Here is a 130,700-nt window from a genome sequence, read left to right as displayed (position 1 = left end):
TCGATAAGCAGGAGGAGGTCTACAATGGAATGGAGTCGGTGTCGAAGAAATTGCAGGAGGAAAATGATCATCTCAGGAATGAGAATGCGGCACTTGAGCAAAATCTCAAAAAGATAGCAAATCACATGATTCGCATCCCTATGCTTTTCCGCCGACACCCTTATCATCATTTACCCAGAAGCCCTTTGGACCAACCTCCTTCCTCTCCAAACCTTCATCCTTCCCCTCCAAAGCTTCATCCTTTCCCTCCAAACCCTCATCCAAAGCTTCATCCTTCCCCTTCAAACCTTCACCCTTCCCCTCCAAACCCTCACCCTTTCTATCCATATCCTTATTACCCTTTCCCTCCATACCCTTACCCTTTCCCTCCATACCCTTACCCTTTCCCTCCATACCCTTATCCTTTCCCTCCATACCCTTATCCTTTCCCTCCATACCCTTATCCTTTCCCTCAAGACACTCATCCTATCAGTCCTAACTATCCTCCTTTGTCTCCCCATCCTCATCCTTTTCCCAAAAACCAGGATCCGTTCCATGAAGACCCCAATCTTTCCCTTCCAGAAGAGGAATTTGCAAATGTTAGAAAACTGATTCCCAACTGCAAAAGAAAAAACAGGCAAAAAGAGATGGACAATATTCGGTGCCAGGAAAGAGAGCAGCTCAAAGATCTGAGGGAGGAGATCAGGGACCTGATGGAGATGATCAGGGACATGTTATCTTCACTGCAGGACAGAGTCGGTAAGCGGAAGAGAGTCTGGAAATGGAAGAGAGACGGTAAACCGAAGAGAGTCGATAAGCAGGAGAGAGTCGGTAAGCAGGAGAGATTTGGTAAGCAGGAGGTAGTCTACAATGGAATGGAGTCGGTGACGAAAAAATTGCAGGAGGAGAATGATCATCTCAGGAATGAGAATGCGGCAATTGAGCAAAATCTCAAAAAGATAGCTGATCGTGTCTCTCCGCTTTTGTGTCAGCACCCTTATCCCTTACCCAAAAACCCTTTAGACCATCCTCCTAACCCTCCAAAACCTCATCCTTTCCCTCAAAAACCTCATCCTTTCCCTCCAAACCCTCATCCTTCCCCCCCGTACCCTCATCCTTTCCCTCCAAAACCGCATCCTTGCCCCCCTTATCCTTACCCTTCCCCTTATCCTTACCCTTTCCCTCCACACCCTTATCCTTTCCCTCCACACCCTTATCCTTTCCCTCCACACCCTTACCCTTTCCCTCCACACCCTTATCCTTTCCCTCCACACCCTTATCCTTTCCCTCCACATCCTTACCCTTTCCCTCCACATCCTTATCCTTTCCCTCCATACGATCATCCTATCCATCCTGACTATCTTCCTTTGTCTTCCCATTCTCATCCTTTACCCAAAAGCACTGATCCTTTTCATGAAGATTCCCCCATTCTTTCCCTTCCAGAAGAGGAATCTGCAAATTTTAGAAAAGTGAGTCCCAACCACAACAGAAAAGACAAGCGAAAAGAGAAGGATAATATTCAGGGACAGGAAAGAGAGGAGCTCAAAGATCTGAGGGAGGAGATCAGAGATCTGAGGGAGATGATCAGGGACATTAAGGAGATGATCGGGGATTTCTGCCTAAAAAATGAAATTTTGGAACTTGAAAACCCTATTCCTCCAAGTTCTCTCCCCCCAAAAGGGATGCCATTTCTAAGCAATTATTTCTGATGGTATTCCACAGGAAAGGAATAAAACAATAAAGGAATGCGAAGAGGCTTTTCAACCTATGGACAAAACCCTACCAAAGAAAACAAAGAAATTAATTGAAAATTTAAGGTGTATGGGAATCCCTCTAGTCTGTTTAGATGGTGTTGTCTCCCATGGCCTCAGGGTAGCTGGTAAAGGTATAACTGGTACATGCTACAGATACAAATTTGCTGATCTGGATAAGCCTGCCATTATTAAATTCTACAACACTTCATATTGTGATAGAAAAAACGTATTCGGAGAGGTGAAAATATTAAAAAAATTGGCAGACATAGATGGCACACCGTGTGTTCTAGCTGTGGCACCAATGGAGCCCTACGCTGTTATCATGGAGGATGGAGGTAAAATCACCTGGAATCAATGGATAACAAAAGAGGGCCGACTGCCAAGGGAAGCACTCGAGATGCTAAAAAGAATCTGTGAGATAGCTGTAAACATTCATCACAGAAAGGTTGTTCACATGGATTTGCATGGAAACAACATAGTCATCGATGAAGAAACCAACCAACCAACAATTATAGACTTTGGTGAAGCAATGAAATTAAAGAATGGGCCCCCAATATGGGATATTATGAGCCTAAACACATTATTCCAAAGATGCTCACGGATACTGGAATATCCCTCCCCTGTCAAAAAGGTAATGAAGCGGGAAAGACATTTTGGACTTAGGCCATTACGAAAATTAGTCCAACATTTGGAAGTGCTTCTCGACATCCTGGATAAAAACAGTTAAGGTCCAGAAAAGACAAGCAAAAGCAAAATTGATTTCATGAAAATAAAAGTAAGGGATGAGGTTATAGGTACCAAAATTGTCGACCTAAAATTGGAGGAGTCCTCGTTGGAGAAGTTCTGAAGAAAACAAACTTGCTGAAGGAATCCCAAACAGAGATGGACAATCTTGAGTAGGAGATTGAACAACTCGAGGTGGAAAATGCTCTTTTGAAACCGCTGGCTGTGGAGGCTGAGGAGAGAGAGAGAGAGAGCACTTTATACCACCTCCAACAGTCGAATCAGAGATCTGGAATGTTTTGGGAGCCTTGTAAAAAGCTCCATCTCTGTCTAGGATCTCGGTGCTCCTGGTGATCTGTGGCGCTTGGTGGGAGTGCTGCAGACCATCAGGAATGCCAAGATCCAGGATGGAGATGTTGACCTGATGGAGTGCAGTGCTTGGTGGGAGCATTTCACACTATCAGGTCAATGTCTATGTGCAGGATCTAAGCGTTCCTGGTGATCTGCGACACTTGGTGGGAGTGCTGCAGACCATCAGGAATGCCCAGATCCTGGACAGAGATTTCAACTTGATGGACTGCACTGCTTGTTGGAAGCACTGCTGACCATCAGGGCAATGTCTGCATGCAGGATCTTGGTGTTCCTGGTGATCTGTGGCGCTTGGTGGGAGCGCTGCAGACCATCAGGAATGCTAAGATCCTGGATGGAGATGTCGACCTGAAAGACTGCAGTGCTTGGTGGGAGCACTGCAGACCATCAGGTCAATGTTTCCATGACGGATCTTGGCATTCCTGGTGATCTGTGGCGCTTGATGGGAGCACTGCAGATCATTAGGAAAGCCAGATCCTGGATGGAGATGTCGACCTGATGGACGGCAGCGCTTGTTGGAAGTACTGCTGACCATCAGGCCAGTGTCTACATGCAGGATCTTGGTGTTCCTGGTGATCTGTGGCGCTTGGAGGGGGTGCTGCAGACCATCAGGTCAATATATATATATGCAGGATCTTCGCATTCCTGGTGATCTGTGGCGCTTGGTGGGAGCACTGCAGATCATTAGGAAAGCCAAGATCCTGGATGGAGATGTCGACCTGATGGAGTGCAGCACTTGGTGGAGTGCTGCAGACCATCAGGTCAATGTTTCCATGCAGGATCTTGACGTTTCTGGTGATCTGTGGCGCTTGGTGGAGCGCTGCAGACTATCAGGTCAATGTCTACATACAGGATCTTGGCTCTCCTGGCAATCTGTGACGCTTGGTTGGAGCGCTGCAGACCATCAAGAATGCCAAGATCCAGGACGGAGATTTTGACCTGATGAAGTGCAGTGCATGGTGGGAGCATTGCACACTATCAGGTCAATATCTATGTGCAGGATCTAAGCGTTCCTGGTGATCTGTGGTGCTTGGTGTGAGCGCTGCAGACCATCAGGTCAATGTTGGCATACAGGATCTTGGCATTCCTGGTGATCTGTGGCACTTGGTGGGAGCACTGCAGATAATCATGAATGCCAAGATCTGGGATGGAGATGTCAACTTGATAGACCGCAATACTTGGTGGAAGCGCTGCAGAACATCAGGAATACCAATTCCTGGACGGAGATGTCGACTTGATGGACTGCAGTGCTTGGTGGGAGCACTGCAGACCACCAGGTCAATGTTTCCATGACAGATCTTGGCGTTACTGACAATATGTGGCGCTTGGTTGGAGCGCTGCAGACCATCAGGTCAATGTTTCCATGCAGGATTTTGGCATTCCTGGTGACCTGTGGCACTTGGTGGGAGGACTGCAGATAATCAGGAATGCCAAGATCTGGGATGGAGATGTCGACTTGATAGACTGCAGCGCTTGGTGGGAGCGCTGCAGAACATCAGGAATGCCCAGATCCTGGACAGAGATTTCAACTTGATGGACTGCACTGCTTGTTGGAAGCAATGCTGACCATCAGGCCAGTGTCTACATGCAGGATCTTGGTGTTCCTGGTGATCTGTGGCGCTTGGTGGGAGCGCTGCAGATCAACAGGAATGCCAAGATCCTGGATGGAGATGTCGACCTGAAAGACTGCAGTGCTTGGTGGGAGCGGTGTAGACCATCAGGAATCGAAATCTAATTAAACAGAACGACAACAGAAACATACGTAAGTTGTGATGAAACTGATTTTTTTCTCTTTTTAAGAGTGTGTAAAAAATTGCTTATTTTCTCTCATAGAAAATATAAAACTTTTTGAATTCTCTCTCAATAATGGTATAAAAAGTTTTGTTGTTTTTCGTGTTAATTGAATTCTTTTTTAATACATTTTTGTAGATATTTTTTTACTTAACACTCGGATGGTGGTATTTGATTTTTTAATATTATGTTTTGTTATATCATTTTACTTGAATGATTCCTGTGATACTGATTTGCCCAATTTCATATATGATTTTTTATGGTGTATTGCAATAATGAGTAGTTATATATATATATATATATATATATATATATATATATATATATATATATATATATTAACTACTAGCCAGTATTTTTCAAAAGATTTTTATTTTTATTTAGCTTGTGATGCCTCGAGTATAGGCCTAGGAGCGCTTTCATCAGTTATTCCCTGAAGATATGCCGCTGTCAGCATCATCTAACTAATGATTCACTGAATAGGCTTTCTAGTCTATTTTTTTCAGGATTGGTATCTTCTACTTGTCCACAGAGACGTGTGGCCTGTATTATTACAGCTGCCTGATTCATTCTTCTATATCTAAACATGTTAGTACTATTAGTATTATTAGTATTGTTATGGTTATCTTTAGTTGTGTTAGTAGGTTTAATGTTTCCCTGCGTCACTAAGGTTTGTGAAGGAAATTGGTACTGGGATTCGGCTGTATCTGTCTGGTCTTAAATTGTATGAGCTATCTCTGACAGTGTCGAGTAATTCGTTAAAGCCTTTATGCATTTCACCAGTATATATATATATATATATATATATATATATATATATATATATATATATATATATCGTTAAAGCCTTTATGCATTTCACCAATATATATATATATATATATATATATATATATATATATATATATATATATATATATATAAATTTATCTTTATAATATATATATATATATATATTTATTATATATATATATACAGCCGAATCCCAGTACCAATTTCACAAACCTTAGTGACGCAGGGAAACATTAAACCTACTAACACAACTAAAGATAACCATAACAATACTAATAATACTAATAGTACTAACATGTTTAGATATAGAAGAATGAATCAGGCAGCTGTAAAATAATACAGGCCACACGTCTCTGTGGACAAGTAGAAGATACCAATCCTGAAAAAAATAGACTAGAAGCCTATTCAGTGAATCATTAGTTAGATGATGCTGACAGCGGCATATCTTCAGGGGAATAACTGATGAAAGCGCTCCTAGGCCTATACTCGAGGCAATCACAAGCTAATAAAAATAAAAATCTTTTGAAAAATCTGGCTAGACTAAAACAGGGGTGAAGGTCATTTTGCTCTTTAGTATTTGAAAGGCCTTTTTCTTGTTCATCCTTCTATTCATAGTTAACATCCCTCTTGGTTACTTCTATCAAAGGTTTGACTATAGTAGCAAATCCTTTCATAAAAGGTCGGTAGTAACCTATCATACCTAGGAACCTCTTAATGCTTTCAAATTAGTGGCAGCGGAATAATCAGTTATTGCCTGTATTTTATCTGCCTGCATGCGCAGTCCGTTTTCACTAATTACATGACCCAAGTATTCTAAGGACTTCATCAGGAACTGGCATTTCTTATATCTAATTTTTAGTCCTGCAATTCTAATGTTTTGAGATGGCTTTCTAAGTCTTTACTAAAAATGATTGTAATGATAACATCGTCCAAGTATACTGCAACATTTTCTGTATCTCCTAGAAATTGTAACATTAATCTAACAAACGTTAAAGGAGCTGATGTGAGTCCAAATGTCATTACTTCAAACTAAATGTTCTTTATATGTGCTGAAGGCTGTAAATTGTTTGGATTCTTCATCTAGAGGTACTTGTCAATATCCACTAAGCAGATTAGGGATGGAAATTTTTTGCCCCCTCCTGATTGAGCTGTTAACATATCTTGAATTACCGGCATCGGCATTCTATCTGGAACTGTGTAGGAGTTTAACTTTCTATAGTCTATTACAAGTCTCCAACTGCCATCTTTCTTTGGAACAAGTAACAATGGAGAATTATATGGAGATTTAAAGAAATTACTACTCCATCTCTTTTCATTTCCTCTATCAAATTATCAACTATAGGTCTCTGGTTTATTGGTAATCTGTAATTAGGAATAAAAAATGGCTTGGCTCCAACACCTAACAAAATCTCATGTTGTAGAACATTAGTTCTTCCTAGTTCATCTCCTTCTAAAGCTATTACATTTCTGTATTACTATGATACCTGAATGATCTTGTTTCTTATTTTCTGGAAAATCTTTTTTATTTACTTCTTGATTTATTTGAGAGTTTTGGCCATATATAGAGACAAATGCTTTTTCTTCTACTGTTAGTAAAGGATTGTTAATTCCTATGCAAAAGACAGTACCTGCGTGTATAGTGTTAGTTTGTTACCTGAATAGTTTTGGACATAAACTTCACAAGTATCACCATTCATGTGGAATAGTGTATTATCCATGATGACAAAATCTGGCACTTCGTCGTTTCATAATAGAACATCTTTAGCCTTTACGTTCTCTTTTGCTCTTAAATATATTATATGTGAGCATTTTGGATGTAAAATTACTGCTCTATTGGGTATAAATTGTACTTTATTATCATCAGCTGAGCTAACGCGACATATCTCTTCATCTTCTATGTCTGAAAAAACAAAGTTCTGCATTTTCAGTGGTTTCTTCTGTTACTTCTATTATACTATTCATATCTGATTTCTTTATTTTATCTAATAGCAATACTTCATTTAGTATTTTCCCTTCATTACTACATTTATTGGTGCATGTATCTGTATAGGGCATCTTGATTTTTCGTTGTATTCAGAGTTTCGGTGATCACCCTTATTTACATCTGAGTAATTACTTGTATCTGAGTATATATTATCCTTATATGCACATCTCATTGATTTTGTATTCTGTAATGACGGGAATTCCTCTTTTATATCTTATTCTATTTCATCTTGCTTGTTCTGGTTACTTATCTGCTCTTCCCGTATGTCTCTCTCGCTTCTCGAAAGTGTCTCATACAAATTGATCAGATTTGGGTGGGACTTTTCTTCATCAGCGTAAAACATACTCTCTTCCGATTATCCTGTTTCAGGCTAATTTTTCCTTCATGACTATCTACTATTATTCCACATCTCCTCAATAAATTAAATGAGAACAATACTTGTGCGGGAAAAAATCAGTCTTCTAGAACTACAAAACTTTCAACAAATTTGTGTGACAAAATATCGATTTCTAAGTTCTCATTTCCCAGACTTCTAATTTGTTTACCCGCTATTCCTTTTATAACTCTATTTTGACCCTGAACCAGAGTTTCTGCGATGCCTAAATATCTGATTAAAGTTGATTCATCTATAATATTTACGGTACTACCTGAATCTATAAGTATAGTGCATGTCTTTCCATTTATTGGGATCTTTACAATAGGCAGATCCTTCCTGATTATTTCTTCTTCTTTCACTGAGAATACTACTTGTTTGCTATTTAAATAGGAAAATGCAGATGAACCTTCACTTCCCATTGTAGTTATTTCTTCTTTTTCTCTTTCATCATCTTGAAGGGATTTATTTCCTTTCTTCTGTGAAGAGGTTAATTGTCACTGACATCAAGACTTATTTGGATTAGAGTGACTGTTACTTATTTCTACATCTTCCTTACTGGTTTCCTTATTATTGAACCAACAGTTTCTAGTTAAATGACCGACCCTCTTGCAAACTGTACAGATTCTAGGCTTTCTGCACTCGTTAGTGGAATGATTTGTATACCCACAGTTTTCGAATGCTGCCTTTGGTCTCGCTCCTTGAGCTGAATAGTTCACTTGATAGTTATTTGTGTTTGAGGATTGACCAGGCTTATATGTTATGGGTGGGCCATTCCTCGAATGATTCTGTCTTCCTTTCTAGTTCGGATTCCATTTTCTTTCCCTTGAAAGGAAGTTGATCTATTCCATACTGTCTGTGGAATTATCATAGTACTTATTATGAAGGATTGTTATTTCTTTCTGCCTTTCGTTTCACTTTGTAAATCCCTCCTCTTGAGGGTGGAGCTGTGACGTCACCGGAAGTTTATCGCCTGTGAGCCGAATGGGAGGTCGGGTGTTGAGGTTGAGCCGAAATGGGGTCTTTTTTCCTACTGATGCACTGTCAGTGAAACAACTTTAAACAACCTCTGTACGCCGACGATATGGTTCTGATTTCCCCATCAGTGCAAGGTCTCCAACGACTCATCGACAGTTGCCGCCAATATGCAGAGGAATTTGATATCCTATACAACGAAACCAAGACCCCGTGCATGTCGCTGCTCCCGAGATCGCTTCAGCATATTGCAGAATCACAAATTTTCCTCGGAAATCATCGGCTGGAATTCATGCACGAATTTCCGTATTTGGGTCACATTATCACGGACGACCTAAAATATGCGGCAGACAGAACAGAGGTGTCGTAAACTGTGTGCAACTAGCAAAATGACTACAGGGAGGTTTGCCTTCTGTCACCGAGACTTGAAACTGCTGCTCTTCCCTGCTACAGTATCTATGGGTGCTCCCTGTGGACGAGCTTCACCAGAGACCATGAGACGTATCACTGCTGTTCACAATGACATTTTCAGACGCCTCACAAACACTCCTCGCTACCACTCCGCCACACAGATGTTCACAGAAAACCACCAATTTAAAAATCATTGTAAGGTGAACAATGTCTAGTCTGATCACCCGACTGCGGAACAGCAGTAATTCGCTCATACAAAGCATCCTATGTAGAGAGGCAAGAAGATCTAAATTGTGGGGAAGATATGAATATGAGGCGTTTGTTCCATAAATGACTTAATTTGCAGATTCTGTCATTATTATTGTATTGGTATGATTATTGTCATTACTGGTATTTTCCTTCTTTCATTTTTACTGTGATTATAATCAATATAGTTTTTATATTCTATTTTTTAACTATTCTCAATCTTAGTACGGTTATGACCATTATTTTGATTACCATCTTTTATACTACCTCAGCAAGTATGGATATTGCCGATTAATCTTTGTTTTTTTTATCGTTATCTCATGTATCTAGACTGTTATTGTCTATTCTTTGTATATTCCATGTATATGGCCTTGAGCTGAAAATAAAAATTATTATTATTATTATTATTATTATTATTTTTTTTGCTCTATCACAGTCCTCCAATTCGACTGGGTGGTATTTATAGTGTGGGGTTCCGGGTTGCATCCTGCCTCCTTAGGAGTCCATCACTTTTCTTACTATGTGTGCCGTTTCTAGGATCACACTCTTCTGCATGAGTCCTGGAGCTACTTCAGCCTCTAGTTTTTCTAGATTCCTTTTCAGGGATCTTGGGATCGTGCCTAGTGCTCCTATGATTATGGGTACGATTTCCACTGGCATATCCCATATCCTTCTTATTTCTATTTTCAGATCTTGATACTTATCCATTTTTTCTCTCTTTCTCTTCAACTCTGGTGTCCCATGGTATTGCGACATCAATGAGTGATACTTTCTTCTTGACTTTGTCAATCAATGTCACGTCTGGTCTGTTTGCACGTATCACCCTATCCGTTCTGATACCATAGTCCCAGAGGATCTTTGCGTGATCGTTTTCTATCACTCCCTCAGGTTGGTGCTCGTACCACTTATTACTGCAAGGTAGCTGATGTTTCTTGTTCAGGCTCCAGTGGAGGGCTTTTTCCACTGAATCATGCCTCTTTTTGTACTGGTTCTGTGCAAGTGCCGGGCATTCGCTGCTATGTGTTTATGGTTTCATTTTTCGTATTGTACTTCCTACATATGGGAGAGATGTTATTTCCGTCTATCGTTCTTTGAACATATCTGGTTCTTAGGGCCTGATCTTGTGCCGCTGTTATCATTCCTTCAGTTTCCTTCTTTAGCTCTCCCCTCTGTAGCCATTGCCATGTGTCATCGCTGGCTATTCTTTAGTCTGTCTCATGTATTGTCCGTGCATTGGTTTGTTGTGCCAGTCCTCTGTTCTGTCTGTCATTCTCCTGTCTCTGTATATTTCTGGGTCTTCGTCTACTTTTATTAGTCCTTCTTCCCATGCACTCTTTAGCCACTCGTCTTCACTGGTTTTCAGATATTGCCCCAGTGCTCTGTTCTCGATGTTGACGCAGTCCTCTATACTTAGTAGTCCCTCTCCCTCCTTCCTTTCGTGTTATGTATAGTCTGTCCGTATTTGCTCTTGGGTGTAGTGCTTTGTGTATTGTCATATGTTTCCTGGTTTTCTGATCTATGCTGCGGAGTTCTGCCTTCGTCCATTCCACTATTCCTGCACTGTATCTGATTACTGGTACTGCCCATGTGTTTATAGCTTTTATCATATTTCCGGCGTTGAGTTTTGACTTGAGTATCGCCTTGAGTCTCTGCATATATTCTTTCCTGATCGTGTCCTTCATCTCTTGGTGTTTTATATCCCCTCCTTCCATTATTCCCAGGTATTTGTATCCTGTCTCATCTATGTGTTTGATGTTGCTCCCATCTGGTAGCTTTATCCCTTCAGTTCTCGTTAATTTGCCTTTTTGTATGTTGACTAAGGCGCATTTTTCTATTCCAAACTCCATCCTGATGTCCCAGATACAATCCTTACAGTCTGGATTAGGGTATCTATTTCCTTGATGCTCTTACCATACAGCTTGATGTCGTCCATGAACATCAGATGGTTGATTCTGTTGCCTCTTTTCTTGAGTTGGTACCCGGCATCCATCTTCTGTAGTACTTTTGTCATGGGAATCATGGCTACTACGAAGAGTAGTGGGGACAGTGAGTCGCCCTGGAAGATCCCTCTCCTGATATTAACCTGTGCTAGTCTTATTCCAGAGCTTGTAAGTATTGTATTCCAGTTGCGCATTGTATTTTTGAGGAAGCCAATGGTGTTTTCCTCTGCCCCATATATTTTCAGGCATTCTATTAGCCATGTGTGTGGTATCATGTCGAAGGCTTTCTTATAGTCTATCCATGCCATGCTTAGGTTGGTTTTTAGTATTATTATTATTATTATTATTATTATTATTATTATTATTATTATTATTATTATTATGATGATTATTATTATTAATATGGTTAACCCTCTTTGTTTAGGGAAGGGTGGAGACCAAATGGTAGAGATATGATGCCTCCATTGCTTTAATGACGAGGTGGATCTCAGTCTGGCTCTTGAGCTGTGCAGCAATGTTGATAGTTCCCTTGTTCAGGACCTACCTACACAATGTTCTCCTGCTGGGGGTGGGGGAATTATAATTGGCTCTAGGGTGCTGACGCCCGCTGGGGAATGCATGAACAGGATATGATGCTCAACCTTCGGTAAGCGAATGTTAGGTGGAGGTCCTACAGGACAGGGCTGCCCAAAGACATCGTAGACGTTGATGTGACGCACCTCCTATCGAAGTCGAGGACCTGATTTCGCCGCAGGAAGTGACGGCAAAGCCGTGCCCAAAGTCTGGAGCCATCGGTTAAGTCACTATTGGTCCCCATAGATGTTACGATCGCTGGAACCGGTCATCTGAACCGGAAGTAAATCTCGCTGTGTATGGGGGTCATCGTCCGACCAAAAATGGGCGGAGTCCGTCGGCCTCTCTGACCAACTCGCAACCTACAGTTGGCATCCGATTTAATTCAGGTGGCCCGAAGCCTCCACGTCTCTGGAGCGATCTCAAGATTTACTTCTGTTTCATCGAGACGTTGAAGCGGCAACATGGCAGCTACGTCCACAGATAAGGAGTTCTGGGAGGAGCTTATTGAACGTTTCAGGAATAATATAATAATAATAATAATAATAATATATATATATATATTATAATATATATATAATATATTTATATATATATATATATATATATATAATATATAATATATAATTTATATTATATATCATATATATAATATATATATATATATATATATATAATATATATATATATATATATATATATATATATCCTTAAATCCACGGTAGAAAGGTAAGTGAAACAGGGACTTGGAACAAGTACTTTTGTAGTTTAGTCTAAATTTTCAAGTTCACACTGAATATAAAAGAAGTTGACAGGACTTTATACACAAAATCAGAAAGAGGGGGCGGGGTTACAATGTATTAATCTGGGCGGCGTTTTCCTTAGTCAAAAAAGATAAGGAAAGAAGATCAAGATATAGTCCTGGGTGGAGATTTAGATTCCTTGTTGACGTCCCTTTGATAAAGACGGTCTCCAACCGATTCCTTTTTCGGTGATCTTTGTCCCTGCAGATTATCTAGGAATTATCCCAGTAACAGCATGTCCTGTCTTATGCCAGTAATCAGCAATCCCATTCTTCATTAGTCCTCATGAAAGGCATATTTGTGCTGAGAGCATCTTACCTTTAGTTCCTTAGAGGTTTGCGCAATATAAATCTTAATACGTTCTCTACAAGGAATACTGTGTAGAATATTGTTTAAATTTGGAGGGCTATTCTTACTTAATTTATTTCTCAAAATATTACTATATTTAAATACTAAATTAATATCAATGGTTTTTAAAATGGATACAGAAGGAATGAAATTAGGATACAGTGGTATAAAGAGAATATTCTTAAATTTTTGTTAATACTGGTTGGATTGTAATACGTCTTTTTTGCTTTATTTTTACAAGGTTAAAAAAATATGGAGGGTAACATAATGATTCTCCTATATTGTCACTATATTGCCTTCTAAAAATTCTGGATGAGTTTAAAATTATTGATAAAATAGGAGATTCGTTATGTTACCCTCCATATTTTTTTAAACTTAATAAAAATAAAGCAAAGAAGACGTCATTATCAATCCAACGAGTAGTTAAAACAACAAAGACTTTAAGAATATTCTTTGCATAACATTTCACCATTTTAAAAACTATTGATATTAACTTAGAGTTTAATATCTTGAATACCCTTTGCTTTCGCCATTTAATTACATATTCAATAAAGTACAAGCCCCACAGAATCTCCTCTCTCTCTCTCTCTCTCTCTCTCTCTCTCTCTCTCGCGTGCGCGCGCGCGCGCTTTTCACTCATCTCTTGTTTTTGTTTTGTGCTGCCCCCTTCCGTATTTTGGAGGTAATAAAACGAGTCGACGTGGGTCAATTCGGCTCACACATATGAACAACCCCATAACCCAGTTAGGAAATCTCACCTGCGGGCTGTCCCCCTTTTGCTCATGGGCCTATGTGTCCCAAGTGGCCAGCCTTGGATTCTTACCTGACGCCCTTGGAGAGGTCCCTTCCTTCGTCTGCGCTTTTACGAAGCAATATCTTAGCAAGAAGGTAAAGTCCGGAAGTGGTGGCAGTCAACTTAATCTATTATATTTTCCTGTGTCGGTGCTTGTGCTTGTGCGGTGCTCATTGCTACTACCCCTTTCATTCCTCCACAGCTGTGCTCCCTTATCCTAGAAGACCCTGTGATTTAAGAGCTGTGGTTCCCTTGAATGTGGTTGTGTTCATATTCCCCCCTTTCTCGTTACTGTAACGTTCGAGTAGCAATTCTTTCTTTCTTTGCCCTCTGAAGAATCTCTGAGAAAGTAAGATTTATGTTGAGCTCATAGCTAACCCCATTGTGTTTTACACACTTGTTTATAAGACTTCTGTGTTGCAGGTATCTCTGCAGATCCCTACTGTGAAGTGGGTTTTTTCCTGTCCTTAGCTGCTCTGGGTCTGTATGAGTGCTGGAAATTGACCCACCCGTTCCCGAACGCTTGTTCATTGCTCCAAGCAATTTTCCCAGTGAAGACGGTTGGGGAGGGCCGTCAGCGCCCTTGCTGGCGCCCTGAATTAGCAGATTAACGTCCACTGTGAATGTAACCCTTAGAGTTTCTATTTGTGATTAAGCACTCGATTGGGCTTCTTTGTCGCAGTCGGAGTCAGTAAGCCCGTTGTCCAGCCCATCGAGTCTTAATTTACAAAAGTTGATATAATAAGTATTTTGAGAAATAAACTAATTAAGAATAGCCCTCCAAATTCAAACAATATTGTATACAGTATTCCTTGTAGAGAATGTAATAAGATTTATATTGGGCAGACCTTTAAGCAACAGGTCAATGATTTTCTCTACTGCGAGTGAGACTATGTATAGTCACAGATAGTTTTGTCTTGAATGATGTTCGTTTTCCTGTGATGTACGAAGAAAGGAGTGGGGTTAGAGCCAGGACAGTTGGATCAAGCTAAAGGTAAGATGCTCTCAGCACAAATATGCTATTTCAAGAGGATTAACGAAGAATGGCATTGCTGATCACTGGCTTATGACAGGCCATGCTATTACTGGGATAATTCCTAGATAATCTGCAGGGACAAAGATCACCGAAAAAGGAATCGTTTGGAGACCATCTTTATCAAAGGGTCGTCAACAAGGAATCTAAATCTCCACCCAGGACTATATCTTGATCCTCTTTCCTTATCTTTTTTGACTAAAGAAAACGCCGCCCATTTTGTGTATAAAGCCCTGTCAACTTCTTTTATATTCAGTGTGAACTTGAAAATTTAGAATAAACTATGAAAGTACGTGTTCCAAGTCCATATTTCACTTACCTTTCTACTGAGTATTGAAGGATATTCTCAAGTACGTTCCCTCGTGCTACCATTGTAATATTATATATATATAAGTTATTTATATAATATATATATAATATATATATATATATATTATATGTATATATATATATTATGTGTGTGTGTGGTGTGTGTGTGTGTGTGTGTGTGAATGTATGTATATGTAGGCCTATGTAGTATGTACGTTGTATCTTGCATAGTCTAGTGGTATATACTAGTCTTGTATACAGTAGGTCTATGATCCGTTAAAGCAGAATATAGGCCCTGAAACCTTCTGTTCTGTAGGCAAGTAAGAGTACAATTTTTAAAATCTTTTATACACAAGATTTTTAGTTTATACATGGAACACTAAAGCATTATTGAATATGTTGTCATAAACTTTTATTTTATTTTATGTATGGAAAATAACAATGAATATAAACAATAGTACCACTACGTACGCCACACACACATAGTATAATATATATATATATATATATATATATATATATATATATATATATATATATATATATATATGATATATATATATATATGTGTGTGTGTGTGTGTGTGTGTGTGTGTGTGTAGTGTATGTTGTGTATATGTATGTATTGTGTGTGTATGTTACATTAATACTATTGTTTATATTGCATTGTTATTTATCGAACATAAAATAAGTTTATGGTGAGAAGTCCGGTGGAACTGCCTTCTCCAATCGATGTCCCTGCCGATAACCAAGGGAGGTGACCCCTGCATAGACAATGGAAGAAGACCATAGTGTAAAACCAACGAAGACCTGCCTACACGCACATTTCTCCAAGAGAATCCATGATACAGTTGCTACTTCATCCTTCCTTGGGGAGTCTGTATATGGGATACGCCTATGTATGTTATAACCTGCGATGTTATACGCAAGTATCTATTTGTATACTTCCCATTCTCGTCGGAGTGACATCGATTGCAGAGAGAGTTTCTAAGTTTCGTTAGTATCTTCTTTGAATATAGAGGTGAAGATGTTCAAACTCATAGTTGTCAAACTTAACATATATTTGTGAAACTACATCTCTTTAGTAGAGGAAGAAGTGGTTCAGAGAACTTGTCTCGATGAGTGGAAGTAGAGATCTAAGTTACAAAGCATTTACAAAAGATAGGAGAGCAAAGCTTAGCTCAGCATACATAACATACCGACAGATGAACATGTGACTAGGAAGTCACGTGGTTGTCTCTGTGGGTTATAGGTCACCATGTTCTCAGGCAAAGGCACTGTGACCTGCTTTACAAGACAATGCTTTTGATTACCACAGGCAAATGCAAACCCGGGCGTCGCAGATACAACGCGGCAGCGTCTAGCTTGCATTCCTTATCTTTCCTTATCACACTCCTTGTTCTTGCCAGTGACCCCTTGGATCATGGGCTTATTTACATATATGGAATATATATGTATGTTAAAATGTAATTATTATATCTGTACTTGGTTTATGCTTCCAAGTTGATTTTTCTGAGTAAGTTGTTCTCCCTGAATTGATACATGAGATTTATTTAAACGACAGTAACCTGTGAGTAGTGTAAGAAAACTCTTGAATAGTGCAAGAATTTGTTTAGGCTGTAGTAATTTGTGGTTGTCTAAACCTGATGTTGAGTTTAAAGTAACACCTTAGTCTGAGTTTAGGAGGAAAAAGATATCGTCACTGAATCCTGTGTTTATTTTCGCTCTGGAAACGGCTCATCCGAAACGGCGACCCCATATAAAAATGGGAACAAGCTGGGAAGAAGAAGAAGACTTTGGTCTTTATTTTTTGTGATATAATGTACTCAAGGACTGATAACAATGCATGGAGCATCGTGGAGTGATGTGAGTACACAGGCTTGGGTGGAAACTTTTATAAGTATGGCAATAGTGACAAATAGAGACTAAAACAGACAGGGTATTTGGAAACGTTTGTTTGTACCCCGAGGCGTTTACCTTGGGGAAGGTCCGTATTCTATGATAAATTTTACCCGTTCTCTTTGTTGTTTTATGAGATACAGCACTAAAACAACATGGATTCGTTTCCAAGCTTTTTAAGGAGAAAGGACTCCATTGGTCTACAATTTCTGGGAGGTTATATGTTCATCGAAAATGTATGTATTGTGATTTGAGGATAAGCATATTAAGATAAATGAGATAGATAGTGTGAAAGTTGTGAATTTAGTACATCGTATACATATGTACCGATAAGGTGTTCACCCTTTGAATTGTCTGATGAATTGATAATAAACATTATGAGCAGATATGGAAAAGTGGATTCAATAGGAAGTAACAGATTCAGGCCCCTGAAAGGCCTGCTGAGTGGGATACGGACAATAAAGATGAAAATTAGAGTTATATAATGGGCAGAAAAGAACCTGTTACAGATACGGACAAGAAGGCCATCTAGTGAAAGATTGTAACATCGATATTATGGAAGGAACTAGTATGTGGAATGAAAAAGACTTTCCTGATACAAGCAGGCAAAGAAATGATAATAAATCAGAGAAGAATAATGGTGACAACAGAAAACAAACAAGAGAACGAAATAACATTGAGGGACAAGAGGTAAATGATAGCCAATGTCGTGAATTTCGAACTGATCATTCGAAATCCCCGCCATTTAACTTCACAAGTGTTGCGTTAAATTGGGGCAAGACTGAGGGATCTTGCGGGCGATTCATTGAGCAGAAAGCTGTCCAATACGCGACAGAGTTAAGACGTAATTCTTAAATGCCTGGCGGGGAAGGAGCGCGTCTTATAGTAATGAAGACACTATGAATTTTCATTAATGAATATGATTTGCTATTCCTTAGTACGAGCTAAATTGTCTACCAATGACTCCGTAGCCATTCAAGAATTTGCAGATTACGGCCTTCAGCCAGAACTTTGAGTCAATTCATTGAACCCAGATGATAACTTAACTGTCATTTTTCCCATTCATAAGTAAAGTAGATTAATTGATCTCCGTAATGTCTAAATAAGCGATGATTCCCGCTGAATTACAAGGATTCTGTAGTTTACACGGGAAAGCGTAAGTTTCCTTTGAAGTAGGGCGAAGCGACGCCTCATTCCTGCCCTAGTCCTGAACGTTGTAAGTACCGTGATATTTGTGTGTCTCTCGATTCTCCGGCTCCCAGCCATCGCCATGCTAGGTCGAATTCCGTCGTAACTGTAAGTTATCTTTATCCACATATAGATGTGTCATCCCTGCGATGAGGGACATGATTCACGCAGCAAACGAAAGCTGCAAGTGTAAGAATGTCATTTATTTGAGATTTAGAGTAAATGGGTCTCGATTTATTGTGTTTTTTCGTTCAGTCGTGGACTTAGTGCTTTTCAAGCACATGATATCAAAGACCCTAAGGGCTACCACGTAACAAAGCCATGAGAGCTTTCAGGTTCCTTGAGTTAAATTAATGAGAGTAGTAAGAAACTGCGTGTGCAGTGGAATTTTGCTAGTAACGTCAATTTCAGTGTTGGTTAATGTGTTTAAATGTTTATTTTTTGTAATAAACCATTTTGTTGACCAAATTTTATTGAATCCCACCCAGATAGTTTTAGAGAGTGCGCCTCCTCAAGGCCTTGTCATCGGCCCATAACATCCGGGCACGAATCAGAACAAAAATAATAAAAGTCGAAGAAAATCCCAACATTTGGTCCTTCGAACCGGATGACAAGTGCTCTCTAGAGCTTGAAGGGAAATTTCAATAAAGTATGGTCTTTAGGGTAGCCCTGATAGGAGACAGTCGGCTCCCACCGAATCTGCCACAATGTTCAGATAACCAGATTGAGATCTATAGAAGGCCAGGTCTGGTCAGTCAGAGGCACACATTGACAGGAATTCATATACGTGCCAAAACGCCTCTTTGATGCTGTGATCGTATAGCAAGGTGTTGTCAATGCATTCATGCTTTCTGGTGATGTCTTGCAGGGCATCGTCGAACCTTTTCGTGTAGGCGTCGGAAGCCGAACAGTGAGCCATGGGTGTCCTGCGATAATGATACTGCCCCATGGGGTGATGAAGGTCGTGAGTGGGCTGCTATCCTCGTCCAGTTCCACTTGGTGGAAACCCCAATGGGCGTCCGCTGTAGTCTTGTACGTGTCAATGGGGATGCTCGAAATCATGTTGAAGGGTGCTGGTGTATGATGAGTCTCATGGAGACAGTGGGCATTGAGGCGCTGGAAGTCTACTGTGCGGCGAGGTTGGCCCACTTTCTTGGCTACCACGACCATCCTTGCACACCACTCCGTTGCATCCCCTGCCGGGACTGGTTCTATCACACCCTTCCGAACGTCTTCATCAAGCTGAGCCTTCACCTCCTCTTCCCAATGCTTAGGGATTGCTGCCGGCGTGTGACAGGCATAAGGCACGGCATCGGGCAATAAGTGTATGTGGTGCTGCTTGCCCGTCATCACAGGTAGGGGTTCCCTGGTTGTGTTGAAGGTCGTGGATGAGAAGTGACATAGTAACCATTCCTCCAGTCTTGGTATGTTCTCCTCCACGAGTGGGATAGGTATGGTGGCTGGCTTCGTTGTCTGAGGGGAGTTAGGCTGCGAGACTGCCTCTCTACTAACGTCAGCTGATGTAATGAGAGGGGAAGGGTGAGGGAAACCAGGTGGTACTATTCCCAGTTCCTTACAAGCATTCAGCGATAAAAAGAAGTTCTTGGCCGTTGGCACGAAGTAAACCTCCTGCTTTATGTGTCGCCCACCTATTTCAATGGTACATGCCGTTGATCCGAGGCATCTCACTCGGAGATTAGCAACGTCCCTCAGACCCGTTCGAGGTTGCAACTCCAGGGGTTTTATGTGCAGGCTTGAAAGAATCGTGGGCCCGGCAACGCAGATCTATGCCCCTGTGTCTGCTATGGCGAGTATGGACACCGACCTTACGCTCCCATGGGAAACACAAGCCTTGATTGTGGGGTGGGGGGAGAGGTGTGTGTCTGCGACAATCACCAAACTCGAGGCAAGCGGCGCTTTCTTCGTATTTCTGCAGCATTTCTGGAAGTGCCCTACCTTTTGGCACCCGAGGCACATCATACCTTTTGCTGGGCACGATGCTCGACCAGGCGAATGACGTCCCCCGCCATTCCCGCAGTGATTTGCACTTGAGTTACCACACAACACCGCGACGTCTGGCTCTACGCCATCGGTGCCAGTGATGTCATCACTCGAGGCGCCGGCCGACTCCCTCACACCGATAGCAACACGCGGGACGTTTTCAACGTCTTGGTGTGCGGCTTCAAAAGTACAACACAAAGCCTGAAATACATGCCTTTATAACACAGGGTCACTGAGACCTACCATTATTTTCCGTAACAGCATATATTCGGCCAAGCACTCCCCGCATTTGGGACACTGAAAATCACAGTCGGTGGCCTTTTGGGCACACCTTGAGAAATAATCACTAACAGACTCTTTGCGCCCTTGTGCGAGGGCAAAAAATTCGGACCATTGCACTGCCTGATTCGATGACCGTAACACAATGTTCCCAATGGCATCCAGAGCCGCGTCTGGAGTAAGGGCGTCAGAGTACTGAGCGTCCAGTGCACACTGCAGCGCTGGCACACAGTTGAGTCTAATATGAAGGACAACATCCTGCGGCGGGAACTTGTTGAGGTGGATCCAACAGGTCATCGAACATCTCCAGGACCTGAACTCTGCTGAGGACATCACTACATTACATTTCTTAGGGGCAGCAGAGAGAGGGACTTTGCCGGCATGTGATCCGGTACTGGGAAGAGCATCTTGAAGGGAAAGGATGGCGCGTTGCTGGTCTGCAATTAACGTCTGTGCTTGCATCATGGCCCGTGACAAGGCCCTTGGCATTGCAGGAGAGGCCTGCCTCGGCGTGGCCTGGGCTGGTCGACGCATCAGGGGCATGACTTAGTTCGAAAACTCACTGCACCATGTTGGGTTTGCAATGAGACGACGTCTTGGTGACAGGACTTTATTGTACGAGACAAGAGAGCTGACTGACTCGCAAACGCGTTGTGGGTTAATGCTCGGCAGTACATTACAGACATATCGTACAAGCACTGAATGACCTCGTAGGTCCCAGTGCTTGGCATTTGGCCTAAATTCTATATTCAACTCAACTCAACTCAACTCGTATGGATTTTCTGTACATATTACGGTATCCCTTGCCATTCTTGTTTTCTAGCAACTACTGTGCATTTCAGGGCCGTGTCTAATGTGTTTTCGTTGATAAAATCTTACCAAAGCATCGGATATGGATCGTATTTTGGAAATAACTATTTGAAGCCACTCCCTAATTGACAAAAATATACACTGATGTCTAATGTTGATAATTAAGACACTTATCTGAGTAAATCACAGAAATTTCCAGGGAAACTTAGCTAAATTTAGTAAGCACCCAGAGGGAAGCTACTTGTGACGTAAAGTATGACATCAGGCTTAATAGCAGTGTTCCCAGTAGTGTGACAATGATTGTGGAAACAAATATTTGACCTCTTGTTGAGAATTGTTGAGAATTACGATGATATTACGGTTTCCAGTGGTGATACCATGGGTAATGAATAAGAATTTGGTATACTGCATAAATATGACAACATTATAGCAAAGGAATTTGGTAAATATACATATTGAAATATTGCTATTTTCATTGTACAATTTTACGTTGACTATAGGAATACACAGCAATTATAACCCAATTTCTATTTACTTGGTAAAAATAAATGTTCTAAACTGGCTAAAATAGGTAAATAATTAGTATGCATCCATTTTAATTTATTTAAAATGGCTTTAGTTACTGCTTCATTAAATATTTGTGGTTTAAATGAGCTTAATAAGCAGTTGAAAGTAAAGATGTTAGTTAATCAATATAAAATTGATGCATTATACCTTAGAGATGTGAATAAGATAAAATATTTAGGGGAATACTTTGAGGTTGTAATAAATGTACACGTTTTCTGTTTAATAAAGTCAAATATCTCAGTTATTATCAGTGAAAAGGATGACACTGGAAATATATTATTTACGAGGATACGGTATAATAATATGAGCCTCTCCTTATTGAATATATATGCACCATCAGGTTCAAGTGAAAAGAGAGGGAGAACTTGTTCTCTGTGGATATTTTGTATTACTTAAGGAACGACATATCAAATTTGATTTTTGCTGGTGACTTCAATTGCGTACTTTCGGGTAGAGATGTTATTACAGGTAATGAGAGGTATGTATCAAAAGGTCTTAAATCTTTAGTACAGCATTTGGGATTGAAAGATGCTTGGTTTTCATTGAACAATATTCCCGAATATACGTACGTTCTAGGTAATTATGCTTCAAGAATTGACCGAGTGTATGTGACTGACTTGTATAGTAATATTAAGAATTGTAAAAATATTCCATTATCTTTAACAGACCATAATATGATATTAGCTGAATTTCTGCTTAATAATCGTTGTAAAATAGGTAGAGGAATATGAAAGTTAAATGCTTCGTAATTGAAGAGGGACGACTTCATGGAGAAATTTGAAAGATTATGGCATTTTTAATAAAATAAAAGAATAAAATACTCCAACATTATGGAATGGTGGGATACATTTGTGAAACCAAAATTAAAAGAGTTTTTCATAAGACTGTCTAAACAATCTATACAAGAGAAGTAAGTACACTAAAATTTTTGCAAAATTATCTTGAATACTTATCAAGTAAAGCTTCTGTTGGTTACAATAAATTTGAAGAGATGAAGGCTATAAAAGATAGAATGAAATCAATAAAAGATGAAATATGTGAAGGTATAAAGAGTAGGTTAAGGACAGAAGAGAGAATAAACAGAGGGAGAGATTTTCTGTTCATTTGTTAGGTAAAGAGAAACTCAGAGGGAAGCGAAATAGTATTAGGTAACTGAGGGTACAAAGCGGTGTAACGCTCGACAACACAGAGGCGATAGTCTGTCACGTAAATGATCACTATGAAAAACTATTCACAAAGATGAATACTGATGGACAGCTACAAGATAGTTTTCTTAATTGTATAGGGAGCTCAATAACTGATGAGGACAATGAAATGTTATGTAGAAAGGTGTCTATCGAAGAGGTATTAAATATGTTAAAGATGATGAATAAAGGTAGAACTCCGGGTGAAGATGGTCTTAAGTCAGTGTTTTCTGAAATGATTAAGTTTGCGATAGATTTAGACCTTGAATGAGGAAAAAGCCAAAAAAAGGGTATCTTGAAATTAGTACCTAAAAGTGGTGATTTATTGTTTAAAAAACTGGAGACTTATTTCTTTACTGAATAAGGATTACAAATGCATTGCAAAAATTTTTACTAATAGATTAAAAAATGTTCTTCATAAAGTTATATCACGAGGACAGTTTTGTTCGGTTAAGGGAATATCAATATTGAAATGTAATACTCTAATTAGGGATGTAATTTATTATGCAAATGAAAATCATTTGGATTGTGCTCTAACTAACATGGATTGGAGTAAGGCTTTTGATAGTTTAATTTGAGGTTCATGTTTAAAACACTCTCACGGATGGGTTTTAGTGAGTTGTTTATCATGCAAATTAAAATGCTATATATATACTGGATGCCTAAGTGCAGTTTATGTAAATGGGATTGTTAGCGGCTTTTTTCTTATTGAGAGATCCATAAAGCAAGGATGTCCTATGTCAGTGATAGCATATATTTTGTTTCAAGAATCTCTATACAGAACAATTAAACAAAGCAATGAAATTGTGCCAGTCAACCTCCCTAATGGGTTCCAGTGTTCTGCTGATGACAGCTCAGTTTTTGTTGGTAAAGAAAGAAGTATTAAAGTAGTATTTAGTATTATAAAGAAATTTGAGCTAGCTACTGGTGCAGAACTAAATAGAGCTAAGACTTGTGTCATGGGTTTAGGTAATTGGAGGACAAAAATGTATGGCCACTTGATTGGATACAACAGAAAAATAAGTTTATGACATTAGGCATACAGATAACCAATGATTATAACGAAATGGTAGATGAAAACTGGGATCTTTTAATCAATAAAGTTAAGGTAAAAATAAATATGCTTCGACTCGATACTTGTCCTTATATCAAAAGCCTAAATTCTCTTATTTTAAGTAAAGTCTGGTACATGTGTCAAGTATTTCCATTAGGGAAAGAGAAAGAAAAAATTATAAAACAATCTGTTTTCCGGTATTTGTGGTGTGGAACTCACCAACCAATTAATACAAAGTAACCAAGTTGATCGTTACTTTCCTTTGCTCTTTCCCGCAGTTTCCTGTAGCGTCAGTGTTGCAACTTCATGTACAGAACAACGATATTTTTTTGGCTTTTGAAGCTCTGCAGTTTTATCAGCTGTTTCGTCACAGAATAAGCAATGCAGTTTTAATGTCAAATTCAGTTAATTCTGATCGCAGACAAAGTGCTTTCTTGTGTGGCTCCTCTATGTCCTTTTTTGGGAGGAGGTCTCTGAGTGTACGATCTACAGCAGTTGATAATGTACTACTTGTAAAGAAGTTTTGCTCTTGAACTACTCAGGCAACCCATCCTCTCGAGCCAGACTGGCGGTTACCAAGATATGCAATTCTCGAATCACCTCTACACTCGGAGGCAGTGTTGCCACATTTTTTTTCCAAAAATATGAATAAATCTGTATATTGCAAAATTAATCTATATAAAAAAATCTGAGGATTTTTAGCTTATTTTTTGGCATTTGTTAGTGGAAATGGCATGTAATTGACAGGAAATGATATGGCTGAAGGAAAAATAAAAGAGAAAATTCAGATTTTTGTTTTCCAGTTTATTGATGCAAAACACTTGCATCAATTAACTTTGAGTAACTGAAGTAAACAAATTTTACATAATGATGGAGTTGGACAGTATATTTTGTTAGTCATGTGATATATAGTTGCTTAGAAATTAAAGAACTCAATGGAAAATACACTAGGTTTCTGTTGCCTCCTAAAAAGATCTGTATTATTTGCTTATTTTTCAAGAAAAATCTGGAAATCTTAATCAGGCTGAAAAAACTGTATATTTAAGATTAATCTGTATATGTGGCAACACTGCTCGGAGGGTCCTTTAAGGGAAGCCTGCATTCAGAATCTCCAGTGCTGCCCGAACCTGGAAGAAGAAAACATCTGTCAATGTCCCGTTTTTTCCTTATTTTTTAAAACATGCATAAACTTGTATATATATTTCGAAAGGAGAAAGTTTGTTCTACAACATTTGTTTCGATACATGTTTTCATGCAGGTTGCCATTTCTGTGGAAGTTGTCTTTGAAAATAAAGTTATTCCTTAAATTTCAAAATTTTTGCTTTTTTTCCATGTAAATTTGCTTATTTTTATAAATTGACCTAGTCAGTGTTATAAAACAATAAGTTCTGAACAACTTTTATTGAGTGGTATTTTTTTTTATATAAAACTATTATTTTACGAGATATTTGAATTTTAAAAAAATTCCATATGGCGACCATTTTCCAATATGGCAGCTAACGCAAGAGCGGCAGGCCATGGGACTTTTGATACGTTGTTCAAGGCACACATCTCTTCATGTGTACTAAGTTTCAGCCTTTATCTAATTATTTCACTAAATCCCTATATTTTTTTCCTAATGCTCCTGGGGTAATAACAATTCTGATTCAGATTGACATGGCGTGCAGTAAATCTCTTGCAATGAACACAATGCCTCAGAACCGTTTCAACCACTGAAACATTTCTGTGAATAAAATAATGTCGTCTGAGTTCAGAAAGTACAGCGTATCATCAAGAATGAAATAATTTATGATGAATATTCAGTATAATTAACTTCGTTAAATGACTGTTTCTAGATAATAGAATAGGAAATGTTTTCTCATTCTTAAGGCATATTTAAGTTTCTGCAGTTCATCAATTCTTGAATCATTACTGGAAGTTAAGACTAACATAATACAAAGAAGCCCTTAAAAGAAATGTGCTACACTGAAGTCCAATTGAAAACCTAACATTTTTATAAGCAACTGGGACGTAATCACCTGCGCTGACATTCCGGAAAAAAAAATACGGCCTAGACTGATCAATTTCACTTAAAGCCAACATATTGAAAGCTTTCTTCAGATTAAATATCTCAATTTTTCCATCAAAACCTAATATTAAGAAATGCAGAAGAAAACTTTTGATTCAGGTTAGGCCCAGCATACATATATTGATGTGACTGATAGTTTCTTAGAGGATTCCTGCAAATTAGACAGAAATACTGTGACAATTCGTCGTTTCCCTTTCTGGCTTAAAGACTGGCAGTTGAGGTAGGAATGAGTAGTTAGGATATTCAGCTTTAAATACTTTCCAGTAAAAAACTGGGTAAATAATCCCCGCCTTCAATTGGTAGGTCTCAGTGACCCTGTGTTATAAAGGCATGTATTTCATGCTTTGTGTTGTACTTTTGAAGCTGCACGCCATGACGTTGAAAACGTCCCGCGTGTCGCTATCTGTGCGAGGGAGTCGGCCGGCGCCTCGAGTGATGACATCACTGGCACCGATGGCGTAGAGCCAGACATTAGTAGAGAGGCAGTCTCGCAGCCTAACTCCCTTCAGACAATGAAGCCAGCCACCATACCTATCCCACCCGTGGAGGAGAACATACCAAGACTGGAGGAATGGTTACTACGTCACTTCTCATCCACGACCTTCAACACAACCAGGAAACCCCTACCTGTGATGACGGGCAAGCAGCACCACATACACTTATTGCCCGATGCCGTGCCTTATGCCTGTCACACGCCGGCAGCAATCCCTAAGCATTGGGAAGAGGAGGTGAAGGCTCAGCTTGATGAAGACGTTCGGAAGGGTGTGATAGAACCAGTCCCAGCAGGGGATGCAACGGAGTGGTGTGCAAGGATGGTCGTGGTAGCCAAGAAAACGGGCCAACCTTGCCGCACAGTAGACTTCCAGCGCCTCAATGCCCACTGTCTCCATGAGACTCATCATACACCGGCACCCTTCGACATGATATTGAGCGTCCCCATTGACACGTACAAGGCTACAGCGGACGCCCATTGGGGTTTCCACCGAGTGGAACTGGACGAGGATAGCAGCCCACTCACGACCTTCATCACTCCACGGGGGCGGTATCGTTATTGTAGGACACCCATGGGTCACTGTTCGGCTTCCGACGCCTACACAAAAAGGTTCGACGATGCCCTGCAAGACATCACCAGAAAGCATAAATGCATCGACGACACCTTGCTATACGATCACAGCATCGAAGAGGCCTTTTGGCACGTATAAGAATTCCTGTCAATGTGTGCCTCTGCAGGTATTATACTCAAGCCCAAGAAGTTAAAATTCTGCAAGGAGAGGTTACCTTCGTCTGGTACCACTTGGGATGGGAGTTGTACAAGCCTGCAGACAAACGACTAGACGCCATTCGTAGCTTCCACATGCCAGAGAAGCCCTCCGTCACTGATATTAGGTCATAGTTTGGATTTGTGAATCAGTTAGCCCCCTTCCTTGCAACGGCACCCATCATGGAGCCTTTTAGGGATCTCCTCAGAAAACCCACGGGGAAAAACCAGCTACGTAGCAAACTCCAGCAGGCAAGGGAAGTCATCTGTCAATTAGCCAAGGACGGCCTGGCATATTACAACAAGACGCGCCCTACGATAATCAAAATGGATTGGAGCAAGGAAGGCATACGTTTCGTTGTCCTTCAGCAGTATTGCGTTTGTCAATCAGCTGACAGCCCCTTTTGTTGCAAGGGCGGCTGGCGTCTTGCCTTATGTGGCAATCAACACCTCACCCCCTCTGAAGCAGGGTATGCCCCCAAAGAAGGAGAAGCCCTTGCAGTCACCTGGTGCTTGCGGAAGGCCAGGTTGTTCCTACTTGGGTGCCAAAATCTCACCATCATCACGGACCACCGTCCACTTATCAAGCTGCTGGTTGATAGGGCTCTTAAGGACGTCATCAACCCAAGATTGTTCAACCTGAAGGAGAAGACACTCCAGTTCAAGTTTCATATCAAATACCTGCCCGGAAAAAGGAACACTGCTGCGGATTTTCTCTCAAGGTACCTGGCCATGCGAGCACCCCACGAAGCTATTGACGTGGATTTGGAGGACGACATTCAAGTGGCAGTGGCATATGCAACTGTTGCCACCTTGGAACCGGCCAGTGTATCAGCTCTTGCTTGCTAGGGTCGCAGCAGGCGATTTGCCCCAACAGAAGTCACAAGAAATCTCCTGCCTTCGTCCCTTCTTCGGCGTTCGGGATAGGCTAGCCATCAACCAGGATCTGGTGACATACTCGGTGGACCAAGGATGCATATGTTTGGTTATCCCCAAAAATTTACGCCGTCAGGTAGCTGCTAACCTATGCGCAGGACACCAAGGCTTGGACTCTATGCTTAGGAGGGCCAGGCAGTCAGTCTACTGGCTGGGAATAGAAGAAGACCTTCAGCATCGCCATGCCCAATGCGCCTCATGTGATGAACATGCCCCTTCACTGCCTCCTGAAGAAATGATGCACACGCCGCCAGCAGAATACCCCTTCCAGCAAGTCTTTGCAGATATGTTCCAAATAGAAGGCAATGTATACATGGTATACACAGACAGACTAACCAGTTTGTTAGAAGTAGCTCACTTCTCTCTCTCTACCACCCCCCCCCCCCTCTCTCTCTCTCTCTCTCTCTCTCGCTCTCAACCAATCTCACACAATTACCTAAGGCAATTAAATCAGACTCGTGAACTACAAAAATGCATTTAATTAAGAGCAAAGCATTAACTAAATAAATTAGATTCTTAACAAAGTGATTAACTGAAAGATTAAGTTCCAAGATCCAAATAACTCAAATAACCCTGGGGATCAAACTAAACCCGTCCACCCCTTTCTCAACAATAAAACATTAGTTTAGTCATAAACTAGGAAAAGTCATAGTTAATTTCCCATTTCCAAATAGGCCAGATAAGTTCCCATTTGGTCCAGATCCGTCTGGAGAAGATAGGGAAAATCATCTATATAAGTAAAAGAGAATAAATCATAATGACATAAATTAAAGGTCAACGGAATAGGACATCTTTGAAACAAATATTCAAAATACAAAGTCAAGCCACACTTTGGCTTAAAAAGTGAGTATGCTCACCCATTCCACACTAATCCCACTTAATTAAAAATACAATCAAAGGAGCCATCTTGGCCCTTTGCCGACTTTGTATCGTTCTCCATTTTAGCTAACTTACTCTCCCATTATGTAGGGAAATACCTCGCACATACGCAAGCACGAATTCACTCACAAGACACTTCCAGATAAGTGTCGTCACTAATTTTGTCATAAGTTCATGACGTCATATACAGATCATAATCACGCCCAAGAGTCTGCACAATACCAGATTCAGAAAGCATATCTGCTTCCACTCATGCATTGTATCCAAGGTTTGCCAAGATTTCTCTCACAATCAGTCACTATATTTGTATGCAAAGAGATTGCATTCTAACATCAGTAATAAGGTGATGGACTCATGGGGAAATGTTACACACTACCTGCTCTTAGCATTGCTTATTAAAGCTCTCTCAAGGGGGCCTAAAATGACTGGGAGCTTATACAGAAAGGAATATACTTTGCTTGATTAGCTAGGGGGATGTATAATATCATTACTAGCATCACAAGGGGAATTAATCACAGCATTGAACCAAAATTGGGGAGTGAGAAGCTGAACCAAGAAGGGGGAATGTCGCCTTGGAAGAATGAAACGAAATACAGACAAGAGGGAAAAACGATTCACTGACTTCACTAGAAATTACTCTCACAGTACCTGGAAATCCTTGGTCTTGTTGTTTTCTCATCTGCTGATATTTCTGTGCACTATGGATGGTATAAGAACACATGTGCGATCCCTAGAGGAGCAGGGCAACAAAAGGGTGATGGGGAGCTCTGCAGGTGACAGGCATCTGAGTTATCTGAGAAAGTTCTTTAGGGAAAGCTGATGTGGCCCCGTCCTTTTAACATCTCGGCATAGAGAGGCTCCTCCCCATTCAGGACACCTATGGAGATTAATTCCAAAGCAGCCAATAGGAATAAAGAGGGGGTTTAGAGAGAATGGAGGCTTTATAGTATCCTTGGCGTGTCAAGTAATACCGTAAAGCTAAGGGGGTGGGGTGGGGGGGGGGGGATGTCTGTCGGCTGCAGCATCCACATTATAAGTACTACTATTCACTGCGTAATTGATGAAGACTGATTTTTCATGTCATGGCCGCCACGTTATTTTGTCCGCGTCGTTGTAGAAATACATTTGCAATACGACTCCAAACCATATAAAAATGGAGAAAGCTAACAATAGACTAAGGATCAATCTCAATAGGTAAGTGAGACGGTCCAGAGCCTTCGAGGATGAATACTGTTCCAAAGATAACACCCACAAACCTGTAGAGTCCGTGATTAGCAACATCGACAGTGATAACGAGGATAATTCGATCATTGATAGTGACGAAGACTGTGAATAAAGTTCCCGTGACAGTCTCAATTGTTTTCATCCCTTTTCAACCTATGTTAATAATATACGCACGAGAGAGAGAGAGAGATTTCATAATTCCTTACCATTTTAAATAGCAGTGTTAATTATATACTGGGTTGTCGGTTAAACTGTGTGATTTAACTTTGGTTACCTGATTGTCAGAGAGTAATAATAAAGTAAACATCCCCATTTTATTTAATATGCACATTTGAACTAAGGTAGACTAGAGAATTCCTCAATAGTTATTGAGTATATACAGCACTGCATAATGCCATGTGTTACGTTGATGACTTAGAATATAGGTATAAATATAGTCTATAAATAAAACAAAATATTACCTGGGAAAGTGTTTAGATCAAACAACATATTCATTTTCATTTTCATAATAATTCAAAATCATTCAAATTAATAAGCAACAAGAAAATTCAGATTATATTAGTGATGAAATCTATTGATACATATAAATCACCAGCATTTTTGGTCTGTTGCTGCCAAGGAATAAAAATCGAGCGACTTTTCAATTATGACAGTTTGCGATGCTGCAAAATAGATACAAACCTGTGAAAGACATTAAGAAAATTGATTTCTTAAGTGATTTCACTGGCCTACCTTTCAAAACTTTTTTGCAGCTGAATTCAAAAATACAGTTCATTTTCCTGGGTCAGGTCTGGTTTCTAAGATATAGCTTATTTCTATTCCAGCACATTTTATCAAAATATCACAATTATCCAAGCGTGTATGGGCTTTGCTTTTGCAAATCCGGGTCGTGGGTAACCTTTAATGATTATTTTTCTTTCTCTTTTCAGGTCTAGATATGTATAAAAATTGATTGGAAGTGTAAAAACCATCCTAATAGATTCTGTTACATCTGCGGACATGTGGTTCTTCCTGACCGTCAAGCAAAAATCACGGATTTTGTGAAGAAGGCATATCAAGCTTACTTTGGAGTCAAACTAGGGGACCAGGATAAGCCATTCGCTCCCCATATCTGCTGCAAAACATGAGTAGAGAACTTACGGGATTAGAAGAACAAGAAAAGGAAGAGTATGCCATTTGCTGTCCCAATAGTGTGAAGGGAAGGGAAACATCACGTTACCGACTGCTACTTTTGCATGGCAAATCTAAAAGGCATTAATCGCAAGAACAAGCACCATGTTCAATACACTGGAATGGAGACTTTTCATTGACTTGTCTAACAGAAGTCTCAAGGCAGTACTTCTGAATAACGGAAATAAGTTTTCACTGATCCCTGTTGGTCACTCAGTTGAAATGAAAGAATCCCACAAAAGCATGTAACGTCTGTTGTCTGCTCTGAACTACCAGGAACATAAATGGTTGATCTGTGGAGATCTTAAAGTTGTTGGACTCATTCTAGGACTTCAAGGTGGTTACATAAAGTATCCATGCTTTCTGTGCTTGTGGGATAGCCGTGCTGATGACCAGCATTATGTCAGACAAGGGTGGCCATCAAGACAAGGATTAAAACCTGGGTCACACAACGTTCTGTCCCACACTCTGGTTGAACCGATCAAGATATTGCTTCCACCCCTCCATATCAAACCCGGTCTCATGAAGAACTTTGTAAATACATTGGACCGGGAAGGTAGAGGATTTGCTTTCCTCCATCTGAAGTTTCAACAAAAAAGCATGGAGAAACTTAAGTTAGGTATATTTGGTGGTCCTCAAATAAGGGAACTCATCAAGGAAGCTAGTTTTGATGATGCACTGAATCCTGCTGAACTCTCTGCCTAGTTCTCCTAAGTCAGTCATTGGAAACTTCAATGGCAACCACAGAAGTTCCCAGTATCAGAAAGTGGTTGATGAGTTAATGGAGAATTTCCGCCAACTTGGTGCATGCATGTCAGTGAAAATGCACTTCCTCTGGTCTCATCTGGACTATTTTCCAAAGAATTGTGGAGATTTCAGAGAAGAAGAGGGTAATTGCTTTCACAAAGATAACAGTGTTATGGAGGAACGCCGACTTCTGCTGGTGCCTGAAGAGGGATGTGGAGTCTGCTCAGCACAAACGGAAGTCCCTGAAGAGACCATTCATCCATGAGTAACTTCCTTGGTTCATTATACTCTTGTTGCTATCTATGCAAAAAGCTGGCCTAAAATCAGGTATTATATGTTAGACCTTGAAAACAGCGCAGGCCAGTGTTATGAATGAGGCGAACACTGGATACCTTCTGTATATATTATATATATATATATATATATATATATATATATATATATATATATATATATTATATAGATATATATATAAAAGTCTGTATGTTAAATGCCTGAAAATGGGACAACAGGTAACACTTACATTAATGATAAGTAATATAATTCAAGAGGCTAGAAACTCAGCACAATCACTAAACTCAGTACGGTACAACAATTACATCCTTATTACTGGCGTTACAATAGTAGAAACGAAATTGTAGTGTGATATGAATAGGGAAACACAGATGTACAATGATGTTATGATAGTAATTTCCCCCCAAATTATGCCCATTTTCTATTTTTTTTTAACGGCAATTCACCTGCTGAGCATTAAAGAAGTAGACAAAGCTGCTCCTACTTGGGGGATTATAATATAATAGGTAGGAAAGGAACGGGGGGAGGAGACGGGAAGACCAGGAAAGTAGGCTGAGGGAGGGATGAGGAGGGAAAGGGTGAGGGAGGGAGGTAGGGAGGAACGGGATGGGAGTAAAGGACGTTCAAATTTTTGGTTGGCAATGCTTGGTATCACCTTGTAAGTCAAGAGTAAACGCCTTAACTAATACCATTTGGCAATGCACTATATTACCAAAAATTAGTGGGAGGTGCCTTGTACACTATGTTAAAGTACCATTTCGATCAAATAATTAATTAGTTTGAAAGATGTTTGAGAAAAATGATGACTCGCAGTCCCTGGTGTGCATAGTAGTCTTTTGAAATCAACACTTTGTTACATAAGTTAGAGAGCATTACCTTTCCTTTCAGTGACAGCATAACAGCACAGAAGAAGTTGTAGCTTTCAGGTGGTTTGGTGAAATATCGAGGATATTTCTAAATACACATTAAGATTAATGAGTATTTCAGATGATAAATACATTTATGTTCATATAACGAGTCCAACAGTCAATAAAATTTATACCATCTTGGATGGCAGTTTCCTTGGACGTAGAGAGCACAAGATCCTATGCCCAACCAATCCGTAAGTACGAAAGAAGGGACGAAGAGCGTGAAATCTCACAGGAATCTCATGTTCAAATGATCTATTCCACATTAGAATGAGACCACGTAGCGTAAAAAGGTATCTGATCCCTTTTGGCTAACCCTCGGTCAGGTCAACAGTAGTGTGAAGCGGAGATGAAGTGCAGATGGAACAAGCAACTAGCACTCAAGGTAGTTATGCTCGAAAGAGTTGTATACGTGGTATTTCCAACTATTGAAGCACGCACCAACTCAGAATCAAGAAATTTAATAATAAGATACTTTAATCTTACTGTGTACTCAGAAATTCAAGGCATCTACAATTGATTTATAATAATAAGATGCTTTAATCTTACTGTGTATGCTAAAATTAAAGGAATCTTGGATTCCTGAATCTATAACCATACCCTTCTTTTTCCGCTGTCAGTCTTTCAGCCTCATGATTGCACAAGGCAAAGGATACTTCTCCAAATCCTTTCACGCAGCAGAATGTCTTTAAGTCCTCATCAACCTCAAACTTCTTGGCACAACCCATATCAAGAGTTAGTGACCTCATTGACCACACTGAACCCAAAGGACGAATATTTAGCGACTGAAGAAAAGGCATGACTTCGTGTCCTGAGGAAAGACAAAATAGTAGGATATTAATACCTACCGAACTTGTCCTGCACTTGTTCTAGCTAAACACTCATTCACACATATAGACTAATATATATATATATATATATATATATATATATATATATATATATATATATATATATGTATATATATATATATATATATATATATATATAATATATATATATAATATATATATACTAGGTATCACTCTACTCTATCATTTTAAAGAGGGCAGGAAGCTAAATTGTAAATGGCATAAAATCTTTTTACTTTCAGCACTACTATTTACTATTATATAGATAGTCTTTCATTTTCTAACCCCTTCCTCTCCAACTACTCTTTCCTCTTTTAATTCTATTAAAGGAGGACAGAAGGAATAGGAACGGTTTCTTGCGTGACGTTTGACTTTTGATACCGATACTCACTGTCACTTAAGGCAATCTCTAAATTAGTGGTGGTGTTTTCTGCCCGGTTTGTCGGAAATGTCTTGTTTATGACTTCGGCAACACGATCCGCAGAAGCAGTCTTCATTTTGTATTTCAATATCAGTTCTTTTGTTGAAGTCATGGGAGAAATGGGGCGAAGGCTTTCTAAGTCTTGGTAATCGTCATCTAGAATATCCAGTCCTGCGGAGCAAAAAAATGAGAGGAATTTTTTATGACGATGATGATAGTTATGACATTGTTATTTGCTACAAAAAATTCTGATAACAGTATCTATATAGAACCAGAAGAGTATAACAGTACTTTTACCATTTTATATATATATATATATATATATATATATATATATATATAAATATATATATATTGTTGGAATTATTATATCTTTATATAATATGAAACAGATAACTACACATGCATGCTCATATATTTATATAAACTTTGAAAATAATGCCAGTGCTTTTCTTTCAGTACATCTTCAGAGTTGTTCTACATAAATGACTCATTGAGTCCGTTGCCAAGGATGAAGTAGTGAATAACAAAAAAAAAAAAAGTGATTTGATTTATTGTTGAGTGTTTGCAATTAATGGTGTAAAAAGTAAATTTGTACTTACTCAGTTCATTCACTGAATGCAAAAGCTCTCCTGAAAGTTCTGCGTAGTTCTTTAAGCTTCTCACAATCCAAATCTCTGTGCTAGTGTTTCCTTGGGCAGCCTCCAGTGTTTCATTGAGCTGCAAAAGATCGTTTGATACAAATCTTACTTCAATCCATTTGGGCCTCAGTTTAGACAGTAAGGACGGTAGGACACGAAGGCTGTCGGTTCTTGTGAATTTTACTCGCTGCTTCATGGACGGTACTCTCTCCATCTGTGACACAAGTGATTCCAAAACCTTATCGTCCAATCTAGTTTCAAAATATGGTTCCAAAAGATAATCATGTGTACCATGATAGAGGCTGTATGATATATAGAGTTCAAGAATGTCTTTTATTGCATTGTATAATGCACCTTTATCATTATTGTAAAGTATTCCTGGTATGAAGTAAACGACTTCTCTTAATTCCCTAAGTATCCCCGATAGACCATCTTTATCATATAACCCCTTTAACCGCAGTACATCTCGGACAATGTTTCCTCCTTGTGGCCTTCCACTTGATGTGATGATGCCATCACAGATATTGCCTGCAACTGCAAACTCCTGTTCACTTCTGTGCCTGTGGCAGTATACCTTTACAATATCCAGATGTTTTACTGTTAGCTTTATGGAGAAATAAGATGACATGATGGCATCAAAGTTTTGAAGTACCTCCTGTACCTCCTGCCTATGAATCTCGTTTTTAAAGCTTCTTACATCTGACTCAGACCATTCATATTTCCTCTCAATGTAATGCTTCAGAGACCATTCTCTATATAGTGCATCAAATTCCTCCAGTGATTCAACAGAAGTTCCTGTCTTATTGGAGATTCTCTTGATCTTGTGCTTTTTCAGCTGTAAGTAAAGTGATGTCTTGGTGGTGCTCATTTCATCTCTTAAATCTGGACATTCAATGTAGAGAAGAACGAACAGGTTAAAAAACAGTGGCGTTTGCAGGATGTCACTAGTACTAGTGTTCATTTCTTCTATTTTCTGAAGCAGTTTTTTATTCAGTTCCTGTCGGGTTTCATGAATTTTCACCAGGTGGCCAATGAGTTTTTCTGAGAGCAAGATCATATCCTGTTTCTGAAGACTTGAAACTCTGAAATTGATTCTGGAACGTTTTTCTCTGTTCACAATATTTGTTACTGTCTCTGTATTCCCTGGGCGGGTTGTGACAACAAATTTCATCTTATTTGAGTTAAGTTTTAGCATTTCTTCAAAGAGTTTACTTGAATTGATGTTGGCTTCATCATAGCCATCACATAAGACCAAACACATCGAACCTAGGAGTACCGATTTGACTCGATCAAAAGGAAATCGAGAAACAGTTATCGGTATCACACTCTTAAGATAATCATCAAAGTTGTCATGTTCATGATTTCTGAAGTTCATATAGAGCAAAAACGGGAATGAAGAGAGTTCTGGCATATCCATTGTCTTCTTGCACCATCCTTCTGCACAGGAACAAAGCATTGTGGTCTTTCCAGAACCTGCGTCACCGGATATAATAATAACTTCAGGGTCTTTTCCCCTTGAGTCTTTAATGGTGAGGATATCTTTTTGATTTACATTGATACTTATATTGCCACAGGGACCACTATTTAACCCCTGATCATCCTCCACGTGTAAACAGACCATGATGTTACATGGATCTGTAAGACCATACTGAACGAGCCAGTCGTAGGGCAAAATCTGACAGAGGCGTTCTTGAAGAGATCGGAGTTCTGCTTCAGAAGATTCTTGTATCATGTCAGACAACTCACTCTCAAATTCTTTTATTTCTTCTTTAAGCTTATGTACATCGTGAGGGTTTGAGGGATCATATTTCTCACGGATCTTTTCTAGGGTCTTTGGAACAGCATCTTGGATCTCTGCTTTAAGCTGATCAATGTCAGCAAATTGGTCTGGAAAGAGAGACTTGGTTTCCTTAAGAGTTTCCTCGAGCAATGTTTGAAATTCAGAGAGTTTCTCTACCAAATCTGATTCAGATATATGCAGCTTTTCATGGCTAATAATGTTCCTATTATTTTTTATATCTTTTAATAATTGTTTTAATTTATCGCCAGGGTCATTCACCCTCTTTTCCCAAAGAATCTGGCAGATTCTGTTCATTAATGTGATGTCCAAATCTTTTGGACGCTTGTTTTCTAGATTTTCGATTTCCTGGGTATTGAAAGGACTCCTCCCTTGTAGTGGAACTTGGTTATCTTCGAGAATCTCTCGGATGCTCTTGTGTTGTCCGTGGAGAAAGCTTAGGTTGTATATCGTATAAACCACTTTTTCACCCCAGTGCCTCACAAAATTATAATACTTCAAATATCTCAAAACTTCAGGAGAAAAAACTGATCCTGATGAAGCCATGTTGCCTAAATATATATCTCCTGCTAAAATCTTCTAGAAGAGAGAACCTGGGGAGTAGAAAAGAATAAGAAAATAGTTAAGAGAAGGAAATAGAATGAGAAGAACATCATTAATAATGATAACAAGAGAAGCAGTGTTATTATCAGCTCTAACTTGACTATTCATGATGAGATCAATTGTAAAAGTAACTAGAGAGAATTTGAGGAACTGGAGGAAAGGAACAGAATGAAAAAGGAGACTGGAGAAAGGGAAAGAACGAGACACAAGGGAGCTTTGAAGAAAGAGAGAGAGAGAGAGAGAGAGATATTTGCTATCTCTCTCCCTCTCTCTCTCTTCTTCTTCTTCTTCTTCTTCTTCTTCTTCTTCTTCTTTTGGGACAGATGTATAGGGAATAAACAACTATATAAAAGAGATGGAACTCACTTGAATTTGGAAGGAGCAAAACTATTAGGAAACCTTCTCAACGAAAACCTCTTGAAACACCTCAGTAAAATGAACATTCAAGGGAAGAAGTCGGAAATCTCCCAGAATCTGGTCAGTAATAGCACTGCAGGAAACAGTGACAGTAAGGGGAATCAATAAAGCACCCGAGGACAAAAGAGAAGAAAGAAAAGTCCCCTCAGATTGGTGCAGTTTAATACACAATCTATTCGGAACAAAGTAGATCTCTTCAAAGCATTGGTAGCAAGTGAGGAATTAGACATAATAGGTATCACAGAAACATGGATACAAGAGGCAACAAGAGATTTCATAGGAAAGTACCAGATAGCTGGATATAAATTGTTCAAAAAAGATAGATTCAATAAAAAAAAGTTGGAGGCGTTATGTTATATGTCAGGGACCACCTCATTCCAATAGTGTAAAATTACAACCATGCAAGAAGTGATGGGTATCAATATAAACAGTCTAGGGAAGACCAACCACAAATGTCCGATGAGGTGCTGTATGCATTACTAGAACAAGAGATAAACAACAAACTCTGCATAATAATGAGAGATTTCAATGCAGCAGTACATTGGACACGATGACCTCCACATCAAACATAAAAGGAAAGAGACTTTTAGATTTTGTAAAAAATGAATTCCTTCAACAATGGATTGACAAACCTACTAGAGGAAACAACATACTAGGCATCATCCTATCAACAGAAGATAACCTAGTGTTTGACCTTTCAGTAGGTGCAAATCTAGGCAAAAGCGACAATAAAATGATCTCATTTCAAATTAATGTTCAACATAAAAAAGAGAAGATATTAATGAGATTAGACTACTGTCTACAAAACCTAAAGAAGCTAAAGAAGTACATTAAAAATCTAGAGTACGACGAGAACACAGGCATAGATAAACACTGGGAAACCTTTCATGAGGAATACACAGAAAAACGCTTTAGATGTATACCATTAAGGCAAATACTAACAAATGGCAACCGTTAGCCTCAGTGGTTCAATAGAGAAATTAAAAATAAAATAAGAGAAAGAGACAGACTGCTCAAATCAATGAACCTACACCCACCACCAGAAGAAGCAAGCAAGCATAAAGAACTCTGTAGAATGGTGGACAAATTAGTAAGAAATGCAAAGATAAATAAGGGTAAAAGAGTTGCATCATTTTGTAAAGAAAACCCAAAAGAACTCTTTGCGCATGTTAATAGTAGGACACCAATAAAAAATTGCATAGGTCCCCTAAGGTACAATAGAGGTAACCTGGTGAACTCAGACTTAGAAAAAGCAGAGTTATTGAATAAGTTTTTTACAAGTGCTGTCACAATTGAAGACACTACCTCAATACCGGAACCTGCTGTTAAATATGAAGGGGCAGAACCGTGGGACAAAATAATATTTACAGAAGAAGACATTAAAAATAAATTAGACAAACTCAACAAGTTCAAATCTCCTGGCTCGGATGAGATTCATCCAAGAGAAATTAAAGAGCTAAAAGAGGAGATAGTTCCTCACCTATATAAACTCTACAGAAAGAGTGCAGACCAAAGAAAGGTAACAAAAGGAAGGAAACTAGGTAATGTGCCCCCAGTTTCAGAAAAAAAAAATTCACAAAAAAAAAAAAAAAAAAGAAACACAAGGTCCAAGAGAAGAGCCGGGAAATTATGGACCAATCCGTCTAACGTCGGTTGTTTGTAAGATTTTTTAGTCCATAATTGCAGGATCAAATTGTGGGTCACATTGATAGAAAAAACTTGTTGTTAAACAGCCAACACAGTTTCAGACAAAACAGATCCTGCTTATTAAACCTCTTGGAGTTTTTTCATAACATGATGTATTTACGACACTAGTAGAGCAATAGATATACTCTACTTAGATTTCCAAAAATGCCTTAGACAAAAGTTCCACACAAGAAACTAATGACAAAAGTTAGAGCTTTAGGTATTGTTGGAGAAATAGCAGACTGGATTGAAGATTGGATAACGTGTAAAAAACAGAGCGTCGTAATAAATGGTGAAGAATCAGAATGGGCAGATGTGGAGTTCCTCAGGGTTCTGTCCTTGGCCCTCTCTTGTTTTTGATTTACATTAACCCTTTAACGCCGATTGGACGTATTAAACGTCGAGATAAATTGTCTGTCGGGTGCCAATTGGATGTACCGTATGTCGACATCGAAAGTTTTTTTTAAATTCGCGGAAAAATACTTATAGGCCTATCAGCCGAAAACTTTTGAATCACGCGCCTTGGGGGATGCTGGGAGTTCACGGATCAAGCTGTTGTTTTGTTTACAAGCGTGACCCAGGTGCGCATGCGCGAAATGCCTCCTTCTCGCACCATCTAGTATCAGCGACGCGTCGTCCGAGAGCGATCTTTTGCCGCAATCGTGTTTTGCCGAACTTGCGCGAAAGTTTGAATATTTGTGGTGGTACAAGACGTACATAGTGATGTCTCAACGACGTATGGAATGCGAAAGGCGTGTTTTACCCGTCGGAAGGGATCATGTGAGACGTATTTTGGAGTTGGATGCTGGCAAGGGACCAAGCACCCAAGATGACCTCGCGCCTCAACACCGTTCTGTGCGGCCATGTGTGGATGAAAGTGCTGTAGGACCACAACGTGTGTCTCATGTGCCTTTAGTAACCCCTAGGAAGCATCGGGGTGTCCTTAGGACATTCGTAGGCATTTGGGAGGCCTCCAACCAAGGGACATTGATGCCTACATATCGGAGCTCGATCGGGAGCATATCGCAAGTCCTCATTTTGATGGCGGTTGGTCATCTAGTGATGAGGACATCACTCCCGATGTCAGTGATGATGAATATTTGCCCCCAATGTCCGTTCGAGGCTCACATCCCGAAAGTGAGCTCGAATTTAGTGGTTTTAGTGCTTATGAGGGGGAATCTGAGGAGGAGGTGGAGGAGGATATAGGGTCTAGTTTTGTCGCCGATGACGATACAGAAAGCGAGGGCCTAAGTGAGGGAGATGGGCCAGTGGGGGGGTTTCGTGTGCGAAATCGTGCCCACACATGTGCGCGTGCGTGCACACGGGCACGGGCACGTAAAGGTCGGAGCATGCGCCAGCCAAGGTGAAGGTTGGTCGTCTGAGAGCGACGAGGGGTGGACGGAGGACCCCACCCCACTTAACATGCACCCATTCATGGCAGCACCAGGCCTCACCGTACCTGTTCCTCTCACTGCTCTGGGGTTCATTCAGCTGTTCCTTACGTGGGAATTGCTGGAGTACCTGGTAGCAGAGAAGGCGGACTACGCTCAGTATTGCCGTGATGAACTTTGCACAACATTGTCGTATCGCTGGCGGGGCTGCAACCTCACCGACGTGGCGCATTTTTTGGGGCTCCACATTTTTTTTGGCATGATGCCTGCTGCCGACATCAGGCAATATTGGAGGCGGAATTTTTTTCTAAGTACACCCAATGTGCCCGGCGTTATGCCCCATGATAGTTTCCTGGCGTTGGACAGGTATTTCAATGCCTTCAATCGAAGGGTCATACCCCGGAATAACTCCGATTGCCTCATTTTAGTCCGCCCAGTGTTGGAATACATTCGTGAACGGTGCAAAATTCTCATGGTTCCTGGAAAGAACCTTTCTTTGGATGAGGGGATGATGCCTTACAAGGGACGTCTAAGCATTAAAGTGTATAACACCAAGAAGCCGAAGAAATATGGAGTGAAATTTTTTTTTATTACCGAGTCCAACACTGAATATGTCGTGGACTTCTCGGTGTATTCCGGGGTCTTCTCCACGCTGCGTGACACTGTGTTTAGTCTTGTGGATTGTTTTCGTAACCAGGGATACCACCTGTTTATGGATAATTATTATAACTTGGTATCCCTGGCCCAGGAACTGTATGAAGCAGGTGTGCACGTCAGTGGTACCCTTCGGTTGGTGTGTGGGGCCCCGAATGTCCTCAAGAGGTTTGCTAGCCATCCGCAACATCTGGCAAGAGGAGAGACAGAGTGGCGGGGGAAGGGAGCTGTCTTCTTCATCTGTTGGAAGGGGGTCTGACTCGTCCCCATGATTACGACGAGTCATGAACCCATCCAAGAGGAGATTGTACAGTGGAAGAAGACACGTCGACAGGGCCGAGTTATGTATGAGGAGTTTCGGCCTACCATCATTGGCCACTACAATAGGCACATGGGAGGAGTTGATTTCTTTGATCAACTCATCCAGTATTATCCCTTCGCCAGGAGAACCAGGAGGTGGACACAGAAGCTCCTCAAATACATTCTTCAGTTGGCCCTCCAGAATGCCTACATCCTCTACTGTGAGTACTACAGTCACAGTCTCCGGAGGTTGTCCCATATACAGTTCCTCGAGGTAGCCGGGAATGCCCTCATCCACTTTAATCCCGATGAGTGGCCTTCCAACACTGCACCCCTGCCCCGAGCTGCAGATCTGCCCCTAGAGGGAAGGGTAGATATTAGGAGGGCCAACTTCGGTCATCCTGCTCCTGCTGCCGCCGCCGCCGCCCCTGCTGCCGCCGCCCCGCCCCTGCTGCCGCCGCCCCTGCTGCCGCCGCCCCTGCTACCGGCCCCACCCACGCCACTTCTCGTCAGATAATGGACCCTGTGTGTTGGCTGCAGCCAGGGGATCACACACTGGATCTCCTAGAAGGGCGCAGGCAGAAACGGTGCCGGATGTGCCATATGAATGGCAGAAGCAGAGACACCCAGTTCTTCTGTCGCACCTGCAAAATAGCTCTTTGCAGGTTCGGGGAGTGTGACCGTAAATACCACAATGCGGTCTTCTATTGGAGTGTGCCTGAAGAACCGACAGCGAAGGGTGCACGGGGCCGCCGCCATCAGCAGTAAGTGCGTGCATCTCCCTCCTCCACCTGTACCTCGTCATGTCGAGAGGAAAAAAAATGCAAGACTCTTCAATGGAGGAGGGACAAAACAAGAATAGTATATTTACTTTTATATTTATTACAAGTTTTTATATATCCGTATCTATTGATGCATGATTTATGTTATTTCATTTTATGCAAAAAGAAAAGTTTCACCTGCATTCCTTTTAGTTATGTATTCGTACCAGAATCGAAAAATGTAATAAATAAATATATATATACATACATACATATATATATATATCTATATATATATATATATATATATATATATATATATATACATATAGATATATATCTATATATATATATATATATATATATATATATATATATATAAATTAAATATAATATTAGATATATATTAATATAAATAACATATAGAATATATATAATAAATATATCTATATATATATATAATATTATATATATGATTATATCTATGTATATATATATATAATATATATATCTAATGTATATATATATATATATCTATATTAATATATATATATTTTATATATTTATATATATTATAGATATATAATTAATATATTATATTAGATATGTATATATATATATATATATATATATATATAATATATTAATATATAATATATATATATGTATATATATGTATATATATGTATATAATATGTACATATAATAATATATATATATATAAATATATATATATATATATATATATATATATATATAAATTATATGTATATATATATATATATGTATATAGTATATATATAGTACTAAATATATATATATATATATATATATATATATATATATATATATATATATATATGTATATAGATAAATTTTGTTTGTGTGTTATCTATTGGTTATTTTGGGTAAGCAAAATACCTAACACTCTAGTGATATTCAATCATTTATCTTCATTTTGAAACAAATTCGAAGTCTCTAGCACAATATTTAGATTTATGGTGAATTCTTGAAAAAAACTTTTTCCTTCCCTCCGTGTGCGGATTCTCCGCCGCAAATCTCCGAAATGTGTACGTCGCATTGTCGTAATATTTGCTCTGTCTCATATTAGGTGTTTCATAGACTTTTATATATGAAAATATGCGCAATTTAATTTAAAATACAAAAAAAAAATTGAAGGTTGTAGCTTTTCTCATTTTTGAAATATTTGCATATGATTACGATAAATAGAAAAAAAACTACTTTTGGTCAACTTTGACTCTACCGAAATGGTTGAAAAACGCAATTGTAAGCTAAAACTCTTACAGTCTAGTAATATTCAGTCATTTATCTTAAATTTGAAATAAATTTGAAGTCTCTAGCACAATATTTAGATTTATGGTGAATTTTTGAAAAAACCTTTTTCTTTCCCTGCGCTCGCGGATTCTCCGCCGCAAATCTCCGAAATGTGTACGTCGCATTGTCGTCATATTTGCTCCGTCTCATATTAGGCGTTTCATAGACTTTTATATATGAAAATGTGCGCAATTTCATTTAAAATACAACGAAAAATAATGGAAGGTTGTAGCTTACCTCATTTTTGAAATATTTGCATATGAATCACGATAAATAGAAAAAAAACTATGTTCAGTCAACTTTGACTCTACCGAAATGGTAACAAACGCAATCGTAAGCTAAAACTCTTACAGTCTAGTAATAATTAGTCATTCTATCTTAATTTTGAAACAAATTCGAAGTCTCTAGCACGATATTTAGATTTACGGTGAATTTTTGACAAAAAAATGTTTCCTTCCTTCGCATACGGATTCTCCGCCGCAAATCTCCGAAATGTGTACGTTGCATTGTCGTAATATTTGCTCCATCTCATATTAGGCGTTTCATAGACTTTTATATATGAAAATGTGCGCAATTTTATGTAAAATACAACAAAAAACAGTTGAAGGTTGCAGCTTTTCTCATTTTTGAAATATTTGCATATAAATCGCGAACTATGTTCGGTCAACTTTGACTCTACCGAAATGGTCAAAAACGCAATTGTAAGCTAAAAAACTCTTACAGTATAGTAATATACAATCATTTGTCTTCATTTGAAATAAATCGAAAAGTCTCTAGCACAAATATTAGATTTATGGTGTATTTTAGAAAAAAACTTTTTCCTTCCCTCCGCGCGCGGATTCTCCGCCGCCAAATCTTCGAGATGTGTGCGTTGCATTGTCGTAATATTTGCTCCGTACTTACGTCCCATATTAGGACGTTTCATAGAACTTTTGTATATGTGGAAAATGTGCGCAATTTTATGTAAAATACAACAAAAAACAGTTGAAGGTTGCAGCTTTTCTCATTTTTGAAATATTTGCATATAAATCACGATAAATAGAAAAAAAACTACATTTGGTCAATTTTGACTCTACCGAAATGGTCGAAAAACGCAATTGTAAGCTAAAAATCTTACAGTATAGTAATATACAATTATTTGTCTTCATTTTGAAACAAATTTGAAGTCGCTAGCACAATATTTAGATTTATGGTGAATTTTTGAAAAAACTTTTTCCTTCCCTCCGCTCGCGGATTCTCCGCCGCAAATTTCCGAAATGTGTACGTCGCATTGTCGTAATATTTGCTCTGTATCATATTAGGCGTTTCATAGAATTTTATATATTAAAATGTGCGAAATTTTATGTAAAATGCAACAAAAAATAATTGAAGGATGTAGCTTTTCTCATTTTTGAAATATTTGCATAAAAATCACGATAAATAGAAAAAAAACTACGTTTGGTCAACTTTGACTCTACCGAAATGGTCGAAAAACGCAATTGTAAGCTGCAACTCTTACAGTCTAGTAATATTCGGTCATTTATATTCATTTTGAAACAAATTAGAAGTCTCAAGCACAATATTTAGATTTATGGTGTATTTTAGAAAAAAAAACTTTTTCCTTCCCTCCGTACGCAGATTCTCCGCCGCAAATCTCCGAAATGTGTATGTCGCATTGTCGTAATATTTGCTCTGTCTCATATTAGGCGTTTCATAGACTTTTATATATGAAAATGCGCGCAATCTTATGTAAAATACAACAAAAAATAATTTAAGGTTGTAGCTTATCTCATTTTTGAAATTTTTGCATATAAATTACGATAAATAGAAAAAAACTATGTTCGGTCAACTTTGACTCTACCGAAATGGTCGGAAATCGCAATTGTAAACTAATACTCTTACAGTCTAGTAATATTCAGTCATTTATCTTCATTTTGAAACAAATTTGAAGTCTCTAGCACAATATTTAGATTTATGGTGAATTTTAAAATAAAAACTTTTTCTTTCCCTCCGCATGCGGATTCTCCGCCGCAAATCTCTGAAATGTGTACGTCGCATTGTCGTAATATTTGCTCTGTCTCATATTAGGCGTTTCATAGACTTTTATATATGAAAATGTGCGCAATTTCATGTGAAATACAACAAAAAATAATTGAAAGTTGTAGCTTATCTTATTTTTGAAATATCTGCATATAAATCACAATAAATAGAAAAAAACTATGTTCGGTCAACTTTGACTCTACCAAAATGGTCAAAAAACGCAATTGTAAGCTAATAATCTTACAGTCTAGTAATATTCAGTCATTTATATTAATTTTGAAACAAATTCGAAGTCTCTAGCACAATATTTAGATTTATGGTGTATTTTTGAAAAAAAAAACTTTTTCTTTCCCTCCGCATGCGGATTCTCCGCCGCAAATCTCCAAAATGTGTATGTCGCATTGTCATAATATTTGCTCCATCTCATATTAGGCGTTTCATAGACTTTTATATATGAAAATGTGTGCAATTTCATGTAGAATACAACAAAACATAATTGAAGGTTGTAGCTTATCTCCTTTTTTTAAATATCTGCATATGAATTATGATAAATAGTAAAAAAACTTCATTTGGTCAACTTTGACTCTACCGAAATGGTCGAAAAACGCAATTGTAAGCTAAAAATCTTACTGTCTAGTAATATTCAGTCATTTATATTAATTTTGAAACAAATTCGAAGTCTCTAGAACAATATTTAGATTTATGGTGAATTTTTGAAAAAAAAAATTTCCTTCCCTCCGCGCGCGGATTCTCCGCCGCAAATCTCCGAAATGCGTATGTCGCATTGTCGTAATATTTGCTCCATCTCATATTAGGCGTTTCATAGACTTTTATATATGAAAATGTGTGCAATTTCATGTAGAATACAACAAAACATAATTGAAGGTTGTAGCTTATCTCCTTTTTTTAAATATCTGCATATGAATTATGATAAATAGTAAAAAAACTTCATTTGGTCAACAAAAATAATTGAAGGTTGTAGCTTTTCTCATTTTTGAAATATTTGCATATAAATCACGATAAATAGAAAAAAAACTATGTTTGGTCAACTTTAACTCTACCGAAAGGGTCAAAAAACGCAATTGTAAGCTAAAACTCTTACAGTTTAGTAATATTCTGTCATTTATCTTCATTCTGAAACAAATTCGAAGTCTCGAGCACAATATTTAAATTTATAGTGAATTTTTAAAAAAAACTTTTTCCTTCCCTCCGCGCACGGATTCTCCGCCGCAAATCTCCGAAATGTGTATGTTGCATTGTCGTAATATTTGCTCCATCTCATATTAGGCGTTTTATAGACTTTTATATATGAAGATGTGCGTAATTCCATGTAGAATACAACAAAACATAATGGAAGGTTGTAGCTTATCTGATTTTTGAAATATTTGCATATGAATTACGATAAATAGAAAAAAACTACGTTCAGTCAACTTTGACTCTACCGAAATGGTCGAAAAACGCAATTGTAAGCTAAAACTCTTACTGTCTAGTAATATTCAGTCATTTATCTTAATTATGAAACAAATTCTAAGTCTCTAGCACAATATTGAGATTTATGGTGAATTTTAAAAAAAAAATTTCCTTTCCTACGCGCGCGGATTCTCCGCCGCAAATCTCCGAAATGCGTACGTCGCATTGTCGTAATATTTGCTCCATCTCATATTAGGCGTTTCATAGACTTTTATATATGAAAATGTGCACAATTTCATGTAGAATACACAAAAAACAATTGAAGGTTGTAGCCTTTCTCATTTTTGAAATATTTGCATATAAAAAATGTATAAAAAATTTTGACATTCGGTCAACTTTAACTCGTCCGAAATGGTCAAAAACTGCAATTGTAAGCTAAAACTCTTACAGTATAGTAATATACAATGATTTTTCTTCATTTTGAAACAAATTGGAAGGCTCTAGAACAGTATTTAGATTTATGGTGAATTTTTGAAAAAAACATTTGTTAACATCCGCGAGTTACAAATTCATGCATCATTTTGTGATCGTTTTACAATGTGTTATATACCCAAATGATTGCAATTTAGTGTAAAATACAACGAAAAAACATTTAACTCGTTAGCTTTAACCGTTTTGCTCACAGCGCTATTTGAATACAATTATATATGAAATTTTGTTTTCGCGCTATCATATATCGCATAATTTGTATATGATAATGATATTTTTTTTTCATTTCTGATGGTTGCATACTAAACTTCAGGCAATGACAAAAAAAAATATAAAAATGAACTCTTAATCTTGAAAACTAAGCGTGCTGTGATTTTTTGAAAAAAAAAAAATTTCCGCTTCGGCGCTCACTCCGAGACCCCCTCGGCATACGGGAGACGATTTTTATTATACCCCTTCGGCGTTTAAGGGTTAATGGCATTGATGTAGGCTTAACTAGCAGGATAGCCAAATTTGCAGATGACACCAAACTAGGTGTAAATGCAGCAGACCCAGATACACTGGAAAGTTTAAGAAATGATCTAATGAAAATAGGAGAGTGGTCAAAAAGATGGCAAAGGACTTTTAACTTGGACAAGCGTAAAGTGTTACAAATGGGAACAAACAACCTTCATGCCAGCTACATGCAGCTTGGGAATGACATAAATAGTGTAGAACAAGAGGAGGACCTTAGAGTCATTATTACAAAGGACTTAAAATCCACAAAAAAGTGCATAAAAGCTGAAAAGAAGGCATAGTGGTATACATAAGATGCAGTTCAAATACAGAAATAAGAAAACGGTGCTACAGCTCTACATATCAACAGACCTCATCTTGAATATGCAGTACAGTTTTGGTCACCAACACCAAGAAAGGACATAAATAGATTAGAAGGGGTACAAACAAGAGCCACAAAGTTAATTCCATCCATCAGGCAAATAGGTTACCAAAGACGATTGCAAGGACAAACTAATAGAAACATTTAAAATACTGAAAAGAAATATTGGATAGAAACTCGAACTGAAGAGATACAACACATCCCATTGTGGGAAATTCTTTACATAAAAGATATGTGGCAAATGGAATAAATTATCACCAAAAGTTGTAAACAGCAACAGTGTGGAAGAGTTAAAGAAATCTAGACAAAATCATTAGGTCACTGTGAATGAACAGTAAAACCTGCTCCTAAAGATAAGTGAGCCAGTCTTCACCTGAAAGAAAAAGAAAGGTGCCTGATGAAAAGGGGCGAGACGCAGACTTTTGTGTGGACGAATTCCTGTGAAATTCTGATTATAAAACAACACATGCCATTCTACATTTGTACACGTGTTTGTACACATGTGTTTGTGTGAGTAAGGAAGAGAGAGAAGAGAGATATTTAAAATATAAACAAACAAACAAACAAAAAACAGAGCAAAATCTAAAAGTTTCAGGCGAAATAATACATACGATAAGAAGAGGAGAGTGAGTATGTTACTGAGAAAAGCAAAAATAATTAGGAGAGAGAGAGAGAGAGAGAGAGAGAGAGAGAGAGAGAGAGAGAGAGAGAGAGAGAGAGAGTTTTCTTAAGAAAACAATCACAAAGGTTTCAGTAGAAATAACAAATAGTATCCAGATAACCATCCTACTAGCGTTGTAACCACAGTCACAATCATTTGATGCACTCCTACAATCATATCAGCTGACAAAGATTCAAAATACAAAGGTTAAACAGTAATTCCTTTCATTTGCATTTCTCGACCTAAATAAAGAGACTCCTAAGTTAACTGCACTTTCCATAATGCCTCTGTCCACATGACCCCTTTTTTTTATTCATATGATTGCATACATGGACATAATGGAACTTAATTGCAAAACTGTGAACAACAGCGCACTTTGTGGTGATGTTCTTAGAGAGAAAAGATCCAAGTGCCTTGATGGGAGCACAAATATTTCCAACGTTCAGATAGGCAAAGTACCTAAGCATTGTATTTACAATGACTGCTTTACTAATGGACCGGGGTATGGGATGACAGGTGGTAATCAAGCAAGGTTACGTGTGTGTGTGTGTGTGTGGAGGGAAGGAGGGAAGTTTACGACATATACCCCTACTCAGTCTCTCTTCTTGCTTTCTATTCTGTAAAATTATACTTTGGCGTGACCAGTAGATTTAATCCTCGGTTTTCCGACAGCATCCTTCATGTTGAATGACCATACTTGAGCTTATTTACTGCAGTGTGGGATATATATTCAACATTTTTGTCTTTTCTTTAATAATTAGCGACGCAATATACATGCATTTTTCCTTAAAGAAAACAATCACAAAGGTTTCTGTACAAATAATACAAATAGTATCCAGATAACCCTTCTACTAGCTTTGTGAAGTTAGTCATATTGTTTGATACTTGTAGAAAACATTTAGGAAGTGTATGCGATGCTTGATGTAGAGGAGATAGGATACAAAGATGGAGGTTAAAGAACAGTTGATAGTGGCCCAAAGAAATTTAGACAAGCTTTAAATTGAAGTAGGCATAGAGGTAAAAAATCAAATGGTACGGTTCAGATAGAAAATGGCGTAACTGAATAAAAGAATAATGCCATCCTCATCACAACCTCTACGTCAACTTTCTCTCCATTCTCCTATCCTGTGATCTTTGGGACTGAAATCCTATCAGATCTGTCTTCACCCATGCCACCTTTTCCAGGATTTTCTGAGCTATCCTATAGGTCTCTGTCTCTATTATTTCCAGCCCTACTGCTTTTCTGAAAGTCAGTTGTGGAATGAAGGTCATACATGTGATCTCAGTAGAATTACTTTTTGAAATAAGATAAGTACTAAAAGCTTTTGAAAAGAAGTCGTTAATGAGCTTATCAGAATATAAGAAAATCCTGATAAAAATGAAAGAAAATGGAAAAGAAAGGAAGGGAAAAGGTAAAGTATAACATAGAAAGAAAAAGGGTAAGCTCTACAATGTGTGCATACTCTTCAGAGGGATAAAATCACACGAGACTGGCTGTTACAAAAAATACTGAAGAGAGAAGGTGTTGGAATAAAGACTGAGAAATGTGGATTCTTCCAAGAGAGATTATCAGGAACACAAGCAGTCTAAAATGTACCCTTAGAGGAAGAATGTAACATATCACTTATTTCTGGATTCTGAGGAGAAGGCATTTGACAAGAGAGAGCACCTTGACCAGTAATTCAATGTGCAATAAAAAAGCAAAAGGTGCCATTAAGTCCCTTTGAACTAGCAATACAATACTATATCTTGAAACCTAGAGTGACGACAGTGGATTAGCCACGAGGAGTCCATTGCTGTTTATCAGAGTAATGGCTAAAAAGAATGGCCCAAAGAATGGCTGCTATGTGCAGATGACGTAATCCTATCAGCAAAATCTGAGGATAAATTTGTAAGAATGTTTTTAAGGTGTAACAGAGGAAAGGTAAATAAAAGGAAAGTACAGTGTAACAAATTTAAGGCACTGTCCTTTACACACCCACGTTGAAGTTCCAAATTATCAAGACTTAATTACACTGTACTAACTGTATTGAACCAGATCAATACAGTGAAACAAGTAAGTGATGCACATTGGGCAACCAATTTATGCTAGCTATGCCTGACTAACCCTGTTAGTTTCTGAATTTGTCAGAGAAAGGGACCTCTAGGTTAGCCTAACCTGGAACCTGCAATGATCCTGTTACATTATTCCACATCAAATTCATGAACCATATATTTTCATGAGAGTTCATCTTATGCGATGCGCATTTTGACATCAATCTCAGCCTGGTTAAGCTAATCTTTTTTTTTTCGGCAATTCGAGAGCAGTAACTAACACAGTAACTATAGTGCATATCAATATCTTACCATATACAAAAATAATCTACTTTTCTAACTGTTCATCTTGTATCTGCGAATGTTGGCTAAACAATTCATTTTCTTTCTTCTATCACTATATCTAACTGTTACAGATAAAATCCTTGTGGGAAACTGTTTTGGGATGCCTCTGGGCTTCTGGTCATTAGTTAGCTCTATACCAACAACAAATCAGCTATAAAACAGTACCCAGATTCTAAAGCAATGTCCTGACAGTCAGTTTAAATGTCTAGATATGCAGTTATTATGTGGGGTTGCCTTAGTGGAATTTTTAATTATTGCTATGAAAAATACTTCAGCTCCATTTGAACTGACAACAGCTGTGGAAACTAAATTAGAAGGTTAGAAAGTGAAAGCTTATGAAAGGGAGCTGATTAATCAGGGTTCGGCTTCACCAACAATTTTGATCATAAAGGAAAACGACCAGGTTAGGTTAAGTAGAGATTACAAGGTAGCACCACATCCCAACTACAGGCACCTTAACATCTTCTGCCTCATTCCATAGAAATGTAAGCAACTTTGTCAGGATGCGCTGTATTTTTGAAGTTGGCTTTCAGACAGGCATTTCAACAGCTCTACATGGATAACAATTCACAAAAAGTTTGCACAGTCAACACACACACAACACACACACACACACACACACACACACACACACAATTAGCGCTATAGCATCCAAAGAACAAATAATCCAGCAAAATGAAAGCAAACAATGGGCAAATTTTGTTCAGGTATGCATCGAGAATTCGTCTTTCTTATAACATATCAGTCACAAGCAAAACGAAGAAGGAGCATAAGGAAACATAAGAGCAGCTCTGAAGAAACTGGAAGAACATATAGACATTAAGGGTAATGAGCGGATGAATTTTAGAAGTAGATTCAGTAGAATATTTTAGATTTATCATCAGACATGAAGGTATTTACACGACAAACGATAAAGCAAGGGCAATGCAGTCATCAAGGTTTCAGAAAATGTCCAGGAAATACAATCAATTTTAGGTTGCCAAACGTTTTATGGAAGTTTCATTCAGAATTCGGCAGCTATTGTCTGGCCATTATATAATTTATTGAACAAGGTCGGTGAATGGAAAAGGACAAAAGAATCTCAAATCTGCTTGGAGGAATCAAAGTAGAAGTAACCTCATCCACATTCTTAGCGCATTATCATGGGTTTGCAGTGGTGCTTCGAACACAGGTTTCGAAGCAGTACTAGCACATGTAAACCCAAAGGCACTCAAGCGAGAAGCCTACTGCATTTAACTACCAAGAATTAGACAAGGCAGAGAGGAATTATTCACAGATTAAAAAATTGTAAAGAGTAAAGAAATCCCATTTGAAGCTTTCGGTGAAAAAAGTTCACTTTGTGAGGAGTGAAAAATGTATTTTCACATTCCATATCTTTTTTATAAGTATTGATTTTTTTTTATTTGAAATTATCTTTCCTTTTCCATATGTCAACTCCTCACTTATCTATGTACAGTAAATCTTTCTCTTTTCAGATGTAATGAAAGGAGGGTCCTCACCTAAGACTATTTGGCTCGTAGGAGGAATGCAATTAGTTGCTCAGTAGATTTTAAGCAGAAGAAAATTATTTTAACTGTCAAGAAGTAATTCATGTACGAGATGTGAAGGAAGTGATTGATGCACTTGCTAGAATTAGAGACTGACTTCATTCCTTCTGTGCGATAAATTAATGCACATATATTATGCCATTTGGAACCTTAGAAACAGGAACATCTAGGATACATGAAACATATTTATGTGAAGGATCTTGGAGATAGTACAGCATATTCAGACCGTGATGGAATGTTTTTCTGTATACTGAATCTCTTCTGTGACAGAAAGTGTAGCGTTTGTGTTTGCTGGAATAATAAGGTCCAAAAGCAATTTTACTTACATTAGTAGCAACAAGTTAGATCTTGTGTATCACATTTTAAAGAGTCAGTTAGAACTGAAATGTTATGAATAAGCTGAAAATCTTGCAGAGGTAAAACTTTGCACTCATCCATACCATGTCAAAATAGAAAGATAATGCAGAGATAATGTAATAACAAGAAATCAGTGAACGTTAAAAACAGTGTAGGTGGTTAAGCAGAGTCAAATAAAGTCCATGGAATAGTCCCATTGTACCTGTACAAAAGCCAGGTGGAAGTTAAATGTACATTGAATACAGAATAGTGAATGAGGCCGCTGTGAAAGATAGGGTTCCAATCTGCATTAATTTTAGTGGGTACATAATATGCATGGTATGAAAGTGTTTATAACAATACATTTTGGTATGGGGTATTATTTGATTCCTACTTCCAAAGAGAGCAGACCAACTACTGTCTATACAATAAATGCAAAAAAAAAAAATAGTTACTAATTAAAAAATTTATGTTTTGATTAGCAAATGTGATTACCACTTCCCTTCCATGGGCAGTGACTGTTGCATTGAATGAATTTCTAAAGAATGTTTTGGTTTTTAATAATATTTTGATGATGAATCAATCCCTGAAGAGAGTATGCAGTTAGCGAGTGTAGTGTTAAGGAAGTTGGAGTTAAAGTGATGGTATCTAAATGTAAGTGCTAGGAGAGCTGTTAATCAGTTCAGTGGTCTGGTAAAACTAAGATATACTTAACTTGAGAGGGAGAGAGGAATTAGAGAAGAGAGAGAATGAAAGATTATGAAAGGAGAATGAAGAATTAAAGGTACTAATGAAAGGAATAGAAGATATCATAATGAAGTATCATTTGAAGAAAGCTGAAGAGAGAATGAACCAATATGATTTGGAGAGTGCAAGGTGGCAGCTCCCTGGCGATAAGTAATGGGAGTAATGCCAAAGGAGAAAGTGTTTGAAGGAAGAAAGGAGGATAAAAAATGCTGGACAATATCAGACTGTGAGGAAAGGAAAGGACAAGAGTAAGGATTTAATGTGTTCATCATCAAATGAGACTGGTGGCATGAATGGTGTCGTCAGTGAACTATAGGAGCGATAAATAGCAAGAGGAAGTACATAGGATTGTGTATAACTGGGGTAAGGAACATAGCAAACTTTTCCAAGGACTCTGAACATTTGTGGATGGAGAACTTTACAGATATAGATTCTTTGTGCAAGAGCTAAGAGGGATTTGGAAAGAAAGTGGGCTCAGTTTCACGAGGCGGTAATGAGTGAAGATGATCAGAAATACAAAACTGTCAAAGAGAGATTGAAAGCAGGAGTGAAATACTGCAATAGGTATGGGTCTGAAAACAGGAAGAATAAACTTTCCATATGCACGCTCATCAACTAAAGACATCAGCTAAAAGCAAGTTTTGAACTGAAGGTATGAATAAAAATTAATATCTGAGGAAAAGGTTTCTGGATACTGGACCTTCCAATGTGGCTGAGATTATAAATGGTAAACCTAAAAAAAAAAAGGAAAAAGAAGGATGGGTTGAAAAGAGCAGATCATGAGTTTGAACTGGGTGTGAAGGAAAGGAATGGAAGCAGCAGCGTGTGTGTAGGAGAGTGATCACGAGAACGAAGTTTCTTGAATATAAGTCATGCAGGGATGTCCTGATAAATACTCTATAAACAAATTTTAACAAAGTTTTTGGATGCAAATTATAGGAATCAGAGAGTAAGAGCGAGGCATAAGGAGAGTATATGCCAAGAATGTTACAGTGAAGAAAGAAAAGTAATAATGGCCGGTATTATTACTTTTCTAGAATGTGCAAATCCGTAGAAGCCAGTGTACTGCTTGTGGTAGGCCAGGGCAAAGGCAACAAAAGGGAGAATTGTGCAAATAGAACAACAAAGAACATTAGGAATGAACGATAATGTAGGTCATAGAGACAGAGTATGAAGAGGCTGTAAAGGGGCGAAGTCCTTGGGTCTATAGGAATGCATATTTTGAATGTAAGAGACAGATTTACATGTAATGATGTGTGTTGGGTAGAAAAATGACCAAGTGCCTTCTGAGCATGACAAATGGGAAATGATGAGTCGACTTATGTGCTCTGATTGAACTGGGTGTGGTATGAATGTCACGTACAGAAATGCTTTTGAAAGGGTGACATGAAGTGAATGTATAGGAAGCATGTCATGGATTTGAATGCTGGAATAAGAGTGGAAGGGGATGATTCCTACGAGACGGATGGGGCGAACGACAAGTACCATGTGTAATTAGAGTATAGCATAGGTTTCTGAAGAAGAAGAAGAAGAAGAAGGGTAGGCCTTTGCAGTCAATACAGGAAAAGATTAAAGTGAGGTTGGGTGAACATACTAGAGGCCGGTTGTATGTTAGGAGCAAAGCAAGTGTATCGTATAGATTTGAAATTACACAGGCATTATAATAGTATTGTAGTGAATATAAGGAGGATAGAGGGATGGCAGAGTAATCTGGGTATGAGAAGCAACGATGAGGATAAGTGCAATTGTTTGATGCAGTATTGGAGGATCCTGTCTACATGCAGATGCAAATGTAGAGAAGAAGAGGCAGTAGAGGTGTAGTATATATACTAGCAGTAAACAGATTGGGAGAGATCTGTACTGTTGTGTATGGTGATGGTGATGATGAAGATGAAAGGTAAGTTTCAGACTATATTATGATAAATAGTTGAGTTCAGCAGGAAAAACCCATAGTAGACATGATGGGATAGAGAAACTATTTAAAAACATTGTGATATTGTTCTTTTATACCTGCTGTTGCTTACTTTCAATGGTACTCTTGTTTAGAGAATGAGAGATCTCGGTGGAGTTATCAGTCACGCATGGGCATAGAGTGTATCCAGCGCATGAGATTTTTTCCCCTTAAAAATGCCCTTTTATGATTTATCATAACCACTTTTCACTACAATTCATGGGAAAATAAACTGCTCCCTGTATTTTGTCCATATCCCATCTAAAAATCCAGTCAAGACGGTGTAAATGACAGAAGTTTATCCGAAGTGTGTGGATGCTGAAATATATTGGGTACCTGCTCATGTTATTGTTTAAATGTGCAGAGGAAAAGAAGACAGGCAAAGCTGTACCCACAATTACATAGGTCACTTTCAGCTGAGCCTGTAAGTGACAGTGTAGCATCACAAACCTTTAACAAAAGGATTCTGTCTTAGGCCTACACTGATACACTTTTCTGAATGATAGCATACAAACTATTTGTTTTAACTCTCATGTTAGTGTGTGTTTTTGTGGATGTGCAAGTGTTCGAATATTTGACCAGTTTTCCTAATGCTAACATAAATGCCATCTTCCATTGCTAACTTAACCCTCTTAAGCCGAGCCCTAAAAAAAAATCAAAACGTCTCCCGTATGCCGGGCCTGGTTTGGAGTGAGCGCGGAAGTGGAAAAATAATTTTTTCAAAAAATTACAGCGCGCGTACTTTTGAAGATTAAGAGTTCATTTTTGGCTCCTTTTTTTGTCATTGCCTGAAGTTTAGAATGCAACCATCAGAAATGAAAAATAATATCATTATCATATGTAAATAATGCGATATATGGTAGCGAAAAAAAAAAATTCTTACATAATTGTATTCAAATCACGCTGTGCAGAAAACGGTCAAAGCTAACCAGTTACTTTTTTTTGCGTTGTATTGTACACTAAATTGCGATCATTTTGATATATAATACATTGTAAAACAATAAAAGTAACACCGGAAAAATATTATCACAAAATGATGTACGAATTCGTAACGCGCGGACGCAAAAAAATATTTTTTTCAAAAATTCACCGTAATTCTAAATAATGTTCTAGAGACTTCCAATTTGTTTCAAAATTAAGACAAATGATTGAATATTACGATACTGTAAGAGTTTTAGATTAGAATTGCAGATTTCGACCATTTCGGACGAGTTAAATTTGACCGAATGTCGAAATTTTAATATATATATTTTTTCATATGCTCATATTTCGAAGATGGAAAAAGCTACAACCTTCAAATTATTTTTTATTGTATTCTTCATGAATTTGCGCACATTTTGATATATGAAACTCTATAAAAAGGCTAATATGAAAAGGAGCAAATATTAGGATAATGCCATGTACGTATTTCGGAGACTTGCGGCCGCGAATCGGCGCGCGGAGTGAAGGTAAATATCACAATATTGTTTTAGAGACTTCAAATTTGTTTCAAAATGAAGAAACATGACGGAATATTACTAGGCCGTAAGAGTTTTTAGCTTACAATTGCGTTTTCAACTATTTCGGTAGAGTCAAATTTGACCGAACGTGGTTTTTTTTCTATTTATCGTGATTTATATGCAAATATTTCAAAAAAAGAGAAAAGCTACAACCTTCAATCATTTTTAGTTGTATTCTACATGAAATTGCGCCACATTTTCATATATAAAACTTTATGAAACAGCTAATTTTAAATGGTGCAAACATTTCGACAATCGCACAAAAAAATTCTGATTTTTTCGGAAGAGTTACCGCGCGAACGTAATTTTTTTTTTTTTTTCATAAATTCACCATAAATCAAAATATTGTGCTAGAGACTTCCAAGTCGTTGCAAAATGAAGGTAAATGAATGAATATTACTAGAATATAAGAGTTTTAGCTTACAATTGCGTTTTTCGACCATTTCGGTAGAGTCAAAGCTGACCGAAAGTTGAAATTTTTGCACTTAACGTTATTTATATGAAAATATTTCAAAACTGATAAAAGCTACAACCATGGGTTGTCTTTTGTTGTATTGTGCATGAAATTGCGCACATTTCCATATATAAAACTTTATGTAACGGCAAATTTAAAAGGGTGCAAACATTAGGACAATCGCACGAAAAAATTTATCGGAAGAGTTATCGCACGAACGTAAGGAAAAAGTTTTTTCATAAATTCACCATAAATCGAAATATTGTGCTAGAGACGTCCAATTTGTTGCAAAAAGAAGGCAAATGATTGAATATTACTATAATATAGAATTTTAGCTTACAATTGCGTTTCTCGACCATTTCTGTAGAGTCAAAGTTGACCGAAGGTTGAAATTTTTGCACTTATCGTTATTTATATGAAAATATTTCATAATTGATAAAAGCTACAATCATGAGTATTTTTTAGTTGTATTGTGCATGAAATTGCGCACATTTTCATATATAATACTTCATGTAAAGGATAATTTAAAATGGTGCAATAATTATGTCAAAGTGACGAAATAATTTCCGAGATGTGTCACTGATACTTTTTAGTGCGATAAGAAGAAATTCGCGCTTGCGCGCCTGCGTAGCGATTGTAAACAAAACAACGCCTTGATCCGTGAACTCCCAGCATCCCCCAAGGCGCGTGATACAAAAGTTTTCGGCTGGTAGGCCTATAAGTATTTTTCCGCGAATTTTTAAAAAAACTTTTTTGAGCCGACGTATGATACGTCCAATCGGCATACGGGAGACATTTTGACTCGACGTTTAATACGTCCAATCGGCGTAAGAGGGTTAATGCCATTTACTGTTCAATTGTGACATGTAGAATACACGTCTTGTTTACTCTTAGAACTATCTTTCAGCAATACTAATCAGTGAAAGTTTTTAACGAATGCAAAAGCTTGGATATCATAATATTTTTTATTCTAGGTTTTAATTCAGATTCTATAATTTCTATACCTACGGTGCCTTGTAAAGTGGGCGGCTCTCCACTAAATACTTTAGCATTACTAGAACTCATACTGTTTGGGGCAGTGGAAGTCTGAAAAGACCATATTTTCATGGTTGGTATACATTGCTCCCCTTCAGTTTGTGAGGGTCGAGTTCACACACCCCTTTGAACACTGAAGCCTTTTTGTGCAAATGCACACAGCATCTTATCAATTTAGGCTGTAAACGCCAATAATGATCATGAAGGACCAGAGGGTGTTTGGTATTATGAAACTATCTTTTAAAAGACCACCAAAACAAGGAACAGTGTGAGTAGTGTAGTTTTTTACTCCTCTGATCTTCAATGCTTAAGTGGTGATCATCTTTTTTCCTACTTTCTGCTGATGTGTCCTGAATTCATGTGTATCAGGTTTATTTTCTATTCCCTCACACCTAATTATTTATCCACTTTTCCTATACCTAGTTATTTAACCGTTTTTCCTATAACCTCTCTTGCTCTGTGAGTGTGTGTGTCTGTGTGTGCGGGCTGACTTCCCGTTTGAGTCCTATTATGTCTATAGTCTGTTGGCTTTGTCCACAGAGGTTTTCAGCTGAAGATTTACAGAAGGAAAAGTGTACTCCTTAGGGATAACTTTCTCACACTGAAAGAAAGTAACACATTTACTTATTTCACACTATTCAAAGACCTTGTACCTCCTGTTTTTGAAACAAGCAGTTTACATTTGTTGCTATGAACCATTGACCTAAAAATTATGATTTTACAGCAAATATCCATCCTGGTACTGATATATAAACAAAAAATCACAATTTTGAAGTAAATTGTATTTTTCCTAATTATACAAACTTGAGGTCCTTTACATAGGGAATTACTTACAGCGCCAGCTGGACCGGTCGTAAGATTTCTAACAAGGTAGTTCGGTAGTAACTGCTTGTCTGATGGTCGGGATTTTTGTATTTTGTGGTCGGAGGAGCAGTGGGAGTCCCGCCCGACTGGAGGTAAACATATCACTGCTTTAGGCCCAGGAACAGAGTGAGGGGTGGCATGAGGTGGGGCTATGTGTAAAGGACCTCAGGTTTGTATAGTTCTTGGTGGGTGGAATCTGAGTCTTGTGAACAGACTGGTGTTTGCCCGACCTGGGTTCCCTCCCTGGTCGTAAGAGCAAAAGGGAGGGAGCCTAGCCTCTGTCCAACTGATCGGAGTGTGCACTGCAGGATCAGTGGTCAGATCTCTGGACCAAATTCATAAGAGGGAGGTAAGCGTGCCTCTTATGAATAGCAAGCAAGAACTAGTTCCTACCCAAAAACCAAATATAAAGTCTTGGGTTTGTCTCTCACTGGCGTCCACTTCCCCCCTTGTTAGGGAAGTGGCGGATAAACGCTTCTATCCCTGATGAAAGGGATAGAGCTCGGTTACGTAGCTTACCTGCATCAGCATCCTGTCCAGCGTGGTGACAACCGCCACCCTCTGCCTGCAGGGAGAGGGAAGAAAAAGAGGAGAAAGAGAAGCCAGTCACACTCTCATTCACTCTTCCATTCATGCAGTCTCACAAAGATGAGATGCTACCTTATCCGGTAAAGGAGCTGGGTAAGGCTACACAACTTGTTGAGCAGCCACCACGGGTCCCAAGGAAAAGGTGTCCAAGGACCTGTGGGCAATATCCCGAAGGTAGAAGGAGGTGAAGGTGGTCTGATTGGCCCAAACCCCTGCCTTCAGTACCTGTGCCACGGACAAGTTCTTGTGGAATGCAAGGGTTGGACCAATGCCTCTGACTTAGTGGGCTCTCGGACGAAGGGTACTGGTGTCGGCACTCCTGTCTGAAGCGTACGCCTTCTGGATTACCTCACGAAGCCAGAAAGAAATAGTGTTCTTTGACACTTCTTTCTTGGTAACCCCGGTGCTAACGAAGAGGCGTCGACACTCAGGCCTGAGGAGACAAGTTCTCTTCAGATAGCGCCGTAGCACCCTCACAGGACAAAGCAGCATCTCATCTGCATCATTGTTGGTGAAGTCTTCCAGGGAGGGGATCGTGAAGGACTCGGACCTGGCATCAGGGACCAAAGGGTTCTGAGTCTTTGCTACGAAGTCCAGGACAAAATCGAGCATCACCGATCCCCATCCCCTCGAGTGCTTAACATTGAAGGAAAGACCGTGAAGTTCTCCCACTCTCTTCGCCGATGCCAGGGCCAGCAGAAAGATGGTTTTGAGGGTCAGATCACTGTCTGATGACTCTTGGAGCAGCTCGAAGGTTCTGCGAGTCAGGCTCCTGAGCACGAGAGTCACATCCCACCCCGGGGGCCTGAGTTCCCAGGATGGGCAAGACCTCTCGAAGCTCTTCATTAGGAGTGATATTTCTATGGAAGTGGAAAGGTCGACTCCTCGCAGTTTCAGGACTAGGGCCAGGGCGGCTCTGTAGCCCTTAACTGCAGAGATGGAGAGGAGCTTCTCTCCGCAAAGAAAGACGAGGAAATCCGCTACCTGCTGAAGAGTGGCTTTGAGTGGAGAGAGACCCCATCCACGACACCAACCACAGAAGACGCACCACTTTCCCTGGTATACTGCTGCAGAGGACTGTCTGAGGTACCCTGCCATCTCTGTTGCTGCTCGGCGAGAAAAACCTCTCGCTCGCAAGAGATGGTGGATAACCGCCAGCCGTGAAGACACAGGGACTGAACTGCTCGGTGGTGCAGCTCCACGTTTGGTTGGCACGGTAGGTTGTGCCAAGGGGAATCTCTCGTGGTGGCTCAGAGAGAAGAGCCAGCAGGTCCGGATACCAAACAGCCTGAGGCCATTTGGGTGCCACCAGAATCATCCGCAGATTGCTGGTGACCAAAACTCTGCTGATCACCTTGCGAATCATCAGAACGGGGAAAGGCGTAAACTAGGAGGTTGTCCCATGGGTGCTGGAACGCGTCCGCTGCAGCTGCCCATGGGTCCAGTACGACTAAGAAGAAAACCTCGAGTTTCCTGTTGTGCTGGGTGGCGAACAGATCCACAACTGGACGCCCCCACAGGTCGAAGAGCCTTTCTGCTACGTGTGCGTGAAGAGACCATTCGGTCCCAATCGCCTGATTCCGGCGGCTGAGCTTGTCTGCCACTACGTTCCTCTTGCCTGGAATGTATCTGGCTCTACCGAGTGAGCTACGGCCCACTCGTGCACCTGCATCATCAACTGGTGCAACGGGAGGGACACTAGGCCCCCCTGTTTGTTGACGTATGCCACTACCGTGGTGTTGTTGCTCATCAGCACCACTGAGTGTCCCATCACTCGTTCCTGGAACTCTTGGAGTGCGAGGAACGCAGCCTTGAGTTCCAGGACGTTGATGTGAAGGTGCTTGTCGTGATGGTTCCACACGCCTGCAACCAGCAACTCTTCCAGGTATGCTCCCCAACTCTCGGTCGATGCGTCTAAGAACAGTAACATCTCCGGAGGGGGAGTGCGCAGAGGCACTCCTATTACAAGGTTCCTGTCATCTAGACACAAGGCCAGGTCCTCCCTTACTTCCTTCGTGAGAGGAACCAGGAAGGATTGTGGATCCCTTGCCTGTGACCAGCACTCCTTTAGTCTCCACTGAAGAGACCGCAGGTGAAGATGCCCATGAGGGACTAACTTCTCCAGTGATGACAGGTGACCAATCACGACTTGCCACTGCTGAGCTGACTGTTCCCGTCGAGACAGGAACCATCTGGCTGCCTCCCTGAACCTGCTGATCTGCGAGTCTGCGGGGAAGACTCGTGCTGCTACCGTGTTGATCAGCATGCCCAGGTACTTTATCCTCTGCTTGGGCTCGAGATCTGACTTCTCGAAGTTCACTATGATCCCCTGATCCTGGCAGAAGTCGAGGAGTCGATCCCAGGACCAGCCAATCGTCGAGATACCTCAAGAGACGTATCGCAACTGAATGGGCCCAAGCCGACACCAGAGTGAACACTCGCGTGGGGCGGTTGAGAGACCGAAACAAAGTGCCCTGAACTGGTACACCATCCCGTTGAGGATAAAGCGGAGGTACTTCTTGGAGGGCTGATGGATGGGTATTTGGAAATACGCATCCTTCAGGTCCACCAAAAGCATGAAGTCGTTCTCCCTGATGGAATCGAGCACTGAGCGTGCTGTTTCCATTGTGAACCGAGTCTGGCGAACGAATCGGTTCAAGGGAGAGAGATCTATTACCGGTCGCCAGCCCCCCGATGACTTCTCCACTAGGAAGAGTCGGCTGTAGAAGCTCGGCGACTCATCTCGTACAATCTCCACAGCTCGCTTGCTCAGCATGGTATTGACTTCTTCCTGAAGTGCTACGTCCCTGGTAGAACCGGGAACGTATGTCTGAAGGTGGACTGGGTGCGAAGTGAGGGGTAGCCTCGACTCGAAGGGTAGCAGATATCCCTCCCGAAGGATATCCACTACCCAGGTCTCGGCTCCATAGCGCTGCCAAGTTGCCCAATGGCTCGCCCGGCACCCCCCAACTTCTGGCAGCAGGTGAGGGGGAACGCCGTCCCTAGCGTTTCCCCTTCTTCGGCTTCTGCTTGGCATTACCCCCTCGGGAGTAGGAGGCCTGGTAGGAGGGCTGATGCTCGCTCCTTGAAGCAGAAGTCGAAGTCTTGGTCTTTCCTCTCGACCTCGACAAAGCTGATGTCTTGGTGGCAGAGGAAGAGCTAGCCAAGCTCCGAGGCTTGGCCGCAGTTGCTAGAGGCTGCCTAGAACCCTTCGAGACTGCCTGGTGTACTAGGCAGACTCTGGACACCATGAGGGACCACAGGTCCAGCCAGGAGACTGCTTGGAAGGCTGCCATGGCAGTCGCTTCCAGGGCCGATGCCTCTTGCTGTGAAAACCAGAGGTTTTCAGCCAACAGGTGATGGAGAGGCACCCCCGGAATTAGCCTAGCTATCTCTGGGTCAACCTGCTTGGTCGGCAACGGGTCTACAGATGGCACGTAGAATTGCCGCTGACGAGGCAGAGGAGGGGGAAGCAGCTTGTCCGACCTGCTGGACCTAAGTGAGCCCTCCTGTCCGAAGACGAGAGAGTCAACCTGGCCCAGAACACCGTCGGCCAAGGAGGATTGGGGCAAACCCACCATCGTCCTGGGTTCCTTCTTAGGACCCCAGAACAACTCCAACCTCGATGTAGGTTCGGAGGGAGCAACCGCCGACCCTTCCCCGAGGTCGTTGTGCTGACGAATCAGCGCAATGACCTCCGCGAAGAACCTCTGAATCTCGGGGGTGATAGCGTCCTGTGGCACTGGACTGTCAGATCCATCCAGGCCAATCACCTCTCAAGACCCTCTTCCTTCAGAAGGAAGAACCTCGTCAGACCCCTCGTGGTCTCCTCCAACCACTTGCGCGTAGGACCTGCTCAGTCCCAAGACCGAGCCAGGCTCGTAGGCTCTCGTGGAGGGACCATGTGGAGCGCGCTCCTCGTGGTCACCCCTGGTTGCCTCGCTCCTCCCGGTGCAGCCCGAGGAGGTTGAAGGGACAGGAGAGGAAGACCTGACGCTCCCACCCTGCCTACGTGCAGAGCCGGTGGGCTGGGAGGACTGCAGGCGATTGCCAACGCGCAGTGGCGACCGAGCTGCAGGTCTAGTCCAGCGGTCTCCGTGAGGAGAACTGCTGGACTGAGAATGGTAGCGACGGTCACGTGCGTCAGGCGAACTGCTACCAGTTGTGCGAGCCGTCCGGTCCCCGTGGGAGCGACGGTTGGGTGACTGGTAGTGTTCATTGACGCGGTGAGAGCGCGCCACGTCCTCTCGACGCGTCACAGTACCTGATCCAGCCGAGGCTGGGCCTGGTGACCAGGAGGACCTCTTCCTGGCCTTGACACGTGACCAGTCTGGTGGGACCGTCACATCAACCCTGGGAACCAGGAGATCGCCACGAGAGCGATCGCTGGCCTGGCAAGACTCACCTGAGCGACTCCCACCAGTCTTCCGCTCCATGCCTGGGTCCTGACGGCGAGCAGGCTCAGCGGTCTGGACCCTGGCTGCACAGTCACCGGTAGGTGACCGTACACTTGGTGACGCTCACGAGCGAGCGGCCGAGACGGTTCCTGGTGCAGAGGTGGAACCTCTGGAACCAGGAGTATAGGTCCCGGTGGTAGCTGGCACCCCTACGGTCCCCGTCTTCTTCTTCCCTGGGGAAGGAGAGATGGGCCCCGTTCCGAAGGAACAGGAGGACCAGCGGAAGACCCACCTGTCCCACCAGAGTGGGACAGACCCTTAGAAGTCTCTGTGTGAGACTTCTAAGGTGGGGTGGCCACCTTCTTCTTCCTTGGCTATGGGGCCTTGGAAGTCGTAGGGGAAGAGGCGGCAGCAGACGACGACGAAGAAGACGACGACGAAGAAGACGACGACACCTTCCTCTTCTTCTTGGACCTCTTCTTCGTCAGCTTCCTCAGGACCACCGACAGGTCCTCCATCCAGGACGGAGCTGGGGCAGTTGCAGTAGCAACACGGCCCAACTGCACCTGTCTGGAGGGACCTGAGGTGGGAGCAGCAACACCACGGGCAGGAACGGAGACAGCAGGAACTGGCACAGGAACTGGTGGGTGGTCAAGTGGGGAGCTCTTCGGGACACTCGAAGTCAGGGGCTGGGGCGACGACAGCAAACCCAGGTGGAGGAACCATCTCCTCCCGCGGCACGAACGTCATCGGGGCCTGCACAGCAGCTGAGGGGATCACCGAAGTTACATGCTGCGTATACACCAGGTGCGGTGTCACAGCATACCCTGGTGTAGAGATGGTGGTAGTCGTCATCATCACCAGGCCAGGGTTCACAGGGCCAGCCAGGTGTTGCAACAGACCCTGAATGCTGGGAGTGCCTGGAAGGCTCAGCGAGCGCCAGACCTGCTAGAGGTCTCCACCCACGGCGGCAGTCACACCCATGGAAGCAACAGTCAGGTTAGTGGGGTTTCCCGCTCGCCCGGTGGGGGGGGGAAGATCCCACCCCGAGCGGACGGAAGACCCCGAGTACAGTTCCAGGTCAGGGTGTTGTGCCCCTTCCTCTGCGCTCGACAGGTCGAACAAAGAGGCGGAATGCGACCCGTCCCCCGAAGGGGAAAGAGCCATACGAGGGAGCTGGCTAGGGGGAAGGAATGAGGACGACATGTCGGTCACCAGAGGTGTTGCGGGAGAGCTTTCCAACGACCCCTTCGCTACTTTACGTGTCCTCCTTCTCCTCTCATAGCGCTCCCACTGCTCCTCCGACCACAAAATACAAAAATCCCGACCATCAGACAAGCAGTTACTACCGAACTACCTTGTTAGAAATCTTACGACCGGTCCAGCTGGCGCTATAAGTAATTCCCTATGTAAAGGACTGAGGGTTTGTATTACGTGTCGGAACAACTATTCATTATAATGAAATACTTTAAATGTACATGAAATAAAAATGGCTGATTTCTGGAGGTATTTAACGACTGAATTCCTTTTACAATTTGTATTTTATTTTCTCTGAGACTCAACTCAACACAGTGACTTCTTCCTATTGAAAATATCGTAAGTTAAATTTTTGTATTAGTGTATGATGCCAGTTAACCTGAAGTACATTGTAATATTAATATACTATAGTATATTATATTTTAAAATATTGAAGCCTCACAATATTGAAAGATCTCTTAAGGGATCACTGGTTGCCTTTAGAGTATTCAGTCATATCTTTTTACAAGAGTTCAGGTATCTGGTTGTAAGCGAGGTAAGTTTTGAACTCAATAATTAGTAAGTGTGTTATAACCAGGTATTCGGAACATCATGACAATATATATTTGAATTTAACTATACTTGGATGTATGTAAACTTGTGCTCTATAGAAATCCGAACCCCCTGACTCAACTAGGTGGAATTTTGCACACGGCCCTCATTTCACCCATGGAACGTTTTCACGTAGGTTTCAAACCCATACCCACGCCTTCCAGGTTACCTTAATTACTTCAAGTCCCGACTAATACCCAGCCATGGGAAAGCATTTTGGACTGGTATTCATTGCCAAGCCAAGTAACCTGACTGTAATTGCGGCCACCATTAGAAAATTTTCCTGCATCTCCATCGAATTCTGTTGTTGTGTAAAGTATGTGTACTGTTATTAAAAATGGCATTCTTTCCTGTGATTAATAATTATGTCTAGAATTCAATGCCTTAAATAAACATGTTGATGAAAACCATATTGCATTTTACTTCCTGTTTATGGCAAATGACTGACTGTCACCCAGAGCTCTTCTGGGTAGCGCTGGGTTGTCAGCTAGTATATATATACATATATATATACATATGTATGTATTATATATGTGTATATATATATATATATATATATATATATATAATTATATATATATATATATATATATATATATATATATATACCCAGGGGAGGAGCAGGCGCTTAGGCAGTTGACAATTCGGAGTTCACGGAAAGGCATTCTGTTTATATCCGTTTAAAAAAGGCCGACGTTTCGTATCGATTGATACATTTTCCAGGCTGAAAAAGGATTAAAATAAATAATACTTGTATCCATAATGTAAGGATTATAAGTATATCAACACCATGTTTACATCTAAAACAGAACAAGGAGAGAAAATTCAAACAGCAGAAGACAGAGGGCACAGGACACCTACCCACACTAGTAGCACAAAGCAAACTGACAAGGGGGCCGAAAAACTGGAAAAGATGCACACTCAAGGACAAATACAAAAACAAAACAAATAATAAACAGCTGTGTTGATGACAACTGGTGGTTGAGAGTAGGAACAGTCAGTTTAATCATTATGGATTCGAGGGTAGTTAGTTCTTCGGTACTATGTGCTCTTCCCACAAAGGTCTTTAGAAAGTATATAAGTTTTACATATTTTCCTATGATTTCTTTTATTCGACTGATGGGGATTTGATAGGCGGCTTGCCATTCTGTAACTGACTTCCTGATGAGAGGAGATTCGGATCTTCAGCAGCCTCTTGGTACATCAAACGTATGTGTCCAGATTACACCTGGGACAGGTATATTTACATATTACATTGTATGTAAAAAAGGGCTAATCTTATCCTTAAAATGGAATAGGGATTCAATAGTTCCTGAATCTATTGTCATGTAAGTAAGGGAATCTAGCATATTAGCGTAATTTAGGAACGTTAAGGACTGTGGGTGGAGGATTTAACTTCAGATTAAGCCGTTTATTCAGGGATCTATGGAACATAACTATACTCTGTTTTTATCCATCTGTCCATCCGCCTGTGGTGTTCGCGCATGGTAACACTACGTCCCGGGCTTTAAATAATATCCTATTTCGAATATTAACGGTGTAATTCGCATACAGTAAATTATTAAAACGCTTTTCAGTTGCAAATGTACACCAAGATATCCTTTTATTTACCTAAAACTTACGCATAGCGTAACTATTTAAAGCCCGCAACGCAGTGTTACCATGCGTGACCACCACAGGCGGATGGACAGATGGAAAAAAACAGAGTACAGTGGTAAACAATTATTCTTAAAATAACTGGCGGGAAATGCAATTTCGTCATAGAAGGTAGACCAGCTAGAGGTCAGTGTAAAGGCCCTGTGGAGAAGAGTAAAAAACAAGAGCTGTAAAAATTGGTGCCTAGACCAGTGAAAGTGCTCTTTCTAAAAATCCCGGTATGGAAACCTTTCTCATCTCTAGTAACTCTGAGATCCAGAAGGGGGCGCAAGTTTTGGGTCTCCTTTTGAACTGTGAATTTAATATTGGGTTGTTGGATATTTCAATATTCTCAAAAAGGGTCAACTTGGTGGTCATGTCTAAAGAGAGCGAAAGTATCGTCTATCAAATAATGGGTGGGAATCAAGGGGGGCAATTCTCCAGGATTCGCTCCTCCAGCGGGTTCATGAAGATATTGCCCCTTTGAATCCAACCCATTATTTGATAGACGATATATATATATATATATATATATATATATATATATATATATATATATATATATATACATCATACCTGAAGAGAGAGAGGCAGCAGTCTCTGAAATATAGTATTTTTCTCTCTATATCGGTGTTGTTTATGGGCTCCTTTTATTAGATGGAATTCTGTTGTAACAGAGCATTTTTACCAGTCATATATATATATATATATATATATATATATATATATATATATATATATATATATATGACTGGTAAAAAGCTGTTACAACAGAATTCCATCTAATAAAAGGAGCCCATAAAAACACCAAGATATAGAGAGAAAAATACTATATTTCAGAGACTGCTGCCTCTCTCTCTTCAGGTAGATGAATATATATATATATATATATATATATATATATATATATATATATATATATATATATATATATATATATATATATATGTCTATCAAATATATATATATATATATATATATATATATATATATATATATATATATATATATATATGACTGGTAAAAATGCTCTGTTACAACAGAATTCCGTCTAATAAAAGGAGCCCATAAGAAAACCAAAATGTAGAGAGAAAAATACTATATTTCAGAGACTGCTGTCTTTCTCTTCAGGTAGATGAATGAGAAAACTTTACAGAAAAGATGGTATTTATACCAAGAGGTCCATCCACAGGTAAGCCAATTTGGTTGAATGAAAATCTTGTCTACCACATCTGAATCCCATGCTCCTTTTGAGATGTTCATTACCTGCCTCTCTTTTATTAAGGCCGATTCCATCATTTGACTCTTGTACCAGCAGTTGCTGCTATAAATTATATGTGACAAATTCCAGTTTATTCTATAATTATGTTCATTTATATGGTTGAAAATAGCTGAGTTCTGTTGTTCATACCTAACTGACCGTTTGTGTTGTATTAATCTCTGGGGAAGTGATTTTCCTGTAAATCCGATGTAAGACTGGTCACAGTCCTGGCATGGGATATCATAAAACCCTGTGTCCCTGGGGGATGTCTTTTGTTGGACGTTAATCGGGGATTTGGCTAAGGTGTTTGGATAAGTAAATGCAAAAGGGTTAGATTTTACAAGGGTCTGAGTCACCGTCTTAAACGTGTCCAGGTGTGGAATTTTTATTTTATTGTTGGGAGTATCTTTGGCTTGTTTTGAGGGGGTCGGTAGAAAATTACGTTTGCTTTGTGAATTGCTTTCTCAATTATACGGTCAGGATACTTTAAAGACGAAAGTTGCTTAAGAATTAGTTCAAATTCTTTTTCCAGGAAATCTGGGGAACATATTCGTAAGGCTCTTAAGAACAGGTTGCTGGCTACAACTATCTTGATAGCAATGTCATGATAACTAAAGTAGTGAATGTATGAAAGTGAGAATGTTGGTTCTGTATATGGTACCTAAATTTGTATTCTGTCGTGTTTCTGATTAATAAAACATCAAGAAAAGGAATTTTGTTGTCTGTTTCCCATTCAACTTTAAATTTGATACTGGGCACTAATGCTTTTAATTTTGATAGGAATTCATTAAAATTGCCCCACCTATTATCCCAAAATGTTAGAATATCATCTACATATCTCATCCACAGCATGGTTTTGGGTTTTATTGCATTTATTACAGTAGTTTCAAAATATTCCATGTACAGATTGGCTAAAACAGGAATTAAAGGACTACCCATACTACACCCGAATTTTTGCTTATAGAATGATTCCCCGGATGAAAATACGTTATTAGAAGCACATAATTCAACTAACTTTATTATTTTGTCAAGTGCCAATGGGAAATGATCTGAATAGGGTGATAATTTTCCCTCAAAAACTGAAGAATGTCCTGTACTGGTACTTTTGTGAATAGGGAATCTACGTCAAGGTTTAAAAGTTTTATGTTGTGAAGTGGTATATGTGCTTCTCTGAATTTGTGACAAAAATCTTCCGAATGTTTGATATGACTGGGAGAAAAAGTGCCTAAAAAGGGGGAAAGGAGGCCAGCTAATCATTTAGAAATTTTTGTAATTGAAAGTTCCGGCACTTGAAACGATGGGTCTGAATGGAAGATTGCTCTGTGAGCAAGAGCCCGTGCTGTCACAAGGTCAGTTTAATCAAAAACAACAAAACAAGTAAATATATTATCAGTACCTGCCTACCTGTCTCTCTCTCTAAACCTCACAGAGTCACCAATAGAGATTTACTGCCACACCTACATATGCTTTTTTTTAAACTCTTGTATGACATCCTATGTCCATATTTTACCAGTGATCAGGAGCACATAAGGAAGTGCTCGAAATATATGGTTGCAACGTTAACACACACACACGCATACACACGCATATAATATATATATATATATATATATAATATATATATATATATATATATATATATATATATTCTATGGTACCTCGGCTCACGAGCAGTCCTGTTCACGAACAAATTGGGTTACGAACCCGATGTTCAAAAAATTTTTGCTCCAGTTCGCGAACCGTGCTTCAAGCCACGAACAGACAAACAATAGGTTAACCTATTTTCCTCCTCTTTATCTATCCCATTTTCTGGTTAGACTAAATCCTTTTCTTCCATTTCTATATCTATCCCATCTTCTATCTAAGTTAGAAAGTAAAATAGAATGCTAATAGTATCATTAGTAATGTTATACTTGTTGTGTAAGCATACAGCCAGAAAAAGACTGTTTTGCTATGAACAACCGAATCCGATAACAACAGCGGTTTGCATGCACTTCAACCATCGTACGATAGTAACAGAATTGCCGTAGTTATGTTACAAATGACGTTAAGTAGAATAGGACTGATATACTTTTATATTACTATCCTTATTCGATATGGAGAAAAGGTCGGCAACCGCATATACTGAAATTTAAGCTGCAAGTTAGCGCTGAAGCTGAGAAGAGAATGTGCATCTGCTAACGACTATTATAGTGCATTGGCAACATGGATGAAACACCCGCAAACTTCGGTATAGTATACCATTTATAATTTCTACAGAAAAAAAATAAGTTTTAGAATATAGAAGAGAGAGAGAGAGAGAGAGAGAGAGAGAGAGAGAGAGAGAGAGAGAGTATTCTTATAGTGTTTATTCGAGTCCCCAGACAAATAAATAATAAGTTAATAAATTAGTAAATATTCTCCATTAATCAACATAGACATCGGAGGCTATTGGTCGTTATTACACATCTGGCAACTTAACTGCCGTTGCCAAGTTGACGATGAAGAAAACGTTCATCCTCTTGAATCGAGTCTTGCATCCCTGCTTCGTTATGGTGTCGACAACAACAACAACAACAATAATAATAATAATAATAATAATAATAATAATAATAATAATAATTATAATAATAATAATAATAAATTGTTACATGATGGAATTCCTAGGACAATAACAACTCCCAACACTTTGCTTTAGGGAATTTCCTTTTCAGTGTCATTTTTTTCCTCTTACCTCTCTCTCTCTCTCTCTCTCTCTCTCAGATGAAATAAATCTCTTATTAGAAGAAGAAGAATAAGAAAAGACGAATACAATAATAATAGTGAAAACATAATGTTAATTATAATAAAAAAGAAATAGAAACGAAAGAGACATTGAAACTCTCGGAGAGGATGATATAGAGAACATGAAGATGATGAAGATGGGGAACAGAGGAGACTCACTTATTCTTTCTTCGCTCTCTTTCCTCCTTTTCTTATTTCACGACGACGAGACGACGAAGAACAAAAACACTTCCAATGCACTCACACTCTCTCTCTCTCACTGACTCGACTCGTCAGTCGTCACACACAGTCACACGTAAGTGTTACAGATTTCCTCAAGGCCACTGATGGGCACAACAGCGAAAGTGTCGTACAGCAAACAAAACACAATACGTACTACATATGTTCATAATACGTACATACATTAAAACACACATATACATCATACATACGTACATGCACGACATGAACAAGCACAGAAGTCAACAGTTGGCAAACATCACGAGTGGAGTCATAATTAGTATATGTTATTTTCTCTCTCTCTCTCTCTCTCTCTCTCTCTCTCTCTCTCTCTCTCTCTCTCTCTCTCTCTCTCTCTCTCTCATTTCTTTTCATTTATGGAAAAATAGAAAGTGAAGGTAAATATTTATATCTGATTGTGGAGTAAAAGATGGACTTATAGTGGACTGTATTATGCTTAACGTTGTTACTTGGTCAAAAACCGCTAAAAGCCTTACGTAACAACTCCACACAACTCCCTTTGCGGTTTCTAAATTACGTGGAGATATCTCTCAACCCAATTCATTATTGACGAGGATAACACACCAATATCGTTAATGAATAGTACCACAATTAAGTACTTTCACTTACTGAGCAGTCCTTGTAGACATGAACGCAGATCATAAATCGCTATACGAGATACGACAAGAGGTACGAGCCTCTCTCTCTCTCTCTCTCTAAATGTTGCAAGTACTCACGGGTTGATGTTCAGACCTTAGAGGACCGCTGTGTTATCTCGTTTCTAAAAGTTATTTGCATAACCTTAAAGTATGAACACAATAAAGGTTTATCAGATCAATTTATATTCACCATCCACAAAACTGAAACAGGAAAAATGAAATAAAATTGAGGGATATTGAAACGCATTTGATAAATGTAAAGTTAAAATTCATTTAATAATTAAAAGTTAAACACATCAAAGAGTAATAACATATAAGTGACAAATGAAATTAATCACTCAAGGGGAATTGCAAATCAATGGCACTCAAATGAAACAAATTGCGACAAAATTCAAAGAATCAGGGCAATCGCCCTTTCTAAATCCACAAACACATCACTACACAACACTAGATGCAGGTCACCTCAAAAGTTGAGGCAAGAAGCTGGGGTCGTTCCGTTCCGTCCTGCATTCGGGTTTTGTTGGGGAAAAGAGACAAGTTATACAATTACCACGAATGCAGAACTGACTTATAAGGTTTTCATGAACATAAAAAACTTTACAATAATTATCAAGTTCGTAGTTAAAAATAAATTCCAAATATAATAGTGTGCAACTTCAACATATTTATTAAGTGTAGTGAATTAATTGGTGGTGTGTGTCAATACAATTTTGAGCGATATCACGCCCATACAGTGTACTACGCACATACGCATACACACCCCTAGAGGGGCACGCAAAGGAGCGATCACAGGGGCGAACTACTACCCTTCCTTTCCCCTCCCGCTCTCTTGTCTTGACCTCTCCTAATGGCTTCTCTGGCGAGAGGCACAAACAAGACCCAATAACACCTTCAACTCTTACCATACGTAATATGCACAATACATTCACCAAGAGCAATTTCATATATATAAGGACACATGAATTATCACTAAAACTGTAATTATACTTCGTTACTAAAACGTCTACTGACGTTTACGTCAAAAGACTTTGTCTTTGTGTAAAACCATCTTTTCGGTACTAAGCGCACCACAGATACTACGTACTAGAACTTAACAAAATCAGATAAAATAATGTTAAGAGTGTCATTCTCGAATAGATGTGGTTTTTTCACCCTTATTATGTCATGCAATATAGACGTACATATCTTTACAAAATATATGGGCATGCGAATCCATTTGGTTTTCACATGAATACAAATACAGTAACATAGTTCCTGTCTGTCGATTACCTGACAGACGGCAATACGCAGTGAAAATCAATCAATAATTTCTTATGAGACAGACTCTAATAACTATAATAAAGGACAAATAGCATGAAAACAAGTGAATACACAAAAACATTAGAAAATAAAATCGTTGTGAGAGGAATTCCTCACACTGATACTGACGTGACGTATTATTATTATTATTATTATTATCTAAATAAGAAGCAATAGAAAAAGAAGTAAAGAAAATACAAGAAACAAGAGAAGAAAAGAAGAAAAGATAAGAAAAGTGATGAGGAGAAGAAGAAGAAGAAGAAGAAGAAGAAGAAGAAGAAGAAGAAGAGAGAACGAAGCCTGTAGCAGACAGCAGGAGAATTGCTACTGTCAGTAATAACCAGCGGAGGGCATCAAAGAGGAGGGAATTAAAAGAAACAAGAAGCAAATCAAGGCTGAGGATTGGGTGAAGTTGAAAACGAAGGAAGCAAAGCAGTAGAAGGAAAGAAAGGCCCAAGAAAGCAGACGGGAGGGAATGAAGGAATGGAGGAACCCCATCACAAATTCATTCACCCAACCCTTTTGAAGAGGAAATGCCAAACAGATGACAATCTAACTGCGGACAAGAGGAGCAGAAGGATTAGGTCCTAGGAGGCGCAGGAGCAGGAGGAAGGTACAGTAAGGCTGCCAGCACACGGGGCACTTTTATTGGAAAGTGGTTGGCCAACCACTAAAAAACATATTGAACACATAAACATATTAAACATATAAACATATCGAACACATGTGTTTGAACGGAAGGCCGCAGACGAGCCACAAGCAGTCGACGCGACTAAAAGAGTTGCTAGGAATTGGCTACGGGGTCTATTTTCTTGGCCACACCACAGTCACTGACCACCAGTGGCCGGGATAAAAAACGTTGTTTCAAACCAGAGCGCGCACACAGAATGAAATTACGTTGGTCTTTGCCTCTGGCTGCAGTAGGGGATTGCCCGGCAGAGGGGACATACCAATAGTGTCACAATGACATGTAGAGAGATAATTACCTATGAGTCTTTGATTACAGAGGCGCAGAGAAGACCAGCTCTCTATGATTTTACAGTAAAGATATTTGGTGATAAGCAAATAAAGGATAAATTATAGACAGAAGTGTGTGAGGCTGTTTTCGATAAAAAAGAAAAAGTAAAGAATTGTATATTCCTTTGTAATGGAAAATATGTAATGCTACTTCATACATTAATAAATGCTTCACAAAAAACTATATATATTGTCTACATACTATACACGTTAAAAAAAATATTGACATACCCTTCCCCCTTCTCCTAAGCAATTATTAATTCCTTTGTATTAAAGAATATACAACTGTAGAGTATACAATTGCATAACATATCTTTGTATCTAAGAAGATCCCACGCGTATATATATATATATATATATATCTATATATATATATAGTATATATATATATATATATATTCTGGTGATCTTCTTAGATACAAAGATATGTTATGCAATTGTATACTTTACTTTACAGTTGTATATTCTTTAATACAAAGGAATTAATAATTGCTTAGGAGGAGAAGGGGAAGAGAATATATTTTTTAACATGTATAGTATGTTGACACAAGTTAATGTATCATTTATGTTTCTAAATCTTATTATACTGCCATATTAGAGTTCCTTGCAGTGTAGTGAAATATGAAGCTAATTATTTTATAAATATCTTTAGCAGTTACTTTCTCGTCAGTAGCAAAGCGCAAACACATGCAACATCAACAGTAGTTATCCATGTTGACACTGTTAGAAGTTCAACAGTCGCGGGCAGAAATAGTCTTGTCTGCTCTGCGAGTACACATCAGTTGGCCAATAATAGTTGGCGAATTTGTGGCCACCTACTTAGCGTCCCGTGTCCCGGCAGCCTAAGGAGGAGTTCGAAGCCAAAGCTGAGAAAACATAAGCAGGTTCCACAAAGAAGGAAGGAAGGAAGGAAAGTCGGCGAAAGGTAAAGCTTCTTGTGAATTCCTACATGGGAGAAAAAGCGACATCGAGACTATAACCCAAAAGAATCAGGAAGGAGTGAAGAAAAGAAGTAGGCACAGACTGAATGTCGTTTTACAAGGTCGCTTACTGCAGGCGTGGCAGGAAATGTCACAAGTAGGCAGTCACAGTACCATATACAACCAGAATGGGGCTACAGAACAAGGAATTGAATTAAATTGTGCTACGTGAAAGGCTAGTTTATTGGACACCCCCTCCCCCCCTCCTTTGACAGGCGTAACATCAATAAAAGATACAAATACAGGACCCCCGAAAAGGTTGATTCACATAGTGGAACAACCCCTGTTACAAGTACTGGGCTCTGACACTTAAGTATGTGTACACTTCGAGCTAAACTGTATATATATATATATATATATATATATATATATATATATATATATATATATATAATATATAGATATATATATATATATATATATATATTATACAGTTTAGCTCGAAGTGTACACATACTTAAGTGTTAGAGCCCAGTACTTGTAACAGGAGAGGGTATCACACCTTGTTATATATATATATATATATATATATTATATATATATATATATGTGTGTGTGTGTGTGTGTGTGTGTGTGTGTGTGTGTGTGTATATATATATATATATATATATATATATATATATATATATATATATATATAACAAGGTGTGATACCCTTCCCTAAAGGGACACATATTTAAGATTGAATAATGCTATTACAATAACATAACACAAACATGACAGCAGAAATAATAATGTCAATCATGATACCAGTTGTGGTATCATGATTGACATTAAAACCCATACATACATCAGGCATTCAAAATACAATGTTCATAGCCTACGCTACATTAATTGTAACTAGATATCCACAAAAGATCACATATGTAAAAGAGATAGACAAAGATTGAAAAAATTAGGGAAAGATATATTACTACTACTGCTACTACCAGTAGTACTACAGAAGTAAGGAGACACACGAACGAAGTGGGTTGGGGTTTGTTAGGAGAAATGAAGGACGCAGCAGCAGAAAAAAAACTCAAACGAGATCAAATCAAAGACCTGCATTTCCGTCGTTGAGCCACAATAGCAGAGTGATCAGAGACGAGGACAAGTATACATGCAGGTTTTTCAAAACTAGGGAACCAAGTCAATTTAACGAGACAGGCTGTCGCTTCTGGTGTTACAGGACACAAAACCATGAAATAAATGACCAGATGAAGCAAACACTTGGAGAATATATACAATGAGAAATGAAATGGATTTGTTTTAGGGGAGAGTAGCGAGGAGGCGAACAAGCTACATTTTCGTAGAAATAAGGAATATAAGAGCCTCGATCAGAGAGACTAAATCCTGTGTCGTGACCAGAAGCACCAAGAAACCCCAGAACGTCCATCCAACATGATAGGAGGACCATACCTCCGGAGAAGTCTAAACAAAAGAAAGACCCTCAGTTAAGTAGAATAATAGATGCCTTGAACGGAAATCCTAAAGAAAAAGAATACGTAAAATATTCGCAGCAAAATTACATAATCAAGGATAATATTCTGTGTAAATCCGTGACTAGGAAAACCCGAAGTACACCGAAGTCGATTAACGACCAGGTAGTAGTACCAATCTCTCTTATACCGACTATCCTAAACTGGTTGCATTCCAATCCCTTACACGGTCATCCTGGGTTCTCTATCATGTCACAAAAAGCTAAATCACTATTCTAGCGGTCTACGATGATTACAAATATTAAGAAACATATAAACAGTTGTCACACTTGTCACGAAGACAAGTGCCAAACAAACCTTTTGAACGGGTACACTTTGATTTATTAACAGGATTTTACGAGTCTGACAGAGGGAATCGGTACCTCTTAGTGTTAATCGATGCCTTGACCAGATAACACAGAATTAATACCTTTAAAGAACAAAACTGCAATTGAATGCGCAAGAAAGTTCTATGAATGTTATATTTGTAAACACGGAGTTCCACACACGATAATCTCCAACTCTGGTGGAGAAATCAATAATCACTTTCTTAACTCTTTGTGCGAATTCCTAGGCATAAAGGAAATCAATACCATAATTTATCACCCTGAATCGAACGGGTTAGTAGAACGGGTGAATCGAAAAGTGTTAAATATCCTACGGGTCACACTAGGGGGTATGGATTCCCAACTGGGATATTACCATTCCTGCCGTATCAAGCACTCTTAACCACAGTTACCATGACTCTATCAAAATGTCGCTGCATGAAGCACTCTATGACACACCCGCTAGGACACCTTTTCACATTCTTACACCCATAAACAATTTATCAGATCCTTCAAAGGATATCGTGAATGCGAGTGTAAACAGGTTCCATATACTTCATAAGAATCTTGAAGAAGTTCAAATAATCATGAAAGATAATCACGATAAAACTGCCAAACAAACAATATGCGGTAGGAGATTTGATATATATACATGTACACGTACATAAGGGACCGAACTATAAACTAACGCTTAAATTCGAAGAACCATCTATCAGCCTCGAACATCTTATGGCAAATAGGCTGAAAGTTCAGAACGTAAACAAACCTACTGATATTAGGACCATCCCCCAAGCCCATGTAACTGTAAGGGCTTAAACCATTAAGGGTTGTATGAAAAAAAAAAAAGAGAAATATATATATATATATATATATATAATATATATAATATATATATCTATATATATATATATATATATTATATATATATATATATATATAACTTGTATATATATCATGTTATAAAACATTTTTCTCTGTATACCATTCTTATTTCATGTGATGGTTATTTTAAAAACATGAGTAATTACATATATTTGGATATTTGCAGGCTCCAACATGAAACATGTCTTGTTTTTATTGATACTGATTTTTCAGGCATTTTTCTCGTGTGGGACTAGTTCCAAAACACAAAATATCCAATTTAATCATGGCTCAATCACTGAAAGAAATGAAGATCTTTTCATTATGTCTAGTAACATTATACTACAAGTTGGCATGCAGTCTATTTTTTTAAAAGAAAATAATGTCATCAATTTGAAATCCGAATTATCTCGTTTTGCTGAATCACTGAATCAATTGCGAAGAACCTATTTCTCCTCAAGTGACGAACACCCACTTGCTCATACCTTGGGTATCGCTGAGTTAATGTCCTTGGATTTGCAGAATAAGACGGCTGAAACAGAATGCTTAGCACATGACCTCCTTATGTGGTCCGTGCTACATACCAGTGTAGAAAGACATAACCCGTTTGTATTTCCCGTACTTAACTTGTTTGGTTCTGTAGCAGTTTTAGGTTTGGGTATCTTTAATCGCCTTAAAATTAACGATCAGAATAAGAGAATTGAAATATTACAGCACGAACATGAATTAATTTTTTTCTGAACTCCGTAAACAACTTGAATCGATTAACGAACTCATGACGATAGTGAACGAACATTCGAGTAACTTAAATCATATCCAAGACGTACAATCTTTGCTTGCAACTTTAGCATAGTATTACAAAAAGAAGATGGATCATGTAATTATTATATACGAAGGTTTCTCATTTCATTGAAAAATCCAAAGATTATGTTGGAGCCATAGCATTTGCTTCTAAAGGAGTTTTGTCACTGCACTTGTTACCTATTAAAGACTTAACATTAACTATAGAGAATGCTCGTGACAAACTCGGTTATACTCCCCTGATAGAAGCACATAAGATTGAGTTCTATTATAGTCTAATCTCAGTTAGTGTAGAACACAATAGAATCATGATTAATATCCCTTTTAATCCTTCTGATGCATGGGAATCCGATAAAGTTGCACCATTTCCCACTTTATGGCAAATAGCTCATTACCAATTATATCGAATCTGTCTGGCTACATATTAATTTCCCCTAACAAGGAAACTTTTACGGTCATCAGAGACCTGGAATCATTCACTAATTACTACACAGCCATGGATAAAAAGGTTTGCACGGCTGACTCCTTTGAATTCCGGAATGTTTTCGAGGGTTCATGTGGGCTAGACCTGGCATACAATGGAACTTTGCCCCATACGCGAGAACACTGCTTGGATTACCTGTATCTTTATGACAAGTATAAGTTCGCTCACAGGCTGAACAAAGGAACCTGGCTGAGATTCTCCCTAGAGAAATTTAGAGTATCCTGTCCAGACGGATCAGCTACGGAATTTCATCTCTTCATTACTGCCGACGGCTGCAGTGGAGTAACGGCCAACTACACCATCCATGGAGTAAACACAATCATCCGGGAGAGGCCCTATTTCGCAAATTACTCGTGGGGTACCATCCACATCGCAGAACTACCCCTCCCTTACAACCCAACAATAGCCAAAACGATGTATCGCCTGGCTACTATGGATCCGGTCCACCCTGTTTACACGCCTAATGAAGACCTTCACTACTACGCACTCCTGGAATAATTGGGTCCAGTCCTACACATATACAAATGCATAATATCCCATACATGAAGGTTAAATGGAAAATCAGATTACATACGGAATTGTTATTGTTTTTGTAACAAAAGTCATACAGAAATACATGGGAAATGGTATACATAAATTAATATACCACACACATCCTCCCCAGTTTCCTGATCGTGTGTGAAAGACAATTCATCTAATACATCAAAGCTTTTAAATCTTAATAACAAGTTCTTCATATATAAGTCTTCCACACATCTTTCCTCTAGCAGGGATAAATTCTTTTCCATGATGACCATGCAAGTGATTTTACCAATTTTTTTCATTTCATCACTGAATAACATAGGTAAATATTGATTCAACCAGGTCATGTTAACTCGTCCACTTTGTCTGATACCAGCGGGGAAGATAACATATTTGACATAGTCATACAATGATTTAAATCATTCTTCCTTCAATTTCTTCACCAAAGAAAAAAAAGTGATTGAATTTCATCTGCTTGGTATCCCTGCTCAAACGGTCAGCATGGTCCTCATCTTTGGAATATGCTACACACTTTTGGGTGTAGCATGGTCCTCATCTTTGGAATATGCTACACACTTTTGGGTGTATTCCTTATCTTCAATAGGGGCACCGATGCCATATTGGGTTAATAAAATAGCTACAGTGGGGAGATCTACTTCATCGTCACATTCCCAAGAGGTAATATTTTCGTGCTTTTTCACAATGGCAGACCCTTCAACACCGCGATCACGAAGACAGGCGTTTGTTACACTAGCTTGAGAATATCGAAAGCCTGCAATCTCGGCATATGGATAACTTTGAACGTCTTCAACCACACCGTAATTCCTGCATGTAACACATTTAGTGGCCACTACTAAACAAGTATTTATCTTCCTGAACCTATTTTCAGACAAGTTCCCGAAAACTAACTTGCACGAGGAGGTTGACGAAGCCATGGCGAGAGTGTGCATCTTAATATTCCAATGGTTCAAGAGTTAATGAGCCACTGAATCCCACAATCAAGATTCCCCGCCCCCCTGACAGTATGGATCATTAAAGATGTTCCTCTTTATCACAATCACTTATTAAACAAGTTGTATCATGCCACCCTCCAAGACTCCCACCTGAAGCTATGAATCACGCTAAAACCCGAACCACTTTCAAACTGTTATCTCAACCACATGATCAAACAAGTTGTATCATGTAAAGGGTTAATCACACAATGAAACAAGCTGTATCATTTTCCCCACATGTTAATAAGGTACCCACGCACCCTCCATTTTCTTTTTCACATGCCCCACTATCTTCCCACCACTACCACTACTGCCTCTTTTCACTGCATTACGCCATACTTCTATTTGTTTTTTAATTGCTGCATTCCTTAACATCCAATCTTTAACCCCTGCCATCTCAATTAAGTAGTGATAATTGGAAATATTATCAACGTTGGTGTTTTTACTGCCTTGAAATTCTCGAGCGATATCTAAAGTATTATAACCTGCGAGTATATGAGTTAAATCCCCTTCTTCATTCCATTCAATTGAGCTAGAATTTTGTAAGTGTTTAAAAAAAGCTGTAATGTACGACTTTTGAGGTTCTTTAACCCTCTTACGCCGGAGCGGTAAATAAAAAATTGACTCCCGTATGCCGGAGGGGTTTCGGAGTGAGCGCGGAAGCGGAAAAAATATTTTTTTCAAAAAATCACAGCGCGCTTAGTTTTTTTTGTCAATTGCTTGTTTAGTATGCAACCATCAGAAATGTAAAAAATTATCATTATCATATATAAATAATGCGATATATGATAGCGCAAAAACGAAATTTCATATATAATTGTATTCAAATCGCGCTGTGCGCAAAACGGTTAAAGGTAACAAGTTACTTTTTTTTCGTTGTAATGTACACTAAATTGCAATCATTTTGGTATATAACACATTGTAAAACGATAAAAGCAACACAGAGAAAATATTATCACAAAATGATGCATGAATTCGTAGATTTATCGTACTTTATATGCAAATATTTCAAAAATGAGAAATGCTACAACCTTCCAATATTTTTTGTTATATTGTGCATGATTTTGCGCACATTTTCATATATAAAACTCTAAAAAAAGCGTAATATGAAAAGGCATAAATATTAGGAGAATGTGACCTACGCATTTCGGAGATTTTCGGCCGAGAATCGGCGCGCGGAGGGAATAAAAACATTTTTTTCAAATATTCACCATAAATCGAGATATTGTTCTAGAGACTTGCAATTTGTTTTAAAGTGAAGATAAATGATTGAATATTACTAGACTGTAAGTAATTTTCTTACCCCAAAAAAAACAATATTTATAATATATAATATATATATATATATATATCTATATTATATAGATATATATATATCATATAGTATATATATCTTACATTTTTCGATTCTGGTACCAATACACAAATAAAAGGAATGCAGGTGACACTTCTCTTTTCGCATACAATGAAATGTCTTATTATTATATCATGCATAGATACGGATATATAAAAAATTGTAATAAATATAAAAATAAATATAAAATAAATGCAGAATACTCACTCGTAATCCTGACTCTTCGTTCTATTCTTGTTTTCTCCCTCCTCCATTGAAGAGTCTTGAATTTTTTTCCACTCGACATGACGAGGTACAGGTGGAGGAGGGAGACGCGCGCCCTTATTGCTGATGGACCCGGCGGCCCCGTGCGCCCTCCGCTGTCGGTTTAGGGGGCGCGCTCCAATACGTGACCTTAGTGTGGTATTTTCGGTCACACTCCCCTATCCTGCAAAGAGCAACTTTGCAGAGACGACAGAAGAACCGGGTGTCTCTCCTTCTGCCATTCATATGGCACACCCGGCACCGTTTCTGCCTTCGCCCTTCTAAGGCCTCCAGTATGTGATCCCCTGGCTGCAGCCGACACACAGGGTCCACTACCCGACGAGAAGCGGCGATGGCGGGGCTGGCAGCAGGAGGGGCGTCGTCAGCAGGGGCGGCGGCAGCAGGGGCGTCGTCAGCAGGGGCGGCGGCAGCAGGGGCGTCGTCAGCAGGGGCGGCGGCAGTAGGGGCGTCGTCAGCAGGGGCGGCGGCAGGTCGACCGAAGTTGGCCCTCCTATCTGCCCTTTCCGCTAGGGGCAGATCTGCAGCTCGGGGCAGGGGGTCAGTTATGGAAGGCCACTCATCGGGATCGAAGTTGATGAGGGCATTCCTGGCTTCCTCTAGGAACTGTAAGTGGGTCAACCTCGGAAGATTGTCACCGCGGTACCCACAGTACAGTATGTAGGCATTTTGGAGGGCCAACTGAAGGATGTATTTGAGGAGCTTCTGTGTCCACCTTCTGGTTCTCCTGGCGAAGGGATAATACTGGATGAGCTGATCAAAGAGATCAACTCCTCCCATGTGCCTGTTGTAGTGCCCAATGACGGTAGGCCGCTCGGTACGAAACTCCTCAAACACAACTCGGCCCTGTCGACGTGTCTTCTTCCACTGTACGATCTCTTCTTGGATGGGTTCATGACTCGTCGTAATCATGGGGATGAGTCGGACACCCTTCCAACAGATGACGAAGACAGCGCCCTTCCGCCGCCACTCTGTCTCTCCTCTTGCCAGGTGTTGCGGATGACTAGCGAACCTCTTGAGGACATTCGGGGCCCCACGCACCAACCGAAGGGTACCACTGACGTGCACACCAGCTTCATACAGTTCCTGGGCCAGGGATACCGAGTTATAATAATTATCCATAAACAGGTGATATCCTTGGTTACGGAAACGTCCCACAAGACTGAATACAGTGTCACGCAGCGTGGAGAAGACCCCAGAATACACTGATAAGTCCACGACGTATCCAGTGTTGGCCTCGGTAATAAGAAAGAATTTCACACCATATTTCTTCGGCTTCTTGGGGTTATACACTTTTATTCTAAGACGTCCTTTGTAAGGCATCATCCCCTCATCCAAAGACAGGTTCTTTCCAGGAATCACGAGATTTCTACACCGATCACGGATATAATCCAACACTGGGCGCACTAAAATGAGGCAATCGGAGTTATTCCGGGGTATGGCCCTTCGGTTGAAGGCGTTGAAGTACCTGTCCATCGCCAGGAAATTATCACGGGACATAACGCCAGGCACATTCGGCATACATAAAAAATAATTCCTCCTCCAATATTGCCTGACGTCGGAAGCAGGTGTCATACCAAAATAAATGTGGAGCCCCAAAAAATGCGCCATGTCAATGAGGTTGCAACCCTGCCAGTAATACGACAAGGTCGTCCTTAGTTCATACCGGCAGTACCGAGCGTAGTCCATCGTCTCGTGTACCAGGTATTCCAGCAATTCCCGCGTAAGGAAAAGCTGGATGAACCCCAAAACAGTCAGGGGTACTGGTACGGTGAGCCCAGGGGTTGCCGTGAAGGGGTGCATGTTAGGAGGGGTGGGGCCCTCCGTCCACCCTTCGTCACTTTCCGACGACCGACCTTCACCTTGGCTGGCGCGACGAGCCGACCTTCTACGTGCCCTAGCGCGGACGCGTGCGGGCACGATATTGCACTCTACCCTCCCCCGTTGGCCCATCACCCTCACTTAGGCCTTCACTTTCTGTATCGTCCTCCGCGATAAAACTAGACCCCATATCCCCATCCTCCCCCTCCTCAGATTCCCCCTCGTAAGCACTGAAACCACTGAATTCGAGCTCACTTTCGGGATGTGAGCCTCGAATGGACATTGGGGGCATATATTCATCCTCACTTTCATCGGGACTGATGTCCTCATCACTCGATGACCATCCGCCATCAAAATGAGGACTTGCGACATGTTCCCGATCAAGCTCCGAAATATATTCATCTATGTCCCTTGGTTGGAGGCCTCCCAAATGCCTATTACTCTTTCAGCTATAGATGATCTTATCTCTCTTGAGTAAACGCTATATAATTTTATATTTTTACCCTCTAGATATTCTCTGATGTGTTTGTTATAATATTCCCTTCCCACATCACTATTCAAACGTGAAATTCTCGAAAATTTTCTGGATTCGATAATCTTTAAAGCACGACGCATAGTGATAGGATCTTTCTTTTTCAATGGGATAATTTGTAGATATCTGGAAAACACGTCAATAAATATCAGCAAATATTTAAAACCCTTATTGAACTGAGTTACTGAGCTAATTTTGACATATCAGCTAAATCAGTACTCTCTATCACTTGAGGTTTGGGTGATATGATTTTTCTTCTTAGGAATTTTTTCTCGTGATTTTATGGAGGGTGTAAGACTTTTGCCCGCGTAAGAATTCTTTAACATTTTATCGAGTAATTTTGTTATCCAGATTTTTCGCTACTCAAAGGGTCTACCCCGCTGAAATTATTTTGTATGTGTACAATACAAAACAAATATAATATATATATATATATATATATATATCTATATATATATATATATATATCATATATATATATATATATTATTTATATCTATATATATATTATAGAGAGAGAGAGAGAGAGGAGAGACATGAGCGAGAGAGAGAGAGAGAGAGAGAGAGAGAGATAAAATAAAACTAAGTACACTACAAAAAATATAAAATTGGCCACTAAGTTAAGGTGAAACGCCCTCGTTTCACAGGAGGAGGAAGAGGAGGAGGAGAAGGAGGATGGGGTGAATCCATTTCCCGACGAGGTAAGAGAGATGCCAATGACGATGAAGAGAGTTAATTTTACTTCCCCTACTTTACTGTGCCCTCTTCGCAGTTTTGAACACCCTTTCACGCGAGGGAAATGATGTTAAGTCCATGGCTTATCCAAAGAAGACTAGTATACTCTTTATTCTTCATTATCCTATATTAAGATAAGGTTTGAATACATTGATAGAAAAAAGTTTATCCTAGTACGTGTTTAATAAAATAGAACAGAATATTAACCAACAAAATTTATCCCAATAAAGAATATCATCGTCATGTCAGAATGCCCGAGACTGAGCTAAGCCATGGCTCAGTTGACGGGGATAGAAAGAAAGAAAGAAAAAACTGACCATCGTCTGGCCGACCTTCTCTCAGTGGGTCTTGATAGTTAGTATGGTTCAAATGGGAGGAGGAAGGAAATTACGGTAATCAGGCTAAGAAATGCAATAATGAATGGAATGTATATGGACAAAAGAGAGAAGAGAAGCGAAGAGAGAGAGAGTATAACGCCAGTGGTCTTGACAGTCGTGTGTTTGAAGCCTTTTAGGTATATGCTTTGCTCAACAGAGTTGTCTTTGTTTGCCGCCGCCATCCCTACAAACATTGCCATAGATAATTATATAATATATAGATTATAGTGCACAACATTAGTATATGTTACAACAGTTATTCCAAACATAGATAAACACGGCAACCGCAACTAACACGTGCAGATAATCGTAATTACCAAATAGACCTCCGCAAACGATGCAAACACACGACTGTTAAGACCACTACCGTTATACAGATCGTCCATGGCTGTCTGTAGCACGTTACCTCGTGGGAGAAACCAGGATTCATAACGTAAACGATAGTAACAGACATTAACCTGATTTACAGAGATGATCTCAGTAACCCTATAGCTATAACGCTCTGTGCCAGGCATCATGGCGAGTTTGAATCACTGATATTAACTGTTATCAGTAAAGGTATTACTATCGCCACCTTATAAATGCTGATAAGCGATCCCCGTCAAGCGTTACATTAAGGTCACCCAATGTCACCTGTCCCAATCACCTTTATCCCCCACCTTGTTATTTCCTTCTACCCCCGCACCTCCTCATGCAGGGGGTTTCAAGGTCTTACAGTTATTATGAGATCGTTCTGGTGGATGTTTTTTGGGAGGGTAAAATAATACTCAGATGACAATATTTCACACGCCATTATATTTTCCAAAAAGTTTACAATTATTTCATTACCAAAAATAAAAACATGGATATGTAAAAGACGGAATGAACAGGATATCGAAAGTAATGGGTTTCTTGAATAGCTTGGAGGAGGAGGAACACCGACAAGGTGTGTTCGACATCAGCCGCTGCAGCGGTAAAGCGACAAATAAAGGCGGAGTGAGTGAGCAAGCGTGAGCCGTGGGGTAGGGGTAGGGGTAGGGGTAGGGGTAGGGGTGGGGGTGGGGACCGGGTTAGCAAAGATGTGACTGCTCTGCCCGGGTCTAAAGACTGTCACCCAATAATTTGAGACACCAAGTGATATGTTAATAGTATACCCCACCATCATTATATAAATGCACCGATGCACACATTCACTGCATTTCATTTCACAATCTATTTTCACCAAGAGTTTCGGATACAATATAATATAATATAAGAAATATAGCAAATTAAAAGAATTTCTATAAGTAGCCTAGATGGTTACGAATGAATGAATGAATGTATGGTGTTTTTACGTTGCATGGAACCAGTGGTTATTCAGCAACGGGACCAATGGCTTTATGTTACTTCCGAACCACGTCGAGAGTGAACTTCTATCACCAGAAATACACACCTCTCATTCCTCAATGGAATGACCGAGAATCGAACTCGCGGCCACCGAGAGTGCACGCCAACACCATACCGACCACGCCACTGGGGCGCTTTAGATGGTTGCGAGGGGCGGAGCCAAGTGGCCCATCACACTCAAATACTGGTAACACAACTAAGTTATGCCATAAATGCAAATCCTGTAGTACTAGATTATCATATCCAGTAATGCATTCTTAATAAAATACTACCCTTGCAAAATTGATGCTTTCATGACTCATACAACCCACAGCTACAAAACCTGGTGTGTAACATCTTTGTGACTAGATTCGTATATTATTGGTAATACAGGTAATTATAGTCCAGTCAATCTAGACAAAAATAGATGCAGCCAAGCACAAGTTAGTAGAGTAGCCATTTACGGTTTTGCCCACTTCCAAATAACATATCAAACGTTTACCATTATTTAAATAGTGGATCCAGGTGATATAAGTAGGACAGAGAGAGAGAGGAGAGAGAGAGAGAGAGAGAGAGAGAGAGAGAGAGAGAATACGGCTGCTTATAAGATAATGAAAAAGAAGGATATTTCCCTCTGATAATATCAATACGAATAGTCAGTTCCAACAATATTTAAGGCTTTTTTTTATATAGACAATATGATAACGACTTAAAACAATGCGATGGGATAAGATTTCATAATTATTTTCCAAAATATATACGATAACATATTTCTTAAAGCAGAAGGTCTTGAATATATCCATCAGATTAATAACTAAACAGGAATAAAAGCTCTCTCTCTCCTTAAACTGAATCCATTTCTTTCATTACCTTTCCTCATACTCTCTCTCTCTCTCGCTATTCTTCTCTTTTTTGTCCATATATATTTCATTCATTATTGCATTTCTTAGGCTGACTACCGTAATTTCCTTCCTCCTCCCATTCTAACTATGTACTGGTTGTTTGAACAAACGCCACCTTTCAGGGCAAGAAGGGCATGAGCTTGAGCTAGGCTTGGCAGTGCGACACCGGTTTTTGTTGCTGGCTGTACATTATACGCACAGACACACAGACACACACACACACACATATATATATATATATATATATATATATATATATATATATATATATATATATATATATATATATATATATACATAGGCAGTCCCTGGGTTATGAAGGGTTCGGCTTACAACGTTCCGAGGTTAAGGCTTTTAAATTTTTTTTTTCCAGGGTTACGACATGTTCCAGGGTTATGACGCCTACAATGCTGATCTGGCAGAAGAAATATGACACCAAAAATGCAAAATAATTAATATTTGAAGGTTTTTTTGATGAAAAATGCAATAAGAATGCAGTTTAGATACTTTTCAATACACCCAAAGCATTACAAGTAAGGGTTCTTAGGATTTTTGACGATGTTTGGGCATACGACGATTTTCGGCTTACGATGCGTCTCGAGAACGGAACTCCCGTTGTAACCCGGGGACTGCCTTATATATATATGTGTGTGTGTGTGTGTGTGTAGTACAAGTATATATATTTGTGTTCAACTAAACGCACCAAACTATGGATGTCTGTTTTATACCTTCTGAATGGGCTTTTGACAGACGTCATCAGAACCAACATAAGGAAAGGACATCACTCCAGCATGGGCTCCCAAACCTCCCATGTAACTGGTAGCAACCGGAAAGGAGGAGGAGGAGAAAACTGGAACTGTTGTAAATTCAGTAGATACATACTTCTAGAAGAGAGAGAGCAAATTCAGACTCAGGCACAGATGTTTTGAATTTGATGCAGGATAAGGATACTGAAATGCTTAAAAAGAGTTCAGAAAGATGTCAAACCCCTCGTGAACTTAACCTATGAGTAGTTGGGGCCCATTAATCTTGTACGAATTCACAGAAGATGAAATCCTAGAAATGATCCCACCATCAATAAGGAAGTCAAAAAAGATACCTAACGCCAAAATGATTGTTTTGACATTCGAGGACCCAAATGTGCTGTCCCATGGGACAAATGAAAATGAAAGAATGAGGGTTAGACCCGCCTAAAACCTATGCAAAGTATCAGAGAAAACAATGAAAGTACTGACACACAGCCACAGATTGATACACAAACCCCAAATTCACCACCTGAAAGGAACAAATTTAACAAGGAAAAGACTCTAGAGAAACTGGACAAATACGATGTCAGTCATACAGTCTAACTGTCATGGTGTCGCTTCAGTTGCTGAACAAATATAAACACTGATCACAGATTCAGAGGTAGATATAATTTACATCTCCAAGAAACAAATTGAATTTTTAAGTGTAAGTTACAGGTTAGGCAAGGTGGAATTGCTGTTTTCTTTCAGGTCCTTAGGTAAATGCAGTAATATAGGATCTTTGTTACTTAACAGATTCAGTTACTTATAAGAAATAGAGAAAATATTCTAAGCGCAGGCTGTAAATATGGGTTTTTGTTACTTATGCAGTTTTGAGTGGAGGGAGCTTAGGCTCATCCTTCCATTCCCAAATGTACCATGGGACATCACATTTGGGTCCTCAAATGTCAAAATGATTGTGGTGCCACTATATACAATAGACCCATCGTTACTCAAAGGTATCGTAATTCGGAGGCAGCCTAGCCTACACTATACAGTATAATCTATACATGGACAGTATTGTACTGTACTGCTGATTGTTTTCTTATTTTTAATTGGTCTGTAATTATTAATATCAGCTAATTCTGGAGGTTCAATGCAGTTCACAAGGAAGTGCAAGCTTAAGGGGAGCAAACAGACTTCGACTACCCAGACCTCTGGAGGCCTGACTTGAAAAAGCAGAGATGCTGCCATACTGACAACACCAATAGCATAGGTTGCATACCCTAAATCTCTACCTCAATGCAAATCACCTGTCGAAATATGCCCAGTCGTGGGAGGGAGGAGAAATATTTCCGGTGAAGTAATAGGAATGGAATGGAATATATAAAGTTTACATAAAAGGCTCAGTAAGGCACTATGACCTGTTAAGAGGTAAATCAACGTTGAAAGGGAAACTGAGAGGAATAGATATATGTTTGGAAGGTATAACAGGAAGAATATCTTTTGCAGTTGCACTATGAAACAACTGTTGGGAGAGGGATGAGGAAAGTAAGATGGACGAGAGAATATGACTAGAAGTACAATTAAAGGAATTGTGTAGAAATTGTTGATTGGAGAATGGTAATTTCATTCATGGGAGAATAGTCAAATTGACTAGTTCGTTTGTTTCTTACTTTTTGTCCCCATTTTTGGTGTTTGTTTATGGACGGAAAGTAAACTGAATGATTGCCGTTTGTTAATACTAAATGTAAATTCTTAACTTTCCCTTTTTGTATTCTAATTGAATTAATTAATTTAATGTTAAATGTATTCCTTATAAGGAAACAGTTTTGTTTTCCCATCTTTATTTTTCAATGTTGTTCGAGAGTTTCGGACAAAGTGAAAGGAAACGGAGTTGTTGACAGTTTTTGGTCTGACAAGGAGTCGAGAGTCTTGCGGTACCAGTCGGACAGAAGAACGGGTGTTCTTTTTCTGCCATAAATAGTGAATTGAGGATTTAAAATTCGAAGTTAAGAAGAAATTGTTCTTGAAGATGGTGCAGGTAAGTTGAAATATAAAGACTTGCCTTATAATTGATTTGAGTTGGATAATTCTAACAATGGAAGGGGTTGCAGCTAGGGACTGAAGGAAGGGACACTGTGAGGAACCTTATTAAGCGACACGAACTGAGCCCAGAAATTGTAATGTCAACAAATTAAATCTTATTTTCACAGAAAATTAACCTTAATATGAGTTTTGTATCTGATTTTACCCATTTATTTTTTCTGAAGGACTATTATAATATGTTAAATACTCAAAGAGTATTGATAAGTGGCTACTTCAGTGAAAGCTTTCTAATGTATAGCCATAGGTTTAAAACTGACATTAAAGACACAATTGACTTTAAGCATCTTCATTGGAAACCTAATTCTTTTTTGCAGAAACAGAATCTTGACCTGTGCTGAAAAACCTGTTTCCAAGACAAGTGGTCAGCAGAGGGCATTTATAAGGTCAGAGGTCACTTTCCTGGGTTGAAGAACAATCACCTTCAAACTGCCATTGATAGGATAGTATTGAGTGCCAGAGTTGAAACTTCAGTAAGTGACAGACATGGGTCCCAGGGTATAACTTGTCTTGGGCAAACCATTTTAATGGCTAAATGTGGCCAAACTGTTTTTTCTACCTGGGAAAAACCCTAGCGATCTTAGACTTTAACGCCTTGTAGTTGAGCCGAGTTGAATATATAATTTAGGACAAAGGCCAAGCACTGGGACCTATGAGGTCATTCAGCGCTGAAACTTAAATTGCCAGTAAGAGGTTGGAAAGGTGTAACAGGAGGAAAAACCCGCAGTTGCACTATGAATCAAGTGTTAGGAGAGGGTGGAAAGTAAGACAAAGAAAGAGAATCTGAAAGGAGGTACAGTAAAAGGAATGAAAGCAGTTGCAGCTAGGGGCTGAAGGCACACTGCAAAGAACCTTAAGTGATGCCTACAGTGCACCGCATGAGGTCCACTGACAGCACTACCCCCCTACGGGGTTAACTGCTTGTAGCACAGTTTTTGCTCATGGAGGGGTTTTTTGTGATTGGGGATGTTCAGGGGGTTCCCCCTCCAAATAAGGAAAAAGGAGACAAGAGACAATGTGTGACAGAAGTAAATAAAAATTGGATGCAGAAGTGGAATACTTAAAAAAGGTTCCTGAAGGTACAAATGACAAAGATCTACTGAATCCATTACCTACCAAATGGTTTAGGTTAAAGGTGGATGATAATACTAGGTAAAAAAACATAACTAAAGAGTCTTAATTTATTCTGACCAAATTAAAATCAACGTTCAGAAAAGTTGCTCTACAATCTTCCTGGTTTTACTAACTCGATATTTAAGTAATTTAATTTTATATTTAAGTTACATTTTAGCTAAAATACTTTAAAATCTCTATAAATGCCTTGGGCAGCAAACTAGTACATTTGTTTTGCAAGCACTAAGCAGTTTTTCCCTAAACAAGGACGGAACTTGAATTTCACAAGGTCAGCCTAATTCATCTATCCTTGATTATGGCAAGATAATGTTAAAAAAAGATGGACAGCAAAGTGAGAGAACAGATTACATGGAGCTAATGACATTCCTCTTCTATATATGACAAATCTCATCGACTTTGACCTAAAAACATTAAAAATATTCTACAAAAATAATCTATGGCTCATCCTGAGAAGACACCTTGAGCAATTCTTCACTTCTATTTTTCCCTCAACAAAGTACTCCCATTTCATCTTGACTTTCTCTTCTTTGGTTTCTGCGTATCTCCTCCTCCTCCTCCTCCTTCCACCTCCCCTGCATTCTTGAGGCCGTCAAACTTCCGCAAGTCAGCACTGAACAGAACCTGCAATGAGAGGAATTGCTGTGACTGTGCTCATTTAATCAAAACTGTTACAGATGATAAAAGTTTTAGAAGGCTGTAATTTAATACAATAAATAAAAGCTAAAACTTATTATTAATAAACACAAATCAGCTCAATGGTCTGGTTATATTACTTACAGATAACAACAATCATAATAATATGCATTTTGTACAGAGAATGACATTGTCTTTCTGTCTAATAATAAGTCTCACAGTTTCACTATGTTTTTATCCTACCACACACTCTCTCTCTCTCACATATCTATCCCATTTAAGCACTACCTATCCCTCAACAAATCATAATAATACACAAAACTATCCCCATTTCAACCCAAATAACACCATTCTCATAATTTCTATCATAGTATTCCTAAAATTCAATAACTTTAATCCAGTTGCTTATAAAACTATCACTCCTAAGCAACACAATTAGAACTTCTAACATAACTTTTAATACACAAACCATGTCACCAACACGACATCAAAACCACAAACCAATCTCTGCATTAGACTGGGGATGCCTGACGCATGTTTCTCCCAGAGGAAGTTAGATGTGTAAAGGTTGGGGATGAAGGAAAAAACAAAATATTGAAGGTAGGTTCTTAATGTCTAAGTGAAGTAAATAAAATCAGAGGTGCAAATTATGTGGAAGCAAGGAATGCAGAGCGGTGCCATACTGGCGAAACATGACTGTCAGACGGACGAGATTCAGTCATTACTTATCGTACATGATACATGAGAATGACTCACATGTATATGTATAGGGAGGTATATAAATGGACATGAAATATAAAGGATGCAATACATATACATAAAGGTCCATATATTGTACTGAAGGTTTCTTTCATTTACCTACACCTCCCTCCCCCCTCACGCTCATAGTACTCTCTCGAGCGGACTCTTTCTCTGTGAGCCTTTGAGAATGACATGGGGACAATGGGGGAATATCAACTAAGGACTGCTTTTCCTGGTCCAAGCAAGGGGCAATAGGGGAAGGAGGGGATGGGTCAACATTAGGGGGCGGCACTGGGCGAAGGAAACGACGGTTTCGCCACCAGACACGACCACTAGGGAGACGAATTTCACAGTCCCTTGACCTGACGAAACTAATGACTACCCCAACCTTGCCCCAGTAGTGAGATGTCGGGTCTTGGATCCGTACATGCTGTCCCATTGTCAACCTGGGTAGAGGGCGGGCATGCTGATCGTACTGGGTCTTAACCTGCTCGGCACGGGTGGCAGCACAGCGGTCACGGTCCTCAGTCTTGACCTGCCATTCCTCTTAAAAGGACTCTGGGTGTGCAGGGATGTATGACCTAAGAGATCGGCCATACAGGATCTGGGCAGGGGAGTATCCTGTGAAATTGGAAGTATTCCAAAGTTCTAAGAGGCTCGATCAAACTCTTTGCAATCAATGTCGCCAGAGGGTACCGTTGTCAGGATGAGATGCTTGACTTCACAGTGGCCTCAGCATGACCATTCGATTGTGGGTAATATGGGGAGGTTATCACATGTCAGACTCCCCATTGCTCCATTAATTCCCAGAACTCATTGCTGGTGAACTGTAGTCCTCCATCAAACCTGAGGCAGAGGGGCACACCAACTTCCCGGAAGTAGTAGCAGAAGATCCTAATTGTATTAGAAGCAGTAGTATCACTTTTGCATGGGACAACAACAGGCCATCCTGAGAGTTGGTCAACTATGACGAGGAAGGCTTTTCCTGTGACTGTAAAGAAATCTGCTGAAACAGACTCAAAGAGTCTCGTGGGGTTGTCGTTATTCATTAATGGTTCTTGCTGCTGAGTTGGCTGCAATGCCTGGCATGACTCACAAGCTTCAATTGTATTGAAAATGTCTGAGTTGATACCGGGCCAGAAGACAGCCTGTCTTGCCCGGCGCTTAGTAGATTCCACAGCCCTATGACTGTCATGTAGGCGGGACAATGTGTGGTGGCGGAGGGCAGCAGGAACTATAACTCTTGCTCCATTACAAAACGAAGTCACCATCAGTGTAGAGCTTGTCCCGTATCTTCCAGTATGGGAGTAAGGAGTTATGCAGATCATATCTGTTGGAGGGGAACCCTAAGGTGACACAGTCGAGTAGGCAAGTGTAGATAGGCTCTGCTCTTGCTACGTCTCATAAATCCTGAAGAGTCCTGTCGGCATCTTGAGTGGAGACTTTCCTGAAGCGGTGACAGTGTACACAGCCATGACTGTTTGGAGATGGGTGGCGGAAGGGGCACCTGCAATTTTGTCCTCTGGTGCGGGGTGGCTAACTGGGGCTTGAGACAAAGGATCAGGAATGTTCAGAAACCTGCCAGCACGCCACACAGCTGTGAACAAATAGGGCAAAATTTTCTCCTTCAGACGCTGAAAGCTAGGATTCTCGATGGCGTCCAGCGAGTAATGATTCAGGATAAGTATGAGAGAGCGGTGATCTGTCATCAGAGTAAAATTCTGTAGGCCGGCGAGATACAACTTACATTTTGACATTGCCCAGACCATGGCCAGCACCTCGAGCTTAATAGTGGAATATCGTGCCTCTGCGTTGTTAAGGAATCAAGAGCCACACTGACCTCAACGTAAGCGTCCACTACCATGTTCCTGCAGAAGGGCATATCCAATACCATTAAGGCGTGAGGCATCTGTCTGGAGGACAACAGGCAGGTCTGGGTCGAAGGTGGCGAGAACAGGTGGATGGAGGAGTGCTAACTAGACAGGTCGAAAGGCCTCATCATGATCAGGGGTCCAAACAAATGTTCTCTTGGGGGTCATCAAGAGGGTGTAGAGGCTGGACTGTAGCAGCAATGTCAAGGGTAAACTCTGCCGATTGGTTGACCAGGCCCATAAATGATCTGAGGTCGGTCAGGTTAGCTGGAATCAGGAAATCACTGATGGCACTGACTTTTTCTTGATCAGCCGAGATGCCCTCTCCTGAGAGCGTGTATACACAGAAATTGACAGTAGGTGTGGCAACCACAAACTTGTCTTTGTTGAGGGTAATCCCAAACTTGCGGTACCTGGTGAGCATCTCGTGGATACAGTAAAGGTGTGACTGGTAATCCTCGTCATGAAGAAGGATGTCGTCGAAGACCTTCACGCAGTTCTTGACTCCTTGAAGGGCCATTTGCCTCACAGGCAGAATGCATCTCCGGTAATTGCAAAGACCATTGGTCCTCTGGAGTGTTTGAACCGACCATACGGCATAATAAAGGTAGTCAAATGCAGATCATCTTCGGCAAGTTCCATTTGCCAGTGCCCACAGCTTTTGTGAAAAACTGAGCCTTTGGGTCCACACTACGAATAGCGGTGAAGGGTGTGGGTGAAGGGTGGGCTGGGCAGGAAACTTGGCTATTCAGCTTGGAGAGGTTGATGGTGACGCGTAATCCTGTGATTTTCTTGGCGACGATGACGAGAGGGTGACACCATTCTAAATGGTCATCTCTGGCGGGCTTGATTATTCCCTGGGATACCACAGAGTCAAACTCCTCCTTGACCTGGTCCCTGAAGGCGAGCGGAATCTGTCTCTGGGTGTGGATGACGAAGGGCACAGCACTATCCTTGACATGAATCCTCAAGGGAGAACCAACCATGGGCTTGAGAGGTGCTGACTTCAAGTCTTCTTCAGAAACCAACACATCAGAAAATTCTCAGAGGAAATACTATACCTTGGCAGCCGAAGGCGATGTGGTGGCTGGAATAGGTTGTCCTTGCATTTATTGACATGTCTAATTTCAGCAATGGGCTTTGGAAAATCCAGAGATATTATGGCCAACTCTTAACAATGTGCATAAGACAGGAGTGGTCTGGACATTCTTATGGACATGAATCCTAGCAGAACAAGACTGCCTGCTTAAAGGTGAGAGTAGCCTGGAACATACCAAGAGCAGGCGCCATTTTGGACCCATCCGCAGTAAACATTGTAGTTGGTGGAGGAGGTTGAAGGCTGCTCCTGGTGATGCCTAAACTCTCTAGGTGTCACTGGCCAATAATGGTGACATCAGCACTTGTCTGGTAACATCTGTAGGCAAGAGTTTATGTCGCCATATGACAGAAAAAAACAGAGGGTTGGGGTGTCTTCGGGGCTGTGGAAGAAGGATATCCTAAATGACGGCAGCTGTTCTGCCGCGCATCTTGGGTCTTGCTGGAGTGGGCAGTTTTGTTGCTCGGAGATCCATCCTAATGGATCTTCTCTCTGCAACACTTATCAAAGTGTCCAATGTGGTGGCAAAAGCGACACTGGGCTTTGTTGGCACGGCATTTAATTGTCCTGGACCAATACCGAGGCAGGCACAGCTTTTGCAGGTAATACTGGTAGCAGGGCACTCATTAGGGCCATGCTGTCGAGCGCAAGACTGGCATAAAGCCGCTGGGACCAAAGTCGGTTTTGAAGGTAAGTTTTAATTTTTCCTTTTCTTCTTACTTGTAAGCGCGCAACTGGTTAGGTAGGGCAGTTATGGCAGAAGTTGCGTTCTTAGCTGCTCCATATGACCGACAGGTCATGACGACATCTTGTAAAGAGGAGGCGGTGTTCAAGGAGATTATTATCTAAACTAACTCTGCATCTTGGATGACCATCAAAATGACTATTTTCAACTGGGTCTCCTTACATGCACCTGTGTTCCCTGGACACAAGTCGACTTCCTCTGCAATGAGTCGAAGCCTTACGTAGAAATCAGCAAAAGATTCTCCTTCCATCTGTTTGCAACCAAGAAATTCCCTACAGTGAAGAACTTCATTGCGTAAAACCTTTATGTCAGACTGCAGGGCATCCAACACTTCGTCTACAGACTTATCTGTGGAAGGTGAGATCTGCAAGGTGTGTTCTAACACGCGTTGAGTTTCAGGGGCTAGGCACATCCGCAACTGGATCAACTGTTTCTCCCTAGGAAGCTTGTAAAGATCCAGCATAATGGCATAATCATTCCACCAGCGTCTCCATTCCCTAAACATTTGGCTTAAGTGGAGGCGGCGTTTGCGCCGTCGCTTTTTGAGGTGGGGGAAGAGAAGGTTGATTGGAGGAAGAAGTACCCATCTCTGTACCTGGTATGGGGTTTTCTGATGGGAGGGTTGGGCAGACAACAGTGCCTGGATAAGGGCAGTAAATCTTGCATTTTCCTCATCTCTGTGCATGTTTTCCTCTCTTCTGCATAACTCTTCTTGTGGTCTTCCATCTTCTTCATTTTCTTCTTTCTTCATCTTCGCATCGTCTTTTCGCTTCTTTATACCAGCAAGATTCTTCTAAATACTTGATAACCTGAAGGAAATCTGTCACAGTCTGTTGGGTGGAGGGGAGGGGCTGGTAGTAAGGGGGAGGAGGGTAGTGTCGTCCTGGTGAACTCCTCTCCCACGGTGTTACCACTACGGGGATACACTCCTACACTACTGGCATCTAGCAATCCTTAACTAGTGGTGGCTTTTGGCTGGCCTACAAAATCTTCTAGCTCATCAATTATGTGTAATATGCCATGAATAACACTTATTAGCTCATCTTTTTGAAACAACAGTTTAAATAAGAGTTACTGGATCAGCAAGTGAGTATGTGCATATGTATGTGCGTGTCTGCTCTGCATAGCTGAAATGGACGGACAGTAAGTAACCCAGAAGCAATGAAGGGGACCGGATGCATGGGTAAAATCCTCTTGTGTGTGTTTGATGTGTTATCCTCATCACTAAAGGCTGGGGATGAAGGAAACAAGAAAATATTAAAAGTATGTTCATAATGTTTAAAGGCTGGTCCACACGCTACGTTTTGCACAACCTTTTGTCTGCACAGTTCAAGACGTTGCAGATAAAACGTTGCGTGTGGACAGGAAAACAGCACAGTTTTGATTCCAGCGCAAGACGGTACAGTTGCAGAGATAACTGTGCTAGGAGAGCATAGATATCCATGAACTGTGCAGACAAGTCGGTATGTGTAGACGGTAGCACCGTCTTTCGTTTCATTTTGTGCCTCAGTTTTAATTCAACAAGCGACAATGGCAGACCTTAGGCAATGTTCTCGAGAGTTCCTCACAGAATTTATTGCATTGTACGAAAGTTTCCCATGCATTTGGCGTGTCAAATCAAAGGATTATAGTGACCGGGATAAAAAGGGGAAGGCTTATGAAAGCTTAGTGGAAAAATTCAAAGAAACTGATAAAAATGCCAACAGAGACATGGTGGTAAAAAAAATAAATTCTTTGAGAAGTGTTTACCGCAAAGAATTGGCTAAAGTTAATGATTCGAATCGATCTGGCGCTGGAGAAGAGGAAATCTACAAGCCATCTCTTTGGTATTTCGACTTGTTACATTTTCTAAATGATCACGAAACCTCAAGGCACTCTAGAAATACCATGGATGAAATTCAAGAGGCTGCAGTGGACGAACCACCAGAACAGGTAAGAAAAAAAAACAATTCATTTATATGATCAATTTATTTACTATCTCTTTTTCTGAGTGAAACATTACTGATATATATATATATATATTATATATATGATATATATATATATATATATATATATATATATATATATATATATATATATATATATATAAATATATATATATATATATATATATATATATATATATATATATATATATATATATATATATATATATATATATATATATTATATATATATATATTTACCATTTTAATTTATAAATGTATCTTGCCAAGTAACAGCCCCCTCATTATTACAGTAATCTTTGAATTGGTCTCTTACAACAATAGCATTGCTCAAAATCTGTCCTCTTGTTCCACGCTGTAGTTCGTGAACTAATTCTGGGTCACATCTTTCTCCTACTTTGACAGTACCTTCAGAAATATTTTCCCGATCCATACTTTCATGAGGGGTGTAGATTTGGGGGCTTCTTCTGCGCAAAAAGTTGTGTAAGGCGCAACACGTTAGAACTACAGTATCCATGTTGTCCATCTTCAAATTAATACTTGTGTGAAAAATACAAAATCGCGAAGCCAATATTCCGAATGTGTTTTCAATGACACGCCTCGCTCTAGATAGGCGGTAATTGAAAATTCTTCGTTCCCTTGATAATGTATCTCGTCGATATGGTTTAAGAAGTTCTGGACGCATAGCAAAGGCTTCATCACCTACAAAACATATCATAAAACTGTGTTTGAATTTTCAATAGACCGAGGCTAAGGAATTCTTAACTCGTTCTTAGTTAGTTTTTCATAAAATTTAGTGTTATTTATTACTCCTCCATCGGAGATCCTACCATTTGTGCCTGTATCACAATACAAAAATTCGCAATTGGCATTTGCTATTGCCATAAGCACAACACTGTGGGCTTTCTTATAATTAGAAAAGTATGATCCGCTTCCTTTAGGTGGCACAATTCTAATATGTTTCCCATCAATGCTTCCTAAGCAATGAGGGAACTGCCACATTCTTTCAAACTGAGCTGCAACTACCAGCCACTCCTCTTCAGTCTTGGGAAACTGAAAAGAAAAGAAATAATTTGAAAGCAAAGACAATATTGTTTTTATTATATCTTAAATTTTAAACTCGTATGGATAACATAATTGTAAAAGACTACTGTACATGAAATTTATTTTATTTGATACATAGAAAAAGTTATTTATATATATCAGGTGTCGAGCTCATAATTAAATAAATTATAACTATTTCGATTTTGGCATTTATCGCCATAGGAATCAACAGACATTGCTATACAACTGGTAAAAATAACATTATTAAATTTCGATATAGTTGTTGAGTTATTCAGCTTTTTTTGTGTAAAAATCTAAAACTTCGACCAAGTTAAGAAATCAGTTAAAAACTCGAAAATTAAATCGAAATTGATAAATGCAATCTCTATCTTTTGTAGACCAATGTTTTTTTATTTATTTTTCTCAACTTTATATGCAAATAAACATTTACTATTTTCACATCTATTATTGTATTAATGAAATTATTTATTATTTCCAGGCGGAAGAGGATGTTCATGAAGATGCTACTGACAGTGAACGCAGCAAAGCAACTGCTACTCCTATATCTGAAGAGTCAAGTGGCCATAGTAGCAAGGTATTGTCACGTAATTCTTCAAGATCTAACTCTTCAGTTCGTAAGAGAAAGGGAGTTCCAAATGAAGATGACACAACTGAAGTTATGAGGTTGGTAGGAAGGAGACTGGAGTCGCTACATGCAGATGATGCTTTTACGGTACTATTTGGAATGCATGTGGCAAATAAACTCCGAGGCGTCGCTAGTTCCCAAAATGCAATTGCTCAAAAACTAATTTCCGACGTGTTATTTGAAGCAGAGTTGGGCGCGCTAACGAGAAACTTTAAAATTGTTGATATCACAAGCCAGCGACAAGATAATTTTGGATTCGTGAGTGAAAGGAACTCGTGTCAACAGAATATGCCCCAACAATTTAGAATGCCACATACTCTTCCATCAACAGTTGCACAGTACCACTCCATCTTGCAGCAGCTGCAGCCTGTAGAACATAACTATGTCCCTGAACAGCATTTGCCCACTCAAGGGTATGCAACAACTGGGCAAATTATGCCAGTTAAAAGCATTAGCCCACAGGAAGGTGAACAAGATCGACAAACAGACGCCCATCAAGACGTGACCCACTCTTCCCTTGCAAACTAAATGTCAACATTTAAATCAATCTGAGCTACTTGCAAGTCATTTTATTAAATTTGGCCTATCTTTTGTGCAACTCTTATATTTACTTTTCAGGTTCATGTAAAAATTTAATTTTTTTTTTCTAGACTAGCATTATAACTTACCTTCAAATATTCATTCCTCAGCACCTTGTAGATAGCTTCACATGTTTCCGGAATGATTGTACTTAATGCTTGTTTCAAGATGATTGTTGTGAATTCAAGGTCTTTGTAACATCTGCCAGTTGCCAAAAATCGTAACGTTGCTGTTAGCCTTTCATGTGGTGAAATTGCTGTTCTCATACACATATTTTCTTTAATGATATGGGGTGTCACTAGTTCCAATAAATAAGTACTATATGTTTCTATGTCCATTCGCAAGTAATTGCGCCAATCATTAAGCTCATCACGTAGTTCACGCAGTAATTTAATATGGGAGAAATTTTGCCTTTTCAAAAGCCACTTTTACGACCACTTTGAACGCCGGGTGCTTCTGAGACGTTCCAATCTTTTTTTTTTCACAACACGTCAAAATTGACAAAAGGAGTACCTCCTCAATGACAATGTTGACAAAACTGAGCGAAACTCGTACAAACATCATGGTACTGTGTAGACGCAATAAAATTGTAAGGTTTTCATTCCGTCTTCAGACTGCACAGACAAATTGTTGTGCAAAACGAAGCGTGTGGACCTGCCTTAAGTGAAGTAAACAAAATCACAATGTTGCAAATGATGTGGAAGCAAGGAATACAGAGCGGTGGCATACTGGTGAAACATGGCTGCCAGATGGCTGAGATTCAGTCATTACATATTGTACATGATACATGAGAATGACATACATTAAATATATAGGGAGGTATATAAATGGACATGAAATATAAAGAATGCAATACATATACATGAAGGTTCATATATTGTACTGAATGTTTCTGTCATTTGCCTACAAGGACCACCAATAGTACCAACACCTCACCAACTGCCTTTCAGTATCCTTTTTTCTACTTTTCTCTACAAAAAAAAGGGATAAAAATGTTTCACTCTTGCAGCTGCAAAGAGAGTAAGACAGACTAGTTATGATGGCTAGATGAGAACATCTTCCACTTACCCTCCACATGCTCACCTTTCCTCCAAGGGATTATCACAGAGGAACCCCAACACAACACTTTCATCCACATATATTCACCTTCCTTCATCACATCCAATCTCACATCTTCACCCTAATTCATCTGCCCTTTACTATGCAATCAAAACTACTGAAAGTTGAAGAAGGTGTGTGTGTGTGTGTGTGTGTGTGTGTGTGTGTGTGTGTGTGTGTGTGTGTGTGTGTGTGTGTGGAGTTTGGGGGGGGTACCACCCCTCATTCAACCACCTGTCCCCCAATCACAATTTCATAATCCAATTATAACAGCCTTGGAAACCTGTAATTTCATAAATACATGCAGAAATTTATCATTAAATATGACATTTGTATGATAAAAAAAAGTTTTAATTATCTTACCCAGTAATTATATAGCTAAGAGTTTCACTTGCCTGGCAGTTAAATTCAGAAATTCGTGGATTGTGCTAATTTTCTGTTCTGTTTTGGCTAGGTAACAATGTCCCCCCACCCACTTGGCATAAAGCTCAGTTTGTTTCAAGCCTTTAAAAAGAAAAGACCATGCTAGGGGTCGGAGTGTGGGTTCCCATTATATGATTACTGGGTAAGTATAATTAAAACTTCATTTTTAATTATGGGACTTACCCAGTAATTATATAGCTAATTCCCACACTGAGGGATGGTGGGATGCATGGATATTTCTACCTCAAAAATTAACACTTTAACTAGAAAGAGGATAGAACAAATTTTGCCAACATTACATAAAAAATGTTTGTGATTCCTTACCTGATAAGAAAGTTGATGCAGGAAAGTACTGCCTCTGGATGTCACTCTTCTTATCATGTAGAGACGTAGCTGTAAAGCTAGTAAGCGCCTACTACTTTAGTGGGACTCTTGTGGCGAAAGATACTTCCGATGACCAACAATTGAAAGGTAAATTACCCCTGCCCAGGGTTCAATAACATACTAGGGAAAAAACTTTGTTACCTATCTCCAAAACATGTTTAAAATATAATGCCAACACCACCCTACCAAAGGATTGGAGGGTACTAAGGCACTTTGTACCTCCAGGCTTCCCAAAAAACATAGTACAGGCTCCCCAAAAAACATAATTGCCTTATAATAAGGAGAAAAAAGATTTTACAAAGGATTGCTTCCTACACTTCCTTTCCCAATACCACACCAGCCGCAAGAAAAGGACCCAAAGTACTACAACCATCATACACTGTTTCAATAACTTGTAGATAATGAGACACAAACACCGATTTACATTTTCACCAGGCTTGAGGATCTGGTACTGACGAACAATGCAGAGGAAGAAGACAGTTCCGAGACAGGGCAAACAGATCAATCATTGGTTTTCACCAAATTTTCCACAGGTCTAAGCAGACTAGTGGATCCAAGGTCCATGCTCATCTGTTAATACGTACAGTGGTCATTATCCTGGTATAGTGGGCCCCAGTATTCGCATTCTCCGAATTTGCGGACTCACGCATTCGCGGATTTCTCTATGGACCATACCTACCCATTATATGTGGGAAATGCACATATTTGCAGTATTTTTCTATGAGAAATATCCAAAAATTCATGGTTTTTTCATCATTTTCATCATAAAACAGGTTTAAACATTTTTTGTGGGTTTTTCTTGAGTTTTAATTAACAAAATAGGATGTTTTAAGCATTTTTAAAGGGCTCCAACTATTCGCGGGGGGTCTGGTACCCATCCCCTGGGATACGGGGGCACCACTGTATCATTATGTTTCGCCCAGAAGAGAAGACCGCTCCCCGCCTCATACAGAGAGAATGACCGAGTCCCTCCTTGCTTCGCTATGTGAGAGATCTCTGTTGCATTGTCCGAGTGGACTACAATCGTCTTGTTCTTAACCCTGACACTAGCTCTTCTCTAAAAGAGCACCCCATCCCAGGTCTGACACATCTGAGAAGAAGTTCAGGTCAGGGTTCAACAGATGAAGACACTTTCCATGTGATAATCTCTCCTAGTAGTTCCACCAGAGAAGGTCGTCCTTTATTACTTTTATCACTGGAAACACGAACAAGACTGGAAGAACCTTTCTGTTCCAGCTCACTTTCAAAAAGAACTGTAGTGGTCTGAGATGTAGTCTGCCCAGGTGTATGAATTGTTCCATTGGGGAATGAAAACCAAGAAGGCTCATCCAATTATTGGCTGAGCATTCTTCCAGTGAAAGAAGCTCCTGTACCTTCTTTAGACAAGATTCTATCCTTTTCGGTGTTGGAAAAACCCAAAAATCCTGAGACACTTTTATCATTCCAAAATACTGAACTCTCTGAGAGGGGATTAACTGACATTTGTGGTGGTTCAGTAGAATACCTAATTCTTGTACTAACAATAGTCTTCCTGAGGTCCTCCGTGCACTGACTCTCTGAATTGGCTCTCAGAAGCCAATCGTCCAAATACATGGAGTCTCTTATCCCTTGAAGGTGTAGCCACTTTGCGATGGAGCCATCACTCTGGTGAAAACCTGTGGCGCCATTGAAACACCAAAGCAAAGAACTCAAAATTGATAAGTCTTTCTGTAATGTTAGTTAAGGAAAATAAAGCAGATATAATGAATAGATAGAGAGAAGAGAGAAGAGAGGAGAAGAGAGAGAGAGAGAGAGAGAGAGAGAGAGAGAGAGAGAGAGAGAGAGAGAGAGAGAGAGAGAGAGAGAGAGAGAGAGAGAGAGAGAGAGAGTTAAACACCGGGTGTGTTTGTCATAATGATGACCATAACCCAAACATGCGGAGTGTTTATCGCGTTAGCGGCAATTTAAAAAATACATTACCTGCTGTATGATAAAGCAGTTGAAATAAACCCTTGACCTGCTGATGAAAACCAGACACTTCCGGTGAAATTATTAACCATGCCCAGCAAGGAAGTGTTGAAATTAATTACCGCCCAAAAAGGGTGGTACGATGGACATCATCATTAAGTCACCAACCAATGAAGATGACCAGAAAGCGGCAACAGAAAATGACTGCCCTATTTGAAGAAATGTCGACAGAAGAAGCAGAGAAGTAGAGAAGAAGAGAAGCAAAACAGTAACCAGAGGGTGCAGTTGTGTGCCTTACCTGCCGTGGGGAAGAAAGACTTCAAACATCGACACGTCGTCATATTACAACACTTTGCCTCAAGCAGACAATAAGAGAGCCGTACAACCCTCAATACCAACTAAACTTGTATGTGTTAATAAGTGTATCTATATTTGTGTTACTGAAATAGGAAAAACTGCGCTGTCTTTCTAATCCTCCTGAGACTTTAAAAGAATTACTACAAGAATCATGAGACTAAAAGAATCTACAATCTACGATACCATATAAAAGACAAGAATTAAAAGCAATACACTGGTGGCAAAGCAAGCAATAGAATACTTAAATATAACACTTCCCTCAAATACAAACCTTAGGTACTTCCTTGAACTGGAATTTACACGGAAATAGGCATCCTGTTGGTCTACAGACGTCATCCAATCTCCTGGCCGAATGGACAACAGGACTGACCAGTTTGTTTACATCTTGAATCTTGTCTTCAAGATGAAGATGTTGTGAGTACTCACATCCAAGATGGGCCTCCAGCCCCCCATGACTTGGGGACCACGAACAGGTGGTTGTAGAAATCTGGAGAATGAAGGTCCTGCCTCAGAGGATCTTCTGCAACTCAGAAGCTATGCTGAGGACTGCAGACTGGGCAAAAAGGTGTTTCTTATCCAGCAGAGAATAAAACAAAGCTGATCTTTGAGTCACCATCACTCCCTTAAGGATGTACAAGCACCAAAGCTCCCTCTTCTTCAGAGTTCCCAACATATACAAGGAAGCTAACTCATGGGAGCCATATGTAATTCCCATCAATACAAGACAAAACTCCCAACCAGTCCAAAGCAAAATTATCCGCCAAGACTGAGCAGGATCTAATTTTGCAAGCCAAGGCACCCACTGCCCAATCAAGAAAATTCAAAACTTCAAACACTTTGGAGATTTTCATCAGCAGATGTGCCAATTCCAAGGCTGAAAATAAAATCTTCACTGAAGTGAAGTCAGAACATCTGGCTGAATCTACTAAATCTGAGAAATCTCCTTGGGAAGAGGCACAGATTCCCAAAGAGGGAGCTTCCTTAGTAGCATATGAGAGATACCTCCATCTCAAAATCCTAGAGGGAGGAAAACTAAAAGAAGTTCTGCCTTGATCCCTCTTCTCTGTTAGCTACGCTTCTATATCCTTAAAGGCTTTCTTTGCTGAAGAAGAAAGAACCATCTTTGGTATATCAGAAGAAGAAGTAGGCATATCCATGCCTAAAGTTGACGTGGGTGACGAGGGAGTGGTAGGCGAAAAGAAGGCAGGATAAGTGGTCAAGAGGAAATTCATTAGGGCAACATACACAGAAGAGGTAACCTGATCCTGTCTCTTCCTCTTCCGACGAAACAGGAGAAATATCTGCAGGAGCTTGCATCATATCTGCAACCAGTGGAGCCTGAGAAATCGTAGCTACTATGGGCACCTGAGGAGGCTTCACGCCTATGGACGCCAGAGGGTGTTCAGCACCTGTGGGCGCTTGAAGTGTCCTAGCCACCACCGGTGCTCGAGCTGTAGTGGATGCTTGAGACGTCATGGGAGCTTTACTAAGTAAAGCTAGAATGCTATCTAACTTCAGGCGAATATGATCCACTTCTGAAGCTGGAGCTACTGGAGGAAGAGTGTCCGATGGATGCTCGGTCGCAACTCCACCTTGCTGTAACTCAGCACAAGTGGGTGCTACTTGGCGCTTGTTGACAGTAGAGGATTCTGGCGCTAATGGGCGCTTGACTGCTTCCAACATCGTGGGCACCTTGGGAGCTGCAGGAGGAGCAGAGGCAGACAATACCGAGTCTTGTGGAGCAGTCGAACTACGACGAGCCTTGGGAGCTGGATGAGCATCACTTCTGGGAGGCAATCAGAAGAAAATTGCTCCGGAGAGTTTCAGTGGCTGCAAGTAGGCTGTGGTACCTTTTACCTCTTAACAGGAACTGCAGGAGGTGCCATTACATCCATAGAGGAACTCTTAAGAGGACAAGACTTACTGCTAGAGCGCCACTGACGACAAAAACATGGAGAGGAGTCTTCAAAACTGGATAAATAATAAATAATGCACTTCCATAGAGAGACCTTTCCAGCAGTTCTATGTTGCAATCTTGGAAAATACAACCGGTTGTACAGAGGGGACAGCTGCTTGCAGGCAGACAACACCAACCTCCCTTGGGCTACCGGTTTGACTCCTCCCATGTACTGGGGAGTATGCCAATGACCTTTTCCTAGAAGAGTTGATGGGACAAACAGCCGCCTCCTTCACTAACACTGGAACTGGGGCTAGAGAAATAACAGGAACATTCAAATCCAACGATCCCTGGCCAGCTGATTTCAAACTAGCTCTAGCTAAAGTCTTTCTCTACCTATCTCTATCTAATTTTCTTAAGTGAGATTCTAGGTTCCTCCATGTTTTCTCATCCCAATCTTGACACTCATTACATCTCACATTCACCGAACATAATTGTCCATGGCAATTTGTACACAAGGAATGAGTATCATAAGACTCTTTGGTCAACCTAGTCTTACAATCATTTGCACAATACCTAATGTTGGCAACACTAGAGTCCGACATGTTGAAAAAAAGTGAGACAAATCTGAAAACAAGTCCAAAATTATCAAGTTCTTTAAAGGACCTAAATTTAAAATATCGGCCAAAACAACGCAATTAATACTTCACCAAATGCTGAAAAACAAAAGGAAAACACAAGAATTCCAGAATTAACTGCAGCTGACAACCAGTCTACAGCCATCAGACAGTAGAAACAAACTGAGCTCTTTGCCAAGTGGTTCCTCTCTTACCCCGAAAGTGGGCGGGGTCATTGTTACCTAGCCAAAACAGAACAGAAAATTACAGCAATTAGCAAATTTTGGAATTTAACTGCCGGGTGAGTGAAACTCTTAGCTATATAATTACTGGGTAAGTCCTATAATTAAAAAAAACAAATTAATAGCTCTCATTGGTCTGGTTAAAGTACTTATTAATAAAACAATAACAATAACAATTTGCATCTTTTGTATAGAGAATGACCATGTCTCAGAGTCTAGTGCTCATGCTATGAGACTCCGTCATATGATGCCATTTCATCTTGGCCAAGATAAAACCCCAAGCAAACTGAGTCTAGTATTAACCCTGACACTAGAAAATGACACACAGCAGCAGCAGCAGCTTGCCTGTAATGCAAGTAAAAATCAGCTGAATCAGGTAAAAAGACAGCAAAGGATGTTTTCCATCACTATACATTTTACACAACACGCTAAATGAACTCACTTTATGTCTATGCAATTTTATGAAGTAAATAATAAATCTAACATTAGTTAAAACTACATATCAATGCTTTTCCATCCGTCCATTCATGATATGGTTTTCCACTTAAACTTCTAGGGCTGAAAGTCTATTTTTCCTTCTCTTTCACAAGTGGCGCCCTCCATTCATTCGCAGTAGTCCTAAGTATGACTGTGTTACAGATAAGGTACCTTTTGTAATAAGATTTACATTGGACATATGGAGGAATGATGTATTGGTTGCATTTGACAACGTTCTCAATGGTCGCTTGTGAGAGAGAGAGAGAGAGAGAGAGAGAGAGAGAGAGAGAGAGAGAGAGAGAGAGAGAAGGAGGTGAGATGAGAGAGGAGAGAGAGAGGAGAGAGACGAGAAGGATGAGAGAGAGAGAGAATGATGAATGGGTAGTTGCTGAATGAACTGCTTGTTTGGCAGCGTCTTGCTCATAAGTGGCTAGGCCGCCAAACATGCTCAGTGGTCGGAGGCTGGCAGTCAGAGTCAACAGCATTCAGTCAGAGCGGTTAGCCAAGAAGTTGTCAGTTGAGTACTAGTCTGTATGATCTTTTTGGATAAGTTATGTTTTTTGTCTTTTGGTTTTAGAGTAACTGAGCTTGTTGTGCTTAAGTTTGTATGGTTGTAGAGTTGTGAGTAATTTGTGGTGTTTGATGTTGTAGATTGTTGTATAGTCTTGGTGATTGTTTGGTGGTTGTTTGTGTTAGAAGTTTATTGTGCTTTGTATGGTCTTGGTGCTTGTTTGTTTTATTTTTGTTTTTTAGTGTTCAGTGGGAGTTGATGATAGTGGTTTGTTTGGTGTTTTGTTCGCTAGTAGCGGTGTTGCTTACAGCCATATTACGCTGAAGGCATAGCTTTTCGCCAAGATTGTGTTGATTTGTATGGTGAGTACAGGTGTTTCAAGAGTTTTTTTTTTTTAGCTTGTTGAACTAAACTTCCAGTAAGAAAAAAGTAACGTAACGGAGAAAGTGTGGCTGAGGGAATATTTGACAGCCGGAGTGACTTATGTAAATGTGGGGAGGTCTTGCTGCCTTTGCTTTTTAGCTTGTGATTCCGCCACATAATTATTGGTGCCCAAACAGGGACTGCAATGGTGGTTGTAATAGGACATTTGGGACAGTGAGGTCGGTATGGAAGGTTTGGATGAATTGATGAAACTTAGAGAGAAACTTCAGTTGGCAAATGAAGCTAAGAAGGAAGTGGAAGTGTAGCATGAGAGGTTGAGGATTGAGTGTGAGAAGCATAAGAGGGAGTTGGAAGAGTTGAGAGGGATAATGAGGAGTGTGGAAGAGGGAATGAAAGAGAAAGTGAAGGGTGTTGAAGAGCAAATGATTGAGAAAGTGGATGAGAAGTTGGAGATGATGATGCCTGCTGTGAGGGAAATGGTGAAGGAACTTCTTGGAGAAAGGGGTGTTGGAGGTGGGCTTCCTGGATCTTGCGACGAACTTGGAGTAATAAAGAAGGTAGAAGAGCGATTGGATGAGAGTACAAGTGACGAAGGTGATTTGGTTATGATAAGTGAGGGAAAGAAGGGGAAGGCACAGGATAAGGATAAACCTGAGGACAAGGATAAGAAGGGAGCTGAGAAGAAGGCTAAGGGAAAGAAGATTGGTAAGAATGATTGACAGGATGAGGATAAGACAAGGACAGATATGTTGGGAAAAAGGCTGAGAGTAAGGAACAGGATGAAAGTGATTCGGATGGTGGTAAGTGGCAACAAGCAGGTAAGAAGGGTAAGAAGAGTGTAGCTAAGAGTATGGATGTAGTAAGTATGGAAGTGGATTCACTGTATTCGGAAGAGGTTAGGGGGTGTGTCAGGAAGGAAGTAGTGGAAACGAGAGCGAGAGTGAGCGAGAAGTACGAAAGGCTGTGTACATGAGAGAGGTACCTTGATGTACAAGATATGAGGAATATGGCAGTAGGGATATAGTGGACTTTTTAAAGAAATATTAGAACAGCGTGCTAAGTGTGCTGAATGTGGAGTGGAAAGTCATGTGGCGAGTGTGTGTAGGTGAAAGAAGATGAATCAGGCTAGAAATTTGGGAAACTAGATGTTAAGGGGATTCAGTTGGGTGGGTCCTCTAGTGTGCGGGCAGTAAGGGTGATGCATGTGCGGGAAGGGTTATTGCATGAGTTCAGGGATAGAGCCCATGAGTGCATGACTGTGAAAGTAAAATGTAAAGGTGTTTAGTCTCTGATTGATACTGGCTGCAGCACCAATGTTCTCTTTAAGAATGGATGTGATATGTTGCGGAGTGGATGTGAGGTTAGGAAATGTAAAGGGGAGGTACGCGGAATAGAGATTTTAAGTGTGCCTGTGGTGGGAATGTTGCGTGAGAGGACAGAAATCGAGGGGGTAGTGACTGATGAAAGTGACTTTTATGTGGTTGAGGGAATGAATGATAAGTATAAGTTGTTAGGGTACAGGTTCTTGAAGAAGTGTGGGATGGTGGTCCGTCCGAGCACGAATATGATCGAATTGCACATGAAAGGGAATGTACGTGGAGAGCTGTACTTGGATAGGGATGGAGGAGTAAACAGTAAGGTATGGAAGGGGGTGCTGTTGGTTGCAAAAGAGTGTAAAAGTGCCGCCCAAAGTCGGGGAAGTTGTTAGTGTGAAAGCTGTGTGGCCAGATAGTCTCAGGATCGCCAACGGTGACAAGTGTGAATATGTAGTTGAAGGTGTGGGTGAGAGTAAGTTGGTAAGAGCGAGTGTGCATGTGTATGACGGGGTCATAGACATGAAGAATCCTCGGGTTTTTGTGGCCTCGTTACCGAGTACTAGAAAGAGCCAGTGCGGGGTATATGTGAGGGTGATTGTGTGGGGTTGTTATACACATTGGTGAATGCGGACAACGAAAGGTACGTTAGTGTGCGACAGGTGATGACAAGTATAGTTGCCACACGCTAAGTTAGCAGTGATGCCCTGCCCCTTTCTAAGCAAAGGTGGTAATTGGAATACAGCAACTGTTCATGTGGCTATTCATTTGAGTTTGTTGAATGCACTTGCAAGTACTAATTTGAGTTGTTTTTCCTGTAGCAGTCAATTATAGTCTTTAAAGAAAAGAAAAAAGTATGCCAAATTATTAAGATGTCTGATTAATTTTAGAATATTATGATTACGTTATAATTCAGAAGTCAAAGTCAAGTATTTTACATGTTTTTGAATGCAGTCTGATTCATTTATCTTCAATATCTGGCAAATATATAAAAGACACATCAAAATCATGTCAATCATTAAAGTAATTTAAATATAGAGATGCTAAATAATATGAATATAGTAATCTCAGTGTCCAAATAACATGTTTAATGCTTCAAAAATATGTGTCTTATGTAGGGGGGCAAAATGATCACTTGAATAGCCAGTTAGTAAAATTGGAGAGAATGTCAAATGCAGTAGTTAACCAAGCTAACCTAGAAAAAAAGAAAAAACAGCTGTCAGCACAGTAACCATTCCGAGATACACATACAATGAAGTATAGAGGAGTGTCTTGACTTCAATAATGGAGGATTTCTTGAAAGACACCAAAACTTATAGTTATCTGTAGCAAAATATAAAGATGGCAACACTGACTTACTCAGTCAAGTTGTCTACGATGAGCGAACTGTCAGAATCAGCTGATCACTGAGTGGTTGTTTATCTAGACATTTCACCTCCCCACTGCCATCATGCATATTTTATGGTGTTTTATGATTCATATAATCATATAGCATATCTATAGGTATGCAATTGACAGTATATAAGTTATTACGAAACATGGCTTGTATTATTGGTTTTTATTCAATTCATATATAACATAACGCCCTGAAATAATGAACTGTTTACATTCGTCAATAATTTTGTTTCTTCAGCTTCGATTTCCTGTAATATACATAAATTCTTTTTTCCTACTCTGAATGACATTTCAATTCTATTAAAGAATTCCTTCTACACCATCCACGAAGAAGCTACCTCTGTTCCAAGATGATCCCTATGGGTCTGTAAAACTCACTGGGAGTTTTTATTGTCACTCTGAAATCCTTTGTAGGGATAATACTTATCCCATTTAAAATCTCTTCCAATGACCACACTTCATTTACAAATGCTAAGGTCTGTGAAGGTTATACCTGTCAATCGCACCTCTTATATTTCAATTTGTGATACTAAGTCTTTTTCCTTTTCAGGAATACTGTTGTAATCTTTTTGCACACGTGGTCATCATTCCTCAAACAGTTATGCCTTTTACATGAAATTTACATATTATTCATATTTAACACATTCACATTGTTATATTGCATGTCTGCACAAGCAATGTGTTGTGCAGCATGTAATCAGGTGTCTCACAATGCACATCAGGTGTCTCACAATGCACATCAGGTGTCTCACAATGCACAAGACTTTGCAATATAACTTTTGAAATAAATTAAAACTATCTGAAACATCTACTCTAACCAAAGATCCAGTCCATCTCATCTCAACTGTTATATGATCTCAGCGCACTTAAACCTGCTTATGCTACAATAAACTGACTTACCACACCTGCCATACTTACAGAATGAGCCCAGCCAGCGTACTCTCCGAAGACCTTCCTGAAGTGATCGCCAATTTCCTTATAGACTCTGTCAGTCACTGTCTTGCAAGACCTCAGGTGCGGCAAGTAATCTCTAGCGGCGATTTGGAACACATGGGTGTCGACAGGTATGGCCTCCAAGTGACCCATTGACATGAGACAGATGCAGTCAGCTACCTGTGGAATTATTATTGTTATTATCAATTAAACTTTCTGGGAACAATCAATAATTTATTTTAGTTTCAATATAGAGGATTTGTTCTTGTAAAAAGAACAAGTTCAATTTGATTTCAGTTTTGTCAAAAATGATATTTTTATAATAAAGCAAGGTTTCAATTATACTTACCCAATAATTACATAGCTATAGTTACTGTTATTTTGCAGTAATGACACTGAAAGTGCGTAAGTGACACCAGTCTCGCCCCCTAGTGAGAACGTTAGGAACGACACAGCAGAATAGCTCATTACATTTATGCTTATGTCCATCAGTGAGGAGGAGGGAGGGCTTTGATCATGTAATTACTGGGTAAATATAGTTAAAACCTTGTTTTATTATAAATGCATCATTTTTAATTATGCAACTTACCCAGTAATTACATAGCTGATTCCCACATTGACAGGTGGGATATTTGGACATACTCTACTCTACAACATTAAGTCATGTAATGACTTAGAAATAGATAAGCTGCAAGCATTGAAACAATGCTTATCCTTCCTAGTTAGTTAAGAGAGCTTGCAGTAGAGACTACCTCTGGTTGGTGCTCAACTTAACGTGTAGTGGTGCGGCAGTAAAGCCAAGGATCACCTTGTAGCAAGGATGATTCTAATTGCTCACAAGGACAACAATTTGCCCTTGCCCTGGGGACAGTACCATAACAAAAACAACCAACCAGATTATTATGTCACCTATATTAAAGTAAAAACCACAACCCATCCCTATAAGTGTCAGATGTTCTGGGTACACTGTATCCCTGTAATAGTTGGATGTTGAACAACCACAATCTGATCCAGTGGCCCTGATGGGCGCTTTGGTGCCAGTGGGCACTCGTGGGAGCTCAGGCTCTCATGGGAGCTCTAGGAGTCTGCAGCACCAATGGGCGATTTGAAAAAGAAATCCACAAAATTACTGTGTATAACGTGTTTACTTATAAGTGTTTACACTTTATTTTACTCAACACTCGAGTACTTTCAGGCCCTATCTGTGGCCCTTTTCCAAGAGATTTGCAAGGTTGTCACTATGGGTCAAGGCCCAGCAATCTTCTCTTGACAAAGGGTCACAGATACAGTCTGAAAGTACTTGAGTGTTGAGTAAAATAAAATGTAAATACTTATAAGTAAACATGTTATACACAGTCATTTTGGGGGTTTCATTTTCAATCTTCAGAAAAAACTGAAAGAAGTTTTAGTTTGGTTCATTGGGCGGCTTGGGAGCTCTTACGCCAATGGGAGCTCTTGTGCCTGTAGGTGCTCCTGCGCCAATGGGATCTCTTGAATTACTGAAGATACAGAAGGTAGGACCGAGTCCCTTTCTGCTCGAGAAGGACGCACAGGCGCCAACAGACGCTTGGGTGCTGTAAGCCTCTCAGAACTAGACTCTAATACAGAGGAACCGTCTGGAGTAGGGAGCATAAAGATCCAGCACCAACAGATGCTCAGAACTTCTGTGTGCAGCCTCATCAGATGGACGCCCAGAGGATGACTTCCTCGACGAAGAACGAAACTTAGAAGAGGGTATCCTTTCACTACACTGACCCTCTAAGCTGTCATCATCATGTGAAAAGCATTCTGGAGTGTCCCAGAAGCTGCAAGAAGGACGTTGGTCCTTTTGTAATACACTGGCCTTCTTAGGTGACATATTGAGTCCTCCTTTACAGTGGATGAGACTCATCAATAAAGCGCCACTGGTACCTGGGGAGCGACTCCTCGTAGCTGGACCAACTCACGGCAAGACGAGACACTTCCTTAAGAGACGACTTTCCAATGGCGCTCTGTCGCGACCTGGGTTTTAACAACAGGACCGCCTGAGGGGGTGACTGTCCATGGGCAAACCCTGCTGACCTTCCTTGGGCTACCAGTATGCCTCCACCCAGGTGCTGGGGAGTTTAACAGGGACCTTTGCCTAAGAGAATGAGGGGACTAACAGCACCTCCTCCACTGCACAATATTTCACTATCATGGGGTTAACATTGCTAACCCCAACACAACTGGCATGGTATGGCAATGGTATGGGAAGGAGCAAGTGGTACAAAATATATTTTTATAACAAAAATGACATTTTCATAATAAAATAAGTTTTAATAATACCTACCCAGCAATTACACATATCCAAGCCAGGAAAGGTATCTAGAAAAGCAAAGATTGAGTGAGGGCACTCGCATCGGGCGTTAGCAGTAGTAATACGGAGGCGGTGCGGGGGGTGACCGTTGACTCGGCGCACCCCATACCGGGGTTTTGGGAAGGAATACTCTAAATGGCAGGAGACCTGTGAATAGTGGCTTTGGCTTTCACACGCCCTGAACTTTGTACACGACACCCTTTGGGTGCTCGCGCAAGGGTAGTACCTCTGCATACCAATGCTAACTTTTTCTCTGGTATATTTAGAAAGTATTTATATCAGAAAAGAGGCTAAAAGGATCTTTTCACCAGGCGACACATGTCTCTCCCCAGAAATCGATTTTTCCTTCGTCAAAATCCCTTTTTGTAGCCCCTTCCCTACCGGAGAGTAGTTCATAGTTGTCATAGATGACTTTAGTTGTTATCCTGTCGTCGAGAAATTACTGAACATTAAAGCAGATATAGTGACTGTCAGGCTTGAAAATATTTTTGCTTTATTTGGAATACCCAATATTTCAGTTTATTTGGAATACCCAGTGTTATTAAAATAGACAATGGCGCTCCATTTAATGGTCATGTTTTTCTCAGAGTTTGCAAATAACTATGGATTCAGGCATCAAAAAATTATGCCACTTCACCCCATGTCAAATGCTACTGCTGAAGCTTTTATGAAACCTCTTGTGAAGGCAATTAAAACCTCGAATGTTCAACGTCAAAAGTGGAAGTTATCAGATTAGCAAATTTCTTTTTAATTATCGTAGCACGCCACACCCCAGCACAGGTGTCTTCCCAGGAGAACTCATGTTCAATAGAAAAATGAATACAAAATTGCCACACATTATAATAAAGTCAAGGGATACAAGCATCAGGAAGAGAGATACCAAGGCAAAAGCTAAGAATAAGCGATATGCAGGCAGTCGCAGAAGAGCTAAACCATGTAGGTTTAAACCAGTGACCAAGTACTAATAAAACAGAGTCCACAACAAGTTAGATATGTCTTTTTGTCCTACTCCGGGAACAGTGTTATCAAAAAAAGGGTTCAATGGTAACTGCACAGCATCAGGGTAGAACACTCACAAGGGATACATCTCATTTTAAATACACTGATAAACAAGTTGCAACGCAACCAGTTCTTTGTCATCCACATCGTCAACTGAAGTACCTGCCAATATTACGCCGCAATGAGCGGGAAAGTTTTAATCCCAAACGTTTCCAAGACTGAGCTTTATTATTTGTTCTATCTTGAAATTGATTGAGTTTCATATAATGTGCTCTTTCTACTTGTAAAATCAAGAGATTTGTTTTAAATATTGCATTGAATATCAAGTTTATTTGTTTCGTAGTGGAAAGTATAAATGTGTTTTCACTCAGTGTGGTTATGAATATCATATTACTTTAATTCAATTTGGAATTGTTAATATTTTTGCATTTTCTACTAAATTTTTAATCTTATAGGTAATGTGTAATTCAATAATAATTTTTTGCATTTTCTATGAAATTTTGAATTTTAAACGTTAATGTGTAATTCAATAACGAATTTATTGATTTTATGTTTCATCAAGCTTTATTATGATTATCATTTCTGAACTGTTGTATCTATGTTCAATAATGAAAAAAATCTATTTTACAAAGAAAGGAGGGATGTAACGGTTAGCGAATTTTGTATGAACATGTCATAAGCACCGCCTTCTTGCACAAGCCTAAACAAATCATGGTGAAGCCCGGGAATCTGCTAGTACCTTTGAACTGCATCATGCACCAGCACCAACTGTTGAAAGCCAATAGTTGTAGTCTTTATTTCAAGCAGACTAAACACTCCTTAACCATCCCATATGGGTCAGTTATTTATCATATCCTACTCCTCCTTCTGTGTATAAGCTGTTACATGTACTGCTAAATTTATTCTGCAGTTGTAGCTGAACCTGACAAAAAGAAAAAAAAATGTTCACACTGCTGATGACTATAAATTATCATACATCAGCAACATTGATGCAACTCCACCACAAATAATAGTGGATAAAAAAGTATTTTAATAAAAAATAATGGCCATGAAAGAACACATTTTACTGTTGTTTTCACGCCAATAAAATATAGATATGTAAATTTTGTATTATTATGAAATAGGATGAATATAGAACGGAATCTATTTAAAAAAAAAACATGCACCAGACACCATCTATTAAAAAAAAATAACAATTAAGTTCAAAACAAGGCATACTTAAGTCATATTTCAACTTAAAAGCACTTCATATAACGAAAAATAACCTTGTCCCACTGTGGAAGGTCAGGCACTGGAGGAGGTGGAACACTTTTACCCTGATGACAAAACAGATTGCAAAGCTATAATTGAAAGGAACATCAGCAGATTAGCATTGACTTTGATACTGTTTAAAAATTGCTTGTCAAGAGCTAGACTAACCAGGGCAGATATCAACGACAGGCATCGCACACCAGGACTTCCCGATGCTGCCAAGAACTTCCCATGAAAATGGAAGATACTCCCAAGAGGTTTCTCTACATGATACCGAGATTCATGGAGAAAGTGCTGAGAAGGTCATGTCACAAATTAGACAGAGTCAGATGTGGTTTCTGGTTATTTATATACGTACAGTGAATCTCCTGTATTCACAGACTGGTTCGCCGACTCACATATTTCGCGGATTTCTCCCTGGAACATATACCACCATTATTCGCAGAAAATTTTCCTATTCACGGTATTTTTCTATGAGAAATATCCACTAATTCCTGTTTTTTTTTTTTTTTTTTTTTTTTTCTTTTTATCAATTTCATCGTAAAATGCACTTTTTGTGATAAAACTATTTAAAAAACCAGGTATAAAACATTTTAATATTTTTTTTGTTTTACCTAACAAAACAGACAATTTTAAGCTTTTTAAAGGGGTTTCAACTATTTGTGGGGTGGGGGGTTCCGGTACCTAACCCCCACAAATATGAGGGAACATTGTACATGTAACAAATGTTTCTAACAAAGGTACTTATAAAGACTTGAATCTCTTTCAAAATATATCACTCATTGGTATACACAAAGACCTCCCTTTGGTGCTATGTACAATTTTCGTCAAAACCCCACACGTACCTTTTTGCGTGATCTCACTAAAAATCAGAAAAACGATTACCCCTTTGATATTCTGACCAAAATTTGATGCCTGACAAGGTTAATATTCAAATGAATGACCAAACATTGCTAACTTACTTTAGCCCCTACACCGCAAAGGCTTGAGAGCTCAGCGTGGCACTCTGGGTATGGGAGCTTCTTCAGTGAGTGTAGCCAAGCTTCTCCACCCTTTGCGAGTATCATCTCAGCCGACTTCTGGATGTATCTTGCTCTGGAATAATAACATTAATTTTACAAACATTTTTGTGAAGTTAGTTCAGATAATTTGCGTTTCATAGATACAGACGACCCCAAAAGGAGGCTGAAGTACTATGTGTGGACTACACTTTTAAAAGGGATTTTCTGGGCTAGACCTGTGTCGCCCAATAAAATGCTCCTTATAGCACTCATATGGAATGCTAGGGTTACTACCCCGCTCGCTCACCCTCATAGGGCGTCGGTATAGTATCTGGGGTGAGTGAAAGCCACTACCAGAGGTCCTCTGCCAATTAGACTTCTTTCTCAAATTCCCCCACTCTAAAGAGGAGCCGTTCCACTGCCATCTACCACCCGCTACTGCTACTACTATTGTCCTGCCCGAACATTCCTTTAATAGCACTTGTTTCGCTCGCACGCGAGATTTTGTGGCAAGTTGTAGTGATATTTTCGAGATGTCTGACCGTTAGGAAGCATCTTCACCTCAGTTGAGTACTTCAATTGCCATTTTTGTTCATTGTTGGGTAGCGATGCATCTTTTTTTATATTGTTTTGTTGACGAAGCATAGTGGGGGCCCAGCATGACGCCGCTCCCGAGTCAGCCATCTTGTGTGCATCATTACCCGCGAGCGTTATCATAACCTCATTACGACTTTCAATCAGTCCCTCATACTGATTGTAGTCTTGTTTAGTCATTGATTTAGGCATTTGTTAGAGACTTATCTCCTGGTACGACTGTAGGGGCTAGTCTATTTGCCTGACCAGATCGAAATTCGATTTTGGAGGGTTGAGGTAGCCCTTACAGTGGCCTCCTTGTGATGTCCTAACAGAGCCATCCTGGCCTACCTGACCAGATCGGACTTCCGATTTTGGAGGGTTAGGCTAGCTGCTCAGAGCCACCCTGGCCTACCTGACCAGATCAGAGTTCCGATTTTGGAGGGTTAAGCTAGCTGCTCAGGTGGGTTTTCACCCCCCCCCCCTTCTCACGTCAGGACCTCCTATATTTCCTTATCAACCGTTTATTAAGTGTAGCGCATGCATTATCTTATAGTGAGGGTGCAGTTGACCTAAAGTCTTTTGCCCCTTTGGTAGAGGTTGGTTCACGGCTTCTCGGAGGGTCGTCCCACCTGACCGGTTGCCGTGGCCAGCTGATCACGAGCTTGCCACTCCACTCGGCGATCTCCCTCCCGTTCCGGACCAACTCCGGTGGGGCTATAATTGCTCGCTATACATTATCTTACTGGTAACAACAGCTAGAGCGTTGATTTCAGTTTGGGGGGTGGTAGTTGGAGGAGTGGAACAGCTCATGATACTCTGTTGGTATGACCTCTGGTTGGTGTCCACCTCGGCAAGGGATGGCCGGCCACCTAACTCGCCGGGATGGTACACGCCGGGATTTGATTACCATGTTTGCGCCACTCTGTTTCCATATTCCTATTCTGATTTTGCTGCTTCCCCACTCCGGTGGGACCGGGACTAGGCTAGAGAACTCGTTACTATTACATTGAAATAGCTATGATTCCCCAATGTGATCAAACTCAGGCTTAGGTTTTACCTAGTTTCTCTGTTCTGCTCATATTAGGCCAGCCCTGGAAGCTATAATTATAGCAACAACGAGCAGGTGCATTACAGAGTGGGCAACGACAAGCAGAGCTTATTTTACGTAGTTTTAGAATTTAGTTTTAATATATATCTCCGGTACAGGAATACCCTGCCGGGTACGGGTATTCCTGTACCGGAACCCTACCTACCAAGGTTCCCGCCGCTCCTTTTTCAATACTCTCTGCCGGTGACTTCTGCTTCCCACTCTGGTGGGGGTGGATTGGGGCTAAGAGAAGCGCTGTGATCGGACTCAGGCCAGGTTTACCTTTTCCCTGTTCTGCTCGTACCAAGCCAACCTTGGTAGTCATAACTACGGCGAGAGTGAGATTATAGATTTGGAGCACGCGGGGACATTAGGAGATTTAATTGTGTATTGTTAGTGAATTAGTATGCATGCATGGTCTACTTAACGATACTCATGTATCAATTAAACTTACAGATGGTACGCTGTCAGGAGATTGCATGTACGGCAGTTCTCCAGCAACCGTGCGGGCATGAGGTCTGCAGATCTCACGTCGGGTGTGCAGTCCAGGTAGATGACCTCCTGGTGTGGCACCCTGATGGCTGCGAGGTGTATTACGCACTCGTAAGCGACCTTACTAACGAGTCGGTAGGTACCATTCTCACCTAAATGATACTCTGAGAATTATATCGAATTATATTGATCAATAGACACAAGCTAACCAAGACAAGAGGACCTGATTCGACTATCTCTTACAGACTTCTCAGGCCCTCAAGGCCTCCTTGTTAGCAACCCTCAAGATCTGGGTAGGCGGATTTGGCAGGAACGTCAAGTCCAAACAACCCTACATGCTGTCGGAGGAGATGTGCTCCCTCCTGTATCCCAACGCTAAGATGTAGCCAAGATCAGCGAGGTAACCCAGGCCTTCCCGGAAGAACAGGAGGGACTAGGCGAGGAGGTCTTGGAGGAAGTAGCAGCCATCAGCCTGGAACGAGAACCGATGGTCATCGACACCCAGGGACAAGGTAGGGAGGTAAGTGAGGCAGGCAGGATCCGGACTAAAGTCTTTTCCTTTAGTCCATCTCATTCTTCCTCTTCATCCTTCCAGGGATTTATTGGGAAGTCCACGAACCATAGGGACAGGTCGTGCTCAGTAATCCCTAAAGTTAAAACCATTAAGAAGTCTCTACCGAAGGCTACCAAGCCTGCTAAGCCTTCCAAGACGAGCTCCGCCAGTTCGTCATCAGCTCCCAAGCCGGTGGCGGACTCAGCCAAAGCTACTCCTCCGCACCAGGGGTCGAGAGCTAAAGGTCCCAGAACCAGACCAATGGAGTCCGGCTTTGATCCAGCGACCTTCTCGAGCCTGCTTATGCAGGAGATGGGCAACTTTGTTCAGACTAAGTTCCAAGAGATGTCCTTTCAGCTCGTATCAAGTCTAGAGACGTCGGGACAGTCTATACAGTCCCTGACTCAAAGGCTTCAAAACCAGGAGAGCCTGATGGCGGAACTCCTCCGTTCTGGACATACACAACAATCCTTTGTTGTGCCAGGACGCATCCAAGCTCCCGCCATTCGTCAACAGCAACCCATGGCGGCTTGCAGTCCATGCTCCCTTTTCAGAAGGCATGTTGATAGTCGAGGGTTGTGGGACCCGGCCAGTGGAAGACTATGAGTTCTTCCCGCCGGGCCTCCAATTCCCCTTCCTGGGCTACGCCCGGCTAACAGAGGAAGCATTGGTAAGGGTGGATAAGGTCCCGAAGGCGACGGTAACTTACCCGAGGGATCAAGCTCAATCGGCATGGGTTCGTACACTATCAGATTGGGAGTGTGTCAACACTAAGTTGACACCACATAAAGGCTCCTACACCATGTTCGTGGTAGGGGACGACACTCCAACGACATGTACATCAAAGGTTGTGGAGTTAACCTTGCAAGCTGCAACGGAAGAAAAACCAATGCCTCAGCTCAGGGAGACAGATCTAACCTCTCTGCTCTTCCCTGGAGATCTGGAGTGCTGGGTGGATGCCCCAGCAACAATCACAGTGGGTAAACTCAACCCAGACTGTGCTTCCGCTCAGTTCAGCAAGCGCCTACCCAGGATTCCGGAGGCTATGATCAAGGCAGAATACGAGGCAAAATGTAGACTGAGTAGGTCCATCAACTCAGTCACTACAGCAGAGATGACAGCCCTTGTCTAGGCCGAGGAGGTAGGCCCTCATCTAGCCAGGGAGAATTCCCAGGTAGGAGGGAGGCTGTACCTCTTCCGGGACCGTTGGAAGTTCAGCACGTGGGCTCACAGTATAATATCAAAAGGCCTGGGGTGGAGTTGGATAAAAGGGCCTCCTCCACCAACCAGTTTCTATCAAATTCCAACGGCGGACCTATTAGACTACGCCAAAGACCTTCTTCAAGAGAAGGTAATAAAGAAAGTCAGACACCTGAAATTTCAAGGGCGCTTGTTCAGCGTTCCAAAAAAGGACTCGGACAAACGAAGAATAATTCTGGACTTGTCCCATCTCAATTTATACATTCAATGCGACAAGTTCCGCATGCTAACCAACCGTCTCGCAGGTGTGGACCTTACTTCCCCGTGGGGCCATCACCACCTCTATATATCTTACAGATGCTTACTATCATGTTCCGGTAGCAAGGCATTTTTCTCCCTTCCTAGGCTTCAAACTAGGAAACCAGGCTTATGCCTTCAAGGTCATGCCACTCAGGCTCAATGTTGCGCTCAGAATATTTACAAAGATAGCAGAGACAGTAGTGCAGGAACTAAGAGCTCAAGGAATAATGCTAGTAGCCTATCTAGATGACTGGCTCATTTGGGCAACCAGCGACAAGGAATTTCGCAGGGCGACAGCCAAAGTAATAAAATTCCTAGAATATTTAGGATTCCAGATAAACAGCAAAGTCCTGCCTTGTTCTGGCATCACGCTTTCAATGGTTGGGAATACAATGGGACCTGACCACACACAAACTATCTATCCCACCGGAGAAGCGCAGAGAGATAGCAAAAGCTAAGAGACGATTCCTCAAGAAAAGCAGGCGTCTCGGAGGACCCAAGAAAGAGTCTTAGGTTCACTTCAGTTTGCTTCAGTAACAGACGTTCTGTTGAAAGCCAAACTGAAGGACATCAACCGCGTATGGCGGACAAGAGCCAACAGGCATCTGTCAGCCATTGGCATCTGTCAGCCACTCACCTGGCAGGAGTACGGAATGTTATCGCGGACGCACTGTCCAGAACAACTCTGCTGGAGTCAAAATGGTCCCTGGACATAAGATCATTCAATTGGATTTGCTGACAAATTCCGGGCCTTCAAGTAGACCTGTTTGCTACGGAATCCAACCACAAACTACCGTGTTATGTGGCTCCCAATTTGGATCCTCTGGCTCACGCCACAGATGCCATGTCCATAGACTGGAACAATTGGCATAGGATTTACCTATTTCCACCCATAAACCTCTTAATGAAAGCTCTAAACAAACTCAGATCTTTCAAAGGACAGATAGCGCTGGTAGCTCCCAACTGGCCAAAGAGCAATTGGTTTCCTCTTCTAGTAGAGTTGAAACTCTGCCCCAGGCGGATTCCCAACCCGAGGCTGGCTCAAGTGGTACAAACTCGGACTGTGTCAGCTTCCTCAAAAATTCAGAATGCCCTAACTTTATGGACTTCATGAAGTTTGCGGCACAAAAGGATGCCAATATTGACCCTCTAAACACTCTGTTCCTAGAATCAGACAAAAGAGAATCAACGCTACGGCAGTATGATTCAGCAGTGAGAAAGCTAGCCACCTTTCTAAAAGACTCAGAGGTTCAGACAATGACTACGAATTTGGCAGTTTCATTCTTTAGGATTCTGAAAAAGGTCTAGCAGCTAGTACCATTACCACAACTAAATCCGCCTTGAGGTAGATATTTCAGTTTGGCTTTAATATTGATTTAACAGATTCGTATTTCTGTCTATCCCAAGAGCTTGTGCCAGGCTGAGACTGGTGGACCGTCCTCACACGGTCTCCTGGTTCTTAAATGACGTACTCAGACTAGCTTCAGACACTGATAACGAATCATGCTCATATATAACCCTTCTCAGGAAAACATTATTCCTAGTGAGTCTGGCCTCAGGAGCCAGAATATCTGAACTGTCGGCTCTCTCCAGAGAACCAAATCATATTGATTTCCTCCCGTCCGGAGAAGTTCTGATCTCCCCAGATCGAAAATTCTTGGCAAAGAATGAAGACCCACAGAACAGGTGGTCTCCGTGGAAGATTGTCCCTCTTCCACAAGATCTATCTCTATGCCCTGTAAATACGTTGAAAGCCTATCTGGACAGAACTTCTAAAAAGTCTTCAGGCCCCTTATTTATTAGAGAGAATAGTGGAACCATTTCCCTGAAGGCCATCAGACAATTTCTTTATTTCATTAAACAAGCCAACCCGGACTCAGTTCCCCACGTACATGATATACGGGCAGTGGCTACCTCAGTTAATTATTTTCATCATAAGAACTTAGATGACCTTAAAAAATATACGGGTTGGAAATCTCCGACAGTACTTAAACGCCACTATCTAAAATCTTTAGAGGCCCTTAAATATTCGACAGTGGCAGTGGGGAACATCGTTCCTCCTGATACAGCCTAGTTATAATGGTAAATTTACTATTCTTAATGGTTAACAACTACCTTTTAGTACTTTCTCTCTACCTGCCTTGCTTGTAATCCCTACCATTTACCTTTGCCCTGAACTGGATTGCACATCAACCCACTCCTGTATTGTACATAGTTGTTGAATATTGTGTTGTATATACAGTGGGCCCCCCGTATTCGCATTCTCCGGATTCGTGGACTCACACATTCGCGGATTTCTCTCGGGAACGTTTCCCCGCATTATTAGCGGAAAATTCGCGCATTCGCGGTATTTTTCTATGAGAAATATCCACAAATTCCTGGTTTTTTTTATCAATTTCATCATAAAATGCACTTTTTGTGATAAACTATTAAAAAGCCCAAGTATGAAAATTTTTAGTGGTTTTTCTTGAATTTTAACTAACAAAATAGGCTGTTTTTAGCGTTTTTATAGGGGTTCCAAACATTCGCGGGGGGGTCTGGTATGCATCCCCCGCGAATACGGGGGGACCACTGTATTTACTATTGTACTCCTTGGTGGTGGTGGTATAGTCTTGGTCATACCAGAATTTTGTACATTTATACCTTTGTTATTATAATGTTGTAATTTTAAGAAACATTACTGATAAGGAGCTTTGTTAAAATGCATTAATAGTCAAATAAATTTTATTTCTCCTTTCAGAAGCTTTGTTTACATTTTATTTGCCAAGCTTGTGTGGCCAATTCTTTGTTACTATTTCAATGGGCGACACAGGTCTAGCCCAGAAAAGGGATTTTGACAAAGGAAAAATCTATTTCTGGGTGAGAACCTGTGTCGCCCAGGCAGTACCGGTTCCCCAACCCTCAACCTCTAAGAGTCAACCCCAACAGTAGTTCGTGCTGTTGACACAGCACCAACAGCCACAGGCGTCAACCTCCTTTGCTGTCTCCCCGGCCTTCAACCCCACCTTTGAAAGCCAAGCATTTCAGGCCTTCAATAGGTTCGGTAGGGGCAGCAGAGCTAGAGGCGCCTTTCGTCAACGAGGCGGCGGAAGGGCTACCAGCAGAGGCAGAGGTTCACGCGGAGGACGTGGAGGCCGCCCATCAGCAACCCAATGAGAACCTCCAGGTAGGAGGGAGGCTGTACCTCTTTCGTCAACGTTGGAGGTTCAGCAATTGGGCCCAAAGTATTGTGTCCAAAGGTCTGGGTTGGAGTTGGTTCCAAGGTCCACCTCCATCCAACACCTTCTATCAAGAACCAACAGCGGAATTGATAGAGTATTCCCGCGATCTCCTTCAAAAAGGAGTAGTGTCAAGAGTCAAACATTTAACATTTCAAGGTCGCTTGTTCAGCATGCCAAAGAAAGACTCAGGCAAACGAAGAATAATTTTAGACTGGTCCCGTCTAAACTTATTCATTCATTGCGACAAATTCAAGATGCTGACCATTTCACAGGTGCGGACTTTACTTCCCCGTGGGGCCGTCACCACCTCTATAGATCTTACAGACACCTACCATCATGTCCCGATAGCAAGACACTTCCGCCCGTTCCTAGGCTTCAAGTTAGGAAACCAAGCCTACTCCTTCAAGGTAATGCCCTTCGGGCTCAACATAGCCCCAAGGATATTTACAAAGTTGGCGGATACGGTAGTCCAGGAACTAAGGTCTCAGGGGATCATAGTAGTAGCCTATCTGGACGATTGGCTCGTGTGGGCCTCAAGCATCGAAGCTTGCCGCAAAGTAACCGCCATGGTCATCCGTTTTCTAGAATATCTAGGATTCAAGATAAACAGGACAAAGTCCTGGCTAACCCCGGCATCCCGTTTCCAGTGGCTGGGAATTCATTGGGATTCAGATTCACACACTATATCAATCCCGCCGTTGAAAAGGAGAGAAATAGCCAAGGCAACCAGACAATTTCTCAAGTGCAAACAGATGTCCCGGAGAAACCAAGAAAGGATCTTAGGTTCTCTCCAATTCGCTTCAGTGACGGACGTCTTGTTGAAAGCCAAACTGAAAGATATAAATCGAGTTTGGCGTTCAAAAGCGAACAAAAGATCCCGGGACAGATTAGCTCCGATTCCAGTGATCTTACGGAAGCGTCTTCGCCACTGGACGGAGGTCAAGAACTTGTCAAAGACAATTCCACTACAGTTCCCTCTGCCGGCCTTAGTGATTCACACAGATGCATCACTAACAGGTTGGGGAGGGTACTCACAGTACAAGAAGGTACAAGGAACATGGTCCCTTCAATTCCGCCAGCTTCATATCAATGTGCTGGAAGCCATGGCGGTGTTCCTCACCCTGAAGAAACTTCGCCCAGCCAAGAAATCTCATATCAAGCTGGTGCTCGACAGTGCAGTGGTAATACACTGCATCAACAGGGGAGGTTACAAATCAAGCCACGTGAACCACGTCATGATAGCCATCTTTTCACTAGCAGGCAAGAACAAGTGGCACCTAACAGCCACTCACCTTGCCGGAATAAGGAACATGGTGACGGATGCGTTATCACGTTCAGTCCCACTGGAGTCCGAATGGTCCCTGGACAAGAAGTCATTCAGTTGGGTATGTCAGCTAGTATCGGGGCTTCAGGTGGATCTCTTCGCCACGGAGTCGAACCACAAACTCCCTTGTTATGTGGCCCCCAACCTGGACCCTCTGGCTTATGCCACAGACGTGTTGGCTATAGATTGGAATCAATGGAACAAGATTTACCTTTTTCCTCCAGTGAATCTTCTCATGAAAGTTCTGAACAAGCTCAGGACATTCAAGGGTCACGTCGCTCTGATAGCTCCCAATTGGCCCAAGAGCAATTGGTTCCCTCTTCTGCTGGAGTTGGGCCTCCGCCCTCAACGGATTCCCAACCCCAGACTATCACAGCTGGTGCAAACGCGGACTGTGTTCGCTTCCTCAGGAATTCAGAAAGCCCTAACTTTATGGACTTCATGAAGTTTGCAGCACAGAGGGATGCCGATATCGATCCTCAGAACATCATGTTCTTAGAATCTGATAAACGTGAATCAACCCTTCGTCAATATGATTCAGCAGTTAAAAAACTGGCTGCATTCCTGAAGGAATCTAATGCACAAACCATGACCACAAATCTTGCAATCTCCTTTTTCAGGTCATTATTTGAAAAAGGTTTGGCAGCTAGTACCATCACTACTACCAAATCAGCTCTGAAAAAGATTTTCCAATTCAGATTCAAGATAGATTTCACGGATTCTACCTTTACATCTATCCCCAGAGCTTGCGCCAGGCTCAGACCTACTGAGAGGCCCAAGTCAGTGTCATGGTTCTTAAATGATGTTCTTAAGTTAGCCTCAGATACTAACAATACCTCGTGTGACTATCTAGCCCTATTGAGGAAAACACTATTCCTCATAAGTTTAG

At 40.3% G+C, this 130,700-nt stretch overlaps 2 protein-coding genes across 4 annotated transcripts in view; both read right to left on the bottom strand.

Moving 5' to 3' along the window:
* Positions 1–24,960: 24,960 nt before the first annotated feature.
* LOC135214469 (uncharacterized) lies at positions 24,961–73,601 on the bottom strand. The gene is made up of 5 exons (XM_064248815.1): positions 73,439–73,601; positions 35,536–37,965; positions 34,904–35,104; positions 34,262–34,472; positions 24,961–25,304 (listed from the first exon to the last, which is right to left on the bottom strand). The coding sequence occupies exons 2-5, from the start codon at positions 37,916–37,918 to the stop codon at positions 25,280–25,282; spliced, it is 2,820 nt and encodes a 939-aa protein (XP_064104885.1). The 5' UTR covers positions 37,919–37,965; positions 73,439–73,601; the 3' UTR covers positions 24,961–25,279.
* Positions 73,602–94,220: 20,619 nt separating this feature from the next.
* The window catches only part of LOC135214468 (N-glycosylase/DNA lyase-like), an 84,287-nt gene continuing 47,807 nt past the window's right edge, over positions 94,221–130,700 (bottom strand). Inside the window, exons 4-7 of one of the 3 annotated variants that reach the window (XR_010314347.1) lie at positions 121,020–121,152; positions 115,455–115,649; positions 103,581–104,149; positions 101,490–102,275 (exon numbers count right to left, since the gene is read on the bottom strand). Coding sequence is in view for 2 of the 3 variants with exons in the window: in XM_064248813.1 (XP_064104883.1) it covers positions 94,695–94,808; positions 115,455–115,649; positions 121,020–121,152 (442 nt within the window). In the remaining variant the exon portion in view is untranslated. Of the gene's footprint in view, positions 94,809–101,489; positions 102,276–102,748; positions 104,150–115,454; positions 115,650–121,019; positions 121,153–130,700 lie in introns of those variants that run through there. The other 2 variants (XM_064248813.1, XM_064248814.1) reach the window with 2 other exon arrangements.

This window comes from Macrobrachium nipponense, chromosome 45 (genome assembly GCF_015104395.2).
Source record: "Macrobrachium nipponense isolate FS-2020 chromosome 45, ASM1510439v2, whole genome shotgun sequence".
Taxonomy (NCBI): domain Eukaryota; kingdom Metazoa; phylum Arthropoda; class Malacostraca; order Decapoda; family Palaemonidae; genus Macrobrachium; species Macrobrachium nipponense.
Note: the sequence above shows the minus strand (reverse complement) of the source record. Positions and strands in the feature narration are given on the sequence as shown.

What these genes read in the sequence shown, in the direction of transcription:
- LOC135214469 (XM_064248815.1), bottom strand. Translation starts at nt 37,918, where the DNA reads ATGGCTTCATCAGGATCAGTTTTTTCTCCTGAAGTTTTGAGATATTTG. An exon ending in AGAGATTGCCTTAAGTGACA is followed by an intron (nt 34,473 to 34,903) that starts GTGAGTATCGGT and finishes GTCTTTCCTCAG; the next exon opens with GACACGAAGTCATGCCTTTT. An exon ending in CTGACAGCGGAAAAAGAAGG is followed by an intron (nt 25,305 to 34,261) that starts GTATGGTTATAG and finishes TTCTTCTTCCAG; the next exon opens with GTTCGGGCAGCACTGGAGAT.